The 144179-nt window shown below is 32.7% G+C and overlaps 2 protein-coding genes across 4 annotated transcripts in view; both read left to right on the top strand.

The window, feature by feature from the left end:
- LOC114349495 (putative leucine-rich repeat-containing protein DDB_G0290503) overlaps window positions 1-2162 on the top strand; it is a 5596-nt gene extending 3434 nt beyond the window's left edge. The window contains exon 1 of the mRNA XM_028299883.2: window positions 1-2162. This exon is cut by the window's left edge and continues 3434 nt beyond it. Within this exon, the coding sequence (XP_028155684.1) occupies window positions 1-2058 (2058 nt within the window). The 3' untranslated portion in view covers window positions 2059-2162.
- Window positions 2163-24209: 22047 nt separating this feature from the next.
- LOC114349493 (uncharacterized phosphotransferase YvkC) lies at window positions 24210-142796 on the top strand. Of its 3 annotated transcripts, none has more exons than XM_050643848.1 (20): window positions 24211-24411; window positions 33742-33869; window positions 47007-47142; window positions 53914-54073; window positions 57202-57321; window positions 58057-58275; window positions 71873-72165; window positions 77633-77796; window positions 83904-84043; window positions 84157-84417; window positions 84566-84713; window positions 91586-91837; window positions 103279-103563; window positions 109471-109852; window positions 110473-110717; window positions 114338-114489; window positions 119473-119700; window positions 123961-124172; window positions 124345-124443; window positions 142612-142796. In XM_050643848.1, exons 1-20 carry the CDS (start codon window positions 24303-24305, stop codon window positions 142734-142736), a joined length of 3858 nt encoding a protein of 1285 aa, XP_050499805.1. In that variant the 5' UTR covers window positions 24211-24302; the 3' UTR covers window positions 142737-142796. The 3 variants fall into 3 exon arrangements, with proteins under 3 accessions (XP_050499807.1, XP_050499805.1, XP_050499806.1); XM_050643849.1 differs by lacking the exon at window positions 24211-24411 and adding an exon at window positions 25692-25829; XM_050643850.1 differs by lacking the exon at window positions 119473-119700 and having other exon boundaries at window positions 24210-24411.
- Window positions 142797-144179: the final 1383 nt, after the last annotated feature.

Genomic DNA, 144179 nt, shown 5'->3' with positions numbered 1-144179 from the left:
GTTTTAAAAGAAACAACAAAGACTCTAGTTAAAACCAATAAAACTTTGGATAAGCAATCTAAACCTTCAAGAATACCGGAAGCCAAAAAATCACTTAAACCTGTAAGTAAAGATGTTGATGCTAAAGATCTTAGTACCAAACCCATATCATCAAGCAAAAACCAGCGAGCAGTTACACCTTCAAATTTAGCGCAAAGGAAAAACATCAGTGAAACAAAAAATAATTTGGACAACAAAGAACCAGAGAAGAATAAAAAATTAAACAGCTATATACCAAGAGAGAAATCTCCTTTACTGGGAGGCTTAAAACAACAAGTAATGAAATCAAAATTATATGTTCCAACAAAGAAACTTGAAAATAATATTAAAAAGAGGAACTGTGATCGAATAGCACAAAATGGAGACAGTGAAGCGCTGGAAAGAGGAATAATAATAGAGAATAATACTTCTGTTAATGATAAAATGTCGACAAATGATAAAGATAATACAGAAAAAGATATAGATAAAGATACAGAAAAAGATATATTAATTGAAATGATCAAAAGTCAACTACAACATTTACAAGATACTTTAAAAATGGTTGAGTCTGTAAATAGCATAAAAATACGTATTAAAAATACTGAGTCTGTTAAATATTTCCAAAATATAGAAAAAGAAATAGCGATCGTGGGCAAAAATTTAGAATTTGGGGAAGCAAAAGCAGGCGATGATAAAAAATACTACAAAAACGGAATTGTAGAAGATTCCTCAAAGGTATCAATAAGTAGCTGTAATGTGGAAGAAATCGCCACAGCAAAAGCAGGCAGGTATCTTCAACGAAATCTAGATCAGATTTTAAAGGAGTTTAGAGATATAGAAACAGAAAAATATATTAGAAATGAAATATCAAAGAAACAGTATTTGAACGATGATGTATCTGTAGATAATGATATATCACGATATATACAAGACAGTATTACAACTAGAGATATGCCAAAGTCAACAAATTGTGATACTCTGGTACAAAATTATAGGGGACACATTAACGATTTAATATTTGACTTGCAAGAAGACGAACTATTGGAAAAAAAATGTATAACTCCGGCTAACAGTGTCAATTATATTATCCCAGAATATCAATTACAAGATGACATTTTTACAGGTAGTGGTCATTTTGTACCAGGAATTCCCAAAATGCGTCAGTATATATTTGGCATTGATTCCATAGGTCCTATTGGCATACAAAAAGATGGGAGAGTAACCAGTAAGCATGAACAACTGTCTAATATTTTTAGAACTACACCACTTGATAAATTTAGCCAATATTATAGTGATCACAGTTTGTATACTAATTTGAAGAGGTCAATTGGGAGCATTGAGTGTGTTGATAAAACAATAAAAAATGCAGAAAAACAGCTTCAAAGATTAGATGAAAAATATAAAATAATAATATCCAGTAACCAGGAGGATAATGTACCAAAAAAACTTGATTTCTGTTCAAAACATTTGAAAATAGAAAAAACTAATGACATATTAGAATCAGCAGAAAAACAGTTAGAGAGGCTGCAAAAATACAATTTTTTTGATGAAGCTATTCATCACAAAGACAAATGTAACATATATATAACAGATGAAAATAGTAAAATTTTATCACATGAAAATGTAACTGACATACATTATCCAAAAGAAAAAGAATCGTTCGAAGTAGAGGATATTTTTCATTATATGAGAAAAATACCAGAAAGTCTAAAAGAAAACGGACAATTCTGTAAGGAAGAAGAATTAAGAAACGTCGAAACTGTAAAATCTAAAACTGAAATAGTTTCTAGTTTGCCAGAACGGCAAACAAAAAGTAACAGAAATAAAGTTAAAGATTGGGGAGACGTTGTATCGAATTCTAGACAAAGTAATTTGAAGAGAGTTCGTCTACCAAATCAAAAGTTGTGGGAAGGCAAAAGCTCGTTTGATACAATAATAAATTTTAGACTAGAAAAAGTTAATTTATCGAACAAATTTAAGTCCCGTTTAGATTTAGATGATACGGAGAAAAAATGTTTATACGATGAAAATTTTTTATAAAGGTAGTCCCTCTCATATGAAAGCTATTTATTATAACATTATAAAATAAAACTTCCATTAAGTTGCAATAAAGTTTGAAATAAATAAAATAAATTTTACTAATATTAACAGTGTTTTTCTTATTAAAAATTTTGTTATATTATCTACAAACAATTAATTTAATTCAATCAAATTGTGTTTTGACTAGGAAAGTTTTGGGGTAGTTCTGATTTTTTTACTATAATAATATGTATTTTGGCCTGCTGAATCCGAATATGAGGTTTGCGGACAAAATTTCGTGACGGAACATAGAGTAAATCGCGAAAAATTTCTGCTTTTTCCCGAATATTTGGCTTAAATCTCGAAAACCCTTAATTTTTAGTGAATGGTCTGTTAACAGAAATTAAAGTATGTACTTAAAATTCTCTACAAATATCACTATTTATTTTTTTTTCAGACGAACCTTTCGGTCAAAAGTGCAAGTTGAAAATTGCCAATTTTTAACGGTTTCTGCAAAACCGACTTTTTACATTTCAAAACCGTTGATTGGTTGTTTCAATCAACGTTGATTGAGGTATTGGAGAAGATATCTCATGTTACGAAAGAAAACGAAACCTCTGCTATATTCGCCTCATAGATGGCAGGCCAAAAGCCATCTAGTGAGCAGATATGTGAATCTCTAACCCTTAGAACGACAAAGAAATTTGTATAAAATTCTACTTGTATTATTTTTGGATTTGACCACAAAACGCTACAATCGACAGCGTTGCCATTTCTAAATGTTTTGGTAATATTCGGTATCGAAAATATTTATTAGTCCAAGCTGTATAGTCACCTCCGTTATGTAAATTATTCCTTTTCGATTATTTTGCACAAATTTACTCAAAAAGAGATCCTTATAACAAATCCACAGGGTACCGGGCGGTACCGCGGTCGGAAAATTGTTTAAAAATTTTTTTTAAACAAATTCACAAAAATATTTTTTTTCACTTCGAACAATTTTTTTTTAGATTCTTTGGGTCATTCTCAGCAAAAAAGGTCTCTTGTTATTTTTCTCTAAAATTGATTGTTGTTGAGTTATACGCGATTTAAAATTTGAAAAAGCTAAAATAACCATTTTCAAGGGTTAATAACTCGGTTAAAAGTAATCATTATGAAAGTCAGAAACTGACCAAATTACCCAAAGATTAAAGTCCCCTCTACAAGATCCTGAAGAAATGTTTGTCATTATTTCATTACTAAGATGTTATTTTTAATTATCAACAATGAGCTTTAAGCGTGTATTGAGGCGGCGCGGCCGTCAATGTGAGTGCGAGTGAGATGCTCCATTGGACGGCTGGAATGGTGCATCTCTTTCGCAATCACCATTGAAGGCCGCCTAATATGCGCTTAGCGCCCATTGTTAATAATTAAAAATGACAGCTTAGTAATAACATAATGACAAAAATTTCTTTATGATCTTGTAGAGGGGGTTTTAAACTTTGATTAGGTCACTTTCCGACTTTCATAATAATTATTAGAGAGCGGAATATATGCAAAGTGCATATAGATGCTATTTTCAGACAACAAACACAACATTGCATATTTAAGCTAAACACGATTTATTTTGCATATTTTAAAAATAAATTATATAAAAGTTTAAAATTTTCCTCTCTTAGTTGGAATTTTATAACTTCGATATGAACGAGCTCGTTATTTATCTATCTATGGCTCATTATTATCTATCTGGACTTTCCCATTACTACCTGAATTTAACAATTATGGGTGTTCCCAGAAAAATATTATTTTATTAGCGTAGCAAGTCGTAGGTACCTACCTGCTTTTAAGGGTCTAATATTTATTTTGTCAGTTTCCGGCCAACATTTGTTTAAAGTAAACGTTGTATCGTATTTAGTGTTTTTGAAGTGATTGGTATATATTAAATTTAAATATGTCTACCATTCAAAAAAGCGCTTGGATAAAGTGTTTTCCCGAGTTAAAGTTAAGTGGAGACAAAGTATTTTGCAAGGCCTGTTCCAAAATCGTAAGTTACATTCATTTTCACATTTCATTTTTTAAATATTGTCCTATAACATCAGTAGATTTAGAACGAACTTTTTCTGTGTCCAAACACGTTTTTAGTGATAGAAGGCAAAAGTTGCTAGTTGAAAATTTTGAAAAATATTTGATTATAAATTCATACTATAATTTAGATTCTTAATTTAATTATAATATCAGTTTTTGTGTCATTTCATTTGTTTTTATGTGAAAAATAAATATGTATTAAACATAGATGTAGGTTGAATTTTTTAAACATAAATGTTTATATTTAATATATTGTTTTATTTTTGAGTATTTTTAATATGCATTTGCATATTTAGACAAATTTAGAAAAAATACCTGCATATTTGTAGTTAAAGTAATGCATATATATGCGCATATTTTGGTAATGTTGTGTTACATATATTCCGCTCTCTAATAATTATATTTAACCGAGTTATTAAACATTGAAAATGGCCATTTTCGCATTTTTCAAATTTTAAATCGCGGATAACTCGACAACAATCAATTTTAGAGAAAAATCACAAGTTACTAGGTCTGGATCCCGCGTACCAAAAAAGTTGATTAATAGCAAGCTGAAAATGTGTGAATAGCTTAACGGTGTCTAGACGGACAAACTTTGATGTATGGGAACATTGGAACAGGAGAAGTTTTAATAGTGGTTCAGGTTAAAGATTTGGACCGTCAGGCTACGAAAACTGTATTTTGTCGGATAGAACTTTCAATTGATTTGTTACGTTTTCATTGAACTCTAATGCAAAAATCAGACTGCTATTTATCACCAACGTAATTCCTGTTATTTGACATATTCTACGTGTCGGACTTAAAATGCCCAGTTGGTGATAAATAGCAGTCTGATATTTGCATGAGAGTTTAATAAAAGGGTAACAAATCAATTGGAAGTTCTGTCCGACAAAATAGATGGGATGTTTTCGTAGTCTAACGCTCCAAATTTTTAACCTGTTCCATGATTAAAACTTCCCCTGTTCCAGTGTTCCCATGCATCAAAGTTTGTCCGACTAGACACTCTTAAGCTATGATCAAATTTCAGCTTGCTATTAATCAACTTTTTTTTGGTACGCGGGATCCAAAACTATACCTTTTTTGCTCAGAATGGCCCAAATGATCTAAAAAATTATTTTTGTGAATTTGTTTAACAAAAATTATTGTTTAAACAATTTTTCGATTATGGTACCGTCTCTCACCCTGTGGATTTGTTATAAGGACCTCTTTTTGAGTAAGTTTGTGCAAAAATTTCGAATTGGAATAATTTACCTAACGGGGGCGACAATACAAACTCGACTATGTCCTAGCAAACATCTTTCTTAAATACCGTTATATGAAGGGTAGTGGTCCTGGCTGGTGATTTATTGCCGGGCTGAGAAGTAAAATAAAACCAGATGTGCGAAAGACTTTGCTTTGGAAATATTTACCTATACAATATGTACTATATTTTCACAATAATGGATTTAAACTTAGATTATAGAAACGAATCTTCTTCTTTTTGTGCCTATTCGTTTAGAATATTGACGATCATTCTGGCTCTAATGATTTTATTAACTGATGCTTTAAATAGATTAGTTGTTGTGGAGAACCATTTCCTCAGGTTCTTTAACCATGATATTCTTCTTCTTCCAATTTCTCGTTTCCGAATACTTTGCCTTGAAGTATTACCGTCAGTAATCTGTATTTGGTGCCGTTTCTCATTATGTGTTATACTAACTTTCGAACTTTTTAACGATATATACTAACTTTCTCCTTTTAATGGTGTACATCACCTCTCTTTCTTTTCCCATTCTTCGTAATACGGTCTCGTTGGTTATCTTGTCCGTACATGATATCCTTATGATTCGTCTGTATAGTCACATCTCGAAGGTTTCAAGTTTTTTCTCCATCGCTTTAGTGAGTGTCCAGGATTCAACTCAGTAGTATAATATTAAAAAGATATAACATCGTAGGAGCCTTACTTTTATCTCCAGTTTAAGGTTGTGGATTTTAAAGAGTTTTGCCATGTTATTTAATGCATTCTGAGCCTTCTCTATTTTACATTTTATTTCTTGTGAGTGGTCCCATTGTTTGTTTACTATTGTTCCAAGATATGTATACTATACTGTATACTGGTATATTAACTCAGTCCCCTGGTATATTCTTGATAACCAGTTGGGCGCCTCTAATTTTATTTTTGCTGATGACCATAAATTTAGTTTTTGATATATTTTCTTGTAGTCCAAATCTTTTACTTATACGCCAGGGAAATAAGGCAAAAATATGCCATGTTCGGAACACTTGAGCAGCCAGGTTACAAATGGTTTTTTTGGGTACTATATACTATACATATACCCAGGGCCGCGCCGTCCACGTGTGCAATGTGTGCGGCGCACACAGGCGCCAGCAATTAAGGGGCGCCACTAGAGTTGGTACAAAAATTTTACGCAGGTCACAACAACACTTACCCATTTACCGACCTTGCCACTCCGTATATCTCAACTTCAAAGGAAAGTAGGCCTTTGAAGTTTGCCTACATTACGTATTGATGTATACAATCTGCATAAACAAGAAAAATCCTAATTATTAACTATTTTTTACGGGAAATAAGCCACAATTTTACTAAAAAATATATTTTATTAATATTTTATTTTATTATTTTTTTAGTAAAATTTTGGCTTATTTACCATCAAAAATAGTTAATTACAAAAATGCCACAAGAAAATAGTTTCAGAACAACATTAAGAAAAATCCTGTAAAGACATGCAGCCACCGGTCCAGCAGAATTTATGCTTTAAAGCCATTGTACAACAATTTGACAGAAATAATGATGCTTTATGTGATATAACACATTCGGATTTTGATCTTGATTCAAAATATCAAGCTAGATGTTTAGGAGATAAAATACCAACATTTACATTTATATGCTCAGTCCACATTTATGGTATGAAGTTCTGATGAAAGTTAACTTCGTCAGCAAAAGTTTACGATCAAAAACAATGAATATGCTAAATGCTTTAGAAGAGTTAAGGGCGTAGGTAAAATTTCGCTCCAATGTGTTTTAAATTCATTATTTTTTTTCAAATCCTGAGAAAACTAATAGGTATTTTTGAAAAATTTAAACCCAGAATGAAAGATTGCATTATTACCAAGGGCCGAAAGTCCCTAAAAACTTATATGATGTTTATTTGTTTATTTTAATAAACGTCATAGAAGTGATTTTTAGTTTTAAATATCTCATTCAAATGAAACATTTCGGTTATTCTAATGGACTTTCGGCCCTCGGTAATAATGTAATCTTTCACTCAGCGTTTAAATTTTTCAAGAATACTTATTAGTTTTCTCAGGATTCGAAAAAAATTGTTAATTCATTTAAAACACATTGATGCGAAATTTTACGTCTACGCCCTTAAAACAATTCTCGCTCTAGTTTCGAATAGATAGCAAATTTAATGATGTTATTACTACAGCCAATGAAACTGTAGAGAAACTGGATGCGGAGCCATGGTACAATAACTTTCCCAAGCTTAATTGAAGCTTTATTGTACCATGATGCGGAGCCCAGTTTTCAACCAGCCACACAGTTACGGAGTCGGAATAAAAGCAGGCTGTTCGCTTACGAACGTAAAAACAGACGAACAGATGTTGGATCCTAAAATGTCATACAAAGTTCATTTCTTTTATTGTGTTCTCGACCAAGCATTAATTTCAGCAAATGAAAGATTTTCCATATTGGAGAATCATGTTGATTCTTTCAATTTTCTATATAATTTAAACGACATTACAGAAAACTCACAATTAAAACTGTTGTGTAGAAATTTGTAAAAAAAAATGAGATTCTATTCATAGATATAGGGGGAGTGGATTTGTTTGAAGAAATTATACAGCTTCAGCCTTTGTTAAAAGAATTAAAGAATGATGTTTGTAAAATTTTAAAATTTATATTTTTAAACGAATTTACTGCAGGTTACCCAAATTTAACAATAGCTCTTCGCAATTCTGCTCACTCTGCCCATATCTGATGCCACTACTGAACGATTTTTTCTAAACTGAAAAAATTATTTAAGATTGACCATCAGTCAAGAACGGTTGACAAATTGATCTATCATCCCTATAGAGTCGTCAGTATTAAATCAAATTGATATTCACCATATTATAAAAAGATTTTTCGAACTGAAGATGCGAAAATTAAATTTTTTATAAAATGCTAAATATTTCATGTTTACCTACCTATATCTTTAGTTTTTTAGGCTGTTACGCCAAAGATTTATTTTTATTTAATTATTTTAACTTACTTTATTTTCTTGTTGCATGTGTAAGAATTTTTAGTTTTTTTTGGTTACAATAAATAATTGTTCATTTTAGGCGCCATTAAATGTCTTGCACACAGGCGCTACCACATGCTGGCGCGGCACTGCATATACCTAATACATAATAAATACAAAAATGCCCGTCACCGTTCGGACGAGAATTTTAGTTATTAACAAATAAGGGTCAAAAATGGCAGTTTCTTCGTTTAAATCGGTACAGGTAAAAATATGGCCATTCAATATCTAATTTATAGTATTCTTATTTTAGTAGATAAGCAATTTGGAAGCCCAAATGTGGTGATTTTAATTGTTATTAACAAATTATGGTAAAATTAGGTGTTTTTCAGGAATTATTAGAAGTCCTGTAAATAAACTGATAGTGTTAAGGTCTTCTCTGGTGTACTTTTGGTCGCTGAATCGAATGTGACTAGTCGCGATTAGGTACTCAAAATATGTTCTTATTTTGTTAATAACAAAATAATAGTTTATTCGCCGAAAAGCTCGAAATGCGCTATCTACAGCAAGTTTGTAGTCTTCTTCATAGTATTTTTATACGCTAAATCAATTGCCGCTAGTCGTGATAGCTTAAACCACGTTTCGACTTTGTTATTAATAAATTATTGCAAAAATAACGGTTTATAATACGTTCACTCACGGTTTTTGCTATAAATTTTAAAAAACCACTTGGATTGACATGAAATTTGGCATACACTAGGCTAACATGTCAGATAAAACAAGCGATTTTGTGTCGATGTCTGCTTTTACCCTGGGGGTGAGTGTCACGCCTTTTCGGGGGTGAAAAAAGAAACCTTTTAAATAAGTCCGGAAGTGGTTAAACTGATTAATTTTAAGCAACTTTTGTTCCATACAGTTTTTTGACCAAGTCAATACTTTTGGAGTTATTTGTTTTTTTGTTGAAAAATGAACATATTCACTCACAAATAACTCGAAAAGTATTGAATTAGTGAAAAAACTGTATAGAACAAACGTTGCTTAGAATTTATCAGTTTATCCAATTCCGGACTATTTTAAAGGTGTCTTCTTTCACCCCCGAAACGGGACGAAACACACCCCCAGCGTAAAAGCACACATCGGCACAATATCATTTGTTTTGTTTGACATGTTAGCTACGTGCATGCCAAATTTCATGTCATTCCAAGTGGTTTTTTAGATGACTCCTAGTAGAGCAAAAACCGTGAGTAAACGTACTATAAACCGTTATTTTTGCAATAATTTATTAATAACAAAGTCGGAACCTGGTTTAAGCTATCACGACTAATGACAAGCGATTTAGCGTATATGATTCAATAAAATTGTGTTTTGACTGGGAAAGTTCTGATTTATTTCATTATATATGGCTTTTGGGCTGCTGAATCCGAATATGAGGTTTGCGGACAAAATTTCTGGCAGGAACATTGAAAAAATCGCGAAAAATGCGAAAAATTTCAGCTTTTTCCGCTTTTTTGCTCAAATCTCGAAAACTATTAACTTAGTAAATGGTCTGTTAACAGAAATTAAAGTACTTAAAATTATCTACAAACATCACTAATTACTTTTTTTTTAGACGAACTGTTCGGTCTAAAGTATAAGTTGAAAATTGCCAATTTTTAACGGTCTCGGCAAAACCCACTTTTTACATTCCAAAACTTTATTTTTTATTAGAATGCTGCCATTTGATAAATTTCTCCTAGTTTTCTGTACAAAGTAGTTGGTACAGTAGTGGTTAGTACACTGTAGTTTTCTGTGCACCTGAGATTTATGAAAGTCAGAGAGCTGTTCAACTAATAAATTTTGAAAGGACAAAACCTCAAGCTTTATCAGAAATCAAGATCCGAAGTGAATTTCGACACCAACTGAAACTGTGACTCCATCTGTGCCTGATCTTCTGGGCTCTAAGGTAAGGGAAAAGCAGAGATATTCTCGGTATTTTCGGATGGAATGGATTCATGGAAGCTATGAGAAGAGATATACCATATTCATATTATGAACTAACATTTATTATTTTTACAGAAAACTAGGAGAAATTTACCAAATGACAATATTCTAATAAAAACTAAAGTTTTGGAATGTAAAAAGTGGGTTTTGCCGAGACCGTTAAAAATTGGCAATTTTCAACTTGGCAAATCGCGGCGAACTAAAAGTGCCACGGGACCCCCTATGTTGCGACTAGACTAAATGCCGTTGTTATTTCAATCAACGTCAATATCCAATACGTAGGTATAAATTTATTAAATGTAAACCACGTACAGTACTTTTATTTTTTACTCCTTTTAAACTCCTTTGTATAATATTATATTTCAATCAAGGATGGCACCTAAAAACATTTTATTTAAAATACACGCTAATTATCCAGGTACAGTAAATTGGACTAAAGTTTAATGGCAATAAAGTTTAATATATTCTTCTAAAAGCTTTACAATAATATCACTTAGGTCTGGATCCCGCGTATGAAAAAAAAGTTGATTAATAGCAAGCTGAAAATTTGTTAATAGCTTAAGAGTGTCTAGTCGGACAAACTTTGATATATGGGAACACTGGAACAGAGGAAGTTTTAATTGTGAAACAGGTTAAAAATTTGGAACAGTCATACCACGAAAACGGCACATGTATTTTGTCCGAGAGAACAGACTTAAACTCTCCGAACAGAGATTAAACTCTCATGCAAAAATCAGACTGCTATTTATCACCAATATGGGCGTTTTAATGAGTAGAACATATAGAATATGTCAAATGAGAGGAATTATGACAGGTGATAAATAGCAGTCTGATTTTTGCATGAGAGTTTAATCTCTGTTCGGAGAGTTTAAGTCTGTTCTGTCGGACAAAATATATGTGCCGTTTTCGTGGTCTGACCGTTCCAAATTTGTAACCTGTTCCACAATTAAAACTGCCCCTGTTACAGTGTTTCCATATATCAAAGATTATCCGACTAGACACCCTTAAGCTTTTAACAAATTTTCAGCTTGCTATTAATAATCTTTTTTTTCATACGCGGGATCCAGACCTAACTGTGAATGTATCGGAAACAGGTGTTTGTCCAACGTTCATGTTTTTTTATGCGTATTTTGTTTCTATTGTTAATTTAACCTTGCCCTTCTTAAAAATAACGTTAACTAAAAATTGAAAAACTGAACTAAATTAATTAACAGATACATAATATGTTAATTAGAAACGGTGTCCCAACCGTCTTTATTGTCAAAGCCTTATATAAAATATGCCCTTAAATAAAGGTAGATATGACGACATATAACAAGAAAAGCCTTCTATAAGTGTAATGCAAAGCAACTAATAATAATTATTGTGGGCATATTATGTTTCGAAATTCGTTAAGAATTACAAGAAATATTTATTTATACAATATGTATTCTAATTCAATCAAGGATTTAAATGAATATACTCTTGAATAAAACGATAAACACAAAGTTGGAATCCGATCAATTCATGTAATACAATACATAGGTATTGAAAAAAATCAAATGACAGTAGTTACATTATATCAAACTACAAAAAAGTTGTTTCAAACAACGTAAATACCACCGTTCATTGAAATATTATATTTCAGACCTATAAATATTTACAAAGAAAGAATCATTTAAATTTTATGACTAACTAGAAATTTCTTAGATGTGGCAACAGAGCTGGTGTGTAAAAAGGCTGGCTGAGTCTCTTTCCTTGTCTAAGGTGTAACGGTAAACGAAATAAAACAGGAAACTACAGGCTAACAGTATAGTTTGCGATGAATCCACTGGGGCAGTACCTACCGAAGAATCTATTTTTCAATAATTTTCCAGTTTGTAAGAGACAGAAGATCGTATTCGCGTTTTTGAAAGAAGGATAGAGATACTCGGTGAATGTCGGTGATAGAATGCCTCAATTTTTAGTGAAGCATGAGAGATCTTCCCATATCAATATTTCAATCAACGTTGATCATTCAAAACCCATATCAATATTTCAATCAACGTCAAAACTTTATTTTTTATTAGAATGTTCTCATTTGATAAATTTACATCCTCCATCCTGTGGAGGGAGCTGATAGCCTAATTATCACAATAACTCTTGCGATGGCACTGTCAAATGAACATGTGACAGTGGTGGGGGAAGATATCGACCTTCTGGTCATTTTGATTGGTCTGTGTAGTCCTAACACGAAATAGTGTATTGTACAACAAGAGAGAAAAAAGACATATTTCTCACGAGCGCAGAAGTTTGTTGGCACAAGCCTAGGTACGAGGCGAGTGCCGCAAATCAAGCGAGAGAGAAATATGTCGTTTTCTCACGTGTTGTACACTGTACTTTTTCTATGGATGCGTTTTTGTCAAGAGTTCAATCTTCAAAATTAAATAATTTAGGTGCTATTATGTAGATTATATGCCAAAATTGAAATAAAATACATATTATACACATATGTAGGTATTTAATATTCTTAATATTTACATACTTTTATTTATTTAAAATTATAGTTACCAGTTATATTTGAACAGTTTTGAAAGGTAATTCCTCGGAAGTTTTGATTTGACACATTTTATTTGACAAAAATATTTGTGTTTGTATTGTGCATTTTACCATGGAAACCGCGATTCTACGTATGGAACCCGTGAGAAAAAATATTTCTCACTGCAATGGCCGACTTTTCTCACACCCTGAAAAATTGTTCGTTTTGAATGTATGTAAGTAGTGAGAGAAGTTGCACATTGTATAGCATCCATAGAAAATAGCTATTTGTATAACAATGGAGGAAAGTGCTACTTTTCCTCCCGTGACTGAAGTTTACTGCCCGACGCGTAGCGGAGGGCAGTAATCATTCAAGGGAGAAAAAGGCACTTTACTCCCATGTTATACATATGGTTTTTCCACCTTCCTCAAATTAATAACAAGTAATTTTTCATTTTTACTTAATTTATTTATGTAACTAACCAACAAAATTTATTAAAACTAAATCTAACAAGCAGGTACAATATAACTGTCAACTGTCAAATATAAGTCAAATTATTAATGTAAACCTTGTTGAATCAAAATAAAAATTTACTGTTTTTCACCATTCTGCAAAATACAGGGTGTTTTATAAATAAACGTTAAAATGTATAGATACTTACGTAATAGAAAATATATATTGTACAGGGCGTCAATAAGTTATATTTCATGAATGAAATACCATGACGTCACTTTTACTTTTCCTCCCTAGGGAGGAAAAGTACAACTTTGCTCCCTACAATCAGGTCCGGAAAAGTATACTTTCGGTAGAAGTAGGTGGAAAAATATATTTATTCTGAAATCAGGAAAAGTAAAGGTTTCGCAAAGCTTCTAAAACCCTCATCTGGCTGCTGAAAAAATCCTAATGGACCATATTATTCTTACATACGTGAGTGGTTGTGATACTACCTCTGCATTGTTTAATCAGGGAAAACTGAAATTTCTTAAAGTACTGCAGAAGAACACGGACTTGCAACCAACCATTGAGGCTTTTAAAGACTCTAATGCACATCAGAATGAGGTTTCCACAGTCAACATATTTCTCATGGCTCTATATGGAAGAAAAAAAGAGACCATTCTGAACGATTTGAGTTACAGACAATACGTATCATTGCCCCCTATCTAATCTGCTGCACGAGAACATTCAGTTTACTATCTCGAGTGCAGCAATGGTTATCTTTATATCGAGCCACACCTGACGAGCAACAAAAAGATCCAAGTGAGTGGGGTTGGAAAAAAACTACTACTGGTCTCGTGCCAGTGCCTACCATTTTGGACCCTGCACCAAACTCACTATTACGGTATATTTCTTTTAAATGTAAAAAGGGCTGCCAATGCAATTGTGGATGCAGGAAGGCGGGCCTCCATTGTTCCCCCAATTTGCACATCATGCGAAGGACTGTGACTGAACGTTGTTCAGCCACCGGAAGATAGCTCTGATATGTAGAATCTCACAAGTTATTTCGTAATTATTCATCTCTCCTTGATATATATATATATATATATATATATATATATATATATATATATATATATATATATATATATATATATTTAAAACATAAGATGTAGATCTTTGAAACACACTCAGTGATCAAAAGATCCAAGGTTAATGGTTTAACGACCACTCGTTATATATATATATATATATATATGATCACAAGTCAGTATCTCCCTACCTCTTTTATTCTCGAGGAAAACGACCTCTGACGCTGCCGATGGAGCAATTAGATCCTGAGCCAGGACATGATGCCATCGAAGAACCTCAACACAATGCGAAAGGTATGTTTAATCTCATAATCTACCACAAACCTCATATTCGGATTCAGCAGCCCAAAATACATATATAATGAAAGAAATCAGAACTACCTTAAAACTTTCCCACTAGGGGGCTCGTAGAGTACCTACAAAGTGACTGAATTAATTTTGTACCCGTAATCTAAATATTGTAGTGGAGGGATACGATGGGATCCTAGCCTGTATCCCTGGCCTGATCCTGACTGTACAATAGGATCTACTTGAATTTCAGACCTACTGGGGTCAATTTCTATATCAGTTGTAGCTGATGGCAAAAAATCTTCTTCAGAAGAAACACACCGGTTGCTTTAAAACCGTTTATCGCAGTAGCTATTGTAGTTGCTCTAATTAAATATACGGCACCGAATAAGGACGAACTTTTCTGAAATGTTACTTCTCTTCCAGGATGTGTTTGAAGCCATTTTCTTACTTCGTCGTCATAATATGTTCTTAATGACTTCGTAAATGTAACATCTAGACACGTAGACGATTTGTGCAATGATGTGGAAAACTGGAAAACATAGAATTTCCACCCCATTTTTCTTCGCATAATTAATTACGTCTGGATTTTTCCTATGCAATGAATGATCAATTTAGCAATAACCAATTAGTAATAAGAAACTAAATAAAAGATGCTAAAGAAAAGTGGATAATGGACACATGCATTGAAGTGGAGGAATTTCAGAAGAAACATGATCACTATAATTTACATAAAAAAGTTTAAAAAATTATCTGAAAAATCACGAACAAACACACCTAACCGATTAATTAACAAAAACATTAAACTTATTAATAACCCAATAGAAATAAAACAAGTATGGACACAAGAACGGAACCAACACAAATTGATGGCGAGGAAGTTCCAATAGTATTAAAATCTGAAGTCCAGCATGCTATAAACAACTCCAAATCTGCCAAATCCCCTGGGCCAGATGAAGTTCACATCGAGCTGATTAAACTTTAGATGAAGATAATTTAAGCGCAGTAACTCCCATCTTTAATAAAATATACAAATCTGGTGAGATACCTAGAGATTGGCTACTATCGACCTTTGTACCGCTGCCAAAAACCAAAAACCCCAAACACTGTAGTGACTGTAGCTACATTGATCAGAATAATGTCACAATTATTGAAAACATTTTTAAAGGTTATAAGTACATAAAGCGGATATTTTGAGTAATAAACAGTTTGACTTTCGTAATGGCTTCCGCACAGTAAAAGCTCTGTCACCGCTCTGTATAGTAGTATAGTTTCACAACTCTTGCCCAAAAATGTCGAGACCAACAAAAAGATCTTTTCGTCGCATTTATCGACTATGAGAAAGCTTTCGACAAAGTTAAACAAAACATTCCCATGGAATGTCTAAAGTGAGAAAGACTCGACAAAAATGATATTAACATAGTGAGAAATCTCTATTGGAACCAACAAGCTGTTATAACATTAGATGGAAATAACACGGATGCGCAACAGATAAGTGGAGGGGTGATACAGGGCTGTGTACTTTTACCATTACTATTTAATATATACTCCAAAGGGTTATTTACACAATCACTTGAAAACAGTACAGAAGTGTATTTTTTTTTATTTAAAAAAATGCCTTTTTTTCAAAGTACCTAACTTAAAAACTACTAGTGATACGAAAAGTATATCCATAATAACAGCCGAAAATGGAGATGACCTACAAATATTAATTAAAGAATTCGAAGATATGGCGCTCATATACAACATGGTGATCTCAACAGAGAAAACTAAATCGATAGTGATATCAACGGAATCGAGACGATGCAAACTTGTCGTAAAAAACAAAATAATAGAACAAGTGATGGAAACGGAATTCTTGGAAATAAAACTCTCAAGCTACGGAAAAGTGAAAGACGAAGTACAAAAATAAGTGAACATGGCGAATAGAGCAGCAGGATGTCTCAACAACACAATCTGGAGAAACAAATACCTCAAAGCGGGAACGAAAATCAGGATATATAAATCAACAATAAAACCGATAATGACGTACACAGAGGAAACAAGAGCAGATACGGCAAAAACACAAAGACTGCTGAAACAGCAGAAATGAAAGCCTTACGAAAAATAACAAACCAAACTCTAAGAGACAGAGTAAGAGGTGAGGAAATACGAGCGAGATGTGGTATAGAAGAAATAAACATGTGGACCAAAAGAAGAAAAATAGAATGGAGTCAACAAATAGAGATAATTACAGAAAATAGAATAGTAGGTACGAATAGCAAGACAAATCGCCAAATGGAAGAAGATCATTGGGACGACCGAGGAAAAGAAGGTCAGACGATGTCAATTGAGTCTAAAAACCGAAGTAAAAAGGCATTGAGTCTATTTATAAAGCAGGAAAAAGAAAAAGAAGAAAACTATAGGTTATATTTTTCTAAATATTTTGGATTTTTTTTTGTTTTTCTGTAAGTCAAAAATTGGCTGTTCAAGGTTAGTATACACATTCGTGATTAGTGATTCGTGATTTGTTTTCAACTAAAACCCTTTTAAAAATAGGCACTTTGAACCAATGAAACTTACGGTGTCGCGAAAAAAGGTCGCCAACAATTGGTCGAGCGAAAAAATGTCGCGCACATTTGAGCGCGTATCAAAAGGTCGCCGGCGAAAAAACAGCGCCGACGAAATAAGGTCGCGTGCAATTGATCGCGCGAAAAAAGATCGCGTCATGTTTTACATTATTAAAACCATTCAATTGGTTTTCAAAAAGGTTCTAAAGAAATTCTATTTGCATACTTTAACTTTATGCATTATGAGCCGATTAGTCTTGGAATTCCATCTAATTACTTTTTAATGTATTTTGGATGTATAAGAAGATGGGAAAAATAACGTATATCTAAATACTTTTTAATGTATTTTGGATGTGTAGGAAGATGGGAAATATAGGAGAATGGGAAATTATTTCATATGGTATTTTCAGGTTATTCAAGTGAATATACTTGAAAATTGAACAATTTTTAACATGAAGAAAGTATTTTTTTTGTTCTACGTGAATAATTTTAATATATGGATCTAAATTCAGAAAGGTACTTTCCTTCACACTTTTTACAGGCTTAGGACTGTCAGCAAAAAACTGGCGTGTTTAAAAGTGTTTGCTCTTCCTAATCGGATATCGTTAAAAATGTACAGTAATAATAGTTCTATTTACAGTATATATTACATACAAACGAATACCAGGTACCAGTTTACCTATTTTTGGTATTTTCAGAGACCGGTAATTAGCATAATTGGTTCTTAGTAGAAAGTCGTTATGCAGATTAGTGAAGAATAAGTAGTTTAGATAAGGGCACCTTATTGTGTAGGTATTTATTAGGAATTCCATGAAGTCATTACGATAAGACATTATTGGAAATGCTAAAATAAATATTGTACAAAAGTTCTTTATCTAATTGTGCGTTATTCACTAATGTGGTAATTATTATTCCATATTCGTGAAACGTACTTTTATTACTTTTTAATGTATTTTGGATGTATAAGAAGATGGGAAAAATATCGTATATCTCATTATTCATTAGCTTTTCGATTTGTCAAGATGGTCTTAACTTACGTAAAGAGTCAAAAAGGTGCCAATATGTTGGTGTATAATGGATATATCCATAGAAAGGAAAAAACGATTGATCAAAAGACGATTTGGAAGTGCGCTCAGTACAATAAGCATAAATGTACCGGGAGAGTTCACACAGTGGGAGATGAAGTAGTGAAAAGTACAAGTCACAACCACGTTGCCGATGCGTCAATATTAGAAGCAAAAAAGGCTTGTAACAGAATGAAAGAACTGGCTCATCAAGTTGAACTAACAACACAAGGAATCATAGCTACCGTTTCACAAGAAGTGTCTGTGGGTGCAACTGGGCAGCTACCTTCTATTTCATCCCTAAAGCGAACTATTCAGAACACACGCCAAAGAGTGGAAGCTATTCCGGCAAATCCAAGAAGCTTAACAGAGCTTATTATTCCGGAAGAATACACCAGAAACAATAACGGCGAACCGTTTCTTTTATTTGACAGTGGTCCAAACGAACAGAGAATTTTAATATTTTCCACTGAAAGAAATTTAACTTTGATGGCGAGCTGTGAACACTGGTATGCCGATGGAACATTCACATGTACTCCTCTATTGTTTGGTCAGCTGTATACAATACATGGCGTACAGTATAGCAACGTTATTCCAACTGTTTTTGCTCTACTTCCTAATAAAACTCAGGCAACATACACTCGACTCTTCCATGAATTAAAAACGTTACGACCAGGTTTACGTCCTACAACAATAATGGTGGATTATGAAAAAGCAGCAATTAATGCTTTACAACAAGAGTTTCCTGAAGTCAGAATCCGTGGATGTTTCTTTCATTTCACACAATGTTTGTGGAGAAACATGCAAGGTACAGGACTGCAACAAGTTTATACAGAAGACGCGAATTTTGCTCTACATCTGCGACAATTGGCAGCCCTAGCCTTCGTACCTGAAGTAGATGTTGTTGCAACATTCGGAGAGCTACTGGACAGCGAGTTTTACACTCAAAACGAAAATTTACTAACACCTTTAATAAACTACTTTGAGGATGTATGGATAGGCAGATTGGATCGATGACAACAAAGAAGATCGCCAATGTTTCCAAGGAATCTTTGGAATTGCTTCGAATTTATAGAGGAAGATCTACCGCGTACTAATAATGCTGTCGAAGGTTGGCACAACAGCTTCTCCTCGATATTAAATGCAGCACACCCAAATCTATGGAAGTTTATTACGGGGCTAAAGAAAGAAGAGAGTTTAAATCGATTAAAAGTGGAGCAATACATAGCTGGAAACCAACAACCTCAAAAAAAATTTATAAAGATACAGCGCGGCGAATAAAAACGATTTGTTTGCAATACGGGAACCGGCCAAATCTAGAATATTTAAGAGGAATTGCCCAAAATTTTCAACTGCAAGTATAAAAAACTAAAAAACAATTAAAAAAAAAAATTTAAAAAAAACAAAAAAAAAATAAAAATTAAAAAAACACAAAAAAATAAAAATAAAAAAAAAAAAAATAAATAAAAATTAGAAAAAAATAAAAAAATTTAAATTAAAAAAACTTTTAAACACGCCAGTTACTAACTGCCAGTCCTAAGCCTGGATAAAGTGTGAAGGAAAGTTAAAGTATGCAAATCTGTTATTAATATAAATGTATTCTTTAACTATGATATCTTCAATAAGTACTCACCAGTGACAATGTATTAATGAAATTGTGCCTGTTATATAATTTTTAACCACAATATCATTATTTTATTTGGGAAATTTTATTTTAATAAAGATGGTATCCCTTAACCTACCCTATCTATATGTAGTATATACCCTGTAAAATATATTAAGCTTATATTAAAACTTACTCTTAAATAACCAAGGGTAAATTTTGCGACACTGCCAAGTCGTGAAATAATACCTCTAGGTACTTTCCCTACAACATTTACAGTTAAAATTACCTTAATTCGACCATTAAATTGGTCGAACATTTTACATGATCAATTTCAAATAGGATTATTTACTTCCAATTATTTTCCTATTATTTAAAGTGGAAAATAAAACTAAAGTCATTTAGAAGTCAATATTGGGTTGACGAAATATTTTTTACCAATAGGTTAAAATGACTAATAAGAAAATATTTAACTGTTTGGGTCATTATTTAACAGCAATCCTTTAGTTCTATGCATCATCTAAATCTGACCTAAGCCTGGATTAAGTGTGAAGGAAAGTTAAAGTATGCAAATGAAAACATATTTTCTGACGCGACCTTTTTTCGCGCGATCAATTGCACGCGACCTTATTTCGTCGGCGCTGTTTTTTCGCCGGCGACCTTTTGATACGCGCTCAAATGTGCGCGACATTTTTTCGCTCGACCAATTGTTGGCGACCTTTTTTCGTAGATCCGAAACTTACAGATCATATTATAAACAATACATAAGTAAAATAAATTGTAAGGTGGCAATGATTAATTTTATCTGGGGCAATTTTCGCATTTTTTTACCAAAAAGAAGATACCAACTTTATTTTGAGCGTAACTTGCTCAGTCTTGATGCTAGAAAGTTTTATATAAAAAAAAAAAAAACAAAAATAAAGCTGTTTTAAACACTTTAAAAAAGTTTTGATGACTTTTCCCCGAAAAGTGCTTCATTTTTTGGATATTTGACGTTAAAATATTCGAATTGTAATTTGACCAATAAGAACCTATTTGTCATGACTAGTCTGCTTATACTGAGTAGGTATACAGACGTCACACATACACCACTTTTATTTGTTTTTATTTATAACCTACATTTTGGCTAAGAATATGTTTTTCGATAAAATACTTACTTTTTCAAAAACTTGCATGGACCCTACGTTTAAAAACGTGTTTTATTTTGTTTGTTGAAAAATTTTTACTCGCAAATAACTCGAAAACTACTAACTTACTGAAAAACTCTATATAATATAAGTTGCTTAGAATTGGTGAGTTTATCCATTTCCGGACTTATTTTGAATGTATGTTTTTTCACCCATGAGAAGGGGTGGCTTTCACACCTGAAATAAAAGCAACCAAGTCCAAAAGCAAAGTGGAAGGTAAGAGGAATCTAAATCCAAATGTTCACGCAATTCGGTGTTGACACGGAAAATTACACCGTATCGCCGTATTTTAGGTTCATCTACTGGCCTATAATAAGATGCAATGATATCGACATAAAATATTTTTATGTTTGTGCACTTTACGTTTTGTATAAATAGTCAAGTGATAAAACCAACAGATATGTGATTACAATCATGTTTCAACATTTATTCTATGATTTGCTACTATTTCTATTGAAGTATTAGGCCTGGATCCCGCGTACCAAAAAAGTTGAATAATAGCAAGCTGAAAATTTGTGAATAGTATAACGGTGTCTAGTCGGACAAACTTTGATATAAGGGATCACTGGAACAGGGGAAGTTTTAATTGTGGAACGTGATTTTATTTGTTGAACGTGTCATCCTGACAAGATTATGATTGTGAAAACTAGCAGGTTGTTTTTAAGTTTATTCAATAGTAAACTTTATATTATAATATATTAACAAATGTTTATCCAACAAATATGTTTAACATTTTAATAAGTCCGACACGTAGAACGTGTCAAATGACAGGAATTATATTGGTGGTAAATAGCGGTCTGATTTTTGCATGAGAATAGGGATGTTCACAAAAAATTAAAAAGTCATTTCAAACATCTAAAACGATTAAGAAACACCCTAGGAATAATTGTCCAAAATTTCAACAAAATTGAAAAAGCCTTTCTATAAAAAATCTTTATTAGAAATCTAGCATTATTTTAAATTTCAAGAACGCTTCTCTATTGGCCTGACGTCACTAGTTGCATACCCCAAGCGCGCGCCATTCTCAGAGTGTTACTGTTTACCTGTTTGACGTTTCAGGTCATTTTATTTTGTTCTCTTCTTGTTTTATCAGGGTTAAAGTGGAGTTTTATAGTGAATTTGTTTAGTTTAAAGTGGATAGACTGTTTGTAAGGACATATTTTGGGTTTTACAAAAATAAACAAATAAAATGGAAGAAGGTTTTCAGAAAGCCGATTCGTATAAACTACCGACTGTAGTGTAGATGTAACAATGGTGTATGATTTATTGGCATCTTGCAAAAAAATAAATCTACCACAGCTTTACTGAGTGTATATTTCATATAATTTTCAATGTCTTCTTTAAGCTAAAAAAATAAATACTTAATACTCCACAAAAAAAAATAGAGAAAGTTGTATGCATGCATTGTACGCATGCATATTGTATACATACATTGGCTGGTTATTACTTTACCTTGGTTAGGTGTATTAAAAATATTTTTATTTTTCTTCATGTGCCTTGTCCGTTGTGGACGTTGGCTATCATCATGGCAATTTTACTTTCATTTGAGGCGTTTCTGAATAACTCGATCGATTTTTGTCCAAATCATTGGCGTAAGTTTTTAAGTCATGAGCGTCTTTTCTTCCGGGTCCGCGTTTGCTCTCTATTTTACCTTGCGTTATCAGTTGGAGTATACGATATTTATCATGCCTCATGATATGACCGAAATATTTAAGATTTCGTTTCTTAATTGTAAAAGAGATTTCTTTTTCTTTTCCCATTCGACGCAATACCTGTACGTTGTTGTGGGTCGCCCATGATATTTTGAGGATACGTGGGTACACCCACATCTCGAATGCCTCTAGCTTTTTCATTAATGTTTCCATTATTGTCCAGGCCTCTGCGCCATATAGCAAGACCGGAAATAATAACATTTTAGCAGCCGCATTTTTAGTGGGAGAGATATTATGTCGCAATGGGTGAAAATATTTCTCATGCATGTTGTTAAATGTTGCTATGTCCTTTTCAACTCTAGATCTTATTTCGGTTGTTTCATATTTCGAGTTGACAACTGTTCCAAGGTAAAAAATATTTTTGAACTTGTGTATTATACATTTTCATTTCAACCAATCTTTTCACTAAATTATTAATGATTTTAATATAATATAAAATCATACCTACATCCACATGTAGTTATTTCAAGGTTTACTTTTACTGTATGTATTATTGGAATCCCGTTTTTAGGAATATCCCAGTTTAAGGAATACAAATTTGAAGTCCCGAAACGTTTCATTTAATCTTTAAGGGGGTAGGTGCAAAATCTTGGTCCAATGCTATTTAAATTCATTCATTTTTTTCGAATCCTGAGAAAACTAATAAGTATTTTTGAAAAATGTAAATGCAGAAAGAACAATTACATTATTACCAAGGGCCGAAAGTCTCTGGAAAACTTCTATTATGTTTATTTTATTAAGTTAGTTCTTTAAGTTAGTTATTTTAAGTTCTAGCTGCAACAAACCATTTCTTTTTCTGTTTTAAATTGGCTGGAACGGTAATAAAAATCTTGTCAGAACTGTTTTTTGATGTATTTACACACCCAGGAACAAAACACCACTTATTTGGCTTTATTTTTAATAATTAAATACGTAAAAAACTGCGCACATTCAAATACACTGAGTAAATAAGTATACAAAACTAGTCGTCGATCAAAGACGTTACGACTGCTGACGTCACAGACCGTAGCCTCGCTGCAGGGTACCGTTTTCTAGCCTCCAAGAAAATCAACATTATGAACTCATTTATCTTAAAAAATATACATTTTTAAACAGTTTTATGATTGTTACGTTTTTATATACCTTGTAATCTATTGAATTTAACTATATTTAAAAATTAGTGAACATCCCTATTTAATGAAAGGGTAACAAATCAACTGGAAGTTCTGTCCGACAAATACATGGGACGTTTTCGTAGGCTGACGTTCGAAACCTGTAACATGTTGCACAATTAAAACTTCCCCTGTTCCAGTGTTCCCATACATCAAAGCTTGTCCGACTAGACACCGTTAAGCTATTAACAAATTTTCAGCTTACTATTAATAAACTTTTTTTGGTACGCGGGATCCAGGCTTATATATATTATGTATAATGTATATGTAATTATATATATGTAATATGTACTTCTACATGAACTTTGATCAACGTAATTGCAGTTTAAGATCACATCTAGTGGAATAAACTACTAAATATTGTTTTATCTGTGTAACATCTGCACGCGAATAAAAAAAATTGTAGTGACAGTAAACAATGGATGTGATAAGTTTATTAATATGTTATAGTTTTTTTATTGTGCTTCCGATTATCGTTATTATCATTGGATCAAGAACATTAATTATTAACTTCTTTACTTTACAAGGTCTGTATTTACATATATACATACATACATAATCGAAAACCTGTAGGTGTCGAGCTCTATTAATTTTTTCTACAAATTTACGCCACTCTTTTCTGTCTCTAGCTAGTTCCTTCGCCTCACTCCATGTCTTTCATTTATCTTCGAGAATATCGTTTATGCTATTGTTCTATGTTTTTCTTTTTCGTTCTCTACGGTTTTTTTTATATTTTTCTCGCTTCCGATATCTTCTTCACCTGTCTATTTCGTTCATTCTGATCATGCGTCCCCACCGTCTCAGTTTCTTATCTAATGTCTTCGTTTCGTCTTCTGTCTGTTCTTCTAACATCCAGCACTTTCCTCAATCACCAATTCCACCTTCAACAGTTCTTCATCTACATTTCTGTTTTCTAGGCTCTGCCAGATTCCTGTCCTGTCCACCATATCAAACGGATTTTTTATATCTAAGAATGCTAAATAGATTTCTTCATTTTTGACTAAGTATAGCTTTTTTAATCATTTGTTGCAAAGTAAAATTGTGGTCTCATAAACTGTGCGCTGGTCTAAATCCACTTTGTGCATCTGCTAGTCTTGGTTCTTATTCTTATGATCTTACGTAACTTTCTATTATTATTTCGTATACTTTTAGTCCTGCGCATAAGAGACATATTCCTCCATAATTTTCGCAAACCCTAGTATCTCCTTTCTTATTTATTGGCAAACCGCTCCGATGGAATCTTTTTAGTTTTCCATGTCATATTTAGTATTTCCAGCAATTCTTTCTTTCCATTTGATCCCAGGAATTTTAATAATTCTGTATCTAGCTGATCACATCCTGGTGCTTTACTTACTTTAATTTTACTCAAAGCTTCCTCTAGTTCTTCCATTTGTATTCCAGTTTCATTTTTCTTTTCCTTTATCAATATTTTATTTTCACTATTTAGTAACCCTGTAAAATATTCTGTCATCGCTCGATAATGTTTTCTTCGTCTATTATGATATTTCTTTGTTGATATTTTATTTGATGAATATTTACTCTTTTTGGTTTTTTTTGTTTCTTAGTGTTCTGTAAAATAACTTCTTGTTTCCTTTATTATTTTCCTGCATTTTTCTTCCAAACTCTTCCCAGCTATGCTTTTTTGCATCTTGACCATTTCTTTAACTTTATTTGTGATTATAATCATCTTTCAACATTTATTCTATAATTTGCTACTATTTCTATTGAAGTATTTACTTCTACATGAACTTTGATCAACGTAAGTGCAGTTTAAGATCACATTCAGTGTGTTTAACATCTACACGCGAATTTAAAATATTATAGTGACAGTAAACAATGGATGTGATAAGTTTATTAATATGTTATAGTTTTGTTATTGTGCTTCCGATTGTCATTATTATCATTGGGTCAAGAACATCAACTACTAACTTCTTTACTTTACAAAGTCTGTATTTGACAAGATTTCATTAATAAATTTTCAATAATTATAAAATATTTATTGTTGAAAAATCTCTACTAGGATACCTACCTAATAGCCAACGAAACAAAATACTTATTTAAACATATTTAATGGGGTAGGCGCCAATTTTCGCGCCAATGTGTGTTAAATGCATTTTTTTTCGAATCCTGAGAAAATTATAGGTATTTTTGAAAAATTTAAACGCAGAATTAAATATTGCATTGCTTATTACCGAGGACAGAAAGCTCCTGAAAAATGTCTATAATGTTTATTGTAATAAGTTACAGGGGTTAAAAAAAGAGAAGATTTAGTGTGATTTTTAATGTCAAATATCTCATTCAACGGAAAATGTTGGTTATTCTAAGGGACTTTCGACACTCGGTAATATTATAATCTTTCATTCTGCGTTTAAATTTTTCGAAAATACTTACATATTAGTTTTCTCAGGATTCGAAAAGAATGAATGTATTTAAAACACATTGGGGTGAAATTTTGCGCCTACACCCTTAAGTAACCATTACTCGTGATTCGTGTAGGAAATAACTAAATTTTTAAATCTAGTTCGCTCATTTATATGTCTTATAGTAAATTATGTAATTTATAGTAAAATATTTAATAGTATGTATTTTATAGTAAAGTATATTAGTATTTTATAGTATGTATTTTATAGTAAAGTACAGTCGGAAAAATTAAAGAATACCCATGAACGATCACATCAATCACTTATTTTGTATTTGCTGTCTTCTTCTATAAATAACAAACGTTTGTTATAGAAAAATACAGCAAATACAAAATAAGTGATTGATGTGATCGTTCATTGGTATTCTTTCATTTTTCCTACTGTATGTACAGTAAAGTCGTAGTATGGGCCATTCCACGAACATACGCCTGTTTTGGATTACTTCGACAACGAATATTTTACTGTGCAACATAAGAAATACGAAAGTAAATGGCGCTAATAATTATTCCAATAAACAACAATGTAATTTGCAATGTACTTTCGTTTTTTTTTTATTTTGCACAGTAAAATATTCGTTGTCGAAGTAATCCAAAACAGGCGTATGTTCGTGAAATAGGGTATATTTTGTAGGTTTTTGTGGCACTATATTGAGTGTTTTTTTAAAGCAGTTGTAGATGTGAAATTATATTTGTATTTGGACTTAAACCCCAAAAATTGATACTATGCATAATAATAAACTCCACTTGTGCTAAATTATATGTTATTAAGAAAATTACAGATACCTACATATGAGTTCTATTTAGACCAGGCTGTATCGTCGCCCCTGTTAGGTAAATTATTCCGATTCGTTTTTTTTTGCACCAACTTACTCAAAACGAGGTCCTTATAACAAATCCACAGAGTTCCGGGAGGTTCCGCTGTCTAAAAATTGTCTTAGACAATTTTTTTAAACAAATTCAAAAAATCAATGTTTTCACTTTGGACAATTTTTTTTTGGGTTAGTTTAGATTTTTTTAGTTGTCGAGTTATATGCAATTTAAAATTTAAAAAAGCGAAAATGGCCATTTTTAAGACTAAGGTCCAGTCTTTTCACTTTCGAATAACTAGATATCGGGAAGTTTATCTGGCAGATTACATGTAAATCTGTCCGATAAACTTCCCGATAACTAGTTATCCGGAGATGAAAAGACCGGGCCTTAATAACTTGGTTAGAAATTATTATTTTGGAAGTCAGAAAGTGACTAAGTCAATTCCAACCTAGATTAATTCCAAACCAACAAACCATAAATACTTACTGTTTTTTTGACATTCACTTATCGTGCTACATCATCATCATTCTCTTTGCCGTATCCCTATGCGGGGTCGGCTTCCCTAATTGCATGTCTCCATACAATTCTATCTTGGGTCATATCAATATTAATCCCCTTTAACAACATGTCCTGCCTAATCGTCTCCCCCCACCTTCTTTGGTCTTCCTCTGCTACTCCTTCCACGAATCTGCACTTCAGTAATTCTTCGTATTGGGTGATTAGCGTCTCGACGTTGAACATGACCAAACCATCTCAACCTATGCTCTCTCATTTTGGCACAAATTGGTGCCACACCTAGACTTCCCCTAATATACTCATTTTTAATTTGATTGTTTTTTGGCACTCCACTCATCCATCTAAGCATTCTCATTTCCGCCACATGCATTCGTTGTTCCTCTTTCTTTTTCACTGCCCAACATTCAGTTCCGTACATCATAGCCGGTCTTATGGCTGTTTTATAGAATTTTCCCTTCAACTTCATTGGAATTTTCCTGTCACACAGCACACCACTCGCTTCCTTCCACTTCATCCATCCAGCCCTAATTCTACTGCATGCATCTCCATCTATTTCTCCATTACTCTGTAATACCGATCCCAGGTACTTAAAACTATTGCTTTTTACAATCAGTTCACCATTCAAAGATACCATTTTATTTGTAGTAACTCCATCTTTAAATGAACATTGCAAATACCTACTGCCCTGCTCCCAATTTTTTTCTGCTTTTTCTTGGCATTTTGATTGGTCCTTGAACGAAAAAAAAAACAATTAGGTAAATACTGACATGCTGTTTTACGTAAAAATTAATACTTTGTGGCGTTAAACTCAAAAGCACACTTCCGTTTCCTTTTAAATGCCTCTAAAACATTTTATATAAAAAAATAAAAAATAAAAAACTAAAGCCAAATGACAGGACAACATTGCCCACTTGGATTTTATTTTATAAAGAAGAAACATGTAATCCTTGATAAACGTTTCATCTCAAATTCAGTTAAAACAATACTAAATAAGACGCATCAACAAATATTTAGTTAATATTCCTACTGGTGTATACCCAGCAGTGCTTAGATTTTACCCTAAAAAAACTACAAACACGTGTTCAAATTTCTTACCTTACTACAAGCATTACACTTCACTCACACAGGTTATATTACACTGTCTTGATTTATGCATGTTTCTTAGTGCGCGCTTAAACGTCTGTGGTACTTTGTTATGTTGCCAAGTATTTTTTTTACAAATATTATAACCCTTACAGTGGGCAAAGTTGAACCCACTGGGCAAAGTAGGCCATGTTTACGGTACTCTGTCTTTGTCCTGCTAAGTTTTAAACCTTTTTCCTCCAGAGCTTGTCTCCACTGTTACAGTTTTTGTTCTAAGTCTCTTTCACTATTTCCTACTAACACGACATCATCAGCATACATTAAGCACCATGCAATGTTACCCTGTAGTTTCGCTGTTGAGAATAAATACGGACTAAGCACCGATCCTTGGTGCAATCATACTTTCACATGAAATTTATCAGTCTCTCCCACATCTTTCCTAACACTAGTCGTTACTCCCTCATACATATCACATATCCCTCACAATCTTTTCATATTCACCTGGGACTCCTTTCTTATTGAGTGCCCACTACAGAATCTCTCGAGGAACTCTATCATATGATTTCTCAAGATCAATGAATACCATATGAGCGTTTGTTTCTTTACTCCTATATTTTTCCATCAACTCACTTATCGTGCTACATTAAATCGTAATTACTAAAAATTTAAAAAGTATAAAAAAACCAAGTAAACGTGATCTATGCACAAAAGATTGGAATCGTGAGTAGACACAACTCATTTTTATATATTATTTAAGTTAAATTAAGTACTAAATATAAAAAACTAATTTATTTTCAACTTAACGTAAACGAACCTGTTTACTACCGCATAAAAAATATCATAGAACTTCAACAGAAAGAATATGCTAAGAGATCCATAGGTCGCAAAGAACAACTTCTCCTAGACATAGTCAGTTCTACCCAGGCATACATGAAAAAGGAACCTTTGTACTGCCTTCGGTGACTAAAAGAAGGCCTTTGATTAAGTGCCGCGCGAATGGCTTGTAGATATGTGGAAAATATATAAAATTGATGATAATATAGTGGGTTTTACTACTACTGTTTTTTTTTCTTTTTTAAGGATGTAGTAAGGCGCCGAAGCTAACCAACTAGTGGCCCTTATGAACTTGTAGTAGACCTCTCGGAACCGCTTCCTGCATTACCTCAAGAGGTGAAGTTGTATTTGGTGGAATGAGACGTGAGGTACGTCCACCCGTTCCCTTCGGGAAGGGTTTAGGTGGTTCCCTCTCCATTTTTTGTCCCTGTATTCTCCTGTGTCTTCTCTCTTCCTGTTTTCCCTAATCCCAAGTACGCTCCGCGCCTGTTATTTAGCACTCCTAGTTGTCAATTTCCCTTCTTTTATTGGACATTATTGTCGTAGCCATCTGGTTTATGATCTTCCAATTTTCTTTGCTCTCCAACATCTTATGAACTATGTTTTCTGGGGTGAGTATTCCAAGAACATTTTCTGCCCTATTTCTTTCCAGGCTCCACCTCTGAAATTCGAAGAATGTGTGTTCTGCGGTATCCCTTAAACTGCAGTAGAAGCATTCGTCTGTCTGGCTTATCTTAAATCGATGTAGATATTCTCTGAAACCTCCATGTCCTGTTAGCATTTGTGTTATAAAATGGTTGACTTGGCCGTGCTTTCTATTTATCCAGGTCCTTATGTCCGGTATCAAGCGTTTGGTCCATTGCCCCTTATCCTCATTCAGTGTCCATTTATTTTGCCATTGATCGATTATTGATCTCCAAACTTCTGCTCTGTTCTCGCCTTCTCCTACTCTTATTCGTTCTTCGACAAGCAGTTCTATGGGAGGTACCCTCGCTACTGCTAGAAGGGCCATAGTGGAGGTAGTTCTATATGCACTGGCTATACGTATGGCTATCTTCCTTTGGACAGAGAGAAGGACGTTTCTATGTACTTGTTTTCTTAGAGCCCTTTGCCATATCTCTGCTCCGTAGAGTATTATGGAATTTGCCACGGAGCACAGTAGTCTTCTTGTGGATTCCTTGGGACCTCCTACGTTAGGCATAATTCGGCTGAGGTTTCCAATTGCCTTGTTTGCTTTCTCTGCTATTTTGCGAACATGTATTCCCATCCTCATGTTTTTGTCCATATTTATGCCTAGATATTTGATGCTATCCCTACTCGTGACAGTCGTATTCTCCAGTTGTATAGAAATGTCTTTAATTTTTCTTCCCGCGGCTAGGAGGACTATTTCAGCTTTTTTAGATGCTAGTGTTAGCTTCTTTCTTTGCATCCATTCCGTCACGTCTTCTATCACTTCACGTGATGTATCTTCTAAGCTGGCGGCATCTTCGGCTACCACAACTACTACGAGATCGTCGGCATACCCAATAAATTTGACACCTCTAGGAACTGGTATCCTAAGCACTCCATCGTAGTAGATGTTCCAGAGGGTGGGCCCTAGGACGGATCCTTGGGGGACTCCACACGTTACTTTCATTTCCTTATTGTTTCCTATATATAGGATACGATTTTCTAAATAGCTCGCAAGAATATTAAAAACGTATGGGGCTATATTTCTACGGCGAAGTTCCTCAATTATACCCTCCCACGGGGCTCTATTAAAGGCATTCTGGACGTCTAGTGTTATCAATGCACATTGTCTTCTTCCTACTCTTTCGTTTGCCTCGTCCGCTATCTCCTGTACTCTCTTTAGTGCTTGTACGGTTGACTTTTGATTCCGGAATCCGTATTGTTCCGATGCTAGGTCACCAGTTTGAACGATCTGTTCCTTTAGCCTACCTAATATAAGTTGCTCGAAGAGTTTTCCTGACATTCAGTACACAAATTGGTCTGTATGCTTTATCGTTTTGCCCTGGTTTATTCTTCTCGATGAGTATGAGCCTTGCCTGCTTCCACGTGTCGGGAAAAACTCCAATCGAGAGGAGCCTGTTTAATAATCGCAGCAGTTTAAGCGGATGTTCATTTGCCACGGCTTTGATAACTTCGGGCGGTACGCCATCCGGACCTTGTGCCTTCTTGGGTTTAATACGGTCGGTCGCCGTTTGTAACTCTTCTAGTGTAAAAGGTGGGATTTTCTCCTTTAATACTGGCAGTTTATTCCACCTTACTTCTGGATCCGAGGGAAAAAGTCGTTCTGCGATTTGGTATTGTTCCTCGTCGGACAAACATGTCGGTAATCTATGTATCCACTTGTCAGTAACTATGCGATATCCCTTGCCCCATACATCGTTATCGACCTCCTCTATAACTTTTTTCCAGGCATCGCTCTTGGCTTCCAGAATAGCCTTCTTTAGGGCTCGTCGACTTTCCTGATAGCGTTCGTTCAACAACAGTTTTTGTTATGCGTTGTTTGCTCTATTTGCCTTGGTCTTGGCTCTTCTGCTTTGGTTGCAGGCAGTCCTCATCTCTGCCACCTTTTCTGACCACCAGTAGACTGGTTTCTTCTTTCCTCTACAATGTTTTTTGGGAAATACCTCATCACACGCGCTGGTAATGTCTGCCATGAGCTGTTCGGCTGTCATATTATCACTTCTGTTCTCGAGCTTTACGCCGATTCTATACGTGAGTGCTTGGATTTTATGCTCTACAACTCGCCATCCTTTGCTTACCGGTGTGGGGTCTTGATGTTTATTATTCTGTTTTATTTCGTAGATGATGCTCTGATGTGGGCTTAGGTTTTCTTCCTCCAGCACCTTCCAGTTGTGTATACATTTAGCTAGTTTCCTTGTCGAAAAGGTAACATCAATGATTGATCCGTAGTCTCCACGAACGAATGTAGGGGTATTTCCTTTGTTATGAACTATAAGGTTCTCTTCGGCTAGCCATTCTGCCATTATTTCACCTCTCCTGTCGTCTCTATTCGAGCCCCATTCAACTGATTTGGCATTAAAGTCCCCTCCTACGAGTATTTCTTTTTTATGTTTTTTCATACTTGTCCTAAGTCTGTCAAGAAACTGTGTATAGGTTTGTATATCCACATTAGGCGACATATAACAGCTGTATATCACCATGGTGCCTATTTCAATCCATGTGAAACCTTTGTCTCCACCATGCTTAAGAACTTTAGTGTGGTTGTTGATTACTTTGATTGCCGCATCCAGATTTTGTTCTACAAACCAATGGCCTGTTATAAGTTTTTTTCTGTTCGGTTCAGAGATCAGGATTATATCTACGTTTTCTTCTTCGCACTTTTTGAATAGTAGGTCAGTTCCCGCAGGACTCCTATCGATGTTTACTTGTAGCAGTTTTGTATACATTTTTGTCAAGCTTACGAAAAGACACTGTCTAGTCGGCATTAGGTTAGCAAATAAATATGCATTTAGTTGACATGGCATGTACAAAATATTTTTTTTCTTCTTTTGTGACCTACAAAATATTGTTAAAAATAATTTTTCTACGTAAGTTAATTATTATTGTGAAAGCTTTAGGTCTTCCTCTTATTTTAATTTTGGACGGTAATACTATTTCACTTATAACTAAAAAAATATATATTAATTTATAGCCTCTTATCTTTTCATACTGTTTTAAAATGTTGTTAAACTCATTGAAAGAACTAAATAATTTTCCACACTCCATAGTTAAATTAAAAACAAACACTAAAAAAATAAAAAATAAGAAATCTCTTTACTAATCAATATTAAAGTGTAAACACAAAGCGATTAGACAAATTCTAACACTCTACACTCTGACTATCTGACACTCGCGGTATATACTTACCACTTACCACAGCATACACGCGGCTCAAGTTAGCGTGTATGCAAACAACCAGTAACAGTGCACGCTAAATAGTGACGTCACTGACTTGATGACGTTTCGCGTGCACCTAACTTTTTTATTTGCGTACACGTTAGCGTGTACCTAGACACAGCGTATTCCCAACTAAAATAATAAATTGATATGACAAAGTATTAATTAGTAAAATTCAAATAATGAGTCTTCTGATTTTTGCGTGATATTCACTTTGTATAGTGGAAGACCGCATACTATAGTGACACCAAACATTTTTACCAATTTTAACTAGAAATTTATATTTAAGGTTTATTGTGGAGAATACTCAGGTTCCTAAGTAAAAGTGTAAATAAAAAGTTTAAAGAAAAATATGCTCAGACAATTGACAGCTTGAAAGAAAACGTTGAAACCGAAATTATCATTCCTACAATAAAAGTGAGTATATGTATTAGAGCATTACGTAATAACTTCTACTAACTAATTGTTTTCAATTTTAACGACAGTTTTTTTTAACAAACTTCACCTTCCCTTACCTATTCTGGATTGGTCGATTAGGTTCGTAATAGTCTTGTTGTATAAGTTTAGTTAGGCGTTAATTTTAAGAAATGTTGCTGGCTAAATGGGTACAGCTCCCAAATGCCACAAAAGAAAAAGAACAAAAAAAATAAACAAACAAAAATCTCATATAACGTTCTATATGACAACATAACTTTGATACTTATATTACAGATAGTTATCTTTATTTCACACTAAAGAGAAAGAGAAACAGTGGCCGGTAGCTGCTGTAGTAAATAGTGGACATAGTGCTATTTACCTCTTCAAGATCTTTTGGGTCATCTTACTAAATGTTTACTAAAAATGCATTATAAAATGTTAAACTTTAATTTGATTTTCCTTCATGACAAACATTACAGGGTAAAGTGTAAAACTTAATATTTGTTTACATTTAACGACAGGGATACAGGGATGTACACAGAGGTATAGAGTTTCATGTCCACATGGTGCCCTCTGCCTCTAAACAAAATGTGACATGATACTTTTTATAAAGGGCTTATCTTTGTTATTTTATATAGTAGGACATAGTGCTTTATACCTCTGTGTGGAGAATTAAAAGTTCATTATAACTGCAGTATAATCCCAATATTGACAAAGATGTACATAGTGCCTTTCACCTCTGGCATACAGATATGTCAAGTGTAAGTTTTACTTTTAATAAAATTAAAAGTAATATTAAAAATAAAACTGTTGGGAAAAATCTTCTGGTAACACCTTAGTGGATTCTAAAATTTGCAAACCAACGAATTGCCGGAACAAAGAAGGGCGAGGGAGATCTAAATAGTTGCATCTCACTTCCCGCCTGTCCAGCTGGTAAAATTTCAGTGAATATTATTCCCCCATACTCAGAATAAGATTAAAACTAATATAAATAAATAAATATTTCGTTGTAAAACGAAAACAAAAGCCGTCTTATTTTTATTAAACACTTTTATTTAGTTCAATAGTTTGCGTCAAAGGGCCTAGCCGGGTAAGATGATGAAAAGTGCCCCCAACTCGATTCGAGTTCCATATAGGTCACCGTTTAGCATATATAGTGAAACTAACTTTTTGAAATTTTTAGCCCCCTAGGTGGTCATGTGACCCACCTAGAGCCTAATTAGGCTTTTTAAGTTTTTATTTTTTATCTCAGCCGCATCGAGAGCTAGCGAAAAACTTTAAATAAAAAAGTTGTAAGCTTTAAAAAGTTCTGTCCGAAAAAAAATTCTTTTTTAATTTTTTGCGGGAAATTTAAATTTTAGAACGATTTTAAAATTTTAAATGAGTATAAAAAAATAACTAATACATTCGTTTCCACGAAAAAAATATATAACGTGTATTTGTGCATAGTATTTCACCCTGAATTTTTTCAAATTTTTAAAATTGGTGAAACGCACCTCTAAAAATAAAAAACCGCATTTTGTAGGTTTTTTTTTTCATTTTTTGATACAATGTTACACATATTTTTCAAAAAACGTAATACCGTCACTAGAATAGGTAAAAAACTGAAAAATAATTGGGATTTGTTTAATAAAAAAATTTTGTAATCCCATCCATTTTCAATATACAGGGCGTTGAAGAAAACAAAATTTTACACATTTTTTACGATTGTGCCGAAACTACTGGCAACATTGTAATAAAATTTGGCGATTTTTAAGAGGTAGTTGTTGTGCATTTTTTGACATACAATTAAGAATTTTATAAAAAATGAATAACCATTTTCAATTTCGTTGCAAAACGAAAACACAGCCGAACCATATTCTAGTCCAATCAGAGAGTGCTGCAAGCACCCCTACCGGTTTCGAAACTTATTAGTCTCTTATCAGGAGGCACATATGCTGCTCTCCCTGATCCAACCAAAACAAACCCCAGCAGCTAGTCTTTTTGCTAGCAGTTGCCGCTAGGGCATCTATGCCATTTCGTTCGTTGCAACCCGGGACTGCACGCTGGGGTTTGTTTTGGTTGGATCAGGGAGAGCAGCATATGTGCCTCCTGATGAGAGACTAATAAGTTTCGAAACCGGTAGGGGTGCTTGCAGCACTCTCTGATTGGACTAGAATATGGTTCGGCTGTGTTTTCGTTTTGCAACGAAATTGAAAATGGTTATTCATTTTTTATTTACATTTACTCTGTGTGAAGTATGAAGGGAACCATTCTCGTTGGAACTTTACCGCGCTGAGCAGATGGGACGTGAATTGTAAATTGTAGAATTCCCTCATCTTCCTTAGTCTCAGCATCCGTATGGCTTGCAAATTGTAGAAGCCTCGGAGGTGTAACCAGAGAAGGTTCCCATTGTTTTCATTCTGGTGGGATGTAGAATAGCATTATGTTGTTTTATATGATATTAGAGTGAAAACTTAGTCTTTAAGAATTTTATATTTATCATTGGCGCGTATACGGGTAATAGTCTGAAATTTTTAAAGAAAAAAGATAGTACGCCACTGACATATTTCAAATTAACAATCCTTTTTGAATTCCTCGTTTAATTTGTGACAAAAAATCTATCTTCCTATTTTTTCATACGACGCGCCATTTTTATTCAAAAAATAAAACATCTTAACCCTTACAAAGTATTCGAACTTCTATTAGTAGTTTCTACATCTACATACGTAAACTCGGACGTCCATTATAAAAACTAATTCGAATACTTTGGAAACGTTAAGATATTTTATTTTTTGCAGCAAAACGGCGCCTCGTATGAAAAAATGATAAGATAGTTTTTTATCGAAAATTGAATGAGGAATTTAAAAATGATTGTTAATTTGAAATATGTCAGTGGCGTACTATCTTTTTTCTTTGAAGTTCAGACCATTACCCCTAAGCGCGCCAATGATGAGTATAAGATCCTTAATTGTATGTCAAAACATGCACAATAACTACCTCTTAAAACCCGCCAAGTTTTATTACAATGTTGCCAGTAGTTTCGGCAAAATCGTAAAAAATGTGTAAAATTTTGTTTTCTTCAACGCCCTGTATCTTGAAAATGGATGGTGTTACAAAAAATTTTTTATTAAGCAAAACCCAATTCTTTTTAAATTTATTACCTGCTCCAGTGACGGTGTTACCTTTTTTGAAAAATATGTATAAAATCGTATCAAAAAACGAAAAAAAAAACCGAAAAAATGCGGTTTTTTATTTTTGAAGGTGCGTTTCACCAATTTTAAAAATTTGAAAAAATTCAGGGTGAAATATTATACAAAAATACACGTTATATATTTTTTTCGTGAAAATGAATGTCTTAGTTATTTTTTTATACTCATTTAAAATTTTAAAATCGTTCTAAAATTTAAATTTCCCGCCAAAAATTAAAAAAAAAATTTTCGCACAGAACTTTTTAAATCTTACAAATTTTTTATTTAAAGTTTTTCGCTAGTTCTCGATGCGGCTGAGATAAAAAATAAAAACTTAAAAAGCCTAATTAGGCTCTAGGTGGGTCACATGACCACCTAGGGGGCTAAAAATTTCAGAAAGTTAGTTTCACTATATATGCTAAACGGTGATCTATATGGAATTCGAATCGAGTTGGGGGCACTTTTCATCATCTTACCCGGCTAGGCCCTTTTTAGACGTTAATTTGACTGCCTTTTCTCCAATGCAAATGAATGAAAATTTGCAGATATATGCATTTGCGGGAATAATACACGAATAGTCAATAAAAAAAACATTTTTATGTTTATTAATTGTTTAAATAAAAAAAAACGATTTTAATGGAAAATGCTTAAATTCTCTTGTTTTTTACGATGTAAAAACTTAAAACTTTTACGGATTGTAGCTAATGATATGAACCATACATAATTTCACTTTTTGCGTTATATATTAATTGTTTACGTTATGCTTCATAAATAAACAATAAAGTTTCAAATTTTTTGCCGATTCCGACTACTTTTCATTTAAGTACATGTTATGTTTTATACATATTTTAATAAACATGACGATATATTTTAATGTTTAAAAAGTGAAAGACTACAAAGTAAAAAATAAAAAAATATGAAAAAAATTTTTTTAAGAAACGCTTTTCTTTAGTTAGTGACTACGAGTGACTAAAATTAAAAATTAAAAACAATCAACTAAAAAGCAAAAAATAAAAAAAATTGAAAAAATCTAACACATTCGTTAAAGAAAAGCGTGGGGCTAAACTGTTTATTCGATGAAGACGCGCCACGCTTTTCTTTGACGAATGTGTTAGATTTTTTCAATTTCTTTATTTTTTGCTTTTTAGTTGACTTTTTTTAATTTTTAATTTTAGTCACTCGTAGGTACCTAACTAAAGAAAAGCGTTTCTTAAAAAAAAATTTTTTCATATTTTTTTTTGGTTAGTTCAGAGACCGCCAAAATCACTCTGACCAATATCCATCTTTGTTAGGATTTCCTCAGAGAGCGCATATTTGTTTCTCTCTGAACAACCAAACTTCAGGCGGCCAGCATCGATTCACAACGAAATAACCTGATGGTGTGGGTGTCGTAGCGACATCTGCTAAAAACAAGTGTAAATTTTACTTTTAATAAAATTAAAAATAATATAAAAATAAGCATATTATTTTTACAACTAAATAGTCATTTATTTATATTAGTTTTGCTCCTATTCTAAGTAAGGGGGACCAATCTTCGCTAGAATTTTACCAGCTGGACAGGCAGGGAGTAAGATGCAACTATTCGCCAATTCGTTGCTTTGCAAATTTGAAAAACCACGAAGGTGTCACCAGAAGATTGGTTCCAATAATTTTATTTTTGATATTATTTTTAATTTTATTAAAAGTAAAACTTACACTTATTTTTAGTAGATGTCGCTACGACACCCACACCATCAGGTTATTTCGTTGTGAATCGATACTGGCCGTCCGAAATTTGGTTGTTCAGAGAGAATAAAATATGCTCTCTCTATGCGAGGAAATCGTAACAAGGATGGAAACCGGTCAGAATGCTTTTGGGGCTCTCTGAACTAACCAAAAATAAGACGGCTTTTGTTTTCGTTTTACAACGAAATAATTATTTATTTAATTATAAATATATGTCAATATATATATATATATATATATATATATATATATATATAGTAAAGTTTTGAATATTGGGGAAATCTGCAAACCAAAACTCAATGCGTATCAATTGTACGGCCTAACGTTTTCGTGAATGATTATTCACTTCTTCTATATATATATATATATATATATATATATATATATATATATAGTGACTAAACACCCCTTTAGGGGTTACGCCGCTTACGCTCTCTAGATCTATGGTTTGAGGTAGATCAGTCCTCATGTTCGTTATTTAATTTTCTCGGTTATTTTTCTCCACTCTTTCCTGTCTCTGGTTTTTTCTTTCCAGTGTCGTATGCCCGCCTTGTTGAGATTACTTACTACTTCTTGTAACCATGTAGATCTTGGTCTTCCACGTCTTCTCTTGCCAGCTGGTGTCCATTCCAATATTGAGAATATCGTCGTAGTTGATCCGGATCTCCATATGTGTCCTAGCCATTTTGCTCTTTGCTGTTTTATTTTACACACTATAAATTTCATCCAGTAGCTCAAGGTTCGTTCTTTGTCTAAATTCATTGTCACTTATTTTTATTGGTCCTAGTATTGCTCTTAGTATTTTTCTTTCTTGTATTCTAAGATTTTCCTCTTGTTTTTTTGTCATGCTAAGAGTTTCTGCTGCATACATCATCGTCGGTCGAATTATTGTTTTGTATACTTTCATTTTTGATTTCTTACTCAATAACTTATTTTTAAGTAATTTTTTATTTGCATGGAAGCTCTTATTTGCTGTAATAATCCTTTCTTTGATTTCGGTTTATCTTTCTCCATTGTTTGTTATTAATATTCCTAAGTATTTAAATTTTTCGACTTCTTCAAAAGTGTATTCTCCTACTCTAACCTTTCTCTTTTCAAAGTTTTTGTCAAATCTCATTATTTTGGTTTTTTCTTGGTTTATTTTTAATCCCATTACTTTTCCTTCTGTTACCAATTCGTTTAACATTCGTTCCATTGTTTTTCTATTTTTTGTTATTAGAACAATATCATCAGCGTATGCTATTATTTGTCCTTCTCTCGTTCGGAGGGTGCCTTTGTTGATCTTCCTGACGATGTATTCTAGGGCAAGATTAAACAGAGTTGCTGATAATGAATCTCCTTGTCTCACGCCTTTATTGATGACAAATTCTTCTGTGTCGCCTACTTGAGTTTTTATGCTAACTTCAGTTCTACTCATTGTCATTTGTATTAATCTTCTTAATTTATTTTGTATTCCCATTTCTTTCAGAGCTACCATTAATTTTGATCTTTTTATTGTATCAAATGCTTGCTGAAAATATATAAAAAGCAGTTCAATTTCTATTTTATATCCATGTGCTTTTTCCATAATTTGTTTAACCGTATGTATGGCATTTATTGTAGACTTTCCCTTAACAAATCCGCATTGATAGTGTCCTATGATATTCGTGGTAGCTTCGGTCAGTCTTCGTTGTATTAAGGCGGACATGATTTTATATGCTGTGTTTAATAGCGTCAGTCCTCTGTAGTTATTGCACATCTGTTGATCTTTTTTTTTATGAATCGTGATAATTTGTCCTTTATGCCATTCTTCCGGCATTTTTTCTTCATTCCAAATGTCTTTTATTAAATTGTATAATTTATCTTTTAATTCTTCACCACCATATTTTATAAGCTCCATATTGATACAGTTCGATCCTGAGGCTTTACCATTACGGCTGCTATTAATAATTTCCTCAACTTCCTCTTTTGTTGGTATTTCTAGCTGGTTTCCTAACATCATTGTCTCTTCTTCTATGTTTTCATTTAGGTCTTGGTCTTCTTGTTCTGTTAATAATTCTTTAAAATAGTTATTCCAAATTTCTTTATACTCTTCATCGTTTTCTGATACTTTTCCATTTTTATCTTTTATGCCTTTTATCTTTCCTTTAAAAGTTTTGTTCTGCTCACTAATTTTCTTATAGAATTCTTTTGTGTTTCTGTTCTTACTTTCTTTTTCTATTTCTTTTATCTTATCATCCAACCAGTCACGTCTAAATTTCCTTATTTTTTTCTTGCATTCATGTCTTATTCTATTGTATTCTTCCCTATAATCCTGTCTATTTGTTCTTATCCACATTTGTCTCATTTCTACCTTCTTTTTTAGCATGTTATGGCATTCTTCGTTATACCATTCTTGTCTTTTTTGTTTCTTTTTATCCCGATGTGTACATCCGCTGTTTCATTTATACATTTTTTTATATTTCTCCAATCTGTTTCTATATCCTTTGTAGGTTTAGATTGTTCCTTCAGTTTTTTGTTCATGTCGTCAGCATACTTAATCCTTATGTCTGGAGCATTCAGTTTTTCTACGTGCCATTTATTTTTTGTTGTCGTGTTTTTTAGAGTTCTTTTGACTTTTTGTCTTACCTTTGCAGTCACCATAAAATGGTCTGTGTCTGCATGTGCACCTCTGTAGGTTCTCACGTCTGTTACCGATGTTTGCTTCCTTCTTGTAATCAGTATATGGTCTATTTGTGACAATGTTTTTTGGTCTGGGGAAATCCACGTTACTTTATGATATTTAGGATGTTCGAATTTTGTACTAACGATAATCATATTGGTACTAGCTGCTAGGTTACATAATCGTTGACCATTGTCATTAGTTTTTTCGTGTATTGTGTGCTTACCTGCTACTTGGTTAATGTAGTCTTCCTTGCCTATTTGGGCATTAAAATCTCCCATTACCAGTATTGTGTCTTCTCTAGGTAAATTCTCTATTGCTCGTTCGAGTTCCTCATACAATTTGTCTTTTTCCTCCGCAGCAGTACTTTCAGTTGGGGCATATACGTTTATGATTGATATATTAAATGGTTTGGCGTTAATTCTCAGGTAAGCCATGCGTTCATTTATTGGTTTAAATTGCATAATGTTATTTTTTATTTTTCCCATAATTATGAAAGCAACTCCATATTGACCTTGTTTTTCATGTCCCGAGTACTGTAGTGTGTAGTTTTTTTATTTATTTCTCCTTGACCTGCCCATCTAATTTCTTGAATCACTGCAATATCAATGTGGTATCTTTCTAGTTCTGAGACGATCTCCTGCATTTTTCCTAGTTCAAGCATTGTTCTGATGTTCCACGTACTTATTTTTATTTGATCACATTTTTTCGTTTTTTTTATTATATTTTTTTCTATTCGTGTGTTTTATTTTATCTAATCTGTTCAGATCCTTTTCCTTTGCCATTTTCGTGTCCGTTTTTTGTGTTGTATCCGATATTTGTTGTTTTATCAGTTTTTTGGCGTGTCTTGGTTTGCCCTTTCCAATATGTCAATATACGCATATCAATAGCAATACCCAAGTAGCACAATAAAAACATTTTAGTTTTATTTAAGGTTTAAAAAGGTCTTATTGTGGAAAATAAGAAGATAATGGTTTTAAAGTTACCTTGCAGATATACTCCCAGAACTTTAAAGCTGTTTAGCATTTGCAACTAGTTTTAAAGTATCTAATAAGAGTATCAAATTAGACTAATTAATCTTAAAATTTGTCTTATTGTAGTTTTAAAATAGTTTATTCTCAATTCACTTTAAAACTAATCGGTTTTATAAAGAACTTCCGGACTGTTTGGTTTTATTGGATTCTAGTTTGTTACCTTTCAGTTTTATTGCAGTTTTAAAGATTCTCCTAAATAAAACCTACTATTAAAACTACGGCCGTCTCACTTCCAACATGTGAACAAGTCATATTTCTACATCTCAGATGTTACCTAGGGCAAATTAGAAAATATTTTAAACATCCTGGCTTAAGGTAACATTTTCAACCAACGTTTCCTTGACGGACTAATTTTACTGGGCTTTGACCCACATATTTTTGTATAATACTATCTTGGTGGTTAGCATGTACCTTGCACGTAAGCACTGATGATGACTGGTAAACCAGTCGAAAACTAGTTATGTGATCTTGATGTGGCCCTTTTGAGGGTTTTTTAAATATACGTTTTATACATGATTTTACTGTTTTTTTCTATTACATGGTATACAGCCAACTACAGGAAAACTTTTTCCTTGTGGATTTTTAAATATTTTTATTATTTTTATTTTTTAATCTCCAAAAATCAGAAATTTTAGGGCTCCTGCGTTATTTAGACCTATTTTTGTTAACATTATCAATAAAGTTAGGTGCGCAACTGTTTTTCTATCTTGACAGTCCGAAATAACCAAGTACTTTTTATTATTTTATTGTTAGAAATACGTATCTACCTATCATAACACATGTAAAAATTTGTGGGCCTATAATATGGAGTATATGGGTTTAAAGAATCATGTAATATGATAAATTGTCTTTAAAAGTCTACATTTAAGAGACCTTTTTAAGTTTGCTGTAAAACTGCTTGCAGTTAAAGTGTCTTTTAACATGGTTTTAAAAGCAACTTCACAGCAGTTTTAAAACCCGTTGCTTAAGAAATCAAAGTTTTAAGGTTTTTATTTTTGGTTTCATTGACCTCTCTCAGAGTGGGCTCTTTTATGCTGAAAGCGGTTTTATTGCAACCTTAAGGTTCACTTAAAAACCAAATGTTTTAATTTTAGTTTTATTCTACAGTTTTAAAGCATCCTTAAAAGACTTAATAAACCCGTTCGGTGCTACTTGGGTAGCGCTTTCCTGCTAAACTTGACGGTAGCCAAAAAACTAATATTACCCCAGGCTGTGAGTGAAAAAACGTGATATAATTCAGGAATTTTTGAAACCTATCAGGTGTTGTAAAGGACGATGCCAGGAATAACTTATACTAAAATGTGACCAAAAATATTGTGAGCTTTTTTTTTAATTGCTATTTTCATTTGTTAAATTAGCAATATTTAAAGATTTTTAATTTTGCAGCTTAGGATATTGATTTTAGAGAAAAACATTTTGATAGAAAGTTGTAGTAAATTAAAAAGCCTACAATTTGAGCTATGGTAAGTTTAATTTTGTTTATTCGTTATTGCAAAACAGCCTGCGAAATGTCCAAAATGGCCGTTTTTTACAATTGCATTATTTATTGTACAAATATTATTTTTTTATTTTTTAAAGTTATTAAATTTTTTAAAGTTTTAAAATGAAGATCTTTCAATTCCAAACATAAAAAAAATTGTAAGGCCGGATTAACGAATTTGTTGCTTAGATATTATAAATTGTTTATCCCAAGAGGTCAAATGTCGAAGGCTATAACTTTTTGAAAAAAAATCGTAGAGAGTTGGTGAAACATCCAATCTCCTTCTAAAGAGTTATGTTTTCATATTCTGATCTAAATAAATGCGTAAAACATTTTTAAACCTCTAATTTTTGGGTTTGAAAATAAGGGGGCAAATTTCGTTAAAACATTTAGAGCTGAAGCGGCCCAGTACATCCTATAAGTTTTTAACTTACAGATTACTCTTGCTGAAGACGAAACGAAGATTTATAAAAAAGTAAAAAATTTCCACGACCAACTGAAGCCCAGCTAAATGTTGGGTTTGAAAATAAGGGGGCAAATTTCGTTATAAACATTTAGAGCTGAAGCGGCCCTGTACATCCTATGAGTTTCTAACTTACAGATTATTGTTGCTAAATACGAAGCGAAGATTTATAAAAAAATGAAATAATTTTACAACCAACTGAAGCCGAGATAATTGTTTATTTTTTCTTAAATCGTAGTGCCTTTATTTATAACAATTAAGAAATTATTTTACAGTCATTGACTAAAGAAAGACTTATATTATCTTAAAATAAAAATTATTATAACTTAAATTACATTTAATTATTAAAAATTATTTTTAAAATCGGTGCTTTTGCGAGCGGCCGAATTTTGCAAATCGCCCGGCTCGCTTCAAATCCGTTCGCTCGGAAAATTTATACTTAACTTATTAAATTTTGACCGAAAACAATTTAATAATATTACCATTATAATATACAGTATATTTACCACTGTGTTTGTTTTTCTTGATAAACTTTTGTATGTGAAATCTCATTTCTGAAGAAATATTACAAAAATGATACATATATATGAAATATATAACTATATTTTTAATTTTTTCATTGTTATATAAATATAATAATAATAAAGTTACTTTTTATTATATAATATAAAACTTTTTCTTCTTGTAGTGACTATCCGTTTTGGATGTTGGCGACCATCATGGCAATTTGGCAAACCCCATTTGGAAACTGAGAACCAGGAAGGCGAAGGATTACCTTGCTAGAAAATTTACTTACGTCGTTCAACACATCAACTACAAATCTTTTTAGAGCAGCAATACCGATTTAGTGTGCAAGTACAGATTGCCATGATGGTCGCCAACATCCAAAACGGATAGTCACTACAAGAAGAAAAAGTTTTATATTGTATAATAAGAAGTAACATTATTATTGTTATATTTATATAACAATGAAAAAATTAAAAATATAGTTATATATTTCATATATCTGTATCATTTTTGTAATATTATTTCTTCAGAAATGAGATTTCACATATAAAAGTTTATCAAGAAAAACAAATACAGTGGTAAATAGACTGTATATTATAATGGTAATATTATTAAATTGTTTTCGGTCAAAATTTAATACAAGTTACGTAAAAATTTTCCGAGCGCGCGGATTTGAAGCGAGCCGGGCGATTTGCAAAATTCGGACGCTCGCAAAAGTACCGATTTTAAAAATAATTTTTAATAATTAAATGTAACTATATTTTATAATATTTTTAATTTAAGATAACATAAGTCTTTCTTTATTCAATGACCGTAAAATAATTTCTTAATTGTTATAAATAAAGGCACTACGACTTAAGAAAAAAGAAACAATTATCTCGGCTTCAGTTGGGTGTAGAAAATTTTATTTTTTTATAAATCTTCGTTTCGTCTTCAGCAACAATATTCTGTAAGTTAGAAACTCATAGGATGTACAGGGCCGCTTCAGCTCTAAATGTTTATAACAAAATGTGCCCCCTTATTTTCAAGCCCAACATTTAGCTCGGCTTCAGTTGGTCTTAGAAATTTTTTATTTTTTTATAAATCTTCGTTTCGTCTTTAGCAACAATAATCTGTAAGTTAAAAACTCAGGATGTACAGGGCCGCTTCAGCTGTAAATGTTTATAACGAAATTTGCCCCCTTATTTTCAAACCCAAAAATTAGAAGTTTAAAAATGTTTTAACGATTTACTTACATCAGAATATGAAAATATAACTCTTTAGAAGGAGATTGGATGTTTCACCAAGTCTCTACGATTTTTTTTCAAAAAGTTATAGCTTTCGACATTTAACCTCTTGGGATAAACAATTTATAATATCTAAGCAACAAATTCGTTAATCCGGCCTTACAATTTTGTTTTATGTTTGGATTTGAAAGATCTTCATTTTAAAACTTTAAAAAATTTAAAAAAATTATTTTTACAATAAATAACACAATTGTAAAAAACGGCCATTTTGGACCTTTCGCAGGCTGTTTTGCATTAACCAATAAACGAAATTAAACTTACCATAGCTCAAATTGTAGGTTTTTTAATTTACTACAACTTTCTATTAAAAAGTTTTTCCCTAGAATCAATATCCTAAGCTGCAAAATTAAAAATCTTTAAAAATTGCAAATTTAACAAATGAAAATAGCAATAACAAAAAAAGCTCACAATATTTTTGGTCACATTTTAGTAGAAGTTATTCCTGGCATCGTCCTTTACAACACCTGATAGGTTTAAAAAATTCCTGAATTATATCCTGAAATCGACCTATTTTTCACCCACAGCCTGGAGTATATATCAAAAATTAGTTGAATTTGTTTGCTGTCAAGTTTGTACCGATGGGTTATGATGTCATTAAATCTATGACGTGCATGCCTAATTGTTTGACTTTTAGTTTATGCACATAAATATAACTAGATATCTAACATTATTCTTTTATTACTTGTTCTGCTTTTATTCCTGAAATGTGTAAAGTTGCATGATCGCCGCAGCAGAATTGCTGCAGTGACATTTAGATTGCTTCGTGTAGTTAAATTTGTGTGCTGGTGTCCCCAGGTCAAAAATAATTTTATTTTTATTATACCTTTCCAGCATTCTGAAGAACAAAGTTTTTATGGTATAGATCAGGAAGGAAACAGCTTGTTGTTAAGAATTACCCTAACAAAAAACACAGTAACCACCGTCTATCTGAATTTAAAAGTTCAAAATGATACCTACACTCTACCAGGTATGTATGAAAAATAATTTAAATTGGTAACTATACCTACTCCATTCCACGAATATACGTCTGTTTTGGATTATCGCGACAACGAATATTTTACTGTGCAAAATATGAAGAACGAAAGTAAATTGCAAATTATATTGTTGTTTATTGTAGTAATTAATTATTAAAGCAAAATACTTTCGTACTTCTTATGTTGCACACTAAAATATTCGTTGTCGCGATAATCCAAAATAGACGTATATTCGTGGAATAATTGCAAAATATAAGAGTATAAAAACCCTGAACTGTAGGCACTCTAACTTTATTAGAATGTGTTGATAAGCAATAAGGCATGAACAAGACAAATTTCTTGATAATGAAAAAATTTATCTAGTTCGATGACATCTTAAAATATGACAAAAAAAGGTCCGGAAGGAGCAGTTGATTTGTAGTGACTAACAAAAGAATTGAAAGTGTTAAGAACCATAATAGGTCTGGATCCCGCATATCAAAAACAAGTTTATTAACAGCAAGCTGAAAATTTGTTAATAGCTTAACGGTGACTATAGTCACAAAGTATATATTACTAGTGAGACAAACTTTGATGTACGGGAACGCTGGAACAGGGGAAGTTTTAATTGTGGAACAGGTTACAGGTTTCGAACGTCAGACTACGAAAACGTCCCATGTATTTTGTCGGACAGAACTTCCAATTGATTTGTTACCCTTTCATTAAACTTTCATGCAAAAATCAGACTACTATTTATCACCAACTGGGCATTGTAATGAGTGGAACACGAAGAACATGTCAAATGACAGGAATCGTGTTGGTTAGTAATAGCAGTCTGATTTTTGCATGAGAGTATAATGAAAGGGCAACAAATCAATTGGAAGTTCTGTTCGACAAAATACATCTGACGTTTGCGTAGTCTGATGTTCCAAATTTTTAACCTGTTCCACCATTAAAACTTTCCCTGCTCCAGTGTTCCCATATATCAAAGTTTGTCCAACTAGACACCGTTAAGCTATTAACAAATTTTCAGCTTGCTATTGATCAACTTTTTTTTTCTTATGCGGGATCCAGACCTATAAAGGAATTTCTCTCAGAGATGGAATAAGCAAAAAAAACACATCAAGAAAAATTGAAGTCAAGATGTTGTGAGCTGGATTAATACAAGCACGATGCGCGAAGCCGCAATAGGGCTTTTCATCGATTGTCATTTGTTTCGAGCTTCTCTCATGTGTCACATAATATTAATATATCTACGTCATACGTCTTTGGTTTGTATCATTGGTTATAACCTGTGATCCAAAATTATTGTCACCATAAGTGGCTTTGAACGACAGAGATAGCTATACAGTGCATGTCTATTCTTAATTCAGATATACTTTCCAGTTTACGTCAACTTTGCAGTGTACGTCAACTTAGCAAGAAAAGTTAGGTTATGTAGAGATGTTGGTGGTGGACATATACCACGGTTCTTAGAGATTACTACGGTTGCCTAAATCGACTAACCAATGAACATTAAGGGTGAGATTACGTCACGAGAGTTTACTGTCATTTGAATTGTAATATGATTTTTTTCGAATCCTGAGAAAACCAAGTATTTTAGAAAAATTTAAACGCGGGATGCAAGATTACATTATTACCGAGGGCGGAAAGCCCCTTAGAATAAACAAGCAGATTCTATTGAATGAAAGAAATATCACACTTCTCTTTTATTTTCAGCCCTGTAACTTATTAAAATAAACATTATAGAAGTTTTCAGGGACTTTCAGCTCTCGGTAATAATGTAGTCTTTCATTCTGAGTTTAAATTTTTCAAAAATATTTATTAGTTTTCTTAGGATTCGAAAAAAATGAATACAATTAAAACACATTGAGAATTTTGACATGCGTCAAAGTTTTGCATTAACTTAATGTAAAATTCTGAACTATTGAATTCCAGCTTCCCTAATAATTATTTTACATCAAAAGACATTAGAAACTATTTGAAGAGGATTGAAATCTGTATTGGAAATAACTGTTAAAATTGGTCTACGTAATTAAACATATTCCAAAATTTTGTAAAAATGTCATACATTTTAGTTTTCAGCCCAAACTTAGGCCACACACAATGCAATAATGTTCACATTTTTGAACTGTCAATATTTTTATTTTATCATCTATTGTTTAAAAACAATACAGTTGATAAGATTTCAGCCCAAACTTAGGCCACACACAATGCAATAATGTTCACATTTTTGAACTGTCAATATTTTTATTTTATCATCTATTGTTTAAAAACAATACAGTTGATAAGATACCCTCAGTTGCGGAGAAAGGATTAATAATAAAGATTTTTTTTATTCAGTCAATGGTGTGAGCACTGTCAGCATAGTAACGTGTGGCCTTACTTTTACACGCATACCTATTGTGGCAAATGTATCATATTTTTCAAAATTTTGGAAAGCATTTAAATCGTAGAACAATTTTAACTTTTGATTTTAATACAGATTTTAATTATCTACAAGTATTCTCTCATGACTTTTGATGTAGAATAATTAGGGAAGCAGGAATTCAACAATTCAGAATTTTACATTGAGTTTCCTATGGGCGTTTTTACGATTCACCACCCGGTATAAGATAAAATGTGTACTATTTGTCTTATTATTTCATAATAACACAAATAATACACATATACACAATAACACACATTCAATGATCGAAAATAATTTAAAAATATGGGAATGTAAACTCTTGTGACGTAAAGTCAAAAATATAAGTCTCCCCACCACAGACGGACAAGACAACCGTAATAAAGTCTAATAACCGTGGTCATATACAGCATCTTGTTTGATTTTATTTATTATTGTTAGATACTTATAATTTTGTTAACTCTTTTTATTTTTGATTAAAGTTCTGTGTTAAAGGCTTTGACTGATTTTTTATGTTTTAGAAAGTTAATCAAAATTAATTGATAAACCAATGATATAAATTCAGATTAAAACAAGACATACGTAATTTTTTGCACAGCTAGCTTTGATCCCAATAATTGTGGATCGCTCGTTATCAATAACGTATGACGTAGATATATTAATATTATGTGACACATGACAGAAGCTCGAAACAAATGACTGAATGAAAAGCCCTATAGAATAAACAGGACATGCCTTACAGCAAGAAATAATGTACTATTTGACATGTCGCACCTTGAAAACAAAAGTGGCACTATACTGAAAACATCAATTTTTAGTTATAGCGACATCTGCATTACTTTTGACTAAACGCTCCTTTTGCAGAGACTCCTGCTGTTCTAATAGCCCGCATAGTTTCTCCTAGAAGTCGCTAGTGTCACTTTTGACTTTTAAGTGTTTTGTCAAAGTGGTAATTTAAAAAGTGGCATTCTATCTGTTTCCGGCGGATTGTTAAGGAAGAAGCACGTCGTGGTAAGTAAAAAAGTGACATTTTTTCTTTAGTGCCGGTTTTTACGTAAATTATGTAGTTATTCTGCCTAGTTAATGAATGAAAAACTGGCATTTTAAGTATAGTTTCGGTTTTTGAATAACCTAAATGACTAAGTTCTTATATCAACGAATTAAATAATAGCATTTTTCGTTAAGTGCCATTTTTTCTAAGGAGTGAAATGAGATTAAACTCTTTTTTGTAACTCGATAAATGTCAAATTTAGTTTAATGTCAGTCTTTTAGTAAAAAAAATTGGACAATCATGCTGTATTTGAATAAATAAAAGATATTAATTGCAGTTTCTCGTGTGTAGTGGTTTATAATAATGTGACAAATAACTGTGATTATTTCTTGAAATAAACATGATTTTAACGTTAAATACACCATCAAAATATTGCTAAGTGCATAGATTTTTTTGTTTAAGGGGTTATAATCATGGACAATTCACACAGTAGAAGTAGAAGAATATTACAAATAGTAGCTCAAAATAAAGGTAGTCAAAATCCAGTACCTGAAAAAATGGAAGAAAGATGCCGAAGTTTAGCTTTTACAGAAACTAAATCCAACCATTTACAAACATCCAGCAACAACTTCGGTTCGTTTAACAACAAAAACTTATCCAGTGATGACAGTGGTGACTTTTCACCCGTTTCGGACGATGACAGAGCCTACGCACCCCCCCAAAAAAGATGCCGCAAATCTAACTCTTCATCTACTTCCAGATCTTCATCTTCTTCCAGCTCGTGCTTCTGTTCTACAAGATCTTCTATATGTTCTTCAAGTTCTTCCTCACATTCTTTCACTAAATATGTAGCTTACGTAGATGAAAAAACTTCAGAACTTTCTAATGAAAACGAAATAATCATACATGAAGAAGTAGTAAGTAAAAATATTGGTGATTTGACGACAATTATAAATGAGAATAATTCAAATTCATTTAACGAGGACTTTAATGAACATGTTATATCTAACGATATTGGTGATGAGTTGCTAACTATAACAAATAATGAAAATGTTCGGATTGCAAATAATAATGTCATGGAGGATATTCCATCTGCTATTGGAAATGGGATCGACAAACCTAGGAAACAAAAAAAAAATGAACGATATGCCAAAACTGCTAAGTCTTTAAAAGACTCTGGACAAGAATATGTTTCGAGTTCTAGATCAAAAAAAGTGTTCCAAGCTAAAACTATAAAAAGTTCTTGTGGATTAAGTTGTCGCCTGAAATGCCCAGAAAAAAATAATGAGGAATCAAGAAAACGATTATTCCATGATTATTGGGGAATGGCTTCGCTGATCAGGCAAAGAGAATATATCGCGCGTAATATAGAAGAGATTCATCCAAAGTATCGAAAGCCGATTCGACTAGAAAGTTAAAAAGTGCGTTCTATTTTGATGTCAATGGTACTAGAAGAAAAATACGTAAAACATTTTTTAAAAATACATTAAATATAGCAGATAGATGTATCAGAACGGTTATTGAGAAGAAAAATAATATGACTGGTATACTAGAAGCTGAACAAAGTGGTAAACATGGAAAACATCGAAAAGTGCCAATTGACTTGACAGAAGGAGTAAAACGTCACATCAATAGTACACCTCGAATTGAAAGTCATTATTTGCGGAAACAAACAACGAAGGAATATATAGATGGCGGAAAAACCTTAACATATATTTATTTTGATTACAAAGAAGACTGTATACAACAAAAATCACCCTATGTAATGATATACACATATCGAAAAATATTTAACGAGGAGTTTAATATTGGATTCTTTGCACCAAAAAAGGATCAATGTGAGCAATGTACTAAATTCAAGATTGCTGAAGGTTGTGAAAAAGATGCACAAAAAGAAAATTATGAGCGACATTTGGCTGAAAAAGAAAAGAGTCGCGAGGAAAAGGCTAATGATAAAGAGAACGTGTCGCACAGTTTTATTGTGGCATGTTATGACTTGCAAGCAGTAATGCCAGTTCCAATTGGTGAGGTATCAACTTTATATTACAAGTCTAAAGTAAATTGCTTAAATTTTACCATCTCTGAACTCAAACAGGACAAAACTGAATGCTTCTTTTGGGATGAAACACAAGGAAATCGCGGAGCTAATGAGATAGGTAGTTGTGTTTTAAAGTATCTACAGAAAAAGTCTCTAACTGCTGATGAAGAATTGAATGTCATCTTTTATTCTGATAACTGTTGAGGACAGCAAAAAAACCAGTTCATTATTGGGATGTACATACATGCTGTCCTAAATTTAAAAATAAAATCTATTACCCACAAATTTTTAATACGTGGTCATACTCAGAACGAAGGAGACGCTGTACATTCTTTGATTGAAAAACAAGTCAAAAGATGTCTTAAGTCAGGACCAATATACGTACCTTCGCAATATGTTTGTGCTATTCGAAGCGCAAAAAAAAGAGGGACACATTTCGCTGTAAATGAAATGAGCTATGGCGATTTCTTGGATATAAAACAATTACCGGTTCCGAGGCTGAATAAGAGCGTAGATGGCCAAGGTGTCTGATTTAAAAGTAATCAAAGTTGAGAAAAACGAACATGAAAAGATAAAAATTAGCTACAAAACTTCTTACTTTGATGATTTTAAAGAGCTTGACTTAAATAAAAGAACCAATAGAAATAGTCGTCCTTCAGAAATCAAACCTCTGTATCAGCGTAAATTTGATATATCACAGAGAAAGAAAGATGATGTAAGAAGTCTTATTGATGCTGGCTTAATTCCCAAGTATTACAAATCCTATTATCAAAGTATGTTAGGATAATATTTAAGTTTTTTAATTATTTTAATTTCGAGAAAATGTTAAGTTTCATTAAGTATTAATAATAGTTTGTTTACTTTTAGCAAATAAACGATTGTTCTTTTTAATATGACCAATTTCGTTTTATTTTTCTGTTTTTTATCATAAGGTAAATATTAACTTGACTTTTTATTCTAATAATCAGAACTTTTAGGTAAAACAAAAGTGGCACTATAAGGAATTTTTTTTAAAGATTTTTTTTTAATTAGTAGTTACATTATTAATTTGCCTTCTTCGGTAGAAGCTAACCGTGCTTTAATCAAACTGTTGAATAACATTAATTATAGTATTTAATTCGGTTATTTTAGTTCAATATCCATTGCAGAACTCTTCGAAAAACTTTAAACGGTCATACTGAAATATTTAGTTTTTGGAATAATGCCACTTTTGTTTTCAAGGTGCGATGTATTAAACATTTTCTGGTTACTGAATAATTTATAGTTATTATATTGTGTAATATCAAATTGTATTTTTTAAAGAACGTTAACATTTTACATTCATAAAATATTAAACAATAGTTTTGTAGTTAAAAATGGGATTTTGGAGACTAATATTCCGAAAAACCGTTGGAAAGTGGATGGTTTAAATATTGAGATCGTCGAGCCTTTCAAAAGATTAAGGATCTGCTTTAATGGAATATTGAAAACTCATACAAATACCACCGATCATATTCAATTTAATTTTATGTAAGTTCTGTTCCCAAAAATGCCAAAAAATTTAGATTTTAATTTCTCACCGATCTAAGCTTGGTTTATGCCTTGTGTGTTACAATATAATGAAGTCGCTCTGATGAACCCCTGTGCACGTTTGACTGTTTGATAACCTTGTTATCTAATAATAAAATATGCCTGTAATCTGTTAAATTAATAAGATAGGTTTAGAACAAATTAATAAAAAAATAAATAAAAATAGATTAAAAATAAACAGATTTAAAAAGATATTAAAAAAAGATAGAAAAAATAATAAAATAATAAAAATCAAAATTAAAAGAGTGGAAAAAAATTTAAAAACCGATTTAAAAAAAAATAAACAAAAAGAAAATATATAAAAATATAAAATAAAATATTAAAAAATAAAAACAAAGTTAAAAAATTACTATAGTGATCTAAATTTCCTAGGTCTGGAAAAGGGTTCATGTCTTAACGTAGTAAAATAAGAAGTAGTCACTTCAAAAATGAACATAGTACTCTGGGCTAATTAGCAAAATACAAGGAACAGTTATTTACCAGCAACTTTATTGCTGGAATCGAATCTTATTATTGTATGTATTAATAATATAGGTATGCGAAGTCCGCAGATAGTGTGCTACTTTTTTTATAAACAAAATGGCGCCCGAAAATCGTGTTTTTTTCAATTTTTGCTCTATAAGTTCAAAGATTTTAACTTTACATCAAAAACACCCAAATAAAAATTCACCGCAATTAAATTCTGCATGGAGACGTGTTTTTCCCGATTCACTTAGACGAAAACTTTCCCCGAAAAAAGCGGGGTTTTCCAACAAAATCTTTAATTTTCAACTATAATTTTAGATAAGTAATTGTTTATCAATAATTAAATAAATTGGTAGCATAAAAGCCCTTTTCGAATATATTATAATTCCAGAAGCCCATAGAAATTGAATGAACAGTTTAGCAACAATTGAATTGTTAATTAAAAATTTACGGTCGCTATAATAACGACAATTATTATGAGGCATAAGAATTACTATAATTTTTTCATAAAAAGACACTATACCTATCTAATGTACTTTACAGAATTGAAATTGGACTATTTAAGCGGCCTCAGGAATATTTTAAAATTATAAACACTTTTTTGGCTTATAAACAAATAGAATATCTCGGGAAATATTAAACTATATTAAATTATGAAAACGGTATTCGAAAAACAGCGGCAGGACACTTCTTTTAAAAGAAAAAACATTTAATTATGACTAGCGGTTCCTGAGATACAACCGGTCAAAGTTGACCAGAATTTACAGCAAATATATAAACAATAGGATCATAATTTTCAAACAATCACCTTTTCACTTTTGTCGTCTTTCTCCACGCCAAGTTTCATATCTTTAAAATACTCATAATATATATTTTTATAATAAAAACTATCGATAATACGTGTGAAAATTGCCAAAAATAGCAAAATTAAGTTGGAGAAAATGTAACCCTCAAAGTTCAAAATCGGTATACGTTAAAAAAATGCATTTTCTCGGCTTCCCATGGAGCAATTTCCTTCATTCTTTTTTTGTTCCCTAATAACTCGAGTAGAGCCATCGAACTAACGCATTATTAAATGTCAAACTTGCTTTTGTTTTGTTATAATAGATTAATTTATTTATAAGAACAGAAAACTACATATTTTTTTCCAGTTGTAGGCTTTTTTTAGATAAACTTACTACAAGTGTACCTTTTAAAGTTAAAAACATAAATATTCTCATTTGAAAGCTGTATAATTATTTAAACAATTTTTATTTGAACAAATTAAAATTTTGTGTTATAATAAAAAAATTTATTTATTATAACAAAACAAAAGCAAGTTTGACATTTAATAATGCATTAGTTCGATGTCTCTACTCGTGTTACTTGGGAACAAAAAAATAATGAAGTAAATTGCTCCATGGGAAGCCGAGAAAATGCATTTTTTAACATATACCGATTTTGAACTTTGAGGGATACATTTTCTCCAACCTAATTTTTGATTAGAATTTTGCTATTTTTGGCAATTTTCACATGTATTATCGATAGTTTTTATTATAATAATATATGTTATGAGTATTTTAAGGATATGAAAATTGGTGTGGAGAAAGAGGACAAAAATAAAAAGGTGATGGTTTGAATATTATGATCCTATTGTTTATATATTTGCCGTAAATTCCGGTGAAATTTGACCGGTTGTATGTCAGGGACTACTAATCATAATTAAACGTTTTTTCTTTTAAAAGAAGTCTCCTGCTGTTATTTTTCGAATACCGTTTTTATAATTTAATTTAGTTTAATATTTCCCAAGATATTCTATTTGTTTACAAGCCAAAAAATTCTTTATAATTTTAAAATATTCCTGAGGCCGCTTAAATAGTCCAATTTCAATTCTGTAAAGTACATTAGATAGGTATAGTGTCTTTTTATGAAAAAACCATAGTTATTCTTATGCATCATAATCATTGTCGTTATTATAGCGACCGTAAATTTTTAATTAACAATTCAATTGTTGCTAAACGCTTCATTCAATTTCCATCAGCTTCTGAAGTCATAATCTATACAAAAAGGGCTTTTACATTACCAAGTTATTTAATTATTGATTAACAATTACTTATCTAAAAATTTAGTTGAAAATTAAAGATTTTGTTGGAAAAACCCGCTTTTTCCGGGGAAAGTTTTCGTCGAAGTAAATCGGAAAAAATACATCTCTATGCAGAATTTAACTGCGGTGAACTTTTATTAGAATGTTTTTGGTGTAAAGTTAAAATCTTTGGAGTTATAGAGCAAAAATTGAAGAAAAAAACACGATTTTCGGGCGCCATTTTGTTTATAAAAAAGTAGCACACTATCTGCGGACTTTGCATACCTGTATTATTAATATATAAAATCATAAGATTCGATTCCAGCAATAAAATTGCTGGTAAATAACTTTTCCCAAAAATGGCCTATTCTCCGATAATCAGCCCAGACTATAGTTGTATTTATTAACATAGTAAATATATTTTTATTTGTAAGGTGTATCACTTGGTTTTGTAAGTACACGTGGGCCCAACTGGTTGGCCCAACGTGTACTGGGGTCATAAAGGAGAATTCTACTAATGTTAGATTTTAATATGTTTTAGTTTCAACGCCTCATGCTCACCATTTTACTACCCCTGTGATATTGATAATTTAATATTTAGCAAATTCCTCTTACTTGAAAAAGTCAAACGTATCTTCAACTCTTCCAGTCAACCAATATTGTGAGTACTAAGTACATGTACATATGTAAGTAATCTATAAATACAAATATTAAGTATAATAATGTACACTTATGGTAGGGGAGCAAAGTATGCTAAATTTGCAGTCACTCGAGCGTTATGGGGACCTATTGGGTTGTGATTATTAGCTCCTAAAACCAAAAAAAGTTAAATAAAATTTTCCATTTTAGTACAGACTTTCCATTTTTTAATTTAATATTCCATTTCCAACAATGGTTTTTCCAATTATAGCGCCATCTATCTATAATTCGAAAAAATGTCTCGAATAAAAGTTCCATTCGATAGACTTTTGAAAAATATTGAAGAAGTATTTTTTAGTTTTTCGATCTGACGTTCATTTCGCGAAATATTCGCTTTTTTTGTGAACCTTTTTGACTCACCCATTTCCTTGCGCCCCGCTTAAATTGTCAGATTTTTGAAATATACACTCTTTTGCATGTATTTAACTTACCTTATCTTAATCTGGCAATTTCGAGTATTTTTAAGGATAGATTTTTTTTCGGGCCCCCCTTAACGAACTTCCCTGTGTTAAGAGCCAATATATATGGTAGAGGTACATCTGCAGGGTACCAGGTTTCTCCCCATATGATAATCTGACGCGCTCGAGTAAACGCAAAAATCCCTGCTTGGGCTCCCCTACCATTATTCATTCAATTTTATACTCGTAATTTTTATGAGTACCTTATTCAATTCTTATTAATAAAACATTATTTACAGGGATGACCAAATTGAACTTATTCAGTTCGGCGTTTTGAAAGGGTTATTAAGAAGAAACTCATCAGAAGAGATTGAGCTACATTTGCCTACCTGTAGAACGAGGTATAAAGGGGTAGAAAGTAAATATGTTTACAATAAAGTGTTTTACATAAATGCTATTGATGTGTGTGGAAATAGCTTTCATATTGGAATAAAACAATTTAAAAATGGAACTTTCAGGTAAAAATATTGGTTTATTATTCGTTATTGACGTCTATTACGCCAGATCATCCATTTCATAAGTCCATATTTGGAATAGTTTCATATTTTTTTGCTAATTTTTTGCTAATTTATTACCACAAAAACAAATTTTTTGCTCCACCCCTAACCGAGAAACAATGGTTGATGTAGCGTAATATTACGTCACATCAACGATAGCCATATCTCGCGAACCTAAAGAGCTAGAAAATCGTACTACGCGGCATATTTTTTTGCTAATTTATTGCTGTCGATCTGCATATGCAACATACCCCAAAACCACCCCTGCTTCCCTTACAGCTAAACAACACCCCCAAAAAACAACGAAAAATCTTGAAAAATGATTTTTGTGATATAGTTGACGGTTGATATTTAATTGCTAATTTTTTGCTGTCATTAGCCGCAAAAAACAATTTTTTTGCTCCACCTCTAACTGAGAAACAATGGTTGAAGTATCTTAATATTATGTCACATCATCGATAGCCATATCTCGCGAACCTAAAGAGCTAGAAAATCGTACGACGCGGCATATTTTTTTGCTAATTTATTGCTGTCGATCTGAATATGCAACATACCCCAAAACCACCCCTGCTTCCCTTACAGCTAAACAACACCCCCAAAAAACAACGAAAAATCTTGAAAAATGATTTTTGTGATATAGTTGACGGTTGATATTTAATTGCTAATTTTTTGCTGTCATTAGCCGTAAAAAACAAATTTTTTGCTCCACCCCTAACTGAGAAACAATGGTTGATGTAGCTTAATATTATGTCACATCATCGATAGCCATATCTCGCGAACCTAAAGAGCTAGAAAATCGTACGACGCGGCATATTTTTTTGCTAATTTATTGCTGTCGATCTGAATATGCAACATACCCCAAAACGTATTTCCCAAATTATTTCCCATTTAGAATAGTTGATTATAATAATTAACTTACGTATAAAAATTATTTTAACAATATTTTGTACGTGTTATGTCAACTGAATACATATATTTATTTTGCTAACCTAAATATATACTTTTATATATACATTGATTTATTACAATTAAGTTTAAAACATCTGAATAGTATCGATGATGTGACATAATATTAAGCTACATCAACCATTGTTGTCAGTTAGGGGTGGAGCAAAAAAATTGTTTTTTACGGCTAATGACAGTAAAAAATTAGCAATTAAATCTCAACCGTCAACTATATCACAAAAATCATTTTTCAAGATTTTTCGTTGTTTTTTGGGGGTGTTGTTTAGCTGTAAGGGAAGCAGGGGTGGTTTTGGGGTATGTTGCATATTCAGATAGCAATAAATTAGCAAAAAAATATGCCGTGTCGTACGATTTTCTAGCTATTTAGGTTCGCGAGATATGGCTATCGATGATGTGACATAATATTAAGCTACATCAACCATTGTTTCTCAGTTAGGGGTGGAGCAAAAAAATTGTTTTTTACGGCTAATGACAGCAAAAAATAAGCAATTAAATATCAATCGTCAACTATATCACAAAAATCATTTTTCAAGATTTTTCGTTGTTTTTTGGGGGTGTTGTTTAGCTGTAAGGGAAGCAGGGGTGGTTTTGGGGTATGTTGCATATTCAGATCGACAGCAATAAATTAGCAAAAAAATATGCCGCGTCGTACGATTTTCTAGCTCTTTAGGTTCGCGAGATATGGCTATCGTTGATGTGACGTAATATTACGCTACATCAACCATTGTTTCTCGGTTAGGGGTGGAGCAAAAAAATTGTTTTTTGCGGCTAATGACAGCAAAAAATTAGCAATTAAATATCAACCGTCAACTATATCACAAAAATCATTTTTCAAGATTTTTCGTTGTTTTTTGGGGGTGTTGTTTAGCTGTAAGGGAAGCAGGGGTGGTTTTGGGGTATGTTGCATATTCAGATCGACAGCAATAAATTAGCAAAAAAATATGCCGCGTCGTACGATTTTCTAGCTCTTTAGGTTCGCGAGATATGGCTATCGTTGATGTGACGTAATATTACGCTACATCAACCATTGTTTCTCGGTTAAGGGTGGAGCAAAAAAATTGTTTTTTACGGCTAATGACAGCAAAAAATAAGCAATTAAATATCAATCGTCAACTATATCACAAAAATCATTTTTCAAGATTTTTCGTTGTTTTTTGGGGGTGTTGTTTAGCTGTAAGGGAAGCAGGGGTGGTGTTGGGGTATGTTGCATATGCAGATCGACAGCAATAAATTAGCAAAAAAATATGCCGCGTAGTACGATTTTCTAGCTCTTTAGGTTCGCGAGATATGGCTATCGTTGATGTGACGTAATATTACGCTACATCAACCATTGTTTCTCGGTTAGGGGTGGAGCAAAAAATTTGTTTTTGTGGTAATAAATTAGCAAAAAATTAGCAAAAAAATATGAAACTATTCCAAATATGGACTTATGAAATGGATGATCTGGCGTAATAGACGTTATTTATTGGGGTATTTCTATAATATTATTTTTACTACTCAGTTAAAATCTCAATAGGCTACTCAGTTAATACTATATTAATAGATAAAATTTACGCTGAGCTTGTTTGTCTAGTTCGGCAAATCTCAGTAGTTAACCCCAGACGACGCTCATTTTGTAATAAAGCTCTTTGAACCAAAAAAAAAACCATATGTGCCATATTTTTTGTTAGAAAAACTTATTTGTTGTTCCGGTTTTACTTGAAACACCCTCAACTTATTTAATTTAAATGGGACACACTGTATATTTTTGAAGATTTAAAAAAAATACTCCGGTCCGAAGTCAGGTACACCAAGTTTGGTAGAAGAAATTTGTTAACAATTTAACGACAAACAAATCACTTACAATTAAAGAATCGGTAGGTACATTATTTATTTCTCAAGACCAATGGGAATAAAAATTTATCAAAATCACTTCAAATGTTTAAAAGGCTCGCAGAACTCCACATCCTTACAATGTGTACCTATACTAAATTTGCAATTAAGATGCAGTAGAAATAAAGAAACCAAGAGACGTTAAATGCTACTAGGAGCACTTCCGAATTATAATTTACAATGTATAAACTTTGGAAATCATGATTTGGGATTTACAATGTATCTTCTTCTTTACATGCCATCTCCACGACGAAGGTTGGCAATCATCATTGCTATTCTCACTTTTGACACTACAGCCCGAAAGAGTTCAGTTGAGCTGCATCCAAACCATCCTCTGAGATTTCTCAGCCAGGACATTTTTCTCCAACCTATGCTGCGCCTTCCATGAATCTTTCCCTGCATAATTAATTTTAGGAGTTCCTATCTGTCACCACGTGTTATATGACCCAAGTATTGAAGTTTTCTTATTTTGATGGAATCCTGTATCTCCCTGCTGTTGTATATTCTGCTTAGTACTTTCTCATTGGTTATTCTGTCTGTCCTGGAGATTCTCAGCATTCTTTCTAAAAATTGTAGTAAATCGAAATTGCAACAATTTCAGTCCTTACACTTTTTGTCGAAAAGTTGAAAATGGCGGAGATATTGAACAGAAACAATTGCTATAAAATCAATCAGGTCTTACGCTCGCACCTTTACCGCATACGTACTACCTACCTTAAATATTGATTTTATCAAAAAAATGAAAGATATCAATATTGTACAAAATTTAATTCTCTTCATTTTTGTATAGGTTCAAATTTGTTGTAAAGCTAACAAGAGTAAAAAACCGCTATACGCCGTAAAAATGAGTGGCGCACGCAATATTCCAGCTACAATAGAGCTGATATAAATATTACGTGGCGCGATCATGTATTTTCATTTTGATAGAAAATAAAATTCCAGTTTTATTTTAAAAGATTTTTCCATAATATTTGCTAAATTTGAAGTAAAACACGTCACAAAAGGATAACTTTGACACAATTTGCATTTGAATCTCCTTTGTGGCGCGTTTTACTTCAAATTTAGCAAATGTTATGGAAAAATCTTTTAAAATAAAACTAGAATTTTATTTTCCATCAAAATGAAAATACATTATCGCGCCACGTAATATTTATATCAGCTCTATTGTAGCTGGAATATTGCGTGCGCCACTCATTTTTACGGCGTATAGCGGTTTTTTACTCTTGTATCAGGAGTTTTTCAAAGTAATTTATAAATTAATGTATGAAGTTGAATGCAATGTTTATCGAATACACGTTAAGCTTTATAAATAGTGTCCCATGTAGGGATATTATGCGCCACTGGCGAGAACTGCCGTTCTCTGGTAATAAGTTTTGGGCCTAGACGTTTCATCGCCGCTTTTTCGATGTCGCCAGTTCGATGCCGATGCCGGCCGAGTCATCGCCAGTCAATTAATCGCTATCTGATATATTACCGAATTTTCGACAGTTACAATTATTATTTATTTTTAGTATTAATTAGGAATTCTAGGAAATGCGAGATATGACATCGATGAAATGAACTGGCGATGAACCAGCGGCATCGAAACGGCGGCGATGAAACGTCCCATTCCGTAAGTTTTTAACGTACACCATACAAAAAAACACCGCTAAATTACATTATTATGCTTCCAATTGGATTTTTCCATTTTTTTTTTCAACAAAATTTATTTTTTTTAACCCTATCTTTTTTATTTTTTATATTAGAAAGTTTGTTAAAAAATTTTTTTGCACGTTTTAATAAGATCTATAAGACTATTAACATTAAATCCTTTTAAAATCCTCAGTCGCAAAAAGAGGTGACTTTGAAAGGGTTGGTAAAGGTGGTTTTTGCATGTTATTACAAGTTCTAATTGTCTGTAGCTCACTCAATTTTTGTCGTTGAAAAAATTTTCGGAAACCAAGTTCTTAAGAATTAAACAAGCTACATTTTCATATGTAAACATTTTTTCGCATCTCTGATGCTAATCTTTCTATTCTGAAGAAAAGGGCATGTTTTACCAAACTACAAAAATTCGTTATTCGCTTTTAACTCGTTTTTTAAAAACTAATTGTTTTAGGCCGGTCAAACTTCTGTAATCTATTAAAAATACATAAATAAAAAATACGGAATAAGGTCGATGACTAATTTTAATTAGGGTGGTAATTAGGGGGTTGTTTCCGATAACTTTTTGACTAAAAAAATAGGGACTGACATTCTTTTCATTATAAGTCACTTAATTTTTAAGCTACAGACTTTATTTTTTATTTTTTAAGATAGATCGTTTTAAACATTTAAAACTAGTTTCTATAAGTTATCTTTGAAAAATGCATAGTTTTTCCGAATTTTGACTTTGAAACTATAATATTTAGTATTTGACGAAGAAAAGCTAACATATAATAAAGTACAGCTCGATTACTATTGGTCTTAAAGAAGATTAAAAAAAACACTTTGTTTCTTTTTTGAAAGGTATATATTCGTTAAGTAAAGTTGTTTTGATAAAACAAAAACTTTATGAGTTATTAGCAGAAAAACATTGATTTTTTCGATATAAAACTAACACTTTGGATAACCAATAAATCGAAAGCTATTAATTTTATCAAAAAAATGTATAAAACATTTTTTTCTTACAATTACTCTTTTTACCAACATTTGCGGTCAAAATATAATAAAAAATTTCCACCCCCGAGATGGGGTGGCAACCACTCCATGGTAAAAGCGTCTTTCAGCATCATATAGATTTTGATTCTTGGACTATCCACTACTTATTGTCAAATTTTCAAGCAAATCGATCCATTCCGAAAAGATTGCGAAGTGAAAAGTTTCAGTTCCTGGACTAATTATACTTTTGGAGCTCTCTAACTTCTGAACGGCTTAACTGATTTTGATTATTAAATACGAGTTTTAAACGTATTGACAAGTAGTATCTAATGCATTCAAGATCAAGTATGATAACTGAAGGTGTTAGAGGAATTATTGAGCTGGAAAAACCGTTTTTCCCATAAGAAATAGATTTGATCATACTTATGAAGCCTATAACTTAAAAATTTGAATTTTCGCAGATATGAGGTATACACTGTTAGACGCGACTAGAGACCTCCTACAAACGCTCAGTTATTGGCGCTATTCGTAGGTTGAAATTGTCGAAAAACCAAAATTTTCAAAGTTTAATTTTTCAGTTTTTCGGCTATGGTGAGCAGTGTATATGTCTCAGCTTGATAGCTTAGGCACTATTTGAAAGTCTAACTCAACCCTATTCATTTGGTGTATTTTCGGTTTTCCTGTCTCTCCTTAAACCTAAGATATATAGGGTGAGGCAGATAACTGGCCTATTAGAAATATCTCGAGAACTAAAGGCAACAGAATCATGAAAATTGGAATGAAGGGGTTTTGAAGGATGATCTATTAAATGAAAATATTTTCATCTCTTATAACTTCGTTTTTTTTAAAGGGACACCCTGTATATTTTTACATTTTTGGATTCTCTTCGATGTCTTCTTTCTTAAAATATGAGGTTTTGTAATATTTTACAGGGTATTTTAAAAGATAATTACGTTTTTTTAATAATTTCGTAGCAACATTCACACCCTGTATAATTGTAGTAGTTTGACATCTAAAACTCTACTTACGTTCAAATGATTTTTAAAATACTCTACTATTGTTAAGAATCATTAGTATAGCTAAATTTTTAATTTTAGTATACAGGGTTGGTCGAAACTCGGAATGAGTATTTTCTGAGTTTTCTTAAACGGAACACCCTGCATTTTTGTATTGTAATGAATTGATATTGTATGTTACTTTTTTATTTCTTAAGCATTCCCTATACCTAACTGCTTTAATTTGTGAGTTATTGGTGATTCAATCTAAACATTAATTGCAACAAAAAATACGTAAAATTTTATTAGTTTGGCCGTAAAAATACTCAATCCCAAATAATTTTTCAGGAATAAATACATATTAATCCAGACTGGTCCTTAAAATTACCAATAATGGTTTATCTATCAAAATACCTACGTAGTTAAGATTGTTGGTGCGATTAACAATTAAGCACAAATTAAAGCAGTTAGGTATAGGGAATGCTTAAGAAATAAAAAAGTACCATAAAATATCACTTCATTACAATACTAAAATACAGGGTGTTCCATTTAAGAAAACTCAGAAAATACTCATTCCGAGTTTCGACCAACCCTGTATACTAAAATTAAAAATTTAGCTATACTAATGATTCTTAACAATAGTAGAGTATATTAACAATTATTTGAACGTAAGTAGAGTTTTAGATGTCACACTATTACAATTCTACAGGGTGTGAATGTTGCTACGAAATTAATAAAAAAACTTAATTATCTTTTAAAATACCCTGTATAATATTACAAAACCTCATATTTTAAGAAAGAACACATCGAAGAGAATCCAAAGATGTAAAAATATACAGGGTGTCCCATTAAAAAAGACGAAGTTATAAGCAACTTCCGGTATAACCGGAAGTTGCAAAGAGATGAAAATATTTTCGTTTAATAGATCATCCTTCAAAACCCCTTTATTCCAATTCTCATGATTCTGTTGCCTTTAGTTCTCGAGATATTTCTAATAGGCCCTTTATTTGCCTCACCCTGTATACGCCCAAAAATATGCTATTTTGTATCTCCCTAGCCCTCTAGCTGGCTTACGGGTAGTTAGAAGTCAAAAATTACACCGGTTCTGAATCGGCCTTAACATCCTCTTGAAAAAAAGAAAAAAAATTCAGATCAGTGTAACTTTTCCACACACATACATACACACATACAAACATATCCACAAACATTTTCCCCCTTTTAAATAAAAATTGAGTCATGCTTCTGAGCTCGGTAACTTTTGAATGCTATAACAGATTTTCAAAATTAGACATCCGTTAGAAAGGTATTATTAGTATTATCAGTATTATCAGAAACCGTGAAGCTCGGACTTAAATTTTTGAAATTTTTGGGAGTTTTGGGTCCGAGAACGAAAAACAGACCCTAAATGGGAAGAGCCGTAAAATCCACACCCTTGGACCAAAATGGAGAGTTGACATATGGATGGGTGAGTCTTTTCTTAAACTTTAAGATGGGATTTGGTCCAATTTTCAATTCAGTCAGATTTAGAAAATCGAAAATTTCGTGTTGCTTGTAGGGGTATTGTTGTTGAGGTTGTGCGCCACTGACGAGAACTGCCGTTCTCTGGTAATAATAAACGAGATAATTCAATAAATCAATAATTATGCTCTAACTGTCACCATTTTTCCCCCATAACTCGGAAAATAACGACCGCACGAAAAAAATTACAATAAACGAAATTATAGAAAATCGCATTTTAAACAATTTCAGTTTTTACACTTTTTGTCGAAAAGTTGAAAATGACGGAGATATTGATCAAAAACGGTTCTCGTTTAAAATCAAGATGGCGGCTAACGCAACGGTCAAATTCAGTCGAGATTTTAAATTTATACTACTATTGATCCCTCCCTAAGTATTAGAAAAATTAAATTTGGGGCAGCTCGTAATGCAAGGTCAATTGCTATCCCGACTGGACTAATAATTAATTAGAATAATCGGAAATCACAAATTAATTTTAAAATGCGTTTGTTCTGTAAAAATTTTGTTCTGATTTACACCTGAAACACCTTTAATTTTATCTAATTACCTCCAATTAGTCCTGTGTCGCCAGGGGGGTAGGGTACAACGGCCTCCTGTATTCAGATGGACTTACCCAAGTTTTTATTATGTATTTTGGCCCGTAGAATACGAATTTTTTGGGTAACAGTTGATCCGGATGTCGATAAGATTGTTATAAATAAAGAAGTTGAGGAATTACATAACAGCGATTTCTCGCAAAACAAAACCTATTTTTGTATTTTTTGGGCCATTCTAACCAAAAAATGTTCCTACAAGTTTTTTCGTAGGATGCATAGTTTTCGAGATAAACGCGGTTGAACTTTCAAAAAATCGAAAAATTGAAGACCTTGGGACCAGAAGGGGGCAAGCCACAATTTCGTCAAAAATGAGTTAAAGTAAAAATCGCACACTTTAAGACCATATTAATGTCCCAAACAGAAAATTTCAGCAGTTTTCTCATAGATGGCGCCGCTGTAGTTAAGTCCCGTTGTGTCACCATTACGTTATATTGCAACAGAAGGAGACAAGCCACAGTAGTAATCAACATGGCGGCGGAACATTCCCGTGCATGTAAACGGAAAATAGACTTTTCTGAGTTTGATTCTGAACACAGTGACCAAGATCCGTTTTTAAATAAAAGCGAAGATGACAAAGACTATACAGTATCAGGAAGTAGTAGCGATTGGGAAAATATAAGCTCAGGAACAGTAAGTTTATTTACTGTGTGGCTTGTCCCCTTACGTTATATTTTTCAAACCTAAAAATACTAGGATTGTTATAAAGGTTTTTTGTGGCTTATACCTTTTTAGTAAAATACCTACTTCATTGTAGGAAAATGAATAGGTTTATACCCTACAGACTTCTCGAGTTCTCTTGCCAACTCCAGAAAAGAAGGCGCCTTCTAGATGGAGACACAAGGATACCTAACGACATAAAAAAATTAAGCTCAAGACTAAAAAAAATCTAGTTTACGAGTATGTATATAAATACAAATGGGAAGAAAATAGAACCAAAAAAATTAGGTGCACTTTGCGGTTGCAAAAAACAGTGTAGGCAGAAATTGGTGCTTGCCAACAGATTCTACCAGATACTGAGAATAATGAACCGCTGGAAGACATTGAACATTTGGAAGACTTTTCAGATATTGAAAATTTTGACAACTGAATTATTTTATTGTTTCATTTTATGTTCATATTTTAGAATATATTTTTTTATACAAAAGGGGATAAGCCTCATATTTTTTCAAAAAATGTTCAAAAACTCAAGAACCGTTAAATAAACATATGTGATACTTTTATTGTGTATTTAATATCATATTTACAAACGATTATGGGCCTTACCACCAAGAAAAATTTAAAAATTGGAGTTCAGGATTTGAAAATAAGTTTAAAATGATGTTTTCTCCAAAATATTGTTTGGTGGCATGTCCCCTTCTGGTCCCAAGGTCTTCAATTGCAATTTTTGAACCCGAATAACTTTTGATTAAAAAATAATATAGCAATTCTGCTTACCGCATTTGAAAGTTCAAGTCAAATTCTATCGGTTTAGAATATACACATTGCTAAAAATTTATGTGTTTATTGCTAAAAAAAGCTATAAACACATAGTGTTTCCCGTGTCTAATACATGCGTTTACATGCATGCTACGTAGAAATAGCCTCGCTTGCACTTGTACCTACTCTATCTACTCGTTCGATTTTAAATGAGAAATCATTGAAAACATCACTCCAGCACTAGGTGTTTATACTTTTGTTTAACAATAAAATAATAAATTTTTAGCAATGCAAATAACTAAAACCGATATACTTTGACTTGAACTTTCAAATGCGGTAAGCAGAATTTCTATTTTATTTTTTAATCAAAAGATATTCGGGTACAAAAATTGCAATTTTTCGATGTTTTGAAAGTTCCACCGCGTTTATCTCGAAAACTATGCATCCTACGAAAAAATTTGTAGGAACACTTTTTGGTTAGAATGGCCCAAAAAATACAAAAACATGTTTTGTTTTGCGAGAAATTGCTGTTATGTAATTCCTCAACTTCTTTGTTTATAACAATCTTATCGACATCCGGATCAACTGTTACCCAAAAAATTCGTGTTCTACGGGTCAAAATACATAAAAAAACTTGGGTAAGTCCATCTGAATACAGGAGGCCGTTGTACCCCCCCTGGCGACAGGACTAAATAGAAAATTTGATTAGCTGTCTATCCTACATTAGACGCTGGCGGCATGTCCTGTTTGAGAGGAAAGTAGATTGATTTTTCTTTAATAACTTTCTGTATCTAGTACACATTTATGCAAAAGTTATACTTCTATATACTAGGAGACATGAAGTACCTACTTACGTGTACTCACATGCTATACGTGGTATGTGACGCACAGACAGAACAGATCATAATGTATCTCCGGGGGCATGTGACCCAAGAACTAGTATCTTACGTATTTAACCGCCGCAGTCCAGGTGTTAATGTTTAGGTACTTATCGACAAAAAATTGGTGTTTTCGTTAAATGTCTAAACGTAAACTAAAATTTTTTTACCTCAATAAATCAATTAGCACCTACCCGTCGCGTCTATCGCCCTAATAGCAAGCAATTTCAGCGAACCCCTGTCACCTGTAATACGTGTTCATACGTAATACCCAAAGTGATAATGTATGCGTCAATAATCTAAGTTAAACTTACTTTATTTTAGGGTAATCAAGAAACAATTCGAACCATGCACCTGCATTTTTTATCGTTTTATTTTTAGTAAAGGTTTACTTCTATTTAACTGCAAAATAATTTATTAATAATTTTAACAATTTTTTCATAACAAACTTAATTAAGTGGCCGTTTGCCAAAAGCTGATATGTCCATTTTCGATATTTTTCAGGAGAGCAAATTCAAATGTCCACGATGTCCACAAAATCACAGTTTTAGAAATATATTTGGTTTTGAGTTTAATGTTTATACATCTATTTATATTAGTTCACATATAAGGTAAAACTGTAATTTTATGACCGTCGTGGAAATTCGAATTTGCTCTCCTGAACACAACGGCGGATCCAGCAACCTTGCAAGGAGGGGGCAATAAAATAAAAATTTTCTCGTCACTGGCGTAAGCAGGATTCTTTTTCAAAATGGGCTGTTTCGTTTGACGTCTAGAAATCCGTGGTCTTTCTACGGATAGTTATAGCTTGTTGGCCAAATCAGTTACGTCTTCTCAAATTTTTGAAAATTCAGCTTGAGCACTGTTTCTCTCGTTTTGCAATTTTTCAAGTAGATCAGCGATCAGTTTTTAACAGAAATTAAATTTAATGATTCTTTTTGCAATAAGTTGCTCAGTAAAATTGTGAAGGAGCAAATGTTATTGATGCATTTTAAACCGACAATGCATGGTGTTACCAAGATGCTTTTCTATACATACCAATGAATACAACAACATATTATTTCCAAACGTTCTATTTTTAGTAACTCATTTTTAGAACAGGATGAAGAATAAACAAGAATATCTTAGTGTCTATATGTACACGTACTATGTACCTACCACAGCAGGTAGTTAAGTTTTTTATTAGTTGGGTTTTTCCTATTTTTAGGTCTATCCACATCGGATTCTGTCGACCAACCAATTTTTAAATCCCTACTTTATTGCAGTCAACAATACAAACCTTTCTATACCGCATGTCAGACATGCGATTCAGTGTACGGAGAATAGGACTACTGCAAACTAAATGAGAATTTTGTTGACAACGTTGCCGCTCTTAACGACAGCGGTTGTGAAATGTAGTATTAGGCAGGTACTTGTAGAGGATTATCCCTGTTAACTGCTGTGTGCTGTGGAATACTAAAGGAGGATTTATTTATGAAAATTCACCGAATGGCAGTCTCGCTTGCAATATACAACCATACTGATTCTAACGTTTGAAACGGAGAATAGAAAACAAATTACCATAATATAGCAACGGCAATTACTATTGTTATCTGGTCTCTGGCACTAGATGGTAATAGACAGATATATTGTGGGAATTCTTCATTTATTATGTTCCAAAGTCTTTTAACCCTTTACCATCTAAGTTATGTTGGGTCAATGGTAACCCGCGAGTATAAAACCTGCACGATTTTACATATATATGCGAAATATGTTACCTTATAATTAGTTTATTTTATTAATTAAACGTTTAGGAAAAATATACAAGAAAATAAATGGATACAGATCATAATATACATTATTATTATGAATCAAACATAAACATTGCATTTTTTGCACGTTGATACAAAAAGTTACAAAATAATAATAGAAATATTTAAAAAACGCCAATCTGAATACTTTTCTTTCCGACTTATTTATGTTCGACCTGTAAAAAAGAAATGAAATTGAAAAATTAAGGATTTTAGTCAAACTGTCAAAAAGTCTAGGGTGTTTTTACCTTGAAATTATTTGAAAACTTAAGTTTAAAAAAAAAACACTCGCCCGCACGCACGATGGTCGTAGGTCAACTGAGAGTAATGTAGTGTAGAAAATAGGAGAATTCATAGCTGGCCAGTGCCATGCGTCAATTGCAATATTGGTTAAATTGTCAAGCTAAATTTTTTTGGTCAATATTGACCCACCGTACCAGTTCAGGGTTATAATTTTCGATTCCAAGGAATTCTGACATATTTTTGTTTCAGTTATCAACAGGACACAAAACTGACTATTTAAGGTTTCTACATATTATCATGCACTCATCGTTTCCAGAACGTAGCGTTTAGTTTCCGGAAAATATTGATTTTAATGGTTTTAAATATGAACAATTCATACTGTCCGGAACTTATCGTATCAGATACCCCTTTGTAAAATCAGGTTTTTCGGAGACTACGCTCCGTGCCGGAAACATGGTGCATGATAATATGTAGAAACCTTTATTTTCAATCGTAAAATTATCTCTTTCTTGAAAAAAAGTGTCAGTAGAGAACAGACGAGGTCTCAAGGAGGGGGCAATTGACTCCATTGCCCCTCCCTTGGATCCGCGCCTGCCTGAACAGTACCAAAAATAGACATATCTGCTTTTGGCAAACGACCACTGAATCGTATATTTTTGTTTCAGTTTCGTTTATGGCTTTTCATACCTAACCGCAAGAGACCAGAGATATCCAATTACTAGCATACATATTAAGGAGTTTTCATCAGGAAAAGGAAACATATTACCAGAGTATATCATCGTTACAGTGAAAGCAAATAACAAAACTTTTAAAATAAATATATTGATACATAAGACTGAAATTCATGAAGCAAAAACTAGTTATAAAAACGGATATGCTATATATACCGCAGCTTGTGGTTGTAATATTAACGCAAACGAAGGAAGAGCTTGTGTCGAAGCTAGGTATCCATTCGAAGGTAAGTTCTTAGTAGTTAGTAAACCCATTCTTTATTGTGCACCAATATTAAACGTTTAGGGGAGATATGCCTGAGACGGCATACTTTTTTTTAAATGTTTTGTAATCGATAATCGATAGAGTTAGACATGTAATAAAAATCAAAGTCAGTGCTAGGAACATTTACATAAATATAACATTATTTTTTAACAAGGTACATATTATAGTTTTTTTCTGAAAATTTTTTTTAAAGTATTACATGTGCCATCTCACCCACATGCATGTGGGTAAGATGGCATACCCTTGAAATAAAGGCACTAATCTCGACATAGTCACAAATAGTTTTTTTTGTAGTCATGGGTACACCGGCACATTCGAAATATGATCACTTGCCACAAATTTGGTATCTTAGTCAGGTTTCTCGAGAACGAGATAATGAAAAGAGGCCATTACAAAAAATGCAAGCAGCATCTTCCTCGTCACTTGTCTCAACATCGACGGAATCGATTTTGTCGGTTCGAATTTCTCTTAAAACGACCCATAACTGTAACGATAAACTTCAATCATATAACAAAATTAATGCAGTGTAAAAACGCATAAGGGTGAGATGGCATACCTCTGCCATCTAAACCACCTGCTTACTATGCCATCTCAGGCAACATTGCAATCATACCGTTTTTTTAACCTAATTTTTCTTAAGCACATTTTTAAGATATAAATCGATACAGGCGTGATAGGCATAAGGTAAAAGAACATCATAAAATTTAAAAACTTAACTCCGGTGTAAAGACTCGCGAATTATAATGTGATACAAAAAAAGTCAATAAATATTTTGTCGTACTTAATTAACATTCCAAAAGCTACTGCTGTCAAAATAAAACTAACATGCTTAAGTTCAACAATGTTGACAAATTTTAACTTAAGGGACTGAAAACTGTCACACTAGGCACCAAATTTGGAATAGTTTACGAAAAACGCATGATATGCCATCTCAGCCAGTATGCCGTCTCAGGCATATTTCCCCTACCTACTTTTGAAGCTGATACCTCCATATGTCCAGTCTTCTTACGAGCCTCTCTGATGAGGAGCAGACCTAGAAATACGTGTCAGAGGATGGTGAAAGACTCAAACTGAATCGAAACTCAACCGTGTATGTTTATTTTTTTTCACATTCATACTGGACGCAGAGTACCTGATTTAGATAGTATGCTGATGTACCTGATAAACTGCTGATGCATTCTTCTTCTTTAAGTGCCATATCCGCGGCGGAGGTCGGCAATCATCATAGCTATTCGTATTTTAGAGACGGCTGCTCTAAAAAGTTTATTTGAGGTACATCCGTACCACTCTCTCAGTGTAGTACAAATATTTCGAGCATCGCTCATAGTGGCGTGACATTTGGGTTTTACAGTTTAATTTAGTCGCTATCTACACTCATTTTATCCTTGGCGATCACTTCTTTAAACGCTTCTCTATCTTTTGCAACGTGAAATATCTGTTCAACACTGAGGTTAGTCCAATCTCTGATATTTCTCAGCCAAGATTTCCTCTTTCTTCCCAAGCCTTTTACTCCTCTACTCTTCCTTGCATGATGACGTGTAGTAGAGAGTATTTATCGTTTCGAAGTATGTGGGCCAGATAAGATGTTTTTTTTTATTCTTATCCCCTTCCTCGTTAAAGATCGCTAAAGATACGTGTTGGTATAATATTTGACTACATTTTGAATGCATTGAATCTAAATACAACCGTATATGTTTATTTCAATACGTTTATTTGCTGTGTGTGCTGTGCTTGAAGTTTAAAATGTTGTTCACAGATGTCACAGGATCACTTACCACTTGTTTGGTATTTACACAGTGGTATTTCTGATATTCGAGGTTTTAAAATTCTTATACTATATCTGATCCTGCTTTTGAGGTCTATGAAAAATATTAGCCAGAGTGGACTTTATACCGAGTACGATAAAACTAATAGGTACTGTTTTAGGACGATATGACCAGTTCAATAAAGATTGGAAAAAAGCCACAAAAAAGATAAAGGTTACCAAAGAACTTCGCCAAGATTGCTGCATTGCACTACATTGAAAAAGGACCAATGCTTTAAACGTAATGTATGTATATACAACACCGGTAAATACAAAGAAATATTAAAAGAGGAATCCGAAAATGATAAAATATCAAGAGAAAAATAAAAAGCATATGAAAAAAGTTAATAAAGAATTGCTATTAGAGAAAAGGGAAAATGTTACAGGACATTTGATTTAGAGGCTTTGCTGCAAATTCTTATATCGTTGGCAGCCAAATTTATTACAATTTACGCAAGAGCGTCAAATTTACCTCTAAAAATTCACTGATTGGTATAGATTTGGGGCTGGCGGCATCATTGGCTCATATTTCTTTGATAACGACATTTGCCAGAACATCACATCACCGTCAACGGCGAGCGCTATAATTTTAGAGTTGTTTTTCATTAGTTCTGAGGGCTACCAAACATCTTCTTTTTGATGTGCCTATCCGTGACGAATGTTAGCGATTATCATGGCAATTTTTATCATATCTGCATCAGCGAGGAAAAGCTGCACAAGTGTTGTGTTGAACCAGGTTCTAAAGTTCTTCAACCAAGATGTTCTTCTTCTTCCTGGACCTCGCTTTACAAATATTTTTCCTTGCAGCATGACTTGTAGGAGGGCATATCTGGATTCATTTCTCATATTGCATCCGAAGTATTGTAACTTTCGAGATTTGATGGTGTTCAGTATCTCTCGGTTCTTCTTCATTATTTGAGAACCTCCTCGTTTGTGACCCGGTCAGTACACGGGATACTAAGTATTCTCCGATTTAGCCACATCCCCAATGCTTCCAATTTTCTGCACATATCTTAGTCCAAGGTTTACGATTCAACACCATAAGAAAGGACAGAAAGATGTAACATCGTTCCAAAAATACTCACTGCTGAATCATCTAGACAGGCTAGGATGTGAAAACAATCTTTCCACCTACCTCTACTGAAAGTATACTTTTCCTGACCTGGTTTTAGGGAGAAAAGTCGTACTTTTCCTCCCTAGGGAGTAAAAGTAGTTTTCCTTCCTAGGGAGGAAAAATAAAAGTGCACTCAAAAAAATTTAGTTCGTAATATTGAATAACAGTGATTACTGAATAGTATTTCGTTATCACAACAATTTAATTTGTTGTTTCAACGAACTTTTAGACAGACATTGACGAATGTATTTGGTTATTGTCACAATGATTGAATAATAATTGTGAGAATAACTAGAGTACATTAATCAATAACACTCAATTTATTCAGCCAATAACTTAGTTTCGTATATTTAATAAATACTGTTAATTCTGGCAGCAACTCACGTTCTTGATTTCGTAGATGACAAGCAATTACCTTGGTTTATCGTGACAACGTACAGATTTCATTAAAACAATGTACAAATTTTGTTAATATAGAGTAATATATGATTATTGAATAGATGGAAATTGATTGTTGTGACAACGAACGCATTAATCAATCTACTACTGCATTTAATACCGAAAATCAATGCGTGCATTGTGACAATAATCGTAGTTGTTGAGACAATAAATGTTTTGCTTGGCCATTTGAAAGTTTCGCTTTTCCTTATCGTGATACCCCTAGTTTCTCTAGGTGTTACCAAAGTGCCGAATAATAATTACATTTCGTTTTCAAGTGTAGTCCGTAGTAGAAGGAAGTTTTTGTGTGTCTATTATTGTGAAATTTCGGTCGAATTCTTTTTAAATGTATTCATTTTTTTCGAATCCTGAGAAAACTAATTATTATTTTTGAAAATTTAAAAGCAAAATAAAATATTACAGTATTATCGAGGGTCTGAAGTCCCTGAGAACCTCTATAATGATTATTTTAATAAGTCCCAGGGGTGAAAAAGAGAAAATTTAGTACGATTTTTAATTTCAAATAGGCATACCATTCAACAGAAACTTTTTGTTTATTCTAAGGGACTTTCTGCCCTCGGTAATAATGTAATATTTTATTCTGCGTTTAAATTTTTCAAAAATACTTATTAGTTTTCTCAGAATTCCAAAAAAATGAATGCGTTTAAAAATAATTCGATCGAAATTTTGCACCTGCGCTCTCAAAAAGGATTAAAGTGTAATACATTTTTGGAATAACTATTTCAAACGCTTTTAAATAAGCTGTCACATGGCGTACTTTCCCATTAAAAAAATCAAAGTTACTCCGCGCCTGTCACCTGAAGAGGGATCGTGTAAAGTTCGAAACATTGATTTTATAATATATTTTGATTATTTTAAAAATCGACCTGTCCGAGCGTTTTGCTTATGTGCTAAAAATAAATAAGTTAATAAGGGGGTGGGGGGAGTGTAACACTTATTCCAGTACACTGTATAAGTGAAATCATATGAAAAATCACACAGTGTAAAGTCCTTTAGGTTAAGAACAAAAAAGATAGATTTAAAAAATTATTATTAATCAATTAATATCATACATTGGGCTATTGCATTCAGTAATTATTAATATAAAATACGTTCATAGTAGGAATGAACTAAACTGATTGTAAGAATGAATAGAATTGCTTGTAAGAAAAACCGTATTTATTGTGGGAATGAACGGAATTAATTGTAACAATAAACGGAAATAATTGTAGAAATAAACGAAATACGTTAAGAGAAATAACACTGTTATTGACACAACGAATAGTCTTCGTTGGTCAATGAACGACGTTGTTGTTTCAATAAATAGTGTTCGTTGACCCAGTGAACAGAGTTCGTAATATCAATAAATAGTGTTCGTTGACTCAGTGAACAGAGTTCGAAATACCAATAAAGTGATATTATGGTATACATAATGAATGTTCATCCATTCAATAAACGTAATACATTGGCTCAACGAACGAAAATAATGAATTGATGAACATCGTTTTGTTGTCCCAATAAAACCAAGAATTGGACAAATTTTAAGTATTGCGTTTGTTGTCTGAATTAACATTTTTATTGATATTACGTAACTTTTTCGTTGAGTGTGACGTATGTCATTGATGAAATAACTTATTGACCCCCTATACAATATTCTATTATCTATTACGTAAGTATCTATACATTTTAACGTTTATTTATATAACACCCTGTAATTTGCAAAATGGTAAAAAACAGTAAATTGTTATTTTGATTTACCAATGTTTACATTAATAATTTGACATATATTTGATAGCTGACAGTTATAATGCACCTACTTTTTAGTTTTAGTTCTCTAATAAATTTTGTTAATTAATTACATAAATAAATTATTTAAAAATGAAAGAATGACTTTTTATTTGAGGAAGGTGGAAAATCATATGTATAACATGGGAGTAAAGTGCCTTTTCCTCCCTTGAATGATTACTGCCCTCCGCTGCGCGTCGGCAGTAAACTTCATTCTCGGGATGAAAATTAGCACTTTTCTCCATTGTTATACAAATACCTATTTCTATTTATTCACCCATGTTTTAGGTCCAAATGACTTTGTTCCTGAAATAAGACTTACGGAGAAAATAGTCGATTCGTTACCAAATATACTATTGTCTGATATAAAAGATGAAAGTTCTCAAATTGTTGATCTTACTGGAGGAAAGGGATGTTCGCTAGCGTTGCTAGTATCTCTAAAATCACCTGAGGTAATTTAATTTAATTTAATGATAGCACTATGTATTTATTTTCAATTGACTTACTCTATTATTTAGCTTATATGTTACTATATATAGCTATATTTTACTATTTAAATGCTAAATAAAAGCTAAATAATAACAAATATGTTCCACTCAACAACCTGCAGAAAGCAATGGAAAATCACGGAGTAGATAACACCTACATAAATGCCCTAAAATCTCTTTACGAAGACAATGATAGTAGAATAAAAGTCGAACAAAACCACTCATAACCGTTTAAAGCCAATAAAGAACTTCGACAAGGATGCTGTCTATCACTAGCCTCATTTAAACTTTATATAGATGAAACATCTATACTGGAACCCACTTGCGATAATAGTTAATAGAGAATAATGTTCAACCACGAGTTATACCAATATTACAAAGGACCCTCTATAGCAAATTATGCAAAAATACAATGATTGCGCTAGGCAGGTCACCTCATAATAATGGATAATGACACAAAACCTAGCTAGCAGAACGCTTAACGGAACTATGATGAGATGTCGGCCAGTAGGAAGACCAAGAAAGGGGTGGGTAGACGAGTTAAGAACCGATACTAAAGAGATATTGAGGGTAGATAACTGGAGGAGAGCAGTCAGGGACAGAGATACTACGGGAAAGAAACACATAACCAAATCTACAAAGAAACATAAGCTGTGGATGACACCAGACATACTAGAACTAATGAATGAAAGACGCAAATTGAAGAATAATGCAGAAAAATACAGAGAGGTTGATAAGTACCTAAAGCAAATAATAAAGAAGGCCAAAGAACCATGGACTAAAGAACAATGTGTAGAAATGGAAAACTACGAAAGAAAGCAGGAACCCAAAGAAGACATAAATAAGTCTGCTTAATGACAAAGACGGAAATATTATTATAGACTTAACAGAAAAAATGAATAGATGGAGTGAATACATAAGATAATTATTGTTTGAGGACAACAGAAATAACATTGTCCAGGTAAATGGTGAAACGGGACCTGAAATCCTAAAATGTGAAGTAGAAATGGCCCTTAGAAATTCCAAAACTGGAAAGGCAAATGGACCCGATGAGGTACCTACTGAATTACTAAAGCTCTTGAATGATGAATCAATAGGTACAATATTGCACTTATTTAACACAGTATACAATACTGGTATTATACCTCAAGAGTGGCTGTTGTCTACATTCATTACACTGCCAAAGAAATCCAATGCAAAAGAATGTTCAGAACATCGGACAGTATCTTTAATGAGCCATCTACTAAAGATATGTCTAAAAATCATCAACAACCGAGTTTATCAAAAGTTGGAGTCAGATATTAGTAATACACAGATGGGGTTCAGAAAAGGACTAGGTACTCGAGAAGCTCTCTTGGGTTTGAATGTTCTTACACAAAGATGCCTAGACGTTAGTCAAGAAGCACATGCATGTTTTATCGATTTTGAAAAAGCGTTTGACAGAGTACGCCACGATAGGCTAAGAGACATTCTTCAAAGAAAAGACATAGATAATAAAGATCTGCGAATAATTCTCAACTTATATTGGAATCAGACAGCTAACATCAAAATAGAAAATGAGATATCAAAAGCAATAGAAATACGTAGAGGAGTACGACAGGGATGCATTTTGTCACCAGTGCTATTTAATGTATATAGTGAAAGCATCTGCCAGGAAGCTTTTTTGCAAGCAAATGAACGAATCGTAATCAATGGAGAGGTTGTAAATAATATTCGATATGCGGACGATACTGTACTAGTTGCAAGAACAGTAGAAGAATTACAACGATTACTTACAAACATAAATATTGCTTGCAACAATTATAGCATAAACATTAATATCAAAAAAACCAAGTATATGGTCTTTAGTAAAATTATGACACAACCAGCACATATTAGTATAAACGGCATTCAAATTGAAAAGGTATCAAGTTACAAATACTTGGGAACTTTAATAAACGAAACTGGAGACCAAAACAATAAAATAAAAAGACGTATCGAAATTGCCAGGGCCACCTTCATAAAGATGAGAAAATTCTTCTGCAACAGAGATATAAGCATCCCTCTACGATTAAGAATGCTAAGATTCTACGTATTTAACACGCTATTATACAGTGTAGATTCCTGGACTCTCAAACAGACAACATAAAAAATATTGAAAGTTTCGAGATGTGGTGCTACCGTCGAATGCTGAAGATAAGTTGGGTTGAAAGAATCACAAACCTTGAAGTAATACGAAGGATAGGAAGAGACCCAGAAATTTTGTTAACGATAAAACGAAGAAAACTCGAATATTTGGGTTACCTGATGAGAGGTCATAAATACGCATTACTTCAGAATATAATGCAAGGAAAAATAGAAGGAAAACGGAATCCAGGCCGTAGAAAAATGTCATGGTTGCGGAATTTGAGAGAGTAATTGGCTGCACCACTAATGAACTTTTTAGGTCAGCTGTAAACAAGGTCAGGGTAGCCTTGATGATTTCCAATCTCCGATAGGAGTGGCACAAGAAGAAGAAGAAGAAGAAGGGGAAGGCTACGGCCCGACTACGGCTATAGCGCCATAGGAGAAAGATATGGATTAAACGAAAATAAAAAAAGGAAAGACAATAATACGACACTCATTACACTAGATTATGGGGTGATCATAATATGACAAGCAGAACTAAATATTAAATAATTAAAACTGCTCATTTTACGGCTCAGAGACGGGAGTGACAAATAAAAGAATGAAATAAAGAATAAATGCAATGGAAATAATGTTTTGGACAAGAAGCTGCAGACTAACACTGATGGAGACAGTGTGAAATGATCGATTTAGAGAACTAATGAATGTGAAGGAGAAACTAAATGACGAAATAGAAAAACGAATTACATACTTTAGAATTAGTAAGGTATAACTAGACCCAAACCCAGACATACAAAGTGAAAGTTATCCTCCAACACCAAATATTGTTTCTATTTGGTCCACATAATGTTCAGAAAAAGTTACACCATTTTGAGCGTCGTGTTTGGGCTGGGGGAGAGGGGGAGAAATCGGTAAATTCTTAGTTTTTTTTCGTCAATAATATTTCTAAAACTATGTGGTTTAGCATGAAAAACCTTCTATACAAAAATGTTCTACATTAAATTTGAAATAAAAAAGGCCCTATACATAATCCTTCTAAAATGAACGGTTCCAAAGTTACGGAGGTAGTATAGTATAATTGGTCCAAAAAGGCCTATCCCAGACATCCAAAGTAGAAGTTTTCATCCAACACCAAATTGTTCTATATGACCCACATATTGTTCAGTAAAAAGTTACACCATTTTGAGCGTCCGGTTTGAGAGGGAGATGGGGGAGAAGTCGGTAAATTAACAGTTTTTTTTTTAAGTTTTTCGTCAATATTTCTAAAACTGTGCTTTAGTGTAAACTATGTTCTACACAAAAATATTCTACATAAAATTTAAAACAAAAAAGGTTTTATACATAATTGTTATAAAAATCAACGGTTCCAGAGTTACGGAGGGTGAAAAGTGGAGGTTTTCGATACTTTTTATATTTTTTGGGCAATTTATAATATTATTACCCATGAAAGAAATTTTCTTTAACATGATTGTGTTTTGCTATTTCAGTGGCCGATGGTATGTTAGTGATAAGCCCTTGAAGAAACGTCAACCTCACCACCCAAAATCATCATCAATTGCCCAAATAATATAAAAAGTATCGAAAACCTCCACTTTTCACCCTCCGTAACTGCAGAACCGCTGTTTTATAACAATTATGTATAGGACCTTTTTTGTTTTAAATTTTATGTAGAACATTTTAGTATAGAACATTGTTTACCCTAAAGCATAGTTTTGGAAATATTGACGAAAAACGTAAAAAACTACGAATTTACCGATTTCTCCCCTCTCTCCCCTCCAAACCCGACGCTCAAAATGGTGTGACTTTTTTCTGAACAATATGTGGACAATATAGAACAATTTATTGTTGGAGGAAAACTTTTACTTTGGATGTCTGAGTCAGGTCTTTTTTTGGACCAATTATACTATACTACTTACCTAACTTTGGAACCGTTCATTTTAGAAGGAATATGTATAGGGCCTTTCTTATTTCAAATTTGATTTAGAACATTTTTGTATAGAAGGTTGTTCATACTAAACCGCATAGTTTTAGAAATATTGACGAAAAACGTAAAAGACTACGAATTTACCGATTTCTCCCCCCTAACCCCCAACCCCGACGCTCAAAATGGTGTGAATTTTTTCTGGGCATTATGTGGACCATATAGAACAGTTTGGTGTTGGAGGATAACTTTCACTTTGGATGTCTGGGTTATGCCATTATTTGGATCAATTGTATCATACTAAATGAACATATGCGAAGGAAGTGTGAGGAAACCAAACAGGAGGAAAAGAGGATGCCATACACTATAATAGTGGAACGGACAAATCAAAACAGCAATGAAAAAAATAGACACCACTGAAGAAGTTATATTAATAACAATAACTGTCGACTGGTCTGTTGTAAACGGCAAACATGTTATGCTGTAAACAGCCTCATATGCAATAGCTATAGTAGGCCAGGGTAATAAGACAATAATATACCCTGTTCGTGACACTTCAGCAGCCACGCTACTGAAGCGGTTTTTCGACAGGTAATACCTATAGGGACAAATTATAACTATTTCCTGCGTAGGATCTGGCGGCCATTTTTATTTATAAACAATTAACTGTCGAAAAATGGCATTTTCCCCATTTTTTTCAAATCAACGGAAAACAGTGAAACTTATGATCTTTTTAGTACAAATATCTTCAAGATTATGGAAAACGTTTTAAAATGACGTATTACAAAGTTCAAAAAGGTCGGAATTGCAAGAAAAAATATTTTCTCAATAACTGTTGTATACAGCTTTGAAATTTTTGTCAAATAAGGGTTCTTTGGTTCTTAATATGTGATCAAAATTTCAAAGCGATTCATTCAATTGTTAAAATTTTATTCAAATTGTTTATTCCAGAGAGCATTTTATTTTGCAATAACATAAGTCAGAAAAAGAGGATGTTAGAACTATTCCACAGGTGTCAAATGAAAAAGCATGAGCTACATTTTCAACATGGTTTAACAAAGTTAATAAAAAATGCATTTATTAGTAATAAATAATTATGCAAAAGTATCGTCAATTTTTCTTTATAGACTTTTTGAATAACTTTTTCCAAAAAAATTAACTTTTTTACCCTGTTTTAAGTGCACAACTACCAAGTAATGTTATCTCTATCATAATTGATAAAAAATTGTAATAAATATCTATAATTTTTTATATAACCAAATTAAAAAGTTTATAAGGAAAGATTTACGATACTTTTGCATTATTATTTATTACTAATAAATGCATTTTTTATTCACTTTTTTTAAACCAAGTTGAAAATATAGCTCATGCTCTTTCATTTGACATCTATGGAATGGTTCTAACGTCATTTTCTTCTGCTTTATGCTATTGCAAAAAAATGCTCTCTGGGATAAACAATTTGAATAAAATTGAAACAATTGAATGAATCGCTTTAAATTTTTTATCACATATTACTCACCAAAGAACCCTTATTTGACAAAAATTTCAAAGTTGTACACTGATTTTTACAACAGTTATTGCGAAAATATTTTTTTTCAATTCCGACCTATTTTCGCAATTATATTAACAATAAATGAGTATATCAAACTTTCTAATACGTCATTTTAAAGCGTTTTCCATAATATCGAAGATATTTGTACTAAAAAAAACATAAGTTCCCCTGTTTTCCATTGCTTTGAAAAAAAAAGTGAAAAATGCCATTTTTTACACTTAATTGTTTATAAATGAAAATGGCCGCCAGATCCTACGCAGGAAATAGTTACAATTTGCTCTTATAGGTATTACCTGTCGAAAAAATGCTTCAGTACCCTGGCTGTTCAAGTGTCATGGTAAAAACCTTATTACCCTGGACTATTATAGGTAGAGGAAGTAAAGGGAAGATAGATTGTGTTTACGCTGAATTCTTTGGGATGTTTTTGATTGAATGTGAATAGATTATAGTTTTTTTCGACAGTTTTACTTTGAAATTTTTTTTGTGTTTCAGTTTAAGATTCCAGATGGCTTTATCATAACAGTAAATGCTTACGATCTTTATATTAAAGGCGAACTACTACGAGAAATAAATTCACTCAGTGATATTTGTTGTGGAAAAAGAGAAGGAAAGCTTGAAGATGCATGCAAGAGGTATATCAATATATTATCTTAAGTATATAACCATTGTGTAATATTATATCAGAGTTACTAATTCCCTTTATTTGTATACATAGAGAAACTGATGTTTTTTCATAACTTTTAAGGACGGTCAAATGCTTTAAAACCCAAACATTTCCAGAAAATCTCAAACAACAAATCATCTTACAGCTACAAAAGTACCCAAACGAAGCTGATCGGGTAAGTTGGGCAGTGAGATCTTCTGCTGTTGGTGAAGACTCGGAACAATTTTCATCAGCTGGACAAAATGAAACTTTCTTAGGTTGCCAGTCACACGAACAGATCTTAGAAGCTATCCAGGCTTGTTGGGCATCTTTATATACTTACCAAAGTGTGCAGTATAGATGGTAAGTAAATTTTATACATAGCATTTTTAATTTCTAATTAATCCAGAGGAATTAATGACTCTTTAGATACTCAGGTTCTGAAGTTATTTTTGCATATTTGTTAACGCAGCTTTAGTGATTGTTCTTATTGATTTAAATAAACCTTTAGGCAGCATGGTGTTCCCGTTGTTACAAGTATGGCAGTTGTGATACAAAAAATGGTAAAAGCAGACAGTGCAGGAGTACTTTTTACATGTCATCCTTCTACTTGTAATCCATCTCAGATGGTCATTACTTCAAACTTTGGACTAGGAGAGGTAAGACATCTTTGTTAAATTATAATTAATACATATGGTCCAGGGCGCATCTGTTTTGAGATGGATGTTGAGAGGTGATTCATATTTTTTTTTGCAGAAATTGCTTGGAAATAACTCATATAATAATAATTGAGTTATCCTCCCACTCAAAAAGATCCGGAACATTGTTTAAATAATCAAAATATCAACAAATGAAGGAAAAATTCGATTTTTATCTTCGTTTTTTGTTTTTTGACATAAAAGTTGCATAATTAAATTTCCCACAATAGAGGATTGGATAAAAATTTTAAAAATTATCACACTTGCTGCAATATAGCAATAATTGCGAAAAAACCATAAAAAAACAAGTACTCGCATTTTACGTTTTTCAACCATTTATTCTACACTTAGGACCTTTATATTTTACTCGGAAAAACTTTATGATATAGTAAAACAATACTGTAAATTTCGTTCAGATCGGTTCAATACATTTTGCAAAATAAATTTTGCAATCCAGCTTTGGCAAAAAAAATTCACTTTTTCAAAATATTGCAGGACTGAAAATAAAGCAGATAGCAAGTTGAATTTTTTTTTGAATATAGAAGAATATACCTTTCATTTGCAACTTGCAAAATTAAAATCGGTTAACTACCACGGCGTCAGAAATTTTTTAAAATAAACATTAATTTTTGGTGCTACGCGCAGGACAGCGGTATTTGATTCACACAAGTTGATATCCACCAAAAGTTCTTCCAAACTTTATTTAATATATTATTTTCTCTATATTTTGTTGTATTTTAATATTTTAATACCACAAATATCAAACGGATTTGATTATTGTTTTTGAAATATTTTTTAAACAATTGCATTAGTTTAAAAATAATAAACTTTCATTCTATAAGTTAAAATATATGAACAAAGAAAGTTTTTGCTAAAAAAGTGTTATTTCAAAGAACAGAGTATGTGTTTTTATTTTGCAATAAACAAATTTATTTATTTATATCGAAATGTACTAAAAATTAAAATTTATCAATCATTATCAAAGGTCCTCTGTCCTGCGCGTAGCACCAAAAACTAGTGTTTACTTAAAAAATTCCTGGCGTCGTGGTAGTTAACCGATTTTAATTTTGCAAATTGCAAATGAATGGTACCGTATTCTTATATGTAGAAGAAAATTCAACTTGATGTCTGCTTATTTTCAGACCTGCAATATTTTGCAAAAATTGAATTTTTTTGCGAAAGCTGGATTGCAAAATTTATTTTTCAAAATCTATTAAACCGATCGTAATGAAATTTACAGTATTGTTTTACTGCTTCATAAAGTTTTTCTTGGTGAAATATTAAGTTCCTAAGTATAGCACAAATGGTTGAAAAACCTAAAATGCGAATACTTGTTTTTCTATGGTTTTTTAGCAATTATTGCTATTGTCCAACAAGGGTGACAATTTTTAAAATTCTTAACTTATAGTATATTGTAGTAAATTTAATTACGCAACTTTTATGTCAGTGCAACTTTTCTGGGAAATGAATACTTTTAAAGTTATAATCAAAAAACCAAGAAAAAAATCGAAATTTTTCCGTCATTTTTTGACATTTTGATTATTTAAACAATGTTCCGGACCTTTTTAAGTGGGAGGAAAACACAAATATTATTACATGAGTTATTTTCAAGCAATTTCTACAAAGAATATGAGTCACCTCTCAACATCCAAATGTACTAATATTTTTAAAGATGCGATATTTTTACTAATAATACAATTTTGTTTCTACAGAAAGGTAAAATACATTAAAACTGGATATCAGGGAAGAACCATGCGTAAAAAGATAAGCAAGGAAAGCTGATGGTGGACGAAAACCAAATATGTGACAGATGGAAAGAATATTTCGGATGAGTTGCTAAATGGCGGATTAGCCATTCTTGAACCTCAAACGGTAGGAGAGGAATTCCCAAATCCTACAAAAGAAGAAACTGAAGAAATCATAAAAGATATGAAAAATCACAAAAGCTACGGCGAGGGTGACATTGTGACAGAGAACTTGAAATAAGAAGGAGAGGTCTTACGAAACTAAATTAGCGAGTTAATAGTAAGAGTATGGGACGCTGAAGAAATTCCCCAAGATTGGAACAGGTCCATTATAATGCCTATATACAAAAAAGAAAATAGAACTGAATGCGCAAACTATAGAAGAATATCCTTGTTAGAGGTAATATACAAAATGTTCGCCAAACTAATCAAAAAACGACTAGAAAAGACTCTAGGATAATATTAGAGAGGATTTCGTAAGGGAAGATAAACAACTGAACAAATTTTTATCTTGAAAAAAATCCTGATCAATTGCTATGAATACAACATTCCAGCACAAAAATAATGTTCATTGATTACAAGGCTGCTTACGATACAATAGACAGAAATAAAGTAATATGTTGAAAGGCTAGAAGAGTACCGAGTACCAAAAAAAATAATAAAATGAGATATAAATAAGATTAGTAAGAATGATATTTAGAAAACCATTTGTGCTGTGAAATGCAAGTACAGTCTCAGAAAAATTCGAAGTGAAAAAAGGGATTCGTCAAGGAGACCCATTGTCCACTTTGTTATTCAATAAAGCTCTGGAAAAAAATTGTGAGGGATAAAGATGTCCGGAACTCATTTCTACAAGGAGCATAAATACTTGGCGTATGCTGATGGTATGGTTTTCATTGCAAGAAGTGAAGAAGAATTGGCAAGTAGGTACGGCAAAAAGACTGTTTCGGGATAGTGATAGTGCAAGAACATGGAAATTTCGAAGAGTAAGGGAAAAACACCAGGAGATACTTTAAATTAGATATGGAGGATGAATTAGAGTAGAGTTTGAGCGGATCGACGAATATATATTATGTAAATATTTGGATAGGTACACTTATCGATCAGACATGTAGTAAAAAAGAAGTAGAAATCTAGTTAAGACTGACCAAGAGTAATATATGGGCTGTGGATATGAACAAAATAATTAAGACTAAAAAATATCGCATAATACAAAAATAAGAGTATACAAAACGATAATTAGACCCACAATGGTGTACGGTACCGAGAGATGGACTATGAATAAAACCATAGAGAATAGATTGGAAGCCTGGGAAAGAAATATAGTTCGCAGAATATTTGGCGAAAAAGTAGTAGAGGGAGAATGGAGATGACGAACGAACCAACGAAGTGTACCAACTCTGTACTAATCCACCGATATCAAAAATAGTGAGAAAACGCAGACTAGAATGGCTCGGTTATCTAGCAAGGATGCAGGAGGAATACAAGTTAAGAATATTGGTTAGATAGCAGTTGAGGGCAAAGAAAGAAAGGGATACCAAGAAGGAAATTGAGAGATGCAGTGATGGAAGGTGTCAGTGAGTTGGGAATCAAAGATTGGAAGCTGATAGCTAAGAATAGAAAACGACGAAAGTTGTCCACCCAGCAATGGGCCTAAAAGGCCTGTTGACGCTATACATACATACAAATTTGTTTGGGCCAAAATTTTGTCTACATTAGTAATTTTGGCTACGTTATATGTTGTTATCTTCGTCGAGATATAATACATATAACCTTTTTCCATGGCTTCGGTCTTCAGGACAGATTCTAAACATGACTGGTCTGAATTTGTATGAGTTCACTGAGCATAATCAAGTCTGATGATAGAATAGCAAGTGTTTAATTTCAGGTAGATACATTTAACATGGTTTAAATTTCCGTAATTCTGTGAATTAAAGACAATTTATGTTTTATTTCGATTTAGAGGCAAGGCATAATCTGCAGACAGCGCGGTTTCTGGTATAACCTTCGTCAGTACAGATGCTTGCCCGCCTCTGAATCAACACAAAACCAAATTACCTATTTAAGGGAAATTTCAAAAATAGATTGAAATCCCCTTTGAGGACGCTGCCGGGACATCTATTAAAGAAAGTACGTAGGTCTCAAAGTAGGAAGATACCTTTTGTAGGAAGATACCAAAAGGGATATAATACCACCGATTACTCTGGAAAATTGGGACGGTTATTTGAAGCAGTTACTAGTAAAAAATAGAGAAGATTTTTTTTAAAACGAAGATCACGAAAGTTTTAATATAACTGTCAGTGGCTCACCTATTCGGCTAAAACTGGAAGAAGTACGAAGTGCATGCAAATCCCTAAAAAATATAAAAGCGTCAGGGCTTGGCGATATAGCACCAGAACTGCTCAAATATGGTAGCAACACCTTGTATGAATACCTAAGAGATCTATTTAATAGATGTATGGATGGTGAAGTCACACCAAAAGAATGGCAATTGTCTGTGATCTCTACAATACACAAGAAAGGCAGTAAAAATATATGCGATAATTACCAGGGAATATCTGTCACAAGCACCATCAGCAAGTTTACGGAAAAATTATTAAAAATAAAAGAAAAATACAAAGACTTAGAGGCAGAAGAGCAAGCCGGATTCCGCGCTGGCAGATCCACCACTGACCACCTATATTATGTAACACAGTTAATATAGACAAACAAATAGCCCACAATCAAGAACTTCATTTGGTGTACATAGACTTAAAAAAAGCATACGACACTGTACCACAAAGTAAACTTTGGGAAGCCTTAAAAAAAACTAACATCAGACTGAACCTCATTAAAGCTGTAAAAAATCTGTACCACCATATATAGCATAATAATATAGTAATAGTTAAGCTCGTCAGGATTTGAACTGAATAAGGGTCGTAAACAGGACTGCTGTCTATCGCCGACGCTATTTAAAATATATTTGGAGCAAGTTTTTAAATCCTGGAAAATGAAATGTAAGAATATAGATATACCGCTAAATGATGATAACATGCTATACACTCTATGTTTTGCGGATTTTCAGATTCTTATGGCCCAGGATTATCACGATATTGAATACTTGACCCGCAAAATCATAGAAGAGTACCTGAACTGGGATTTAGAAGTGAATACCAAGAAAATGGAATATATTTTATGTGCGTTGGAGGTATACAGCAGGATCTAGCATTGGAAAATGAAATAACTATTAATCACTGTCATGAACATAACTACTTGGGTCTTAAAATTTCACAAGATGGAACATTGGACAAGAATATACAACAAAGGTGCACACAGGGAAGGAAAGCTATCGCATTATTGAACAAAATCCTATGGGACCAAAGTATCTCCAAAGAAAATAAACATAACATCTATAACAGCATTGTTAAGAGCATTATAACATATAGCAGCGAAGTTTGGCCACTTAAAGAAAAATCCGAAAATATGCTCAGAACAATTGAAATGGACTTCTGAAGAAGAGCTGCTGGTATATCAAGAATACATAAAATCAGAAATACAAGAATATTGGAGATAATGGATGTAAAGTATACAATAATGGACGATATTAAAACAAAGCAACCTAGATGGTTTGGCCACGTACAACGTACAGAAGACGACAGATTACCCCAGCAAGTGCTACGATGGGCACAAAAAGGACGGCGGAAAAAAATAAGGCCTGGGAAAAGCTGGATAGAAGGAATTCATAGGGAAATCAGAGAAAGAGGCTTGAACAAAGACATGTGCTACGATAGCGAACAATGGCGATTGGGAATCGGAAGAGGTCTTAGAACGTTATGAACCGATCATATATTATAGGAAGGTCTCAAGTACAGCATACATTATTAAAAATTATATACAGTAATTTAAATCTAGAAACCTTCCTTATTAGAACCATTATATATTAACATGCTAAATCTCGGCCTTCTACAATTTACAAGGCATAGATATGACGAAAATATAAATAGAAAGTTGATTCAGAGGCAGGCAAGCATCTGTACTGACGAAGGTTATACTAGAAACAGAGTTAGATGTCTGCAAATTATGCCTTGCCTCTGAATCGAAATAAAACATAAATTACCTTTAATTCATTTCTATCTTTACTCAGATTGTGAGTACTAAGAACCATTTCTTGTAACTTTTCCTAGATGAAGAAAAACGGAATGTTATTGAATATTGTAGAATCCTTTCCGTTTTCTATTTTCGTCGTCTCTATGCCCTGTAAATTTTAGAAGGCAGATATTCAGGATTTTAACAGAGAATGGTTCTAATAAGGAAGGTCTCTAGATTTAAATTACAGTGGAACCTCGATAACTCGGAGTAATCGTTACCGCGGCCGATCCGGGTTAGCCGGAGAATATGGTAAAAATTAATAAAATACGGTATACTTACAGATAAACTCTGTTAGAATTGAAATAACATGAAATATATATAAATATGCACAGTACCTACACATCTAAATTACTAAAAACACGCAAACACAAACGTAAGCAAACGGAAGCGAACAATATACAAGACTGTACTACACACAATACAGTCACAATCGATGTGATGTTATTTAAGAACAGTGAAAACTAAAGACCATTGTTTGAAAAAGAATTGTTTAAATGGTCTTTGTCTTTTTAAACAATGCTGTTTGAAATATATAAAGTAATACTACAGACAGGTGTCTGTTGTTTCTGCCGGCGCGGTGTGTGCCATGAGTCATTTTTACTATCCTATAGTTCAAATTACACAAATACACATTATCTCTCAAATATTATATTACATACATTTTTATTGCTGAAATGTTTATCTGATAATTAACTATGTATTTTGATAGGAAATAAGCCAAAATTAAATTGAAAAATAATTTTATTAACATTTCGACGCCCAAATCAGGTGTCGTTGTCAAAATACAAAATACTGAAAATCAAAAGGTTTATCTGATGAAATCGGTCCGGGTTAGCCGGACTTCCGGATTATCGGGGGCCGACTTATCGGGGTTCCACTGTAGTGTATATTATTTTGAATAATGCATTCTGTATGTTAGACCTTCCTATTTTCTTCCGTAATTCTATTTCATCTTTTTAGACTGTTGTATCTGGCGATTCGGATCCTGACACATACATTTTAAACAAAAGCAATAACATTCAAGTCGAAAGCAAAATTTTGGGTACTAAAAATAAAGTATTAACTTTAACTGAAGAGGGATTACAAGAAGCTACTACACAAGAAGATATTTTCAGTTTAAATGATGAACAGGCAATTAAGTTAGGAAAAGTTGGATTGATTCTAGAAAAAGCGTTTGGAAATCCAAGAGATATTGAATGGGGATTTTATAATGTAAGTATTACGTGTTTTCTCTCAGTTTCATCTATACTAATATATTATAGCGTAGTTATTTTAATGACATTTTCTCAATGTTATTTTTACCACGTATTTATATACTTCGCCTGTTCTTTGTCTGTCTCTTTGTCACTTTGTCCGGGAAAAATCTTGCAATTGATTTTAAACATACTTCCCGACTAGCTAGAGATATTAAATTTTCAGAGTAGCTAGGAACTCGATGACAATGCAATATTCAATAGCTTTTAAATGTACTTATGCATTGAGTTCTGTGTGGAATTTTAAACCGCTAACGACCTCTTCTTCTTCTTTACGTGCCATCTTTGCGACGAACGTTGTCAATCATAATTGCTATTCTAACTTTTGACACTACAGCCCGAAAAAGTTCACAGTTGAGCTGCATCCAAACCATTCTCTGAGATTTCTCAGCCAGGATATTTTTCTTCTACCTGTGCTGCGCCTTCCTTGAATCTTTTCCTGCATTATAAATTTTAGGAGTTATTATCTGCCACTACGTGTTATATGACCCAAGTATTGCAGTTTTCTTATATGGAATCCAGTATCTTCCCGCTGTTCTCTATTCTTCTTAGTATTTCTTCATTGGTTTTTGCTTTCGATGTGATGACTGCGGGAACGTAACCCATTTGCCAAACTTCTGCATTGGTTATTCTGTCTGTCCAGAAGATTATCAGCATTCTGCGATATGTCCACATTTCATATGTTTCCAATCTATTGAGACATTGTTTATTAAGAGTCCATGTCTCCACACCATACAAAATAACAGAAAATACATAACACTTTAGTACTCGTTTTCTAAGATTTAGGCTGAGGTCTCTACTACATAATATTTGTTTCATATTATTGAATGCACTTCTAGCCTTTTCTATTCTAATTCTGATTTCTTTGGTATAATCGTTTGTTTCATTAATGTTTGTCCCTAAATAGTTATAATTCTAAACCCGTTCTATCGTCTTATGATTTACGTGTAGATTGATGTTTCTAATATTACACGGCTGACGATGTGTAGTGATAAAAACGGACATATGCGCCATTCCACGAACATACGCCTGCTTTGGATTACTTCGACAACGAATATTTTACTGTGAAACATAAGAAGTACGAAAGTAAATGGCGCTAATAATTTTTCCAATAAACAACAATGTAATTTGCAATTTACTTTCGTTCTTCTTATTTTGCACAGTAAAATATTCATTGTCAAAATAATCCAAAACAGGCGTATGTTCGTGGAATAGGGTATATTATAGTAGTTAGTACCAGTGACGCAGTACAAAGCAGATGGGTTGAGCACTTCATAGAACTGCTTAGAACAGAATTGAAAAATGATATGTCATCCCAAAGACCAAGAAATGATACACACGTAGAACCTGCTTCAATATTGGGATGAATGAGAGACGCAATCTTCTTCTTCTTTCTAGTAATCCTTTGTTCCCTTCAGGGCGTCGGATGTAGGGTTCCGCCTGCTATTCAGTTCTTCCATGCACTTCTATTGGTGGCCAGGTTCTACATGTTTCTTATAGTCGTGTCTCACTTTTCACCTATATCCTGGATTTGGTCCGTCCATGTTTTCCTCGGTCTTCCCTTTCTTCTTTTGCTTCCCATTTTGACTTCATGTACCTTCTTTGTTAGCCGCTTTTGCTACATTCGTTGTATGTGGCCAAACCAGCTCAACTGTTTGTTTTCGATCTTTCTCAATATCGGTTCTTGTTTCAGATCTCTTCTTATATCTTCATTTCTGACTCTATCAAACTTCGTAACTCCAGCTATTCTTCTCATGTGTTTCATCTCGGTCGCGTTTATTATTGATTTATGTTTCTTTTGCACAATCCATGTTTCCGCCCATGATACAATAACTGAAGATAAGACATGGAGTCGGTGGGCGGGGCCTACGTGGCTACGTCACTCTGTGAGTAGAACAGCATTAAATTCAGTGTGGTCGTATAGTAAACGGTGTTCATTTTTTTGTTTAAGGTGAATTTTACTTATAATTTGTTAAACTTTTATTAAAAATGAGGTGTGCCATGTTTGGTTGTAATGTGGACAATCAATCACAAGGTTTCGATACGAATATCAAGTTTTTTAGTTTCCCAAAAGACAAAAAAGTACGATGTGTGTGAAAACAATTATGTAAACGTAAACGTGCAGACAATTTTAAGTTTAACAACGCTCGTATCTGTTTAACACATTGTAACAGCGACGATTATGAACGCAATCTGAAACACGAGCTGCTTGGATATTTATTCTCTTAAAAATTTTCAATGCTATTCCATCCATTCCATTAAAAAAGCTATTCCATCCCAAAATTTAGCCCAAGCGGGAAAAGGCAAAGTGGATTCTGGTAGAGAGCAACTAACTCTTTTTAATGGGAAATAAGCCACAATTTTACTAAAAGATATATATATTTTCAAAAAAAAAAACCTTTTTACCACATAGTGGTGTAAGGCGACAATGTATTACATTATGTTACATTATAATACAAAAACAACTTAATCTTAAATTTAACTAATAACTGCTATACATTTATATTATGTACAAATTTGACCCATTCCTTCTTATTTTTAGCCAGCCTCCTTGCTTCTATCCACGTTGTTCCCCTTTTCTCGATTATGTTGCCTAGTGTTCTATCCCAGGTTTGTCGTGGTCTACCTTTCTTCTTTCTTCTTTGCGTTTTTGCCTGCCAAATTTCTTTCACCGGTTTTGTCTGATCCATTCTCTGAAGATGACCCCACCAACTGAGTTGACTTCTCTCTATAAATGTTTTTACTAAAAAATAATTTTATTAACGTTTCGACGTCCAAATCGGATGTTGTTGTCAAAATACAAAAAATATTAATGAATTAAACAAAAATGTTGTTGCTTAGTAAAAAATTCTTCTAATATTTTATTTAATCTGACTCATTTATATCGGCAATTCAGACATATATTATACATTTTAAAGTAGGAGACTTTAAAATGATATTGCCAATTGTTCATTCGATTATATGAAATCAACCCCAACTCAAGAATATCCGTCACAAAAAAAATCATAGCATGTGATCTGTCTTTAAAAATACAACCACATGGTATGTGATATCAACGTTGCACCGCTCATTTTAAAAATTAATTACTCAGTGATTTGACAACCGATTTTAAAAAACTTTATATCGCTGGATAGGTGAATGACCTTTATTTTAATTTACAAAAAAATATACTGGGTGTTCCGTTAAAAAAAAGTCAACAACGTTTTTTTCAAAAATCCGCCATTTTTCTTTTCGTATTTAAAAGCGATATAAAAAATTCAGTCCATTCAGACAAAACTTTTACTAAAATAAAACATTTCAGCGAAAACCGCATATTTCTATCTTAAGCCGTTTAGAAGTTATAGGCAGTTAAAATGGGGGAAAATATAAGTGGACACCGGGTATAATACTTACGGTAATAATAGTAAGACCTAAGGTTGTATTTTTAAAGACAGATCACATGCTATGATTTTTTTTGTGGCGGATATTCTTGAGTTGGGGTTGATTTCATGTAATCGAATGAAAAATTGGCAATATCATTTTAAAGTCTTCTACTTTAAAATGTATAATATGTTATGTCTGAATTGCCGATATAAATGAGTCAGATTAAATAAATTATTAGAAGAATTTTTTACTAAGCAAGAACCTTTTTGTTTAATTCATTAAATTTTTTTTGTATTTTGAGAACGACATCCGATTTGGACGTCGAAACGATAATAAAATCATTTTTTTGGTAAAATTGTGGCTTATTTCCCATTAAAAATAGTTAATTACAAAAATGCTACAAGAAAATAGCTTCAGAACAACAGTAGAGAGAAACGCTGTGTATTGTACAGTATAATATAATATACCTAATGAGACGTATCTTGCCTAATAATAAGAAATCATGTTTGTAATTGATTTATATTATTAGATTATGTTCTCAATAATTATATTTAATCATACTAAACAAAACAGCACTTCTCGAAAATTTCACAACTGATATTAAAAGGTAAAATCCCCAAATCATAATGGAAATGCATTCGAAATGTAAAGGATCTACTCACAACTTGACGTCATGCGCGACCTGAACGAAATTAAGAAAGCTGCGTGTCGTATCTTGGGTTATTGTATCATGGTTTCCGCCCCATATGCCATGTATCGGATTTACTATGCTGTATACACTGAGTTTAGTTTTGTTGTCTATTTACGACGCAATCAAACGTCTTAAAAATAACAACTCCGCAGGAGTGGAATGTGTCCCTGCAGAGCTCATCAAACATGAAGGTAACGGCACAGTTTAATGATAAAAATCAGTTAATTCACTCTCAAATTTTGACAGTTTCAATTTTGCAATCCCCTCCTGAGACACAATTTTGAATGCGCGACGATAACGACCAATCACGGCAAACGTAGAATGTAGTTAGCTGTCATTCATCTGCGCAAAGGACTAAAATTTTTTGTGCGCCATCACCAGAATGGAACATAGAGAACAAGAATTTTCGCAGAGTGACCCTACTGATTCGTTAGTATTATACTGTGGTAACGGTAACAGCATGATGAACAAAATTTTACAGCATAATAACATAGCTTTGAAAGAAGAACAAATGCCATTTCATGTCTATTGCGCAAATGAAATGGTGCACTGGAATCATAATGTTTGCTGACCACAAAAGAAGATTTGTTGGAATGTAAAATTTCTCCTAAACACAATTTACAAAATATTCTCCAACACCCTGTACAGCCATTTAATTATGTACAAGGAAGAAGTCCTTGATGAATATCAAAGCGGTTTCAGGCCAGATAGTTCAACATTGACAAGCTTTTTGTGCTACGTCAAATCTTAGAAAAAAATCATAAATTTAATATTGTTACGTTTCATCTCTTTGTTGACTTTAGGTGAGCGTGTGATAGCGTCCTAAGATTTAAATTATATATGTGCTGTTTCACATTATAAGAATTTAATCGTGCGAGGGTTAGAACGCACGACAATATTCCAATGGTGGCTCATGTATTCACATTATAAGAATTTTGAACGCGCGAGGGTTTTCTCGTACGGTAGTTTTGACGCACTTGTCCTTTTCACACAATACGAATTGAGTCGAACGAAGATATTTTGCTGTGTTGTTTGGTATATTATTTTTATTTACACTGTACGATACATTATATATACTATACACTATACATTATTATATAGGGATATATAAAGATAGAAACTTGACGAGAAATGCTTGGAATGGTGTATACCGTGCACTTAACAGTGAATTTGACGAATTAGGTGATAAAGAAAAAAACACATTTGGTAAGCACAGCAAAATTAATTATATGTTACTGATAACAACAGTAATTAAAACTGCTAAGCATATTATAATAAACTTTATTTTACATAGTTGCAATTACCGTTGAGTATAGAGGGTGTTCCATCAATATGTGTGAATATAAAAATATATAAATCGTATCTTTTTATGTTAATAGGATGGACCCAATGAACTCGGTTCTTCTTATTTCTCTTTCTTCGACAATAAAGTAACCACAACGCTATAATGTGATTTCGCTCAATATAATATAACTATACCTTTTATTTTACGAAATTATATTTAGTTTTATAGGGTAAACGACTCGGAAGACTGGAGTAGGGCGGTCATCGCGTCTTGCGTGAAATTATCTAAAAACAACATTTAAACGAGGGGAACAACATTTAAAAACGAGTGGATGACGGAGGGTCTTTTAAATTCTGTACATGAAAAACATAGATTGTAATGTTGTTCTGAAGCCATTTCCTTGTGGCATTTTTGTAATAAACTATTCTAAATGGAAAATAAGCCACAATTTAACTAAAAAATGATTTTATTAACGTTTCGATGCCCAAATCGGATGTCAAAACATTAATAAAATACTTTTTTAGTTAAATTGGGGCTTATTTTCTCATTTAGAATAGTTTATTACATATATTGTATGAGCTAATCCAAAATCCCACAAATAACTTAGTAAAACAACGAGTATAAAAACAAATTAAGACTTTTAATTAAAAACATAAGAAATAATAACGGACAAAATAGAAATTGCAAATGAATTAAATACGCATTACAGTACATTAGGACAAAAGTAGGGACAAAAAATACCCATTTGTAATGATACATCGTAATGATACATATCAGACATTGTATCATGTACCGACCTCAGCCACAAAGTGTAAATAAAACTAATATACCAAACAACACAGCAAAATATCTTCGTGCGACTCAATTCTTATTGTGTGAAAAGGACAAGTGCGTCAAAACTACCGCACGAGAAAACCCTCGCACGTTCAAAATTCTTATAATGTGAAACAGCACTTAAAGCCATGAATGAACTTTACATACAAGCCTTTGAAACATAAGCAGGGTTACGGCAAGGAGATGCGCTGGCATGATTTTTCTTTAAAATAGCTTTAGAAAAGACAAGAGATACAGAGATATACAAAAGGGGAACAATCGTGTAAACCACGGTCTTCTTCTTTCTCTTCTTTAGCTCATTTCTATCCAACTTTGGACATAGGCCTTCCCCAAATCTTTCCATAACTGTCTGTCTTTGACTGCGCTTTTCCAGTGAGGTCCTGCAGCTTTTACAATATCGTCCTTCCATGGCATCTGAGGTCTACTTCTTCCTCTTCTTCTTGTCCACGGCGTCCAGTTTTGTATTTCAGCATTCCATCTTTTATCTTCCTGTCTTGCATTGTGGCCCGCAAATCTCAACTTTAACCCTGTTATGTGCTCATTTATATTTTTACCTTTGTTTTCTCTCTTATCCATTTGTTTGATTTTCTCTCTTCTAATTGTATTCCCAACATGGATCTTTCCATTTTTCTCTGAGTTATTTCTACTTTGTTTATGTTTGCCTTTGTTAATGTCCATGTTTCTGAGCCATACGTCAGAACAGGAAGGATACACTGATCAAATGCACGGGTTTTTAGGTACTGTTGTATCTTTGTACTTTTTAGTATCCATCCTAACTTTCCAAACACTGCCCACCCCAATCTGATTCTTCTTTATACTTCAATTATTTGGTTCTCTTTATTGGTTTTGATTATTTGACCCCGGTATAATATACTCGTCAACAATCTTAATATTTACGTTATTTATATTTATATTTATTCTGTCATTTGTATGTCATTTATATTTATTCTCTGATGCTTGTGCTAGTTGAGTCAGCATTGTGGCTAGTTCTTCTTGGTTGGTTGTGATAAGAACAACGTCATCACAATACCTGAGGTGATTAAGTTTCTTTCCGTTTATGTTGATACCCATGTCTTCCCATTCCAGTTCTTTAAAGACGTCTTCTTTTTTTTTTCTTTAAAAAACCACGGCACTCTAATTTTATTATAGAATGAAAATCGACATGTCCGAGTGTATTTTATTTTGTTTATATTTTAAATAAACAATTAGACCAGGACGGATCTGTTTTGAGGTGGATGTGAGAGGCGGCATTCGGATTTTTGCAGATAAAGTTAGGTGACAACTTCAATAATTACAAGCTGAAAATGCGAGCATTGTCATAACGAAAACTTTGTATATTTACGTATTTTAATTCATAATATGGAAAATTTCTATTATGAAAAGTAGTTTAGAATTAATAATTATGTTTTAATGTGCAATTATATCATTCTAATTTAAATGTTATGAACTATAAAGGTAGTTTACTCTTGATCGAAATTCATATTTTTTATATACCTCGTATAAAATTAATAAAATGTTATACAACTTGTCCCAAAAGTAGTGGAACGGTCGAATATTTCGCGAACTGAACATCGGATCGAAAAACTGAAAAATACCTGTTCAATCATTTTCAAAAGTCTATCCAATGACACCAAACACCAACCTCCACTACACCCCCTGGAGGTGGGGTGGGGGGTAACTTTAAAATCTCAAATGGAAACCCCTAGATTTTCTTGCAGATTTGGATTCGTTACGTAAAAGTAAGCTTACGTAAAAGTAAGCAACTTTTATTCAAGACATTTTTTCGAACTGTGGATAGATGGCGCTATAATTGGGAAAAACGATTTATCCTGATACCATGGGTAAATTATAGAAACGGTCTAATATCTCGCGAAATACACTTCCAAATGAGAAACCAAACAAATTTTTTAATACTTTTCGAAAACCTATCGAATAACACTAAACATGACCCTCCAACCCACCCCCCTGGAGGTGGGGTGGGGGGTAACTTTAAAATATGAAATAGCAACCCCCACTTTTTATTACAGATTCGGATTTGTCATGAAAAACTAAGCAACATTTATTCGAAACATTTTTTAGAATTTTTGATAGATGGCGCTTTAATTGGAAAAATACGATTTATTTGCGCCATCTATCATCATTTTTAAAAAATGTTTCGAATAAATATTGCTTAATTTTTCATGACGAATTCGAATCTGCAATAAAAAGTGGGGGTTGCTATTTAAGATTTTAAAGTTACCCCCCACCACACCTCCAGGGGGTGGGTTGGAGGGTCATGTTTAGTGTTTATCGATAGGTTTTCGAAAAATATTAAAAACCTGTTTTTTTGATTTCTTATTTGAAAGTGTATTTCTAGAGATATTAGACCGTTTCTATAATTTACCTATGGTATCATGATAAATAGTTTTTCCCAATTATAGCGCCATCTATCCACAGTTCGAAAAAATGCCTTGCATAAAAGTTGCTTACTTTTACGTAACGAATGCAAATCTGCAAGAAAATCTAGGGGTTTCCATTTAAGATTTTAAAGTTACCCCCCACCCCACCTCCAGGGGGTGTAGTGGGAGTTGGTGTTTGGTGTCATTGGATAGATTTTTGAAAATGATTGAACACGTATTTTTCAGTTTTTCCATCCGATGTTTAGTTCGCGAAATATTCGACCGTTCCCCTACTTTTGGGACACGGTTGCATTATAAATCTTAGAACAAGAAGAGCTTTTTATGAAGAATAACTTTTATTTGTCAAATTAAAAATAAAAGAGTTATAAATGAAAATGTTCTTGGTATCCATAATTTGAGAAAAATCTTAAAATATTTTTTCCATTAGAAGGATGTACACAGACACAATACTGGCTAGTGATTTTAGTCAATAATTTTGCCAATTCGACAAAAAAATAATTTCTATATAGTTAATAATTATTACTAAATAATTAGTAATTTTGCCAATTTCGGCAAAATTCTCAAAAAACAAAAAATTACCTTCTACAATCACTAGCCAGTTGTATCGAGATTAGGGAACGACTAGGTTATACATAATATTTTAATTTTTTGCAAATCGAACAGTCCATTTATCATAAAGGGGAGGCCGTATTTATACTGGTATAAACCTTTTTAAAACTGTTAATAAATTATTGCTTTTAAAATATTTATACTCAAATTGTATTTTCGAACATCTTATTTATTTTATATAATAATTAAATTCACTATCAAATGTCATTGATGTTTTATTAATACTTAATTTAAAATTTAGTTTGACATTCACGAAGTGTCAAACTCAAATGTAAATAACCTATGCTTGGCAAATCGAGATTTAAAAAAAAAGTAGCCTACTTCCTAATCAACCATTTGAGCTGACGTTTAGTGCGTCTGTAGGAGATAACCGGATTGTGACGTCACATTTTAGACTTTGAGGTCGATTATCTCGAAGACGGTTAGAAATATCGAAATGCCATTTTCAGATTTGGATTTAGAAGAAAATACTACATAATAATCCATCGAAAAATCTGATCTGAGTATTGCAGGAGCGGCGACGCAATAACACACAGACTTTTGCAAATTTATAAACGAAAAGTTTTCGTTGATAATTGACTTATGCTCCTTCTCAAATATGCCTGGAACATTAATAAATAAATTTAAATAAACAGAAAATAAAGGGGCAAAAAAGACTGTTTTTATTCAATGTTTTTCAACCACTTTGGCTGCACCTAGAACCTTCATAATTGACTTAGAAAATTCTTACAGCATACTTAAACCGTCCACCAAATTTCATTAAAATCGACCTAATAGATTTTGCATAATAATTTTGCAATCTAAATTTTTTTAAAAAAGTTCAAATTTTTTAAAAACTTTCTGAACAAAAATTAGACCATTTAGAAGTTTTCTAATTCTTTTTACATATAAAGAGGTTCTCTACCTATCTAATACACTTTACTGAATTAAAATCGGATTATTTAAGCGGTCTCAGCACTGTTTTAAAGTTATAAACAATATTTTGGCTTATAAACAAATAAAGTGAGGACGTTTGAGTTGGAATAAATTCATTTTCTTGAGAATGGGAGACTCTGGAAATAAATCCCGAAACAGATCGATTTTTATTTTTAAATTATAATTTTTTGGCATAAATATCATACTAGTGACGACATCCATCTGGGTTTGATGACGTAATCTAAATATTGGAACTAATTTAATTTAAAAAAAAATTTTTTCATTCAAAACCTGTATAAATAGTTATGTTAATGTTTATATTAGTTAATACAAAATTGAATAGCTTTCGCTTAAGCTATCACGCGGCACCCATTCTCATTTAAAAAAATCATCGATTACGTCATCACGCCCAGATGGATGACGTCACTATTATGATATATATATACCAAAAAATTAGAATTTAAAAATAAAAATCGACCTGTTTCGGGATTTATCTCCAGAGACCCCTATTCTCGTGAAAATGAATTTATGCCAACTCAAACGTTCTCACTGTATTTGTTTATAAGCCAAAAAATTGTTTATAAATTTAAAACAGTGCTGAGGCCGCTTAAATAATCCGATTTTAATTCTGTAAAGTGTATTAGATAGGTAGAGAACTTCTTTATATGTAAAAAAATTAGCAAACTTCTAAATGGTCTAATTTTTCTTCAGAAAGTTTTTAAAAAATTTGAACTTTTTTAAAAAAACTTAAATTGCAAAATTATTCTGCAAAATCCATCAAGTCGATTTTAATGAAATTTTATGAACGATTTAAGTATGTTGTAAGAATTTTCTAAGCGAATTACGAAAGTTCTAAGTGCAACCAAAGTGGTTGAAAAACATTGAATAAAACAGGCTTATTTTGCCGCCTTATTTTGTATTTATTGCTATTTTGCAGAAATGGTAATAATTTAAGACATTTTAAACTAGTCGTTTATCGTTTAAAATTCAATTATCTTTATTTTATTTCCCTACGACTTTGTTCCAAAATGAATCGTTTTAAAGTTATAAAAGAAAGTAGAAAAAAATCGATGTTTTTCGAAATTTTTAAATATTTTAATTTTTTTATTAATGTTCCGGGCATATTTGAGAAGGGGCATAAGTTAATTATTATTGTTGAAGTTGTTACCTAACTTAATCTGCAAAAATCCGAATGCCACCTCGCACATCCAAAAATAGACCTTTTTCACAAATCCGTCCTGGTCTAAATTCGATATAAAGGGTACAATTTATCCATTCAAAGTATAATGTACATTACATTTTAGGGACAGCTATTTCTATTCCAATCTCGTCCCATTACGACTCTAACAACGTGGACAGACTACGAGCTCAGCCATGAACTAGACTTTCCACAACTGACCAAATTTAGTGCCTGTACAACAGCAAATATCAGAGAAGTCGTTCCGAAAGCTAGTACAGTATTATCTCGAACTAGCTCGCTGCGATGTTTGGATTGGGCTATACAAAAACTGGTAACTTGTAATTTTGATCCAGCCAGTATGAAAGCTTTAATTACCTATCAACATAATGTATTCTTGGATGTTATCAAAGTAAGTTCAGTCTTATAATGAGGTGGTTAATGATCCATCATCATCTATATCTATACCTAACTGCGATATAGAATGACTAGAATGTTTAGTACGGGATCCCACTGCAGAACCACTACGTTCATTAGTTAGTTAAATTAAAATCACGTTTTCATATAAATTTAAGAATAGGAAAATACATTGATAAAAGGTTGCCATCAAAAAGTGACCGAAAATAGTTTTAATTAAATTACTAGTACGTTTGCTAACGGTAAAATATTGCAAAAACTCTAAATTGAACCGCTTGGATTGACGTAAAATTTGGCATACACAATGACATAGTTAACAAGTCAAAGAAAAAAGTGATGTTGTGCCGATGTGTGCTTTTGCCTGGGGGTAAGTTTTACCCCTTCTCTTCGTGAAAAACATACGTCCAAAATAAGTCAGAAAAAAAAATAAACTGACTAATTTTAAGCAACTTTTGTTCTTTTTCTTCTTTAAGTACCGTGCCCAAATTTTAGGCGTGGGTAGCTTCCATAACAATTTGCCGATATCGTTCTCGATCTTGTGCGGTATGTAACAATTGATCTGCTGATAAGCCAGTCCATTGACGAATGTTTCGGAGCCATGAATATTTCTTTCGACCAATTCCTCTTTTTCCGTCGATCTTTCCGTTGATTATTACCTGCAGCATAAAAAAATTACCTGCAGGATAAAAACCTATAAATTTACATTCTACTTATTGTTTTCCACCTTTAGACGTATTGGACAAGTTTAGCAACTGCCACTGTGACAGTGACAGTTTTAGTTGACATACTTCTTTGATACGTCTAAAGGTGGGAAACAATAAACATTTTCTATAAACTGTAAGTTTATGGGTTTTTATCGCTAAATCTCCTACTTACACTCGTTTCATTTCTTTTTATCTCACAATATAATATGTCTTCCATCTTTTGCGTTATTTTGCCGTTTATTAGCGCGCTCATCACTGTATAGAGTTTTTTCACCAAGTCAATACTTTTCGAATTATTTGCGAGTGAGTGTTCATTTTTCAACAAAATAACCATGGTTTTAGACGGTTTTTCGCAAATAACTCAAAAAGTAAATATTTTGTCGAAAACAACATTCTTAGCCAAAATATAGCCTGTAAAAAAATTGAAAAAAATGGTGTACATATATATGAGGTCTCTAGACCTAGTAGAAACCGATATAGCTAATTAAAAATAGGTTCATATTCGCCTAATTCCAGATCGAATATTTTAACGTGAAATGACCAAAAATTAAAGCACTTTTTGGGGAAAATTCATTAAGTACAACTTTTTTAAAATGCCTAATAAAAGCTTTATTTTGGTTTTATAAAAAAATTTCTAGCATTAAAAGTAAACAAGTTACGCTCAAAATAACGTTGGTCTCTTTTTTTGGTAAATAAATCGGGAAATTCACCCTCTAATTAGCATCTCAAATGCACTTAATCGTTAGCACTTCACAAGTTGCTTTAGACGTGTATGTATTGTTTATATGATCCATAAGTTTCATCAGTTCAAAAGTCCTTTTTTTAAGGGCTGTAGTTTAAAGGGCTTAAACGAGTCCATAATCACGAGTGTTTGCAAATTTAGAAACACCAAATCTTATCTAATTTTTGTCTAATAGAAAAACAAAAAAATAAAAAATATTCAGAAAAGCAAAACCTACTTTTTTTCGGTGTAAAATTTTTGGTAGATATCTCTAATAATTTTAAAGTTATTTAGAAAAACATCACTTTCCTTTCAAAATTAAAAATTTTAAAAATTTTATTTTAAAACCAATTTTTTTCAAAAATAAGCACTTTGAATCGATGAAACTTATATATCATATAAACACAACATAAGTAAAGCAACTTGTGAGTCGGTAACGAATAATTTCATTTAAGTTGCTAATTGGGGGGCGATTTTCTCGAATTTCTTTGCCAAAACAAAAGGGAGCAAATTTATTTTGAGCGTAACTTGCTTACATTTGATGCTAGAAAAATAGAAATAAACACTTTAAAAAAGTTGTAAGGAGTTTTCCACAAAAAATGCTCCATTTTTTTGGATATTTTACGTTGAAATAGTCTATTTATAATTTGGCGAATATGAACCTATTTTTCATTAACTATAACTCTGCTTCTACTAGATCTAGAGACGTCACGCATACAACATTATTTTTTCACTTTTTTACAGGCTAGACTTTTGCAAAAATGTTTTTTTCGAATTATTTGCGAAAAATCGTCTAAAACGTGTTTTTTTTTAATGAACATATTCACTCCCAAATAACTCAAAAAGTATTGAGTTAGTAAAAAAACTCTATAAAATAAAAGTTGCTTAGAATTAGTCAGTTTATAGAATTCCGGACTTATTTTGAACGTATATGTTTTCACCCCCGAAAAGGGGTGAAACTTACCCCCAGGGCAAAAGCGCACAACGGCACATTATTATTTTTTTTCCTTGACATATTAGCTATGAGTATACCAAGTTTCATGTCAATCCAAGCGGTGCTTTAAAATTTACAGCAAAAACCGTGAGTAAAAATATAGGTACTACATATACTAATACCTAATTCATTTTTGAAAAAAAAATTCGTTCATGATGTATAGTCCGTCCGCTATAACTTTTCCCATGCGGTACGATTCATTTTCAATCAAACTAAGTCAAAACCTAAATTGAAACGAACGTCGATGTGTATATACATTTTGTATACTATTATATACCACACACATCGGCGTACGTTTCACTTTGTGTTTTGACTTAATTTGATTGAAAATGAATCGTACCGCATGGAAAAGTTATAGCGGACGGACTATAGATGCATGTATTTTATATCAAATCAAAGGTAATTTTTTTTAAATACGATAATATAAGATTGCCAATGAAAAACTGGCTGCATGTTAGGGTTGCCAGCGGTTAAATACGCGAGGTACCAGAGATAAGATGAAAGAGAGCCAGCACGCAACTGGCTTGAAAGATAACTGCTTTAACAACTCACATTCGCCATCAAATACCGGATTTACACTCAGTCCTGTTGGACAGGGAATTGGGCAGGGAAGTGGATAGCGTAAATGTGTAATTAGCTCACTCGCGCTGCCGCTGATCATGCTACTGCCATTGCACGGCGCTTCCCAGAAAGTCGGTTTTGGGACGGAAGTCAAAGGAGAGGCAGCGCAAATGCGAGTGAGTGAGTTAGTCATGAGGACATTGCCGAAATTGGTGAGGACTGGTGTGAATTAAGTATAAATCCGGCAAAACATTGTCATCAACCTTGCAAACCACTGGCGTTGCGCGCTAGCTTTTTTCATTTTATCTCTATCTTTAACAGCTGGCAACTCTAATTTGCGGCCCCTTTGTCACAGAGAAGCTTATACCATCGTATTAGAAGAAAAATACGTTTAATTTGATATAAAAAATATGCATCTACGTCACCAACGAAGTTTTTTTTCAAAAATGAATTACTATTAATTTAATTAAAACTATTTGCGCCCATATTTGACTTGCCACCTTTTTTCTAAAAGATGGCTGTGGCAGAGCCAATTGGCCAGACTGGTTGTTGACTGGCAACCTGTTTATTAATATATTTTTTCTACGAGCGTGCAAAAATGTCTGCTTTCGCTCACGCGTTTTAGTTTAGAAAGTTTTATTTTCCGCACGCGTTTTATTTTTCCGCACGCGTTTTATTATTCCACACGCGTTTTACTTTTCCGCACGCGTGTAGATATTTTAATATGGCCCCAAAATAATTATAATACATGCAATAAACTAATATTTAGATATTATTTACTATTTTATTTCAAATGTATCTTATTGTGTTCCTGTTTTAACGAAATTAACGCGATTATTTCATTCATAGGAGATTCTGACCAATAGAAAGCTACAGAAATTAAAATTAAACTGATAATTTTTGATAATATCCCGTCGTCAAGTATATTACGTCAGATGCCCTTCGTTGCTACGAAAAAATACATGCAGTGACATTAATGACAATTAATGTTTTAAAAATTATAAAAGTGATGAGTTTCAACCGTCAAATATTTATAACAACTGTGTGTTTAATTGTACTAATTTGTACTTACATAAATAAATTACAATAAAGTTTTGAACAGTTTTATTCATGAAATAATCGCAACAAATTGCACTCGATCTCTAAAATAATTATCGAATTTTTGCCCTCATGACCTTTTGACATAATTTCACTTCCCTTCGGGTCGTGAAATTAAAACTGTCACAGTGTCACTCGAAAAAAATTCGATAATTTTATAGCTCTTGTGCAATTACTACTGACAATTCGATGAAATAAAATTATTTTGACATAATATTCGAAAGTCAAATCCGTAGACAATAACAGTCGTTTTGAATCATCGTCATGGAAACGAAGATCGTCGTCATGCTAACTAATTATATTGAAAGTTTGGTTTTGACAACCTTGTCAAAGAATTAATTTGTGTATGTATTTTCATATTAATTAAATTAATTGATTAAGAATTGATTAACTCTTGCAGAAAGTCTCTTTTCCGCACTCCACTGCTTGCCGAACTCCCGCTTCGCGTCGATCGGCAAACTGCAGTCGCGTGCGGAAAAGTATGGCTTTCTGCACTTGTTAGGAAAATAACTATATCCTATTCTTAAATTTATATAGGGTGTCCCAAAAGTAGTGGAACGGTCGAATATTCCGCGAACTAAACATCGGATCGAAAAACTTAAAAATACGTGTTCAATCATTTTCAAAAATCTATCCAATGACACTAAACACCAACCCTCACTACACCCCCTGGAGGTGGGGTGGGGGGTAACTTTAAAATCTCAAATGGAAACCCCTAGTTTTTCTTGCAGATTTGGATTCGTTACGTAAAAGTAGGCAACTTTTATCTAAGACATTTTTTCGAACTGTGGATAGATGGCGCTACAATTGGAAAAAACGATTTATCCTGATACCATAGGTAAATTATAGAAACGGTCTAATATCTCGAGAAATACACTTTCAAATGAGAAACCAAAAAACAGGTTTTTAATATGTTTCGAAAACCTATCGATAAACACCAAACATGACCTTCTAACCCACCCCCTGGAGATTGGGTGGGGGTAAATTTAAAATCTTAAATAGCAACCCCCACTTTTATTGCAGATTCGAATTCGTCATGAAAAATTAAACAACATTTATTCGAAACATTTTTTAAAATTGCTGATAGATGGCGCTAATAAATCGTATTTTTCCAATTAAAGCGCCATCTATCAACAATTCTAAAAAATGTTTCGGATAAATGTTGCTTAATTTTTCATGACGAATCCGAATCTGTAAGAAAAAGTGGGGGTTGGTATTTAAGATTTTAAAGTTACCCCCCACCCCACCTCTAGGGGTGGGTTGGAGGGTCATGTTTAGTGTTATTCGATAGGTTTTCGAAAAGTATTAAAAACTTTTTTTTTGGTTTCTCATTTGGAAGTGTATTTCTCGAGATATTAGACCGTTTCTATAATTTACCTATGATATCAGGATAAATCGTTTTTCCCAATTGTAGCGCCATCTATCCACAGTTCGAAAAAATGTCTTGAATAAAAGTTACTTACTTTTACGTAACGAATCCAAATCTGCAAGAAAAACTAGGGGTTTCCATTTGAGATTTTAAAGTTACCCCCCACCCCACCTCCAGGGGGTGTAGTGGGGGTTGGTGTTTGGTGTCATTGGATAGATTTCTGAAAATGATTGAAAATGTATTTTTCTGTTTTCCGATCTGATGTTTAGTTCGCGAAATATGCGACCGTTCCACTACTTTTGGGACACTCTGTATAAAAATGTGATTTTAATTAGCTAAGTATTAATAACTTATTATATTAACGTAGTAATTCTGCAGTGGTATCTTAGACTAGTTGAACCACATCAATAGAAAGAAAACCTTGAAAAATTTATGTCAATATTTTAATTTTTCAGGGTATACATATGAACACTAAACAAGATATAGAAGTATCTTCCATAACTGTAGATTTAGCTATATTTGGCCATAGAGTGATAGACAAGAACTTAAATGATATATGTAACAAAATTAGAGAATGCTCAACGGGTTATGATACTCTTAGGACCCTACTTTGGTCCATAAAATGTGCTTGGCAAAATCACGACATTAATAAAAGAGCTCAAAACCTAGTTAAAACGTTGGACTTTGAAACAGCATCACTTCAGGAGTTATATGACAAAATTGATAGAGCTTTGGCAACTAACGTAGAAGAAATTGCTAGATGCCATTCCCATACAACCGGAGTATCTGTTTTTTATCAAATGCTTACGATGAATATTATCCTCGAAGGAAAACAAGGTAATATAAAAACACTATTTGCTTTTAATGTTCTCACTCAAAGGTGCTCACATATTGTCCCAGAACTTTACATATGCTTCGTAGACTACAACAAAGCCTGCGATTGAGTTAAACTGATAAAAATTTTTAGAAACAGAAAGCCTTTCAGGACGAACAAGACATATAAGTAATCTCAAATCCTACTGAAATCAGCGAGAAATGGTAAATATTAGCTGCGAAATATCTGAAGAAGTGAAAATGGTGTTATTGAATGCTTCCTCTATCACCCAGCTCACCCTTAGTATTCTAATATATATTCTTTTGTACGATATTCTGCAGCTCATTTGCAAAAATACTGATATTGTATCTGATATCTAATTTTCATCCAATAGACCATCCTTAATGTGCCCATCTCCATCAAACAATTTTCTAGAGTCTTCAGTCTTCTGTAAAAATAACATCAGACATTATCCTTTTTTGCTAGTCTTAGACATAAAAACTATCCTTATGACCCTATATTTCCCTTCTGTGACAGCATTGGATAAATACCGTGCGGGTCTGGTGATTTACATAATATATCTCAGCTAAGTGACTATACTAAAACATATTTATTTTAACATTTATTAGGAAATTTGTTTTAGATATCACCGACGACCATATCTCTGATTTTGCTCTAATCCTTTCGTCTTGTGAGGACGTAATATCTGCGGAAGTTCCAAAATATTTAGAACAAATAGCGTCTACCCTAAAAAACGCAGACAGTAAAGAAACATTTAAAAATATTTATGCGCCAGAAGGTGTAACGTGGTTAAAGAATAATTGTCCTGTAGCTTATGCATTATATACGGAATTCATGGAAAAACATGGTCATCGTAGTAGAGGAGAGGTAATAGTGGATATCTATCTAGTTTAGGTATATCTAGTTTAGGTATTATTTAAACTATGTGAAGTCAATGACTAAATTTATTTCCAATAGAGTTCATATAATATTTATACGATCTAGGAATATTATAGCAATGTGCCTTTATCTGTAGAGATGAATGATCTGGATTCGCTTCTAACTATAAATAGAAAACCAAAAATAATTATTTCATTATTTTTAAATTATCATTATATTTCCCACGCTCCTTCGAGGATTACAGCCCTGAAATATAAAAAATAATTAGTTCTAAACCTTCTTAGGCGTACGTAGGTATTAGCAAATACTATATGGACTGTAATACATACAACTCTTGACATTTCCCATTACATTTGAGGAAGCAAAAAAATAGCGCCATCTAGGCGGTCTACGGTGATAACCAGAGCAATCTAACCTTACATTTATAAAATTGCTTTATTATTGTTTTTGTATAAATGTTTGGAACTATTTTTATTTTAATTTAATTTAGCAAAATTAGCTTGCTATTCAAAAATTTATAAAATTAAATTTGAATGTTTACGTCAAATGTTACGTTGTCACAACGTAGTTTCACCGCAAGCCGACAGTGGCGCTAGTGGCAACGTGCTTCAAGATTTCTGTGGGAGTTGGATGTATTACAGCAAATACTATTGACTGTAATACATCCAACTATGTCAAGAGTTGTATGTATTACAGTCCATAGTATTTGATTACAGTCAATAGTATTTGGTATTAGTATATTTTTGACAGCTATAAAGTTGACATGTTTGGAAAAATGACGCATAAAAAGAAAATTGATTTTTGACCTCTCGTTTAAACATTACTATTTGAGAAATAAATCGGCGAAGGAAACAAAAGAAAATCTGAATAAATATAACGGGGCTAATGTTCCCATAATAGTTATAACCGTTGACGGTAGTGAAACCTGGATAAACTACTATGTACCAGAGAACAGAATAAACGGACGGCATTTTACTGAAACCGGCAAAAAAGCTCCGAAGTGACCAAGAGTGGTTCAGTGGATCAGAAAGGTTACAGCTACTGTATTTTGTTGCAAAGGTACTGAAAAGGCAAAACTGTCGATAGGCAATATTATTGTACATTATTGGACAGATTGAATCAGGAACTCAGGAACTCATTGGACAGATTGAATTGGCCATTGCTTTTGAAATTTTATGTGACATAATTTATTGGCAGAAGACTATGACCGCGTTTGCCACCTACTAGAACCTTACAAGAAGTAGAAACAGTAGCTCTCGAGATTTGGAATGATATTGATCAAGACCAAAAATCATACCTCATTTGTAATATAAAAGTGCATATTATCTCTTTTATTATCGAACGTATGCGAATGAATTAAAAATCAAAATGTTAAGAAAGCCTGAGGCTACAATCAAGTTTAAATTTTAATATTTTATATAAGTACCTATGCTAGAATATTCCACAGAGTGTTCCGAACTTTAAGGAAAAAACACAGTATGATTGTTACACCCGGTATAAAATGACACTTATCTATCTAGCAACAATATCATTACAACGATGTTCTTAAATAATAAGGCTATAACATACTAAGAATGGACCCCGCAACACTCCTTATGGAAAAGTGGTCCCGGTCAAATTTAACGAAAGTTTGGTCAATGATACTTCTCGATGTGTAGATTAAAAAAGTCCATGGGATCTGGGTCTGAATAACTACTATTTTCAAGCTACAGCCTTCTGAAGTTATTGGATTCGAGTGCTCGGTCTAAGTGCACTAATTCACGGTCAAGTTAACGAAAATATTTATTTCCACCTACCTCTACCGAAAGTATACTTTTCCGGACCAGATTGTAGGGAGCAAAGTTGTACTTTTCCTCCCTAGGGAGGAAAATATTTTTCCTCCCTAGGGAGGAAAAGTAAAAGTGACGTCATGGTATTTCATTCATGAAATATAACTTATTGACGCCCTGTACAATATCTTACATTTTTACGTAAGCATCTATACATTTTAACGTTTATTTATAAAACACTCTGTATTTTGCAGAATGGTAAAAAACAGTAAATTGTTATTTTGATTTAACAATGTTTACATTAATAATTTGACTTATATTTGACAGTTGACAGTTATATTCTACCTACTTGTTAGTTTTAGTTTTAATAAATTTTGTTGGTTAGCTACATAAATAAATTAAGTAAAAATCAAAAAATGACTTGTTATTTGAGGAAGGTGGAAAAACCATATGTATAACGTGGGAGTAAAGTGCTTTTTCCTCCCTTGAATGATTACTGCCCTCCGCTACGCGTCGGGCAGTAAACTTCATTCTCGGGAGGAAAAGTAGCACTTTCCTCCCTTGTTATACAAATAGCTATTATTGGAAGAAGAGTAACTAATTTTCTTCATACATATGTGCGTGTTCCATATGAATTCGTTGTCAAAAATAAATGCATCGTATTTTACTCTTCAAAAAACATCCGAAAAGTCCTCAAAAAACTAAGGAAGTGTGATAAATGTGCTACTAGAGGGATATAAGAATTATCATGTTTTCATGAAAAATTTAGAGTTATGCAATACCAGCTAAGCTGCAGTTTCGCCTTATCTTTTGAATACTACTGAACAGTGGCAGATCTAGGAGATGGGGAGAATGGGAGAATTGCTCCCATAATACGGTCCAGAACTAAAGAAAAATTTGTCGGAACATAAAAAATTCATTAGCTGACATGAAACTTGTCCCGCATATCAGATATAAGAGAAGTAGAGAACATGGACTTGATCTCAATACGAAAAAAACAAAGTACGTGGTAGTTAGTAAATGCTAAATATTAATTACAATTATTTATGAAAAAATCGGGTTTAAATCATCTTTGACTATCTGTACGATAAGATTTTGCTGAGTTCGGTTAGATGCATCATATGTCGTGTTAACTAACGACCTATCAGGATACTTAACATTAAGTTGATGTCTTGCAAAGCCTAAAAACCATAACACACTGGCTATATGAGCACAAGTACCCACAGTTCTCGCACCACATTCACAGGTATAGTAGTACCTGCTAATCGATTCTTCTGCAGGCTCATACATCTTCGTGTAGGAAATGAAAATTTGGTGTTTTGTGGCTTGCCAAAACGTAGAAAATATTCGAACTCTTATGAATCTCAGTGCATCTATTTTTGACTACGAATTCATATACAACATGCATTGACCGTGAATCAGTGCACTTAACGTAAACCGAGCACTCGAATCCAATAACTTCAGAAGGCTGTAACTCGAGAATAGTAGTTATTCAGACCCAGGTCCCATGGACTTTTTAATCTACACATCGAAAAGTATCATTTACCAAATTTTCGTTAAATTTGACCAGGACCACTTTTCCATAAGGAGTGTTGCGGGGTCCTTTCTCAAATCGGACAACAGGTTTAGGAAATTCGAAACATCTAACATGTCCCATTTTTAAGGTGTTCCGTTAATTTTGCCGCTGTGTGTATATCTATATCATCAATTGCTTTCTATTTCGAATGATCGCACAGATCAGGTGAATTCAAAAAAAACCACATTGGCCAGTTTAATTTAATTTTAAAATAACTTCTCAATTAAAATATTTTTATTTTTTACTTATACTTACTTAAACAGTTTGAAATAATGGAAGAAACTTGGAATGACAATCCGTCACAAGTAATCGCAATGATTCAAGCAAATTTAGGAGTAGAGAGAAAAGAAAAGAATAGAATGGATATTGATGAAATTATTAAGAATTTGAAATCACCAAGAAGTTCTATGACAAGGTATGTCTTTTTAATTATATATATTATATTATTCAATGATTATTCATTATAAAATTCAACACCTCAGAAGAAGTAGGCAGAAAATATCTATACAAGTTAATTTGGGTATGACAGCGTGCAGAAAGAGAAACCTATGTTTCAGATTCGGTACTGTTTATTTCGGGCTATACTGCCTTTCCTTATTTCTGACAATTTGAGTTACTGCCACGTGAATTGCCTTGTATTCAGTATTTTACCTTATTCGCGGCGTGCAAGTACTTGGAAGGGAAACGAGAAACGACCGTGCGCGAGTCGCGGATAAATATTGCAACTACCTTAAATAATTCATATTGTCAATTGAAATTGTCAAATTGACGTATATATTATACCTTCTGTCATTGAAGCAGAAAAATAATATATTGCTCCACAATATTGATATGATATGCAATTATTATATAAAGATAAATTTAATTAAGAGGAAACAGTAGCGATCAACAGGTAGCGAAAACGCGTTCCAAGATTGCGGCTGTAATTTTGAATATTTTTTCGAGATATTTGGCACATGTATTCGTAATATAATAAAGAATGGCGGTACAGAGCCCAATTTGAAAAATATATTAATATGTGGAAATTACTCTGTAATTAAATACAATATTAAAAAAACGAGTCTGTACCGCCGTTAACAAGAACAAAAAAATACACTTTCTTCAAATAAACTTTTTTATCCGATGCCTAGATTTTGTGTCATTTTGGAACTACTAAAATTTTTTATTTCATTAGTAGTTCCAAAATGACACAAAATCTAGGCATCGGATAAAAAAGTTTATTTGAAGAAAGTGTATTTTTTTGTCCTTCTTAATGGCGGTACAGGCTCGTTTTTTTAATATTGTATTTAATTACACAGTAATTTCCACATATTAATATATTTTTCAAATTGGGCTCTGTACCGCCATTCTTTATTATATTACGAATACGTGTGCCAAATATCTCGAAAAAATATTCAAAATTACAGCCGCAATCTTGGAACGCGTTTTTGCTACCTGTTGATCGCTACTGTATCACCTTAATTGTATTTTCCTTGCAGTACTGCATTTTAATAACTAATTTTATTTACTACATACAATTGTTTACGTTTTGATAGCATAACCTGAATCTTATTTTTTCTTCTTATTATTTTTTTGGGCCATGGCCTTGACAATTTTCCAGTAACCAGGACTAATATAATTGGACAATATAATAATTAAAAGTGCGAATAAAGTTGCAGAGCGAAGAAATAGGGGTCGCTTTGCCGAACTTGCACGGTCCCAATAGTCCAGTCGGGTTAGACCATGGACGTATAAATAAAGATCTTTATTTATACGTCCATGGGTTAGACGAATAACAGGCCTAACCTTGCATTTGGAGCTGCCCCAAATTTTATTTTTCTAATCTTTAGGAGGGCTCAATAGTAGTCTAAATTTAAAATCTCGACTGAATTCCGCCATTGCGTTAGCCGCCATCTTGATTTTAAACGAGAACCGTTTTTGCTCAATATCTCCGCCATTTTCAACTTTTCGACAAAAAGTATAACAACCAAAATTGTTGAAAATGTAATTTTCTATGATTTCTATACTTACAAATTTTTCGTGACATCGATATTTTCCGAGTTATAGCGGAAAATAGTGACAGTTATATATAAATAGAGCATAATTATTGAATTATCTCGTTTATTGTTAGCTTTACGACAAAAATTTTTCTCTTCAAAAATAGAGAGAATTGAATTCTACACAATTTTAGTTTCTTTCATTTTTTTTGCTAAAGTTAATATGTATGCGATAATGGCGCGAGCGTAAGACCTGATTGATTTTGTAGCAATTGTTTTGTTCAATATCTACGCCATTTTCAACTTAAATTGTTCCAAATATGATTTCCTACAATTTCTTTTTAACAATTTTTTTCATGCGGTTGATATTTTTCGAATTAAGTGGGAAACTAGTAAAAAGTGGTGGGGGGAGCATAATTACTGAATTGAATCTTTTTTCAGAGCTGCTCCAAATTTTATAATTCTGTTCTTGAGGGGAGATCAATAGAAGTGTAAATTTAAAATCTCGACTGAATTCCACGGTTGCATTAGCCACCATATTGATTTTAAAGGAGAACCGTTGTTGCTTAATATCTTCGCCATTTTCAACTTATCGACAAAAACGGTAGGAACTAAAATTGTTGGAAACGCAATTTCCTACAATTTGTTTTGCACAATTTTTTTATGCGATCAATATTCTCCGAGTTAAGGAGGAAAATAGTGGAAGCGGAGGGGAAGCATAATTATTGAATTGTCTCATTTATTATTAACTTTACGACATAATTGTACCTAAACAAAAATAAAGAGAATGATATTTTATACAATTTTTGAAACTTTCAATGAAAAACCAACCAAACTAAGTACATAAAAGACATAAATAATATCTTATATGCATTAAGTTCACTTAATTTTATTAACTAGCGGGTTTTATTGGTTGAATTTGTCTATCGATAATTAAGTTTCATGTCAGCTAACATGTTTTAATATTTCAACAATTTTTTTTTAATTTTGGACCCCGTTGGGGGGACCCCATCCCCCCTCTTAGACCCGCCACTGGTTCTCTCGAAAAACTGTAGTAAATCGTAATTGCAACAATTTCAGTCCCTACACTTTTTGTCGAAAAGGTGAAAATGGGAAGATATTTAACAAAAACAATTGCTTTAAAATCAATCGGGTCTTACGCTCGTGCCTTTACCGCATACGTACTACCTTAAATATTGATTTTATCAAAAAATGAAAATAAATCAAAATTGTACAAAATTTAATTCTCTTCATTTTTGTATAGGTTAAAATTTGTTGTAAAAGTAATAATAAACGAGATAATTCAATAAATCAATAATTATGCTTTAACTGTCACTGTTTTTCCCCATAACTCGGAAAATATGGACCGCACGAAAAAAATTATAATAAATGAAATTATAGAAAATTGCATTTTCAACAATTTGAGTTTATATATTTTTTGTCGAAAAGTTGAAAATGGCGGAGATATTGAGCAAAAGCCGTTCTCGTTTAAAATCAAGATGGCGGTTAACGTAACGGTCAAATTCAGTCGAGATTTTAAATTTATATTACTATTGACCCCCCCACCCCTAAAGATTAGAAGAATAAAATTTGGGGCAGCTCCTAATGCAAGGTCAAATGGTATGCCGACTGGGCTATTATTGCTGTCTGCATTATGGTACTTGCACTTACCCTACCTACCATCATATGCAATAAGTTTCTCTGTCCTGATTGAAGATTCTGCACTCTCACTTCACTTGAATACACAGTGTCGACCGTGGCAGACACTCCACATTTTGTGCAATTTCTATCCGCTACCTTCCTTATCTTTTCTACGTAGGCCCTGAAGGAGCCTGTTATGAACTTAGTAAAAAAGTAATTACTGTCTTTGTGTCTCTGTCATTGCACTTCATCCAGTCTGCAATATTTTGCTGCTATTCCTAGCCACTATTTTCTCCTGCTGATCCTTCTCCGCCCTTTCCGCCCTTTCCTTCCTCATCACGTGGATGCGTAATACACATTATTTTTTTAGAAGTGATTATAAGTGCTTCTTTTTGGGCGTTTTTCTAGAATTCCTCCATATTTCTTGACGTTAAGCACTTATTTCAATACCGGTGCCGTGCAAAATACAGTAGAGGGGACAACTTCCATTAAATTCTCCTTTAGGCAGTCCCTGGTCCTCCCACGTTAGGCATAATCCTTGTCAGCACCAATGTTCTCTCCTCAGTCTTATTGCGAACGATGTATTTCACGTGATCACCAAAGGTTTGGATCGGATCTAGGTCTACTCTAAAGTATTTCACTTTTTTGGAAGCTAAGATCCTTTCTTATTCCAGGACAAAAACTATAAATGGTCTATAGGATCACAGCTTCAGTTTTCTCGGTCGACAGCATAAGATCCCTGGTTACCATCCACGTTTTCACGTTGTTGACGACTCGGTTTCCTCTATGCATAATTGACCAGTTTTCCTTGTGCTACACCAACACCTAGCGTCATTCTGGCTTCTGGCTCTTATCATGATAACTCTTAGTGTTAACCCCATCATCGGTCGTTACTTGCCTAGCTGAGCCACTCTAATTTTTCCAGTTTTCCTAATTTTGTTTTCTAATAATTGTAGTTTCCCCAAAAATAAGTTTTATTTTTAAACGCTTTTATTTGGTTCAATATTTTGCGTCAAATCTTTAGACGTTAATTTGAGTGCCTTTTCTCCAATGCAAATGAATGAAAATTTGCAGACATATGCATTTGCGGGAACAATACACGAATAATCAATAAAAATAATTTTTTTTATGTTTTTTAATTGTTTAAATAAAAAAAAAACAATTTTAATGGAAAATGCTTAAGTTCTCTTGTTTTTTACAATGTGAAAACTTGAAACTTTTACGTGTTGTAGCTAATGATATGAACTATACATAATTTCATTTTTTACCTTAATTTTTTACGGTATGCTTCATAAATAAACAATAAAATTTCAAATTTTTTGCCCATTCCGACTACTTTTCATGTTAGTACATCATATTTTTTATACATATTTTAAGAAACATGACGATATATTTTAATGTTTGAAAAGTGTAAGAATAAAAAGTAAAAAATAAAAAAATATGAAAAAAAAATTTTTAAGAAACGCTTTTCTTTAGTTACGAGTGACTAACTTTAAAAATGTTATAAAAAAAATCAACTAAAAAGCAAAAAATAAAAAAAATTGAAAAAATCGAACACATTCGTTAAAGAAAAGCGTGGGGCGAAAACCGTTTATTCGATGAAGAATGTGTTAGATTTTTTAAATTTTTTTTATTTTTTGCTTTTTAGTTGATTTTTTTTTATAATATTTTTAAAGTTAGTCACTCGTAACTAAAGAAAAGCGTTTCTTAAAAATTTTTTTTTCATATTTTTTTTATTTTTATATACTTAATAAACAAGTACATTTTTTCTGCTCTTACAGATTTCTTGTTAAGTTTCTTCTAAAAAAAATGCGCGTTGCAGTGGGTATCAGGGAACAAACCAAGTCAGTATTGGTGCTAGCCATAGATAAACTAAGAAAAGCTTACAAAAACTTAAGTATTCAGATGGTCCTAAATGGCATATTACCTCATAAGGACCTGATTTATCATCTAACCCACGAAGAGATTAAGATGCTCATTAAAAGCAAAAATCCTCTGCTTATTTCAAAGTAAGTTCTTAAACGATATATTGTAGACATTAGACAGTTATTGCCAACGTCTTTTAAGTCGACCTGTAATAAAAGATCCTTTATTTTGACATATAAGCATGCGCAGTATTGCGTCTTTTATTTTTGTCTTTTAATAAAATACAGGCCGCCTGTATTTAAGGAAAATTAGAGGACACCTTTTTTTTAATAAAAGTTCCTTTATTTTGACATAACGTGTCAAAAATGTGAAGAAAGGTCTAACTTCACTTGTATTTTGAATTTATCTTGTCGCTTCTTTGGATTGATAATTTATGTATTGTGGGATTGATATTTGATTAAACTTTCATCATTAAAGTTGTATGTTGGGTTTTATTTATTAAAAACACCTCTAAGTAATATTCTGAGATATAGAATATTGATGTTTTGACCCAAACGAATATAGAAAAGAACATTTTATTGAAGCTTGAGTTATTACAAGAAGTTGTAAAAAGGAATATTATGTAAATAATTTTAAATTGTTACTAATTACAATGATCAGACTTAAAATATCAGTAACTCATTTATTAAACTCAATATATTTTACATTTTTCTATAGAAATAAATATTTATTGAAGATATAAGAGATTGAAGATATAAGATCAATAAATTTTAATGAAAGTTAGGATTTGTTAAAATTCTAGATTCAAAATAGAGTTCTATTCAACAGATATATAACAACAGGTTAACAAAATAAAACAAAGGTTCAAGTATTTATTTTTGAAAATTTAATCTTTTATAGATTAGAATCTATAAAGTTTTTAATCAAAAGTATTAATACACTTTCATTTTCATGCCATCTTCTTCTTTTGGTTCTTATCCGTTTCGAATGTTGGAAATCATATAGCAATCGTAACCTTGCTAGCTGCGATTCGAAACAGTTCCATTGATATTCTCCCTCTACCAGGTCTTCGCTTACCTTTGACTGTACCTTGCAATATGTACTGCAGCAGGGAGTAACGGTGCTGATTAATCATATGTGTCCCAGATACTGCAGTTTTATGCGTTTAATGGTAAACACAATCTCCAATTCCTTCTTCATTCCTCCTTGTTCGTGATCCATTTCATGCCATCAGTATTTGTTTATTTAAACATTGCCAAAAAAATTAATAAAAACCAGCATAAAGCTTAATTCTTCTATTATCTTTTTGTATATCGGGAAGTTTATCTGACAGATTAGAGGTCTTTTCATTTTCAGATAACTAATTATTGGGAAGTTTATATAACAGTATCCTTAGTATCTGTCTTTTCAGCTCCGGATAACTAGTTAACGGGAAGTTTTTCTCTGTCAGATATCTATTAGTATCTAATCTGTCAGATAAACTTCCTGATAACTAGTTATCCAGAGGTGAAAAGAAAGAAAGAGAGGGCCATAATGGATAAAAGATCAAACGCCAATAGCATGTATGTATATATTTATAAATTTATTATTTAAAACCTGCTAATGATCATAAAATACTTAAAATCAGTCACCAATATAATATTTATATTTATTTATAAATTTATTAACAAACTGCAGTCCAATAAAAATAAAATTAGTTTAAGCGCTAGCTTTAAATGTCGAACAATAATTTTAAACAAACACACACACAATTTAGTCGCATTAGATTAGCTCCTGGTTGAAAATGTACTGCCACAGCTTCTATATCAATATCAACAGCACACTCATTTGCCAGTATTTCAACGTTTTCTCTATTATGTACTACTGCAATATGTAAAACTGAACAAGCTGATATTATTCTTTGAATAAAAGGTAACTTGCATCTCACTACATATGGTATACCAAATGTTCTTTCAATAACAATTCTTGAAGGGATTTGTGATGGATTATAAAAACACAACTTCTGTATGAAAATTCTGGAATGGTGTCATTCGGTAGTTGTAGTTGAGGATGGATATCCACTATTCCCTAATAATATATTCTCCAGAAATTCCCCATTACATATACCCATAATGCAAAAGTATTTAAAAACTCCTAAAATAGTATTTCCAATTTATTGCACTTCCATATTATTGAACGATGAGTATTATGAGATATATTATGTTGTTCTCTAAACATCTTTAAATGACAAAATAATTAAATTTAACGTTTTACGCTTCAATTATCTTATTTTAATTTATATCGACAAATGGAATTTTATAGGTTATTTTTATATTTACAAAAATATTTCATGTCATTTGTCAAAATAAAAGATTCTTTAACTGCGTTTGTAATACCACTCTTTTAGACCCGTCCTGTATTTGTCCTTTATTAAAGTATCCTGTAATAAAGGATCCTTTATTTGCTGGTGGCAATAACTCTCTATTATTGTAGACTATTGATTTTAAAGATATCCTAGGTTTTTACCCGACGTGACCGGAAGTAGAACCGGAAGTCGGCATTTGAACTTTTCGTGTAACTTTATGTGAATTGATATACGGATTTCACTACTTTTGAGTAATTTTTGATATACTTCCGGTAAGTACTTTTTAATCGAAAATGACATCAAAACCGGAAGTAAATATTCGAGCTCGACTTTTCAATACGCTCTGATTGATATATTGATTGATGTGTCACATGCACTATTTCAGCACTTGCAATATGTCACTTCCGGTTACAAATTTTTAGTACTATCCTTGGGTCATAAGCTCACATTTGGCACCACAATTCTGGTATCTGTTAAATGTAGTAATTTAAGTAAATGTAGAACACAGTTTTTTGTAAAATCTTCTGAGTATTTTTTAAAAACGTTATTTCAGGAGAAAAAACTACTTTCCACTTCAGATAGTCTATATCAGTGGCGGCACCTGGTGTAAAATATTAGGGGTGCACACATAATGTTAACATATAAAAAGACCTTGAGACCCTATTTCCGTAGGTAAAGGTTTTTGAGTGTCTTCAAATTGTAGAAATCAAAGGACCTTATTAAAAATTACAATAAATAATGTATTTTATTGACTTAAAATTATAATTTAGTGTTTAAATGTTACAAGCAAGTTTTGTAACGAAAGTCAGTCGCCTGTTATTTTTTAGATAAATTATTCACAAACAAATTCAGTAATATTTTTAATTTCTTGAATCATTTTTTTTTTTATTGAAAACATTGCGAGTGCAATTAATCGATCCTGGCCCATAGCTATTCTATACCCTATTCCACGAACATAGGCCTGTTTTGGATTACTTCGACAACGAATATTTTACTGTGCAAAATAAGAAAAACGAAAGTAAATTGCAAATTACATTGTTGTTTATTGGAATAATTATTAGCGCCATTTACTTTAGTACTTTTTATGTTGCACAGTAAAATATTCGTTGTCGAAGTAATCCAAAACAGGCGTATGTTCGTGGAATGGCCCATAAGGAAAGTTTTGATACGTTTCAATGCAGAGAGACATCGTTCTGTTTCTGCAGTTGTCACTGGCATCGTAACAAGTACATAATTGGAGAATTCCAATCTGGAATTCCAACTGGATAGTTAAAATCGTATCTTCTATTTTATTCATTATGCTTCCTCTTCTCCAAATATATGCTTCACACCTACACAATTTGTAAGTTTTTACACAAATCTCCATTTTAAATAATCATTTATAATCCCGGCGTTTGCACTGTGGTACATTCTTAATTAACAAATTTGGTTTCGGCATTTTTAATTTTTCTTCTAAATATAATGAAAAAAATTTAATTGATTTTAAATATTCCACGCTAACATTTACGTCCACAAATCCTTCCATTCTTAATATAGTTCCGAAATTCGAACTTCATGAAAGCAAAATTTAAACATACGTGTGCCGTGCACGTTGAAAACACCAAAGATCATGCCATAAGATCACATCCAACTTGTGATCCTGTGGCCATCTAAACTTGTGGGCTATAGCGGGTAGCGGGGGGGGGGGGGGGTGAGTTGTATTTTGTGTATGAAAAGTCATCGGGATAGGAACCACTGTGAGAGCGGTGAACGCGGGGTTCTGTCTAAGGCCTCGCATCCGTGAACTTTCTCCTTTGAAATAGAATAAAAATAATTAAATGTTACCTATTAGATACTTATAAACTCCTTGGATCTGTTATTTCGAATTTCAATTACTGTATAGTTAGATTAAAATGTTATTTATAGAGTGATAAATATTACATATATGAATGTTGGTGTGAAAATAATTTTGGGGGTTCACGTGCACATGTGCACTTATGGAGAAACCGCCACTGGTCTATATCAGAGCAAAATAATACAATTTTAGTGGACAAAATTATGTCACAATCTTTGTTTTTAGGGCAATGCTGCGCCAGAAACTATACAGTAAATGGAAAGCTATGAGATTCGCTGAAGTAATGTTTGGTCTTCCAGAACCAGAAAAGGATGACGAAGTTATTGATATATCAGACTTAAAGGATGTATGCAAGGGAACTGCAGTGTGTCGAGGAATTGTGCAGGCACGAGCTTGCGTTATTAGAAATTTAGATGAGATTTCTCAGTTACAAAAAGGTGAGTAATTATATACCATCACATTGATGTAGATTATCAGTGTTGTAATGCGTAGATATTCTTTCAGTAGAAGCTCGCCTCAGATTTGTTGTATAATAGCTTATAATTTAATAAAATATATTGATTGTTCCTTTCATATGTTCAGTAATTTTTATTCTGTTTTAATTTTTAGGTGACATCCTTATTACTTACAGTACTGATATTGGTTGGTCCCCATATTTTCCCATGCTATCTGGAGTGGTGACGGAACTTGGTGGACTGGTTTCACATGGTAATTTTTTATAGAACTACGTAACATGTTATGTTTAAACAACAAAAAACACGACAGAGTATTGCTAGTCAGAGGAGCTGTTTTCATAAAAAATAACAATGATCCTAAATAGAATAAGCGAGGCTGTGTGGTAAAAGAATAAATTAAGATAGTTCATTTTTTATCTTCTGCTGATTGCAATGTTTGTTCATTGATCACACTTTCGATTTCTTCAACGTCTAAATTTTCATAAAACTGACATTAATAATCCAAGCACTCTAATAGATCCAAGCACTCTTGAGGCTTGGCCCTAAATTGTATCAATAAAAACCTCAAAAAAATTTATTTAGGGTGAAGCTCGTATATAGAGAAAAAAATCATCTAAGAGATAATTTCTAGAAATGTGTAAAAACCTTAAACACCACCCTACTTTTACTGTGTAGGATAGATAGGCTAAGAAAACGGATATTACCAACTTAACCCAAATATAAATATCATTCTTTAATTTTACGTAATACATACTTATAAATTAGTAAGTAATCTTAATAAACATACAAACCACAGCACTTTAAGAAACTTTTTTATATTTAATGTCCACCCTTGCTTTTTCTGCTTTCATTCGAGTTCTTATTGAATAGGTATTCTTGGGGCTCTTTTTATATACACCTATTTAATTTGTTTCTACTGCTCAGAGCGTTCTTTTTAGATCTGCATTAGCCGTCCACACTTTTGATCCATAGCTTAAAACTGTTTCTTCCATGGTTCTACTTACTTTTTCTTTATTTTATTTAAGATATTTTTCAAAGGCAAGTATAAGAGTTCATTGAGGATGCACTGATAGGTCCGAAGACGTTTTGAACATTTCAATAATTATGTAATCCATCTGGACTTTTAAGATTTAATTTTCAATTAAAACGATATCTGTTACTAAGAAGTTTTTACTTCGATATTAAGAGTTATTTAACTACATATACATGGTATACAGCCAACTCGCGGGAACTATCGTGCTCTGATTTAAATTGAGATATTTTTATCCTAACAAAACTAATTTATAATTAATAAGATTTTCCCCGCCCGTTCAGCCCGTTTTTATCAACATATGCCCCGAGATATTTGAACTTCTCTATTTGATTTATATTTGCGCCATCTTTAACCAATACTTAAAATCTCGCGACCCTGTTTACTTCTACCTAGGTGTTCTGTTTTCTTTAGGCTTATCTGTAATACTCATTTTTTACCGGTTACTTATATAAGTCCTGGGCTAACACAACTTGTTCCTCTGCAAAGTAAAAAAATCGTATTGTTATTTATAGGTTATTCACATTCCACCACTTCGCATTTTCCAACTTTCAAATGACCTTTCAGCTGACACGTTGGTTGACAACTGGGAGGCACAAATAAATGCGCAAAGCAATATCAAAATTAGGGAAAATATCTTTCAATATTATTGGTGATTGGTGATTTTATTGTGGTATCCAAATGACCCTTTAAATGAATGCATTCATGTATTATGATCAGGAATGATGTAGGTATCTATTAGTGCAGTCAGTGAGGGTATTTGGCTCCGAATTCCATCCTACTGCATCAATTTACTTGATATTTTCAATGTAAGTAGGGAATAACTCAAGAAACAAATTCTACCCTATATCCTATGGCGCTTTTTAACTTAGGGGTGGTTCTTACCCGTTCTCGGGGGTGGAAGTATTTTTTATCAAACTAACACCGGAAGTGACCAGAGAACCTAATTCTAAGCAAAAACTGTTTTATAATTTTTTTTTAAACTCAATCCTTTTTGAGTTATTCGTGGTTAAAAATTTGCCATTTTCATTGAAAAATGATACTTTTCGGAGACTGTTTTTGGGAATACTATAAAAATTGTGCATCTAACGAAAAAACTATATAAAACATTTTTGTAGTTTATGAAAAATCAGACAGATTCAATTTTTCACAAATTTTCTAGTTTTAATAAAAAAAGAGATGGTAGGCGAAAAAAGATTTTTTTTGGTACATGCTCAAATCGGCGTATTCAACTTAAATTAACAGAGAAATGGTCTATTTTAGGGGTATAATGCTACGAATACCCTTTGTAGTGCTTGAAAAGACCTTTAAAACGAGAACTGTTAAAAATGTCGGTTACATTCAAACTAAGCGAGGTATGGTGCAAAAAAAGAATGACTACTGTATTTTAAAGAAAAATGAGTATAAAATAAGAAATAGTATATATAAATATAGAAAAAAAGTATATTTAACCCCTCATCCACCAAAATTGAAATGCATCGTTTTCCTTCTACAATACCTTCTACTATAGTATTATTTCTATATTCAAAAAGTTGGACGGGTTTAAAATGAATGGTTTTTGAAAAGAATAAGATCAAATTATAGAGCACATTTTTAAATTTCCTTATAAATCTTTATTTTTCTCCATGTAATTCGAAAATGATAAGAGATACATAAAAAAATACCTTACAAAAATGTCGGTTTTCTTTTAGATAACAATCTTATTTTTCTTTCATTACTGTATCTGATTATCATTTTCGAGTTACATGGAGAAAAAGGAAGATTTTTAAAAAAATGTAAAAATGTTCTCTATAATTTGATCTTATTTTTTTCAAAAACATTACATTTTAAACTCATCCAACTTGTTGAATATAGAAATAACACTATAGTAAAAGGTACTGTAGAAGCAAAACTATGCATTGAAATCTGGTGGATGAGGGGTTAAAATATACATACTTCGCATTTTATCTTAAACTCAATTATGTAGTCATCCTTTTTTGTTACACCATATCTCGCTTAGTGTAATCGAAATTTAACATTGCGGTCGTTTTAAAGGTATTTTTAGGCAGTACTTACAAAAGATATTGAGAGCATTATACCCTTAAAATTGACCATTTCTCTGTTATTAAGTTGAACACACCGATTTGAGCATGCACAAAAAAAATGTCTTTTCACCTACCATATCTCTTTTTATGTTATCACTAGAAGACTTATGAAGGAACCAATCTCTTTGATTTTTCATAAGCTACAAAACTGTTTTATATAGTTTTTTTCGGTAGATGCATAATTTTTAAGGTATTCGCAAAAAACCGTCCGAAAAGGCGACATTTTTCAATGAAAATGGCAAATTTTCAACCACGAATAACCCAAAAGCATTGAGTTTAAAAAAATTATAGAACAGTCGCCTTTGCAGTGCTGCCGACGGCCCAATAATCCCTAAATTTACAACTTCTGTCCTTTTTGAGTGAATAGTGTTAATGAAATGCAATTTGTTTCTAGAAATGAATGCCCACTTATATTCCATTGATGGATGTACTATGTACTTAAATGTTATTCGATTTCAATTTTTATATACAAATATTTTTTGTACAGTATTTTTGCAGCCCTCTCATAATTTGCCGCCCTAGGCAACTGCCTATATTGCCTGATGGATAAAGCAGCCCTGGTTGTACTTACCTACCTACTAATACGCGGATTCTCAGTGACACTAAGGATTACATTTAATTCATTTTCTTTATTTGTAACAGTTGTTATTCGATCAGATTTCTCGTAATATAAGTATCTAGTCCATTAAAACCGTTCTAGTAAACTTTAAAAAGTTTCTCTGCTTGGTTGTCGTCTATCAGGGATGATTATTTTACAAATCAACAATATACAATCTGGAGATATTTTGATACCTGCTCCAATATTAATAAATTAAGGATCTGTCTCGATTAATATATATATATATATATATATATATACACGGAATTCTGAGGTTATTGGGATATGCAGCGGTGAAATAAGTGTACTCTTTTAACTAAGTTTCAAGCTTTCGAAAATGTTTATTTTCATCATCAGGAATAACTGAAATAAAGTGCTACTGTTAGTACAGCATCCTCGAAAACATACAGTACAAGGTGTAAAGGTTTAAAAACTTACGTTATTGAGATTTGCTTTCCGTGGATGTTATACTCACAGGTGACAAATTCACGCACCACTCATTGATTGAGTCAAATATTAAAAAATACATGGTGTAAAAGACCAAATTGACAAATTATTTTCTACACTAACACATAAGAAAAAGACAATTAAAAAGGTTTACATGCCACGTGTGCCGGCAAGTGTGAAATGTGAGGTTAGAGGTCAATGTCATTCCTGGACATACGCAAATGACACCACTTCTTCTTTTTTCTTTGTCTTATGTAGTACTAATACTTTAAGAATACACATCAAAAATTTACCAGAGTCTTGTTTGAAGTTAAAAACCAAAATTATAAATAATTTACATTTCAATGTACTGAAAGCTGGAAACTTTACAATGAATCAGTTGATAAGACATCATTGAAATGAGGATAGTTGTCCAAACATAATAGATATGAGTAAATAGAGCTTAATTGATTTATGTCACTCCTTTTGTTCATTGCATTAGAATTCTGCGAAATGAAAGCCATCTCTAAGAACAGTCTTTTAGTATAGTTGGATTCAGAAGCTAAAACTCTGACCGATTCGTAATTCATTTTGTGATGTTCTTTATTAACATGTTCGGCCAGAGCAGATCTTTCAGGATATAATCTGCTATCACTGCGGTGACTAACTAAACGACTACCTAAATTGCGTGCGGTTTGTCCAACATATACCAAATTACAGTTGTTACAGGGAATCTGGTAGACAACGTTAGAACAATCCCTAATGTCACTCTTGTCCTTAACCTTTGAAAATATAGATCGTGAAGTTAAAGATGTTTTAAAGGCTATTTTCAAGTTAGGGATGTCTTTAAACAGTCTAGCCAGTCTGGGTGTTATGCCTTTCACGTATTTTAAAGAAGTATATAAACAATTGGCATTTTGTTCTCCGCTTGTAACAGTAATTTGCAACTCATCATTATGGCGTATTATGTCAGGGGTCAAACTGAATAATATCTTGGTGACTAGGTGTTTTGGATAAGAGTTGTCGATAAAAAGGTTAGACAGGATTCTCAGGTTCTTCTGATGGCAAGAAGGATCACTGATAGCTATGATTCTAGCCTTCATTTGCTTAATCAAGTTGATTTTTATTGAGTGTCGATGATATGACCAATAGTTAAGAAAACGTCCAGAACTATGAGGTTTTCTATGCCAGTCAATTCTCAGGGAGTTGTTATGGGTTCTAATGAACCGGGTATCAAGAAAGGGGACTGAGCATAGATCATCCTCATGTTCAATTGTGAACTGTAATAGAGGGTCATAACTATTGAATACTTGCAAAATTTCAGCTGATCTATTGCTAGGAATAGCGAGGATTAAGTCATCCACATACTTTTTAACAAAAGGAATATAGAAGGACAATTCTGGGATCACCATATCCAGTAAATGATCCATCACATAACAGGCCAGAATGGGAGAGATAGTACCTCCCATAGGAGTCCCTTGTGTTTGTCTAAACACAGTATTATTAAATGTGAAATAGGTGTTATTAAAAAGAAAGGAGATGAGTTTTTTGAAAGATTCCAAGCTAATATTGTAATGAGCACTAATAAAATTCCAATTGTTTTCAACAGCTATTAAGGCTGCATCTAGATGTACATTAGTGAACAAAGAGACTACATCCAGACTGATAATAACATAGCCCTCAGGTAACTGATAGTTGTTGAAACTGTTAAAGACATCAAAAGAACTTTTTACGTCATATTCATTAGAGACATATGCATTGGTCAAAATCTCAGTCAAAAAAGATGCTAATAAATTAGTAGGTGAACCAATGCATGCAACAATGGGACGTACCGAAAGCTGTGGTTTATGAATCTTAGGTAAAGCGTAAAACTTGGGTATGACACCCTTATACCCTGTTAATTTTTTCTTTGTATCATCATCTATTTGTCCCGAACTGCATAATTGATACATTTGATGATACAAAGAAAAAATTAACAGGGTATAAGGGTGTCATACCCAAGTTTTACGCTTTACCTAAGATTCATAAACCACAGCTTTCGGTACGTCCCATTGTTGCATGCATTGGTTCACCTACTAATTTATTAGCATCTTTTTTGACTGAGATTTTGACCAATGCATATGTCTCTAATGAATATGACGTAAAAAGTTCTTTTGATGTCTTTAACAGTTTCAACAACTATCAGTTACCTGAGGGCTATGTTATTATCAGTCTGGATGTAGTCTCTTTGTTCACTAATGTACATCTAGATGCAGCCTTAATAGCTGTTGAAAACAATTGGAATTTTATTAGTGCTCATTGCAATATTAGCTTGGAATCTTTCAAAAAACTCATCTCCTTTCTTTTTAACAACACCTATTTCACATTTAATAATACTGTGTTTAGACAAACACAAGGGACTCCTATGGGAGTTACTATCTCTCCCATTCTGGCCTGTTATGTGATGGATCATTTACTGGATATGGTGATCCCAGAATTGTCCTTCTATATTCCTTTTGTTAAAAAGTATGTGGATGACTTAATCCTCGCTATTCCTAGCAATAGATCAGCTGAAATTTTGCAAGTATTCAATAGTTATGACCCTCTATTACAGTTCACAATTGAACATGAGGATGATCTATGCTCAGTCCCCTTTCTTGATACCCGGTTCATTAGAACCCATAACAACTCCCTGAGAATTGACTGGCATAGAAAACCTCATAGTTCTGGACGTTTTCTTAACTATTGGTCATATCATCGACACTCAATAAAAATCAACTTGATTAAGCAAATGAAGGCTAGAATCATAGCTATCAGTGATCCTTCTTGCCATCAGAAGAACCTGAGAATCCTGTCTAACCTTTTTATCGACAACTCTTATCCAAAACACCTAGTCACCAAGATATTATTCAGTTTGACCCCTGACATAATACGCCATAATGATGAGTTGCAAATTACTGTTACAAGCGGAGAACAAAATGCCAATTGTTTATATACTTCTTTAAAATACGTGAAAGGCATAACACCCAGACTGGCTAGACTGTTTAAAGACATCCCTAACTTGAAAATAGCCTTTAAAACATCTTTAACTTCACGATCTATATTTTCAAAGGTTAAGGACAAGAGTGACATTAGGGATTGTTCTAACGTTGTCTACCAGATTCCCTGTAACAACTGTAATTTGGTATATGTTGGACAAACCGCACGCAATTTAGGTAGTCGTTTAGTTAGTCACCGCAGTGATAGCAGATTATATCCTGAAAGATCTGCTCTGGCCGAACATGTTAATAAAGAACATCACAAAATGAATTACGAATCGGTCAGAGTTTTAGCTTCTGAATCCAACTATACTAAAAGACTGTTCTTAGAGATGGCTTTCATTTCGCAGAATTCTAATGCAATGAACAAAAGGAGTGACATAAATCAATTAAGCTCTATTTACTCATATCTATTATGTTTGGACAACTATCCTCATTTCAATGATGTCTTATCAACTGATTTATTGTAAAGTTTCCAGCTTTCAGTACATTGAAATGTAAATTATTTATAATTTTGGTTTTTAACTTCAAACAAGACTCTGGTAAATTTTTGATGTGTATTCTTAAAGTATTAGTACTACATAAGACAAAGAAAAAAGAAGAAGTGGTGTCATTTGCGTATGTCCAGGAATGACATTGACCTCTAACCTCACATTTCACACTTGCCGGCACACGTGGCATGTAAACCTTTTTAATTGTCTTTTTCTTATGTGTTAGTGTAGAAAATAATTTGTCAATTTGGTCTTTTACACCATGTATTTTTTAATATTTGACTCAATCAATGAGTGGTGCGTGAATTTGTCACCTGTGAGTATAACATCCACGGAAAGCAAATCTCAATAACGTAAGTTTTTAAACCTTTACACCTTGTACTGTATGTTTTCGAGGATGCTGTACTAACAGTAGCACTTTATTTCAGTTATTCCTGATGATGAAAATAAACATTTTCGAAAGCTTGAAACTTAGTTAAAAGAGTACACTTATTTCACCGCTGCATATCCCAATAACCTCAGAATTCCGTTTTCTACGTTGTCAGCAAAGACTTCTTTTCCTTTTATATATATATATATATATATATATATATATATATATATATATATATATATATATATATATATGAAAAATAGATAATTGCATTTCAGTTAGATTCGAACCCCACCGGTGCCCCGACTAGTTTCGACTCATGTCAAGTCGTCATCAGGAGACACTAGGTAGGTGTTCGAAGCTAACTGATTTGCGGCTATTACTTCGTGAATTTATAAACTAAATCCACCAGAGTATACTTAGTACGACCTCTATATGTGAAAAGAGAAAATAATTATTCTCTTGGTAGCCCGGCGAATAGCAAAATCAAGCTTTATAACAATAAAACTATGAAAGGCGATGTAACGGAATCCTTTTTCCGACAATACATCATGCAAACACCGTTTGGGCTAACCAATTCGTCTCTTACTGGAGAATACAGTAAAATGAAAAATAGATAATTGCATTTCAGTTAGATTCGAACCCCACCAGTGCCCCGACTAGTTTCGACTCATGTCAAGTCGTCATCAGGAGACACTAGGTATTCTCCAGTAAGAGACGAATTGGTTAGCCCAAACGGTGTTTGCATGATGTATTGTCGGAAAAAGGATTCCGTTACATCGCCTTTCATAGTTTTATTGTTATAAAGCTTGATTTTGCTATTCGCCGGGCTACCAAGAGAATAATTATTTTCTCTTTTCACATATATAGGTCGTACTAAGTATACTCTGGTGGATTTAGTTTATAAATTCACGAAGTAATAGCCGCAAATCAGTTAGCTTCGAACACCTACCTAGTGTCTCCTGATGACGACTTGACATGAGTCGAAACTAGTCGGGGCACCGGTGGGGTTCGAATCTAACTGAAATGCAATTATCTATTTTTCATTTTACTGTATTCTCCAGTAAGAGACGAATTGGTTAGCCCAAACGATGTTTGCATGATGTATTGTCGAAAAAAGGATTCCGTTACATCGCCTTTCATAGTTTTATTGTTATAAAGCTTGATTTTGCTATTCGCCGGGCTACCAAGAGAATAATTATTTTCTCTTTTCATATATATATATATATATATATATATATATATATATATATATATATATATATACAGTGCTGTTTTTGTGACGGTACGCGCCGGTACGCCGTACCGGTACCTTTTGGGACAAAAACAAAAAAATATTGTGTTGGTAACTTTTAAGAAACCACAAGTTTGATAGGAGTAAAAAAAATCAGACAAATAATCTTTGTACTCTTTTTTTATCATTGATTTAGCTAAGTAGGGATAGAGATTTTTTATAGAGTTCAGGAATTTTTTCTTTGCTCCCAAATAGCTTTAAGTAGGGATAGCGGTTGTTGACAAAAAACCGGTTTCCGGTTATACCGGTTTTTTCACTTACGGTTCAACCTGGCGGTTATAACCGGTCAAAAAAACCGGTTATTCCAAAAACCGGTTTTCGGTTTTTTTAATCAATAGCAAATACTCGGTAGGGTACAATGTTACATTTTTATATTGCACTTTAGTTTGCTCAATTTTCCTCCTGAAAAATTCCCCAATCATTTTAACGTATAACAATTTTCCCAGGCGCTTTCACATTACCCTAAAATTGGGCCAAAGTACCCAAATCTGGCAACTCTGATTCGTCGCTCGTTAGTCGTTATAGACGGCGTCGGCGTGTATTGCGTTGTCAATTGGGATATTCAATTGGGAAATATCCAAATGCACTTTTATTTTACTTAAAAATAAATTTGATAACCCAATTCATCTTTTACTTCCATTATCATCAAAAAAAATTTAGTAGTATTTTTAATCTGTTTGTACATAATAATGCCTTTTAATTCCTAAGAATTAAACATTACAAATGGAGATTCCTAATCGGGTTTCGGTATTAACAATCATAAGACGTCCACTATACTGCTCGCGAAGTCAATCAGCGAGTACGAGAATGTAGACAAGCATCTCATGCGACTTCGCTGTGTCTCGGCCTACTTCCATTCGGTGGCGGTTTTTGCGACCAAGTCAAAGGAACCGAAGTCCTTATTGCCCGGCGTGAATGTGTTCCACGCGAAATAGAACGAGTGTGTAGTGACGGGTACTTCGGACTTCGCTTAACTTTCCCGAAGTAACTTCGCGAGAGTGTGGTGCTCGCTTATACAAGAGTCTCAAGTACTCAAGTATAAACAATTATTATAGATGATGGTTGGAATATCGATTTCAAGCAGATCACTTACAGTTTTATGTAAATATTATCATCTAAGCACGCACCACACTCTTGCGAAGTTACTTCGAGAAAGTTGACCGAGGTCCAAAGTACCGTCACTACACACTCGTTCAACTTCGCGAGAAACACATTCACGCGGGGCGATATCGACTTCTATTCCTTTGACTTGATCGCAAAAACCACCACCGAATGAAAGTAGACTGAGGTGCAGCGAAGTCGCATGAGGTGCCTGTCTACACTCTTGTACTCGCTGAACTTCGATCGACTTCGCGAGTAGTATAGTGAGCGTTTAACTATTTCCAAACTATAATAAAACTTGTTTCAAAATCTTATGTTTCACTTTCGTCCAGTTCTTTATTAGTAAATAAATTTTGAATTATGGTTGCTTAGGTTAATTACTCCGCATATTATTTATAATATGTACATATGGTTGGCATCAAAAAGAGATAGAAATCTCCTCATTTTTTCTCTGAAATAATTATTTTTTTTTAGAGGTAACTTATTCGGTTTTTCACCGGTTATTACTTTAAAAAGGAAAAACCGGTTATAACCGGGACAAAAAAAACAACCGGTAAAACCGGTTGTTGCGGTGGATTAAAAATCCGGTTTTAGGTTATAACCGGTAGCTGTTTCCCATCCCTATTAAGCCCTATTTGAGGCTTAGTTTAAAAAGTTTTCCCAGGGGCGGACCCCTTATAAATACCCCCCAGTTCCCCCGTAACATTGCGTACCGGAACCTATATTGTTACAAAAACAGCACTGTATATATATATATATTTGCTATTCGCCGGGCTACCAAGAGAATAATTATTTTCTCTTTTCATATATATATATATATATATATATATATATATATATATATATATATATATATATATATATATATATATATATATATATAAACAAACAAATGAAATAGAGAATGCGGAAAAATCCCCTTACGAACAGTTCACACATCCACTACTTCGGGTACTATAATATACTACTTGAAGAGGGCGAAACACATTTCTAAGAGCTGGTGTTTGGATCTTCGATTCTATTCAAAAAATTTTTCCCAGCCCGAAGTAGTGGATGTGTGAACTGTTCGTAAGGGGATTTTTCCGCATTCTCTATTTCATTTGTTTGTTTTCGTACGAGTGGTCGTCCAAACCAGTACCTGTGGATCTTTTGATCACTGAGTGTGTTTCAAAGATCTACATCTTTTGTTTTTATATATATATATATATATATATATATATATATATATATATATATATATATATATATATATATATATATATATATATATATATATATATATATATATATATATATATTAGAGCGGAGTAATTTTTTTTGTCATCGGGTCACAATCAGTTTCTGATTCTACAATGAATTCTGTGAAAAAAAAACATTACACCATAGGTATCGGATGAATTTCGAGGCGCCACATTTTTCATTTTAGTTTTGAGGTACATCAGAACTCGTCATTTTACGACTTCTGATGTACATTGAGGTTGATTGTGGACAAAATTCCAACTTTTTTTTATTACGGAAAAGTGTATTTTTGTAGCTTTTGAGACGAGGAATCCATTTTTGATATCTATTTGTACCAAAAACACTCACCAGGTGGCGCTACAATGCAATTTTATGAACATCAGAATTTGTCATTTTATGACTTCTGATGTACATTGCGGTTCACTGGGGACATATTTAAACTTTTTTTTACGGAAAAGTGTGTTTTAGTAGATTTTGAGACAAGGAATTTATTTTTGATATCTATTGGTTCCAAAAGTACTCACCAGGGGGCGCTACAGTGCCATCTTTGTCATTTTACGACTCCTTTTTTGGATAAAACAGTGTTAATATTATTTTTTCAACGTTTTTATTTAATAGGCCCTGATTTTATATTACAAAAAATAGGTAAAATTCATTAGTTTATTATAAACTTTAGTAAACAATATTTTCCTTAATTAAATTTATTTGAAATATAATAAATTAGACGTTTTTGAGTAACCAAACCACTCAATTTTGGATCAAAAAAATTTTGAATCTTTGATTTTTCTAAAACTTGATGTATAGCTTCTGAGGAACGTAAAAATAAGCTCGAGCTGAAACATTTAAGCCCGAACAGTCTTCTTTTTTTCTCAATTTGCATATTTTATCATAAAGTATCAATCGAAAAATAAGGTATTAACCTTCGGATGACCAAGCAGGGGAAATTGTGACCCCAGCGTATGTTTTTCTTTAATAAATTCAAAAGTATTTTCAATTTTTAAATCATTATTTTTTTATTTGACTTAATATCATTCTAGATATCCTCAAATTTTGAAATAAAAGAAATTCCCTATATTTTACGAATAAAAAATATATTCTGATGTTGATGTTTAGTACAGTAGGAAAAATGAAAGAATACCCATGAACGAACATATAAAACACGCTGTATTTTCCTGTCACCGTGTCACACAAAAAATTGGCCAGCGCAAGTATTGTCGAAGCGAAGATCGGTGGAATATGCGCATTTTATCAATGAAATTCGATATTTTTAAGATATTCCAGAAGCCGCTATAGATAAAATGTTTTAACGACCTATTCATCATTCATAATTACTCAACGAATATTAGTACAGTTAAAATAATTAAGACGATAACCGGACAACATTGATTTAATGAGTAAAATTTAGTTTTATTTTACTTTAATGACAAAAAAAGCAAGCCCATTAGCAGAGCCCGATGAAAAATTATTTTGCACATCATATTTGAAACATTATTTGGTTGAAAAGTCTCATTTTTGTTGGCAAAAAATATATTAATTTGTTTGGACTAAATTACAGTTGTGCTTATCTTAAAAAGGATATGTTACTATCAACATTCACACAGTGTTGCCAAACTGAATTTTGTTATTTTGGGTGTAAATTTTTTCCACGGATCTCCGAGGGTACTATACATGTAACAATTATTGTTACATGTATTTCCACTGGACAATTTTCTTTGTGACACGGTGACAGGAAAATACAGCGTGTTTTATATGTTCGTTCATGGGTATTCTTTCATTTTTCCGACTGTAAAATACCGTCTCTTATGTGTAATTCCAAATAGTTTTACGCTAATGACGTCGACTTTGCAAAGTAACAAGACACTTACTCAACATACACACTACACATGACACTAATACTCATGTTGTGACTGGTTGAATGACATAAAGTCCATGCCATAAAAAAAAACTTCATTTTTTTTTTAATTGTCATTTTTGACATTTTTGACCTGGGGTCATTTTCCCCCCCTTGGTCATCCGTGTAACAAAAAAAGGTTGGTCATCGGAAGGTTAATACGAGGTACTCAAACATGTCATTATAAGGCATTATAACAAATTATTATGATTCAAAACGAGGTTTTGGTCAAATTTTGGTGTAGAAAACGTTAGAATGCCGTTTCATACATTTTCCTCCATTCCCAAAATATTGTATATTTCGATTTTGCTGATCATCTTGGCAATATTTTGCCAAGCATAATTTCTGTCCTTTGACATGTTCTACGTGTCGGACTTATGACTTATTAAATAAAATGTCCAGTTGGTGATAAATAGTAGTCTGATTTTCGCAAATGTGTGAGTGTTTAATGAAAGGGTAACAAATCAATTGGAAGTTCTGCCTGACAAAATATATGGGACGTTTTCGTAGTCTGACGTTCCAAATTTTTAACCTGTTCCCCAATTAAAACTTCCTCTCTTCCAGTGTTCCCATATATCAAAGTTTGTCCGACTAGACACCCTTAAGCTATTAACAAATTTTCAGCTTGCTATTAATCAACTTTTTTTTAGTACGCGGGATCCAGGCCTATATACTTTTAGAGCGCTCACTTCCGCCTTTATCTTAATTGTAAGATTTTTATACCTTTTTTTGTCTTGGAGTTATATGACTCTACCAGATGTAATACGTTCGTATTAGTAGGGGAGGCAGGTGTGCTAAATTTGCAGTTACTCGAGCGTTATGGAGACCTATTGTATTGTGAAAATTAAGTCCGAAAACCAAAAAAACTGAAAAGTTTTCCATTTTACTGGAGACTTTCCATGTTCTTATTTTAAATTCCAAAAATAATTTTTTCCGATTACAGTGCCATCTATCCATAATTTGAAAAAATGTCTCGAATAAAAGTTACTTATTTTTACCTAAGAAATCCAAATCTGCAATAAAAAAAATGGAGAATCCTATTTTAATGTTTTAAAGTAACCCCCCACCCCACCACCGTGGGTGGTCGTGTTTGATGTCATTTGATAGATTTTTAAAAAATATTGAACACATATTCTTCAGTTTTTTGATCTCATATTCATTTCGCGAATTATCTCGGAATTCCTATTTAAAATTTTAAAGTTACACTCCACCTCTGTCCGTGGGGTGTCGTGTTTGGTATCATTTGATAGATTTGTGAAAAATATTGAACACATAGTTTTCAGTTTTTCGATCTGACGTTCATTTCCGACGATCAAAGTTGTGAAACTTTGTGACTCATCCATTTCCTTACGGATCCGCTCAAATCGCAAGATTTTTTTAAACATACTGCATGTACTTAACTTACCTTATCTTAATTTGATGATTTCGAGATTTTCTAAGGATAAATTCTTTCGGACCCCCTTAACGAAATCCCCTGTAGTTAGAGTCCATATATGGTAGGGGTACATTTACAGGGTACAATGTTTCTCCCCATGTGATATTCTGACGTACTCGAGAAACTGCAGAAATCCCCGCTTGGGCTCCCCTACCTAATATAAAAGTAATTGCTTAAGGTCTAGTTAATTATTATATTTTAATTAATTTCATTAACAGAATTATTACTTTTTTTAAATTTTATAATTATCAAGTTAATGTTAAATATTTTTAATAACACAGAATTAATATCTACTAAATAAAAATATAAGAAAAAATAATATTAACATAGTTTTACTCACAAAATGACGCAAATTGCACTGTAGCTCCCCCGGGCGAGTATGTTTGGTACAAATAGATAAAAAATGAATTCCTCGTCTCAAAAACTACTAAAATACACTTTTTTGTAAAAAAATGTTTAAAATTTGTACACCATCAACCGCAATCTACATCAGTAGTCAGAAAATGACAGCTTCTGATGTTCATAAAATTGCATTGTAGCGCCCCCTGGTGAGTGTTTTTGATAGAAATACATATCAACAATGGATTACTCGTCTCAGAAACTACTAAAATACACTTTTTCGTAAAAAAATGTTTAAAATTTGTACACAATCACCCGCAATCTACATCAGCAGTCAGAAAATGACAACTTCTGATGTTCATAAAATTGCATTGTAGCTCCCCTGGTGATTGTTTTTGATAGAAATACATATCAAAAATGGATTACTCGTCTAAAAAACTACTAAAATACACTTTTTAGTAAAAAAATGTTTAAAACTTTTACACAATCACCCGCAATCTACATCAGTAGTCATAGAATGACAACTTCTGATGTTCATAAAATTGCATTGTAGCGCCCCCTGGTGAGTTTTTTTGATAGAAATACATATCAAAAATGGATTGCTCGTCTCAAAAACTACTAAAATATACTTTTCCGTAAAAAAATGTTTAGCATTTGTACACAATCACCCGCAGTCTACATCAGTAGTCATAAAATGACAACTTCTGATGTTCATAAAATTGCATTCTACCGCCCCCTGGTGAGTGTTTTTGGTAGAAATACATATCAAAAATGGATTGCTCGTCTCAAAAACTACTAAAATACACTTTTGCGTAAGAAATGTTTAAAATTTATCCACAATCAAACGCCATGTACATCAGAAGTCATAAAATGACAACTTCTGATAATCATAAAATTGCAATGTAGCGCCCCCTGATAGGTGTTTTTGGTACAAATAGATATAAAAAATGGATTCCTCGTCTCAAAAGCTACTAAAATACACTTTTCCGTAAAAAAAAATTTAAAATTTGTCCATAATCAACTGCAATGTAGATCAGAAGTCATAAAATGACAATTTCTAATATTCATATAATTGTATTGTAGCGCCCCCCAGTGAGTGTTTTTGGTAGAAAAACATATTAAATTTAAATTTCTCGTCTCAAAAAATACTAAAATTCACTTTTCCGTAAACAAAGTTTAAAACTTTTAAAACACAATTAACCGCAATGAACATCAGTAGTCATAAAATGACAACTTCTGACGTTCACAAAATTGCATTGTAGCGCCCACTGGTGAGTAATTTTGGTAAAAATAGATATCAAAAATGTATTCCTCGTCTCAAAAGCTACTAAAATAAACTATTCCGTAATAAAAAAAGTTGAAATTTTGTCCACAATCAACCTCAATGTACATCAGAAGTCGTAAAATGACGAGTTCTGATGTACCTCAAACTAAAATGAAAAATGTGGCGCCTCGAAATTCATCAGATACCCATGGTGTAATGTTTTTTTTTCACAGAATTCATTGTAGAATCAGGAACTGATTGTGACCCGATGACTTTTTTTTTGTCATATAAATTACTCCGCTCTAATATATATATATATATATATATATATATATATATATATATATATATTTCGAAAAATGATTTTTGATTCAGTATTTTCACGCCCAACCTAATAAAATTTCATTTAATATTTTAATGCAATGTTTGGTTTCTATAATTACAAATAATTAACAAACTAAAACAGTTAGGTATAGGAAATGCTTAAGAAATAAAAAAGTACCATAAAGTAGCATTTCATTACAATACTAAAATACAGGGTAGTCCACTTAGAAAACTCAGAAAATACTCATTCAGATTGTTGACCAACCCATATACTAGATAGAGTATATTAAAAATCATTTGAACATTTTACATAGATGTTTGATGTCAAATTACTACAGTTTTACAGAGTGTGAGTGTTGGTACGTAATTAATTAAAAATTAATTTAAACTACTATGTATTTTATACCTCGTGTACATTACAAAACCTTCACGAAAACAATCATGTTAAAAGAATCTCAATTATTCAAGAGAATTCAAACATGTAAAAATATACAGGGTGTTCCATTAAATAACCCAATTTTGTATCACGCTGTAAATACGGGTGGCCTTGTATATTAGAAAATATTTTTATCTATGCCCCTACTTTTATCTAAATAACTTGTTTTCGTATTGCTTACGGCTAACGAGTAATCGGACTTCATCGCACTAATGCTGCACCCTGTATAAATAATTTATCGATGTTGGCAATTTTAATCATCACGGTTTCAAATAAAGATATTCGGATATTCGGATCAAGTAGCGTGAAGTTTGACCGGAGCATTTTAGCATGGCTGTTTTTGATTTAGTTAGGTGTTCCAAAGCTTATTAACAAATGATGTGTCAGCTGGTCCAAAACCAGGGCTTTTAATCAAGAAATGATAAAATATGAAAGTAGATGGAAGAACCCTAAAACTTATATGTCAAATATTTATCTTCGTGCCTTACATCCGTAATGGCCTGGTGGTTAGAATACCTGGCTCCCGGCTTTCACCCAGGCGAGTCGGGTTCGATTCTCGGTGTCGGAAATCCTTTTTGATTTTAAAATTGAAATTTTGATTTGACAAATAATTGTTTTTATAATACTTTTTTGATAAAAACGTGGTATAATAAAAACAATTATTTTTCAAAACTACATGTCAATTTTAAAAACAAAAAGGATTTCCGACGCCAGAAATCGAACCTGACTCGCCTGGGTGAAAGCCAGGAGCCAGGTATTCTAACCACTAGGCTATTGCTTGCCCCCCCCCCAAACAAAATTTCAAATGACGCTCCTGTATGGATGTAAGGCACGGAGATAAATATTTGGCATATAAGTTGTAGAGTTTTTCCATCTACTTTCATATTTTATCTTTTCTTGTCTTAAAGCCCCGAAGTCGCGCCAGCTGACAGACATTTTTGTTATTAAATAAGTACTATCGACCAAAATAAATTCATAGAACCTGTGCTAAAATCATCGTAAAAATTTGAAACTATCTCCCAGACTATAATATTTTCAGGTGATATCACATAATTTAGGCTATTTTATAATATTTTCAGGTGCTGTTGTAGCAAGAGAGTATGGTTTGCCCTGCGTAGTCGGCGTCAAGAATGTGTTAAAATACTTCAAAACTGGCGACAAAATCTATCTGAACGGCAACACTGGTGAACTAGGAAAAGTTTAATTAATGTTAGGATATTTATTATAATCTACTGTAATATTACAAAATAAATTATTTTCTTTAGATTTTTTTTTGAAAATAATACAGAGAAGTAGAGTTATCTTCAGTTTTTTTTAAATGGTACCAAAAAGGTAGGTATAATGTGAACAAACTTCAACATTTTCATCTATCACAAAAATTTCGTCGTATAGGGAGGAGTCGGCTAATGGTGCGCGTCTGGTAATTGTGCGCATCATTGTTCCTAGTCTAGTAGTAATTAAAATTATAAAAACTATATTGTCGTGCCATCTATTAGCAACTGCCAGATCTATTTCACACAAACGAGTTTCGGGAGATAATTTACCGTCCAGGTTATTTGTAAAAACTACTGCGTGCGTCGTCTTCCTATTGTTACACTTCTTCTTAATAACTTTATTCAAACTCTACAAATTCAATATTTTACAAAACTGACAAACTAATAACTGTAAACTTCTTCTTCTTCTTCTTTTTATATAGACATTACTCTGTCTGTTTTTCAATGTGCCTCCAGTAAGTTGTGATTCCATCTTTTTCGTGGTCTTCCCACTGATCGTCTTCCTATTGGGGAACCGTCTCTCGCCGTCCTTACTACTCCATTTGCTGTCATTCGGCTTATGTGGTCGTTCCATTCTACTTTTCACCCAGTTATTAATGTTGTCCACCTTGCATCTCCTTCGTATATCTGCACTTCTAGCTCTATCCCACAGCCTCTTGCCATCGATTTTTCGCAATGTTTTCATCTCTGCTGTTTCTAGCATTCTTTTTGTCCTTTCTGTATCAGGTCGTGTTTCTGCCGCGTATGTCATTATTGGTCTGATGACTGTTTTGTAAATTCTACCTTTCACTTCTTTTCCGATGTTTTTATTTCTCCATATTGTTTCATTCAGGAAACCTGCGGCTCTGTTTGCTTTATTCACCTGATCTTCCACTTCTGTTTCGAGCTTTCCGTAGCTGCATAGTGTGATGCCTAGATATTTAAACTCCATGACTTGTTCTATTATTTGAGCCTCCAGCTCTAATTTACACCTTATTAGATCTGCTGTTATAACCATGCATTTAGTCTTTTTTGGGGAAATTAACATGTTAAATTTTCTAGCGGTTATATTAAATTCGTGCAGTATACGTTGTAAATCATCTTCACTTTGAGAGATTAGTATTGCGTTGTCTGCATAGCAGATTATTTTAAGTTGTTTTTCTCCCATTTGGTATCCTGTTTTAGTTCTTACTTCTTTTATTATTTCGTCCATGATCAGGTTGTACAACAGAGGACTCAGGGAATCTCCCTGTCTTATCCCATTGCCAGCTTCAATTGGGTCAGTTAGTTCTTCATCTACTTTTACTTTTATTGTGTTGCTCTGGTAGATATTTTCGATGGTTTTAATTATTCCTAGAGGTACCCCTCTTGCGTACAATAAATGGATAACGTCC

The sequence above is a fragment of the Diabrotica virgifera genome, chromosome 2, assembly GCF_917563875.1.
Source record: "Diabrotica virgifera virgifera chromosome 2, PGI_DIABVI_V3a".
Lineage (NCBI taxonomy): Eukaryota > Metazoa > Arthropoda > Insecta > Coleoptera > Chrysomelidae > Diabrotica > Diabrotica virgifera.
The sequence above is the reverse complement of the archived record's forward strand: the minus strand, read 5'-3'. Positions and strand labels throughout refer to the sequence as shown.

Excerpts from the sequence above, each read along its gene's own strand:
- LOC114349493 (XM_050643848.1), top strand. The coding sequence starts at position 24,303 with ATGGATGTGATAAGTTTATTAATATGTTATAGTTTTTTTATTGTGCTT. Across the intron at positions 24,412-33,741 it reads TAACTTCTTTACTTTACAAG|GTTTATTGTGGAGAATACTC; the intron begins GTCTGTATTTAC and ends TTTATATTTAAG. Across the intron at positions 84,044-84,156 it reads CTTGAAGATGCATGCAAGAG|GACGGTCAAATGCTTTAAAA; the intron begins GTATATCAATAT and ends ATAACTTTTAAG.